Source organism: Moschus berezovskii, chromosome 16, assembly GCF_049115385.1.
Source record: "Moschus berezovskii isolate FMDL1 chromosome 16, NW_MosBer_1.0, whole genome shotgun sequence".
NCBI lineage: Eukaryota > Metazoa > Chordata > Mammalia > Artiodactyla > Moschidae > Moschus > Moschus berezovskii.
The window spans coordinates 81,847,680-81,989,850 of NC_142475.1; the positions used below are offsets into that span (position 1 = coordinate 81,847,680).

Here is a 142,171-nt window from a genome sequence, read left to right on the forward strand (position 1 = left end):
AGGCCAAGGTCACAGAGACCAAGCACTGGGGCTAAGCTGGGACCCCGCCCCCCTGAGGAGCCCCACTCCTGCGTGTCGCCCTCACCGAGCTCAGAAGAGCTGACCAGGAAGAGAGAGTGGCATAAGCCAGCCTGGCTTTGAAGTCCTTGTCTGCTCCTTCGCTGTGTGACACAGGGAAGGCCGCACGACCTCTCTGATCCTGGCCTGCCCAGCGGCAGTGGGATCATGGTTCCACTAGACTGCTGGGTGTGAGGGTCATCAGAGGGGACCCAGCTAACCCCCAGCAAGTCCCTGGAACATGCAGCCCTCTGACGTGGAATCTCCCAGGTCCCTGGGGTCCGGGTGTGAGTCCAGGGGTGGAAATGGTGCTGGGCGAACAGCCGGTGCCCCAGCCACCCAGTCTGAAAGAAGTCCTTCCAGGCTCATAAATCTGCCCCATTCCCCTCAAGCTGACACCCAGCCCAGCCGCCTGCATGATCCAATATATTTCATTTACAAGCTGGTCTATTACCCGATTCACAACCGATCTGTCACCCTGAGGGATCAATGCGTTCACGGGGCGCCACATACATAACACCTGCTGTGTAATTGAATCCAGGCTCCCTGGCATCTCACTGCACTGTGCGCTCCCCTCAGGAGCCATTGCCACCCCCACCCCCAGCCTGGGGTGGAAGCACAGAGAAGGGGCCTCCCGGCCCCAGCTCACGGGAATGAAGTGTGATCTTAGGAGGCCTTCCATGGTCCTAAGTGAGCTGGGTCACTCCCATCCCTGGGGGTCCTTCCTTGCATTCTCTTTTGATCCCCACTGAGCAGGCCTCTGGGCCCCCTCTGCCAGTCTCCCAGGCCTGGGGTCTCATACCTACTCCCGTGACAGGCACTCACTCTCTGGCCCAGGGCCACATTCATCAAGTACATTCCTCAATGCTCCAATGTCAGCTGCTCAACACTTTTAGAGAAAGGTATTATCTTCCCATTTTATAGAGAAGGATGCTAAGGTTGAGAATGACTTTCCCAGGCTGGCATGTGAGAGCTGGATCTGAGCCTGTGCCAGGACCCCCGGCCGGGCCCTGACCACCTGCACTGAGATGACACTGACCCTCCTCCCCACGGGGTTAGCAGGCTGAGGGCCGAGCGAGCGTGGGCCCCCAGAGAAGTGAGACTGAGCTTTTCACAGGGCTTTGTGTGCGATGGGTGCGCCATCTCCCTCAGGGCGGCCTGTCTGGGGAGAGGGACCCCGGTGACTTGGCACGGGCCTGCCCCACACCCAGCTGTGGCCCTGCCGCGCTGGCCCACATGTCCAGCTGATTTCCTAGCCCAGGGGCTCCGCCACCCGACTGGTGGCAGCCCCAGTGAGGCCCGTGGCGGCAGGCTGCGCACCCTCCCCACCCGACCTTCCTGGAAGCTTGTGCAGCCGACCTCCCAGGGCCGAGCTCAGAGCGGCTCGCTCCTTCCCACCTGCTTCCTCGCTTCTCTGTTACTGATTCTCCTTTTCACAGACGTGGCTCCCTGATGGAAATGGCGTCCCACCTTCTGCAAGGATTCACATATCCCCAGAAGGGCAGGAAGTCCCCATCGTGTGAGAATTTCTCTGCAGGGGCAGTGCCGAATGGGGCTGTCGGGCTGGGTTTCCACGGGGACCTGATCTACAGGCACCTCCATTCCCAGGGCGGCCAAACAAACGGGCTCAAGGCACGGGGAGCCGTCCATCTCCCCAGCGCCAGGATGGCAGGGGTGGAGGGCGCACTGGGGCTGGGGGCTGGGGCTGGGCCCCCAGCCTTACCTCCGTGTCTGTCACAGGCAGGGGACTAGGCCCCGCTGCACAAGCAGGTGAGGGTCAGACAGCATCTGTCACCCGTGAAAGCCACGCAGCCGTCCCTCATCCACACCGCACATCACAGGTAAGAGACAGGCCTGGACAAGGAGGGAACTAAGTGCTCTGGGCTCCAGTCCGGCAGGCTGGGCCTGAGCTGGGACGCCCCCACGTCAGGCTCTGAGGACGGACACACACACACGCACACACACAGGCACACACAGCCACGTGCACACAGGGACACACCCAGAGGGTGCTGGCATGTTCAAGGGCATGGCCATGGGGTCATGGAGCTTCCCAGGTGGCTCAGTGGTAAAGACCCCACTGCCAACGCAGGTTCGATCCCTGGGTCCGGAAGATCCCTGGAGAAGAAAATGGCAATCCCCTCCAGTACTCTTGCCTGGAGAAGCCCATGGACAGAGGAGCCTGGCGGGCTACAGTCCATAGGGTCACAAAGAGTCAGACACGACTGTGTGACTAAGCATGGGGTGACGGCCTCTCAGGCACTGCTGGCCTCACCAGCAGGTCACCACCTGGCTGCCTGGGCACGTGGGAAGCTCCCTGCAGCGAGGGCAGGGTGCAGGTGTTCAGGCTCAGTCAACACACACAGGGTGTGTGAGGGGCTCTGGGAAGCCTCCCCCTGCCCCAGCAGCCCACCTGGCAGGTCCCAGGGAAGGCAGATGCAGGCGTCCCCAGGCAGGCAGTGGCCCAGTGGGAGAAGATCCAACCCCTGCTCCAGCGCTGCCCGGGGCTGGGGGGGCACTGGACAAGTTTACAGCCCACGTGGTCCCTCTGAGCTTTGAGGTCCCTCCTGGCAAGCAGGGCGGTTTGCCCACCTGCACCCCGAGCTGGCCCCAGGACAGGCCCCAGAGTGGATGGTCCCCCTGGAGCCCGTGACTGTGCATCAGGACTAGAAAGGAGGAGGCCGGGGACCGTGGGGGTGGAGAGGTGGGGAGAGAGGGCGCCTCTCACAGGTGGGGAAACTGAGCCCCAGAGGGGAACGGAGGTTTGTTCAGGAGCACCCAGCAGGAGCAAGGCCCTCGGAGATGGAGGGAAGGGGCGGGAGCGCCTTCCAGCTCCCAGGTGCCTCATCCTGAGCTCCCATCCTGGTGATGATGGGAGACGCCTTTTGATGGACGTTCCAGGCCCAGCCTGGGAGGTCTGAAAGGGACACAGGGCCGCGGGGCCAGAGCCCTGGGGGCCGGCAGCGCCCAGCACGGCCTGTGCCCGGAGCTGTCCATTATCCTTCCGCAGCTAAGGAGGAGGATCCCGAGGACAATTAGTCTCAGAATTACTGGCGGAGGAGAACGTTAAGAGGAAAATAAATTAAAAAGAAATCCATTCGAGCTCTAATTGTAATACAGTGTATCATAGTCAATTGAATCGCAAATACAAGCTAGTCCCTTGTCAATTGATTTCAGCAAGTAAACAATTTGGGTGTTTAAATTGGAAATTCACCGCGAAGGGAGTGGGATTTGGTTCAAGGAGAACTAAAACTTCAGCTCAAAGTTGGCTCTGGGTCTCCAGCACTGGTTGGCCTGGCGACTCTGCACTGGAGGGAGGGGACACGTTCCTGCCCTGCCTGCTGCTTGGGGGTTACCTCCTCGGGACGCCGTCCTAGCCCCCAACCAGAGCGCATGGCCACCTGCTCTGGGCCACCTTTGTTCCTAGGTACTTCCGCCTCTGCCCATGCTTCCCGCAGCAAGCTGGGGCTTCTCTGTCACATGGATGAATCCCCCTCCACACTAGGGGCTTCCAATGGGCAGGGGTCCTGGTTTACTTCCTCAGCCAAGCCCAGGTGAGAGGGCAGTGCTTGGACCATGCAGCTGTTGAGAGAATAAGTGGGTGAGTAATGGCTGAGGGGATGGATGGGTGGAAGAATGGATGGACAGATGGACAGGCAGGTAGATGGGTGAATGGATGGATAGGTGGATAGGTAGGTAGATGGATGGCTGGATGGATGGATGGGTAGATGGGTAGATGGATAGGTAGGTGGATGGATGGATGGGTGGATGGATAGGTGGATGGGTGGGTGGATGGATGGATAGCTGGATGGATGGGTGGGTGGGTGGGTGGAGGCAGAGTAGCTAGAGAGATGCGTGAACAGCTTAGCAAGACTGTTGGATGTTTCTGAGCTAATCAAGACAAGTGGCCACTTCGTTGAGAAGTGCCTTTCTTACTCTAGAGCCTTGCTTACTTCCAACCAAGAAACCATTTTCAGAGCAGAGCAATGCCTGTTGCCTAGAGGATTTACTGGTCTCCCAGTCACCCTGAAGCAGCTGGCCTTGAACACAATGAACAACCTCTGGACGACCCCTCCAGGAACAGTGCCTACGAGGAGGGGTGCAGCCCTGCAGAGCGGGGCATCTGCGGGAGCCTGTGAGGCCACGCCTCTCCAAGTTACCTCCCCCGCGGGGTCATACCATGTCCACCCCAGGGTCTGCCTGAGCTGGCACCAAGGAGGACTGTTCCCCTGGCGGTCTCAGCACTGGCTCTGCGTCAGTGAGGCTGACACGGCCACCTGTCCAGGGCCACTGAGTCAACAGGCTGAGGGGACATGGGAGCCGTGGCCAAGGGCGAGAGAGCTGAGGGTGGGGGCAGGGCGGAGCGGACGGAGCCCAGAGAGGCCCCGGAGCAGCGTGTGTTCCCATGGCGTCCACGGCAGCAGGCCCTCCTCGCTCTGACCAAGAGTGAAGTCACGGCACAGCGAGCAAAGATGGACGTGAAGGGGGCGGGGGCAGGCTGTACTTGCCAGAGACAGCCACGTTGCCACTCTTCCCAAGACGTGACGTCTCCCTCCCTCCCCATGAACCTGGGCGGGCTCAGCCTTGCTCACTGCAGTCCCAGCGATGCTGTGTGACTTCAGAGATAAGGTCTCAGACTAGGATGCCGTTTCTGCCAGGCTCTCCCTCTGGGGCTGCTCCCTGGGACCAGCGGCCAGCCACGCGGAAGCCCGGGCCACAGGGAACGGCCACATGCTGGCGTCAGGCCGGCAACCCCAGCTCGGACCCCAGTCAACAGCCGGCATTGACCGGTAGGCCTGTGGCTGAGCAAACCTGTGGGTGATTCCAAACCAGGACCGGAGACGAGCTGTCCCTGCAGGGCCCCGGCCTAACCGAGGGTCAGTGGCATTGTCAGGGGCTGTTTTGTTCCACGGTCATGGCAACTACTACGGACGCTTGCTGAGTCTCCCCACTCTGCTGTCTCTTTCATGAGTTCCCTCCCTGTGTTCCACTCCCCCCACCCCATCCCCGTATCGCTCAGGATGACTTAGAGGAGGCTGTGCTTCTTACTGAGTCTGTAAGCCGCAGGACGTGGCGATGGCTTCACGACAGCGCTAGAAAACCTCTGAGAGCAACAGTGGTGGACAGCCCCTCAGGGACAGGAAGGCTCTCTGTCTTCTGCTTTGCTGGAGTCTGCCTGAGTTGTGTCCTGTGAAGCGGAGGAGTTGCTGAGATGGCACGTGGTTGACAGTGTACACCCAGAGTGGAAGGGCTCCTTGGACGTGGCCCCCACCCAAGGCTGGTTCAGCCGGGGGCTCTTGCAGGTTTGCGGTTCAGGGTCCAAGGGACCCTGAAGTGCCGGGTCCGGATCCTGGACAGGGGGTCCCCACAGCAGGGTCCTCTCGGGCTTCTGCAGCAAGTAGAGAATAGGCAGGGCATGGCCAGCACAGGGTGGAGCCTGAGCCCCAGCCTTATGCAGGCCTGGCTCCCGTCACCCTCCCGCTGGAGGCTCTAACAGTCCCATTCTACAGACGGGAAACCGAGGCTCAGGGGAGGGAGCCATGAGTGCCCCTGGGATGTGACCGACGTTGAACAAACACCTCTCTTCCACCAACTCGGTGCTAAAGCCAGGTTCTTCCCAGCACTCACACGCTCCCCAAGAGGAAAGTTCAATGCAGCCAGCCTTTGGCCTCGCATGACTTGCGTCTGGCCTGGAGATATGGAGACTGGTTCCAAGTCTGGCTCTGCTGCCACGTGCTGTGGCACTTCAGGGAGCCTGGTCTCTCTCTGGGCCTTCCCAGGAGAGGAAGGGACAGAGTGGGGGTGCTCCCCCATCCAGCCGGCTCCGGGAGGGCACAGTGGGTACCGCCGGTCAGAGTGGCCCCAGCCCATTCTGTGCGGGCACCAGCTGGGCCCCCACTGGCCGGCCGCTCACTGTCTGCACCCACATGGCTGGCCTGGCTCTCGGCCTCCCTGCCGCTCCAGACAGCAGGAGCCCAAGGTCACCCTGACGTGTCACTCTCCAGCAGGGAGGCTCGGAGTCTGGCCAGGTGGTGGCCGCTGCCACCGCCAGTCCTGCCCCGGGCGCCCTCCTCCTGGCCCCGCGCTGCCCTTGGCCTGTCCACGCCAATGCCTCACCCCAGAACACCTGCTCCCCCAGGGTCAGCGAGCAGTGCCAGCGGGGTAGCAGGGGGTGCTGGGGTCCCGACAGCCCCTCCCGCACCCCCCCACCCTCCAGACTCTCCAAGGTCAGGCGGCCGAGAGCGAGCAGAGGCAGAGCTTGTGCAGGCAAGCTGGGGTCCCCCCTGCTCAGGCGGCCAGGCGGGGCGTGGGGGGACTGGCCAGCCGTCTCCTGCCCCTCCGCCCCCACGCTCAGACACGCCCCTCCCTGGGCTGCCCCGCCCCGAGCGCGTCCCCTCTGCCGCCCACTGACCTGCCCAGCAGAGCTGGGCTGTGCACTCACACGTGCCGCCCTCCTGGCGCCTGAAGGCCCGAGGCCTCGCACCTGTGGCCAGAGGTGTAAAATCCAATTTGCGGCCAACACCTCCTCCAGACACCCTGGGCCCGAGCAGCCAGCGGCCCCGCGGCTGCAAAGCTGAGGACGCGGCTGCCACCCAACCCGGGGTCTGCCCACCACCCTGCTCCCCAAGCCTGTCTTGCCACTGTGCCCACACCGCCACGAGGTCCTGTTTCCCAGGCCCTGGGGAAGAAAGTGTTGAGAAACACAGAGCTTCACAGGATCGTTCAACCTGAAGCTGTCTCTGGGGCAAAGCAGCCAGGGTCCAGAATGCTTCAGACCCTTTGCAACGGAAGATGGACTGCGGGGGTGGGGATAGGGGGTTGGAAAACGAGGGGCCGCTGAGCAGGAAGCAGCCTCCTGCATACCCTTCTGGAATTCTGAGGCCATGGACTCTGCCTGTCCTGGGGGCCTGGCATATGCAGCCCCCAGCCCACAAGGTCCTGAGCTCAATGGGGGCCTGAGAAGGGCAATGCTGAGTCCTGCAGTGAGAGACCGGGGTCTGCCTGCATCCCCTCCCCATGGCGGGCGGGGCCGTCTCCCACCCTCTCCTACCCACAGAGGCCAGGCACTCCCAGTGGCCTCTCTGGCTCTAGCCCCTCCTGTGTAGGAATGCCTCCCCCACGCCTCACTCCTGCAGAAGAGGGGGACCCACGGGCAGCCTGGGCTGGGCTCTTCCCACCCGGGTCTGCCTTCCCCATGCCCAGCCCCTGGCCAGGTGCCCGGAGGCAGAGAAGCTGTGACATCACTTCGGGAACTGGAGGGGCCATTGGGCTGCTTGGGGGAACAGGGTGGGGGGCTGCCCGCTAGTCCTCGGGGAGGATGGGGTGGCCACAGCCGGACTGGGCTCCCACGGGCGGTGGAGGCCCTCTACCATCTTGCATTTCCTGCCCACGCGGCCACCTCACCCAGGCACTCACACACTCATACACCCCCGCCACCCCTCCCACCCAGCGTAGCCCAGGCTCCACCTCTGGGGTCCCAGAGCCGGAAGCTGCTTCCCGCTGATGGATGACAGATGGGGACCCGTGGCCCTGTAGCTGGCTATGATGGCAGTTTATTGGGCGGCTCAGCCAGGGGACGGCAGAGAGGCAGGGGGTTGGCACGCGGCAGGCAGGTGCGAAGCTCTGTGGGTCCATGCAGGCCAGGCGACAGCATCAGCCTGCAACACAAGAGGCTCCATCAGCTCCTGGCGAGAAAGCCCGGCTCAGGTGCGGCAAGAGAAGGCGGGGAGGAGGCCTGGGAGCCAGTAGTGGGCGAGGGGTCCTGCCAGCTCCCAGGCCCAGGTCTCCCCAACACGCCAGCCTCCTGGGGGAGCCTAGGGCCTTCCCTTGGGCAGGGCTGTTGGAGCTGGGGTCCCTGTCCCTGTGCCCCTGAGGCAGGAGGCTGGGCAGTGAGTCACAAGTTGGCAAGGAGGGTGGGCCCTGACGACCAGCCTCCATTTCACAGGTGAGAAGGCAGAGGTCCCGGGAGGGGACCCGCCATGGCCGCGGTGCCGGCATGGACCCCCCCAGCCCAGATCAGGCTTCCATCCACAGACCTCACTGCCCTCCCTCCACCACTGTCCAGCCTGTCCTCACCCGCGAGTCTGGCCTGCCTGCCCTGCTCTCTCCTGCCTCCACAGCCACATGCCTGGAGCTGTCCTCGGTGCCTCCTGGCCCCCAGCCTCTCCCTTCCCGGGGCATCACAGCCAGCCGGCCCCTGCGGCCCCGAGGACCCCGCTGACCGCCCCTCCCCCACCTCTCCTGCAGCACCGTCCTCCTCAGAACCACAGGGGCTGCGGCCACACGCATCTGCACAGGCTGGGGGCCCCCGTACCACCCTGGGGCCACAAGCCAGCAGGTGAAGGGCCTCTTAAGGAGGCCCCAGAGCGCACTGTTGAAAATCACAGCCCGCCAGGGAGGGCGCTGGCCAGGCCCCTGCAGAGGCCCTGAGGAACGGGACGCCCCCTGCCCGGGCACCCCTTGCACATGGAGGTCTCCAGGCACGTGCCACTTCCCTCGCCTCCCCACAGCCCCTCTGCCCCAGCCAGGGCCCAGCAGCAAACCTGAGGACCATAAGGAGAACCACCGCTGGTCTGTGCTTCCCTCCCTGCTGGGCAGGCTTGCCCGCCCTTCTCCCAGAGGGTATGCTGAGTGCCAGGAAGGGGAGGGCAGGGAGGGGAGCAGCAGTCACTCCCCAATGCCCCCCCAGAGCCAGGCCCAAAGGGTGACCAACATTGGCGCCCTTCAGAGCTATACCTGTCTCAGCGCCCCCCCACAGAGAGCCCCTGGCACCTGCGTGCCTCCTCTGCGGCCTCACCCGCCTTCCTGTCCCCGTACCCCACCCCCGCTCCTGTCACCTCCTCCCCAGGGCGCCTCCCAGGAGGCCCTCTCAATGCTGGCTTCATGGGAGACCCCATCCCGAGAGCCGGCTGCAGGCCAGGGCCTCTAAGCTCCATCTCCTGGTTGGTAAAACGGGGCGACAGTCAGCTGGCACCCCCAAGCTGGCTTACCCCTTCCTGGAAGCCTGGGCACAGGCTCTGGCTGGCAGGATGGTGAAGAATCAGCAGCCCTCCGCCGATCCCCACCCCCGGGCCTATGCAGACCCCACCCAGCCCTCTGCAGGTGCGTCTCCACTTGCATGAATGGACTCAAGTGGGGGCCCGCACCCAGCACATAGCCCTCACCCCAAGCGCCCTGCCTGCCGCCCCGTGCTCTGCAGGCGGAGCCTCAGCCACACGGCTCTGACACAAGGCTGCAGAGGAGACCTTTGGATCTGAACAGATGAGACGCTGACGGGATCTGGAAGGGGCTGGGGGCGGGATGAGCCCCTGGCACTGGGATCTCCACCGGGCTGGGGGTCCGCGGGGCCTCCAGGGAGGGCACCCACAGGTCCACAGTGCGGAGACTGGCTCTCAGGGTGCTGGGGATGGAGGGGGCCGTCTTTCCGGGCTTCGCACAACCCACAGCCCTGCCCTGCACCCTCTTCCTGCCCCGGCCGACCTCCTCAGTTCCTGTCTCCTCGGAGTGGTGTCACCGCGGGGGCCATGAGGGCTTCACACACCCCCACCCCATCAAGACAGTGCCCGGTTCCAAACACCCCTGGGGTCTCAGACACCCTGGGCTGATTTAGACTCATAACCTGCACTGACCAACTTCCCCACTTCACCATCAACTTCACGCAGCAGACACACTGTGCCTGCCCCGTGCTTTCTCATCTCTTAAAAGCAGGGTCAGGGCCGGGTCTACAGCCAGGATCAGGTTCAGAGTCAGGTCCATCACATGACCAGAATGGGACCAGGGTCACGGCTCAGAGTGGGACCAAGGTCAGGGCTCAGAGTGTGACCAGTGTCAGGGCTCAGAGTGTGAGCAGGGTCAGGGTTTAGAGTGTCACCAGTGTTAGGAGTCAGAGTGTGAGCAGGGTCAGGGCTCAGTGCGGGACCAGGGTCAGGGCTCAGAGTGTGGCCTGGGTCAGGACTCAGAGTGTGACCAGGGTCAGGACTCAGGGTGTGACCAGGGTCAGGGCTCAGGGTGTGACCAGGGTCAGGGCTTAGAATGTGACCAGGGTCAGGGCTCAGGGTATGACCAGGGGCGGGAGTCAGTGTGTGACCAGGGGCAGGGCTCAGGGTATGACCAGGGGCAGGGCTCAGGGTGTGACCAGGGGCAGGGCTCAGGGTGTGACCAGGGGTAGGGCTCAGAGTGTGACCAGGGTCAGGGCTCAGGGTGTGACCAGGGTCAGGACTCAGGGTGTGACCAGGGTCAGGACTCAGGGTGTGACCAGGGGTAGGGCTCAGGGTGTGACCAGGGTCAGGGCTTAGAATGTGACCAAGGTCAGGGCTCAGGGTATGACCAGGGTCAGGGGTCAGTGTGTGACCAGGGGCAGGGCTCCGGGTGTGACCAGGGGCAGGGCTCCGGGTGTGACCAGGGTCAGGGCTCAGAGTGGGACCAGGGGCAGGACTCAGAGCATGAGTAAGCTGCCCGAGGGTCTGTCTGGAGCACCGTCCTTTGACTGCCTGGAGCTCAGATCACCTCTGAGCTCCCAGGGCTTGGGGTGATGGCGAGAGGCCTTCTCGAGGTGCAGGCACCACAGAGGCTGGCCTTGGCTCCCAGCCCTCAGGTCACTGTCAACGTCCCTCAGATGAGTCATTTCTCATCCACTCACCACTCTGCCAGTGGTGTGCCCACCCCCTTGGTGACAGGCAACTTCAGCTGCCATGGGGACCCAGGCCCAGACCCCTGGGCATCCTCCTCCACTGCTGGGCCTGATGCCAGTCTCGTGTGCCCGCTGGCCGACTGATAGGCCCCGGGACTGGCACACTGACCATCGCCCCCTGGATTGAGGCTGCATGTGGGTTAGCCCTGCCCTGGGAGGCAGAGTTCAGGGGCTGAGCAGGAGAGCACCCAGCAGAGATAGTCTGCTGGTCCTCCCTGGTGACACTTTCTGAATAGCTTATTAGAAATTAATATTTAATTATCTTCTGTGGATTTAGCTTAATTATTCAATTTATTATTGCAATTACTGAGAAGTACCCAGAAGCAAAACTGCTTGCTTTGAGCAGGGAAACAGTCGGGGGGCGGGGTAGGGCGTCCTTGCAAAGCGCAGCTGACCCTCAGAATGCTTATTTCGTAGAAGTTGGCCCAGGGGCTCCCCCTGGCCCCTGAAGTCCTCGTTCTGCAACGAAGCCCTCTCTGCTCTGTCAGGCCTGGCAGCTCCCTTCCACGTGCCTGCTCTGCAAGTGGGGCCTGGAGCCCTACTCTCAGGGGGTCTCCGAGGGCAGGACCCCACCAGCCGCCTCCTGCGTGGCTCTGGAGAAGCAAGGGGAGGAAAGAGGCCAGGCCCTCACCCACCCCGCTGGACTGATTGACAGTGAGAGTGCAGCCCCGTGTCGGGGTGGTGACTGTTCCCCCTCACGGGTCTGACACCAAAGCTGCATGCAGCTGGGGACCTGCCCCCGGCCCCAGGTGGAGACGGCGGGTGGGATCCAAACCCAGGGCCATGCCACCACACGGACGCCCTCTCGCCCGACCCTTGGCCTCCTGCCGCCCGGTGAGTGGGATCATGACAGTGGACACAGGACTGGATGGCCCAGTGGCCTGACCCCGAGGTCAAGGTGGGCATGGGGGATAGGGGTGGCACCGGGCTTCGCCTTCCCCCTGCTCAGAGGGGCCCCAGCTGGCATCATCAGGTACCCCCGCTCCCGTCCTGATGTCGCTGAGAGCCCAGGGCTCTGGCACAGCCTGGGATTCTGTGTGTCCAGTGATCACTCCAGGGACAGTGTGACCCTGGACAGGTGCGGCCCCAGAGCCAGGAATCACAGAACCAAATCTGAGGCCAATGCCAGCTGGGGGAGGGAAGGGGTACAGTGAGGGCGGGGGCTGCCCCAGGTACATGGAGGGCCACGGCCACCTCTCCAGGAGCTGGGCACACAGACCTCAAGCGCCCCTGCACCCCCATGATGGGAACAAAGGCCTGGAGCTTGGGTCTGAACGAGGTTCCCAGCCTGGGTTACAGGAGTCATTGGGGAACCCGAACTCCTGCTTCTTGGTCAGACAGTTTGGCGGCCAGCTCGCAGGAGAGGAAGCCTGCTCGTCCCCATGGCTCCAGCTGCAGGGCCCAGGCTGGGACTCGAATGGCTCCAGGCCATTCCACCTCGCCCCCGCCCAGCAGCTGGTGAACGCCACACAGTCCATCAGCCCCTCCTGTCTTCTCACTTCTGTGCGGCCACCGGCACTGTGGTGCTTTTGTTCTTTTCCACCTTTGTCCTGGTGGAGGGCATTCCCACTGGCAGGCTGGGCCAGGCCCTCCTCAGGTGGCCATCTGTCCAGCCTGGGGGTGCCAAGGGGTGGGGCCATCACATGCAACGGGAAGGGGGCCTACTGGAAGCAAACATTGCTCCTGACAAGCGGCCCCAGGAAGCCTGGGGGCCTCCTGAGTGCGGCCTGGCCTGGCTTTTGCTACCGTGCTCCACCCACAGTGACCCCAGGCCTTCCTGTCCCTGCTCTCAGCCCCCAGTGCTCACCTCCTTGTTTGATGGAGAAGCCCATACCGATCTCTCAAGAACCACTTCCTCCAGGAAGCCCTCCCTGCAGAGCTGAGCCCCTTCCGGCTTCCACTATGCTCCTGACAGGTCAGCGCCTCAGGGGCCTGCCTCTTCCCTGGCTGTGCGCTGCTGGGGCAGTGCTGGGTCTGCTTCCCACCGGGAGGGGCGGGGATGTTCACTGAATCCGACGGAGGCATCGCCGACCTCTGGGCTGCTCGGACTTGTGCCCATGCGTCCTGCCTGAGGTGACTGGGAGGATAAGGCCCAGCCCTGCAGGCTGGAGGGCCACGCAGGAACATCAGAGAGAAAGGCCCACTGAGTCCCATCTCCACGAACGAGAGCAGGCTCGTGACAACAGCATCACCATTGTGACAGTGACGGCGTGGTGAGGAAACAGCCTGTCACGGAGGGCGGGACTCCTCTGGGCCGGACACCCGGCGGCCTTCACCGCTGGTGCCCACGGTCACTGCAGAGGCAGCATGGACGCCCCTTCGTAGATCGGGGCCATGATGGGGGCCACAGCCCCTCCCCCTCCTCCCGCTGCCCCCAGCCTCGCCCAGGGGTCTCTGCCCATCTGCCTGCTGACCGGGGGCTCCGGGAGGCGGGCCCTGGGACCCTGGGGGAGATTTTCATGCATAAACACCCAGGGAGCCACGTGACCTTCAGGGAGCCCTCCCAGCGCCCCTGGCAGGCACACTTACCGGCTGAGGCAGGGCGGGCAGGGCTGCCCAGTGTCACCAGACTGCAGGTGACCAGGCCACCAGGCCTTTCACAGGCTCAGCCTGGAGAGGTCATCTGAGCCACCTTCATGAGCACGCCCTGAGGACGGCACCACGGACCACCCAGGCCGCGTGGACGACCCGCAGACCTCAGGGTTGCTCAGACCCGAGCTGGAGCCTGGCCCCACCTTCCTGCTCTGTGATCCTGGACAGCCACTTGGCCTTCTGGGCAGCATTTTCCTGGCACTCAAACCCAGAAGGCTCGCCCCTGTGTGCTGACCCCTTCCAGCTAAGTCCCTTGGCCTCTCCATGTGTCAGTTTTCTCATCTGAAAAATGGGGACACACCAGCGCCTCCTTCATGGGGCTGTGGTGAGGAGTAAGTGAGGTTCTCCCATGCAAAGCTCCTGTTGATGGAGCACAGGCACCTCCTGCCCACCCGGACGCCACGCTCCGTCCACCACCACAGCCTCTGGGGAGGGGAAGCGGGCAGCTCAAGGGGGATCTGTCCCTCCCTCCTGACCTCACTCATGTGCATACACCTGCATACACACATGTGCACACACAGATATACACATGTTTGCACACAGACACATATGCACAAACAGAGATGCACACGCACACACAAGAAACACATGCACACACAGACACACATGCACACACAGATACACTTGCACACAGAGACACACATGCACACACAGAGACGCACATGCACACACAGAGACACACATGCACACAGAGAGACACACATGCACACACAGAGACGCACATGCACACAGACACATGCACACAGAGAGACACACATGCACAGAGACATACATGTACACACAGAGACACATGCACACAGAGAGACACACATGTACATACAGAGACACATGCACACACATGCAGACACACATGCATGCACATACACAGATACACATGTGTACACAGAGACATGCATGCACACAGAGATACAGACACACATGTACACAGAGACAAACATGCACACACAGACAAACATGCACAGAGACACACATGCACGCACCCACACATGTACACAGACACACATGCACATAGACATGCACACACATGTACACAGACACACATGCACACAGAGACACGTGCACACATGCACACATGTACACAGACACACATGCACACAAAGACACATGCACAAATGCACGTATGTACACACACATGCACACGCAGAGACACATGCACACGTGCGTATGTACACAGAAACACAGAGAGACACATGCACACGTGCACGCATGTACACAGACACACATGTACACACAGAGACGCACATGCGCACACACAGACACACAGGCAGACACACATGCAGATGCACACAGAAACACACACAACACTCATGCAGACACAAGCGCGCATGCACACACAGCTGCAGGTGCACACGCGCACAGAGGAGCCTGGAGATGAAGACCCTACCACTCACTTCCCAAATGGAAATCAATGGCTTCGAGGTCGATATTTCACAGCTTTCAGAAAACATTAAAAACATGATTTGCTATGAGCCTCCGTTGAGCCCCTTAAATTTTTGTGCTCGTGAAAAATGCTTCATGGAATGTTGCCCAGTTACTGGAATTTCCCATTTGCTGAGGCCCAGGCTTGTGACCCCAGTGGGAGCAGGCGAGGACAAGCCCCTGCTTGCCCTGAGCCCCCATGCCCTCCTCCAGCAGCTCCCCCATCCTGCACCAGGCCTTGGGACCCAGAGAGCCCACACCCAACAGGGACACACAGACAGGTCCATAGCGAACACAGTTAAACGTGAAAAGGGATCCTGAGGGTGCAGGCGCTGAAGTTGTGGGTGCCCAGGAGAAGAGAGGTTTGCGGAAGCCCCCCAGATCCAAGGACTCAACTCCTTCTACCGGTTTCACTAGTTCCTTCCCCTTAAGAGGCACGAGACCTGGGCAATCCTGCTGCCAGACAGTTGTGCTGGGCACTGGGAAACCAGTCCCCCTGCAGCCTGACACCCTGCCCCGCATCCCGAGAAATCACAGGGGTACATGCCCGGGCCCTGGGCCCTGCTGGGGACCCAGAGTCACCATAGCTTCCTCTGCCCAGCTTCCGGGATCGCGTCCCTGAAAACCAAGGTTACCCCAAACCTTCATCTCTCAGATCTGCTCAAAGCAACTGGGCCTGGAGGTACTTCTGGAAACAGCACTTTCCAGAAAGGCAAGGGGGTTGGATATGAGATGAGGAGCTGGGGCCAGGAGCTGGGCTTGACCAGGACAGGCACCCTTGCTTCTGCTCTTGTGTCATCCGAGGTTCCTACCAGAGCTAAGGAGGCCCGACCCAGAGCACAGACTTGGTCCACATCCTGGTCACACTCTGAGCCCTGACCCCGGTCACACTCTGAGCCCTGACCCCGGTCACACTCTGAGACCTGGCCCCAGTCACACCCTGAGCCCTGACCCCAGTCACACCCTGAGCACTGACCCCGGTCACACTCTGAGCCCTGACCCAGGTCACACTCTGAGCCCTGACCCTGGTCACACTCTGAGACCTGAGCCTGATCCCACTCTGAGCCCTGACCCTGGTCACACTCTGAGCCTTGACCCTGGTCCTGGACAAGCCCTCATGCTTCTGTAAATTGAGTGCAGGGGCTCACAGGTGAGCGAGCCTGGCTGAGCTAGGTAGGGGGTCCTTCCACTTTGGAGAGCTCCAGGTCCTGACCTGCCCCACCCACACACCCCCAAGTCCCAGCCCCTGTAAGGACCAGGCGGAGATGGGCCTGTAAACCTCGGCAGCTGGGAAGAACTGAGCTCCGGGAGTCGGCAGGGGTCCTTGGGGGGTGGCCTGGACAGTGGAGGCAGGGGTGATGTAGGGCCACACCCCCTCCTTGGGAGGCCCCTGGAGGGCAGGGCTTCGCCCAACACACAAACACAGAAATGGGCACGTGAGGCTGCGGGTGTCAGGGAGCCCCTCCTTCAAGGCCTGTTTTTTCTGCAGAAGTAATAACCCCCTGCATTTGAATAGAGCCTTTTCCTCCCTCAAAGCACTGCTTATATTTAGCCATTATTTGCCTTTGTCCTCAGAGCAACTCAGCAGCAAGAGAGAGGCAGACGGCAGCCCCACGGCTCTGCAGAAGCCGAGCCCAGAGCAGGTGGACCTCCAGGTCCCGGGTCCCTGCCGCCTGGCCTGCAGGTCACAGAGGACGCCTGAGAGCAGCGGGCTGGGGTCTATCCTGGCTTGGTGATGCGCCAGAGATGAGGTGTCCCTACAGGGATGGGCTCAGGGCTCCCCTGGTCCCATGGTGCCCAGGGACACCCACACCCCCAGACCCCCGCCCAGGTGGCTTGGAGCCTGACTCCCAGGTTGTCCTACCAGAGTCTGAGCTGCCCCAGCCCCAGGCCCTCCCCACTGTTCATCTGTGAGCTGCTAGGAGCTGGAGACCCCTCCTGCCCCCTGAGCCCACGGGCCACTAAGGGGCTACTGGCCAGCCGTGTGGCCTGGGTCTCAGCCTTGCCTTCCGTCTTCCCAGGGGATGGGCACGGCTGTGGTCAGGCCGCTCCAGCCAGGGAGCTCACTGGAGGTGGATCAGCTATTCCCATGGGGTCTGTGCGCCTGGCCCGAGGACGCATCCTTGGGTTCCCTCTCACAGTGGACCACGTTCAGGGTGCAGCGTTGCCTGGCCCTGGGGCAGGGTCACAGCTGGGTGTGCAGGGGAGGGTGGGGTGGGAGGGGAAGTGGGAGGGCTGGGCAGCCCTCAGAGCAAAGGAGGGTGGTAGAGAAACCCAAAGGAGTGGAGAAGCGGCTGGAGGGAGGCCCCTCCCCGCTGGTCCCTCAGCACTGGGTACTATCCCCACCCAGGGCCCAGGAGTGTGGGAGGCCCTGTCATCATGGCCCATCACCTTCAGTGATGGAGCCCAGGTTGGGACATGGTAGTGCCCTGCGTACGACCGTGGGCCTCAGTCTCCCCTGCTGGATGACCGTCCCACCATTGTGAACAGAATGACCCAAGTAGCAGGCATGTCGCCCCCAAGGGTGACACCCAGAGCTCTATCTATGCCCTGGGCTGCCGTCACAGATGACCACAGATGGGGTGGGGTGGTCTCCCAGCTCTGGAGGCCAGGACCCAAAATCAAGGGCCAGCAGGGCCTTAGGCCCTCCGAAGCTGCCTGACTCTGCTCACCACTGTCCCAGGGGACTAGTCAGTCATGACCTTCTGGAAGTCAGTGCTTACACAGGGGTCTTCAGGAGAGCCTGCCCTGGGCTGTGAGCTCCAGGCACATGGGCTCCCCTTGGCCTTGTTCACCACTGGTCAGCAGGGCCCAGCCATGGCTGACACATTGGAGGATGAATGGATGGATAAGTGGACAGGTGGGTGGATCAGGGGTGGGGAGCTGAGTGGACCGGTGAGTGGTGGGCGGTGGGTGGATAGATGAATGGATGGGGATGGGTAAAAGGAGATCAGATGGGTGGTGTTGGGGCAGGGATGGCACCTACCCGGGGCAGCATCACTTTTGGACAGAGGTGGCGATGATGAGGACGATGACCAGCAAGACGGTGACGCCAGCCGCCAGGAGGAAGCACTTGACCTTGCGTCTCCAGAGCTGGACAGAGAGACAGAGGCTGCTGTCATGTGTTGGGTGCCTGGCCTCCCATCCTAGGGGACACTGGGCCTGTGACTGTAGGGGGCTGGGCCCACCCGAGGCCAAGGCCCACACAGACCTTGTCCCTTGCAGGGGGCTCTGCCCTCAGATGGCACATATTCATCCAAGAACTGCTCTGGGCTGGCCCTGGTCCCAGGCCCACAGGAAAGGAGGCAGGAGAGCCAGTGAGATGCCTGCAGCTCCAGAGGCAGCCAGGCCTACGAGTGGCTCCTGGTTTGCCCTCCTCCTTAGCCACATCCCTTCCTGGGACCTTGGATTCTTCTGGAAGTATAAGATGATGCCATGGACTCCAGGAGACACTTGGAAGACTTAATTAGATGATGCAGGGAAAGTACACCCCATGGAGTCTGACAAATGCCAGCCATGAAGTCCTCCCTAGACACTTTTCTTATTCCTGTATGTTGTTGTGGTCACTATAAATTTACAACTTGCAGGCCCACCATCAAAGGCCTCAGGGTGGGAAGACACACAGATCGGTGCCGGAGAACTTATCAGGGAGGGTTCTAACTCTCCAGGTCCTGAGTGCAGGGGTATGACTCCCCAGGCACGCCAGCCAGTTGGAGGTAAGGGACCAAGGTGGAACCTGGGCAAAGCGAGAGCTTAGAATAGCCTGGGTGGTCACCAAGCAGTTCAAGAGGGTTAGTGACAAGGCCTCTAACTTCACAAGAGTTAGTGACTTAGGAAGTAACTAGGAGGATGGGGAGGAGAAGGAAGACCGATCCCTGGAAGGACAAAGGCCTCAAGCAGAAGGGGAATCTGAGAGGATGTGGGCAAGACCAGGAGGGGAAACCTCAGAACCTGGCTGTGACGGGATACTCAAGAGAAGGGAAAGAGGTCAAGGATGCATCCCCCGACAGCTCACCTGAGTCATCAAGCGGATGCTGGGGCTGGCCCTGCATTCATCCAGTCATTACTGCGCTCCTTCCACTCTTCCATCCATCACTCATCCATTCGTTCCACTGACCCACCTGCCTGCCAGTCCACACACCCATCCCTTCAGCTGCTCATCCACTCATCCATCCCCGCACGCATCCACCCCTCCAGTAACGTGATCACACACACGCACACCCAACAATCCATCCACCTTTCTGCCCTTCCACTCTCTTAAGGTGGCTCTGGTCTCTAAAGTGGACGTTACAGTGGAGCATTGCCTCAGCCATGGGGAAGGGAAGAGCCTGGCAGGGACAGGGTAGGCGGGGCCCCGGGGTAGGCGGGACTGAACGCTGGCTCAGGGCGGTGTCTCAGGTCTGCTGGGTGACAGACGGATGGCCAACCCCCATCTTCACTGCCTCAGTGTTACTCCAGCGTGAAGACCCCTATCATCAGAACAGCCCTGCCCCCCAGGCCTGCGGATAAGTACTGTCACGCCATGTCCTGGGCCAGGCCTCAGCTCAGAGGGGTTAAGTGGCCTGCCCCGGACTCAAGATGGTGTGGTGCTTATCTGAGGTTCAGGCCTCTCTGCCCTGCTCCCAGCTTTCATAAGTCACACTGCTGCCCTGGCATGCCAGCTGTGTGTGGGGCGGGGGGGCAGAGTGACTCAGACACAGCCTTCAGGGAGCCCACAGATGGGGGTGGAGGAGGTTAGAAACCCACAGCCCTCCTGGCAGGGAGGGCTCCGAGGGAAAGGGTCTCCAAGCCAGGGCCCCTGCAGGACCCTGGACAGCGCCCATTGTCTGTGTGCAGCAGGACAGCCCCCCTTTTGAAGCCTTGTGAGTGCCCAGCGTCCCCCTCAGGCTGCCTGGACTCAGCCCCTCCCCGACACTGACCAGCGGGTCCTGTCAACGCATCTGCAGACAGACAGCCACCAGCTCACGAGCTGCAGTCAGGATTCCAACCCGGCGCCCATGGCAGGCCTGCATGTATGCTCCACCCCCGCTCCACAGAAGGGCCGACGGGCCCTGTGAGCTCTCAGCGCCTCTCTCATACCCGGGCCCCCACACGAGCACCGATGGGGACCGTCTGCAGGAATCTGGACGCCCGTGAGAAACAGCTGCCGGGGTCGGGCAGGGTTGGCTTCCACGACCTGTGTGGCTGGGACACACTGCCCGCCTCCCAGGCTCCAGGCAGTCACAGCAGGCCGCTGTCCCAGCTCTCCCATCCATGTGACCCAGGCACAGCCCAGCTGGGACCAGCCTGGCCTCATGCTTGCCACCGGCATGAGGAGTGTCTGTGCCTGGCCCAGCCTGGATCAGCCTTCCCGGGACCCTCAGGCTGACCTCAAGCTGGACAGCAGCTTAGCGCCTGTGTGGGAACGATCTATGCCAGGCCCGTGCCTCCCTGGTCTCCCTTTGTCCACCCTCCACACCTCACCGCCAGGTTGAACAGAGCAGGGCAAGGGAGGCAGTGGAGCTGGGAGCCACAACAGCAGCCCAGGGACCTGGCTAGAGGGAGAGTGGCCCCAAGAGCAGCAGGACAGGTCACCGGGGCGGGGAACAGGGGTGGCAGACAGCATTCCCAGGCCCTGCCAGCCCTGCCAGCCTCCACCAGGCCCGCCCCTTCTTGTTCTTCCTCTCCCGGCAGTGAACACGCTGGGCCTCTCCTCCGACTTCAAGGGGAAGAGGTAGGTGGGCGATGACAGGTGGGCCGGGGGCCGCCAGATGCTCAGGTAAGGAGAGATGGAGGAGCAGAGGCAGGCTTTGATGAAATGCTCTGCAGTCCCGGCCCCTGGAGCCTCTCCCATGGCACAAGGCAGAACCCCGCCACCCCCCAGCCTCTGCTCAGCCCCAGGTACCTGCACCCTTGTCCGCAGGGATGAAGGCAGCTTCCGTGGGGCTGGGCTGGGCCAGGGACAGAGGCCACACTGGGCTCCCCCAAGAGCAGCCGGTGAGATGAGAGCCCCTCCCAGAGCTCCAGGGAGCAGGTAGCCGCCCTGGACCACCTCGACTGATAGGCTGACCTTTCCGGCTCCCAAAAGAAGTGTCCTGACCGCATCCATGACCTTCCAGTAAAGCGTGGAGATGTCCTTAAGGAGGCATGATGAGATTTCCTGTTAACACCACTGCGTCTGACAAGGGAGACGGGCCTGGAAGGGCCCCTCGAGGTGCTAAGAACTGGTGCACCTTCACTGCATGGAACTAGAGCCATTTTTAAAGACAGGAGGAGCCCAGGGACCCAGGCAGAGGCTGTGGGAAAGATAATAGGGGCCTAGGACCCCCGAGCCCCTACTCTCCAAGCTGGGGGTGGCACCCTCATCCACACAAAGCTCTCATGACCCCACACTGCAGGCACCGCCCTGGCCCCCTGCTGCGGGGATGCCAGGACACAGACCTGGGAGGCCCAGGGTTACAGGCTGAGCTGAGTTCCCGAGAGAGACGCTGAATCTTACCCAGGACCTCAGAGTGGGGCCTGAACAGGAGACGGGCTTTCATGGAGGCCACTGGATTAGAGCAGGGTCATCCAACCAGCTCCACAGGGAGAAGGCCGTGTGAATACGCAGACGGCCATCTGCAGCCCAAGAGGGAGGGCTGGAGCAGAGTCCCCCTCCGGCAGCAGAAGCAGCCGGCCATGCCGACATCCTGATCTTGCACTTCCGGTCTCCGGAGTCTCGAGACTGTAAATGTCCACTGTTTCCACCGCCCATCTGTAGGGTCAGTTATGGCAGCCTGCACTGACCACAGGCCAGGCCCTGACCCAGCTCCTCCACCGACCCTGGGGAGCAGCTGCACCCCAAGTACCAGAGGCCTTCAGACAAAGAGCTCGTGGGTCCAGCAGCATCTTGGGCCTCATCCAGGCCCACCTTGGGCACCCCACAAGAGCACCTCCACCCTGCTCACCGATTCCCTTGCCGCCCTGGGCACCCTAGGGCCCTGTTCCTGCCCCACCAGGAGCCGGGCCCAGGACGTGGGGGTCAGAGGCCATCACGTCCTACAGAGAAGGGGGTGGCCTCAACAAGGATGCGCGGAGGGCTACAGACACCTCCGGAGGTGGAGAGCTCTGCACTGGGCACGTCCAGGCAGCCAGGACCAGAGGTCACCATCTGCAGCAAGGGTGGTGGGCTGCCCGGAGCCCCCGTCCTTTGTCTGGGGCCTGTTCCCATGACGCAGTTGCGAGGCCCCTGGAGAACAGGCTCCACACAGAGGCTCCCAAGACAAAGCAGCCCCTTCCTGGTGGCCACTGCCTCAGTCCCCTCGGAGAGGTGCTGGGTCCTACAAGCTGACAACGACCCTCAGGACAGCCCTGCAAGGGGGCCAAGCACACCCATTTCAGAGGTGCAAACACTGAGGCTTGGGAAGTGCAGCTCGCCCACGTCCTTCAGTAGTGGTTGGGGACAGAGCTGCCCATGGACCACAGGAGGGAAGAAGCAGGAGAGCATGCTATGGGGACAGGACATGTGAGGTTGGTAGGGGGACCCCTGCCCTGCCTCCCTGCCCAGGAGGGGTCTCCCGCCGGCCCCTGCCTGGCTCCCCACACCCCAGGTGCCCCGGCTGTCAGCGTCAGCTGATTAATCACTCTTAAACGGCAGCCCCACGCTGAAGGAGTCTGATGGGGGCTGGCAGCGGGGAGCCAATTAACCTGAATTACGCTCTTGATTGGGGTCCAATTAGTGTTGGCCGCGTGGGGTCAGAAGCAGTCCTGGTGCAGTAATTGTTGAATTAGTTCCCTGGCTGGGGAGGGCTCCACCTCCCCGCTCCGGCCCGGGACACCGGCTGGCTTCCCGAGGCTTCAGTGAGGCTGTGGCTTCCTCCCCGCACCCCGCCCTGGCCTGGCCTGGCCCGGCCCACCACCCCCCCCGCCTCCCCGTGGGAGGGGGTGGCCACAGGACGGTCTGGGAAAGGGGCTTGCTGAGACAACCCCCCTCCACAAGGCCTTCCTATGCATCCCTCCCTCGGCAGCAGTTCACTCAGAGAACAAGGCAACTCTCTGTTTAAAACCCACCTCCAGCATCACCACCTCCAGGATGCCCGCCTAGGTGCTCCCTGGCTGCACCAGGAGCTGTCTCTGGGGTCCCCGGCCCTCTGCTCAAATCTTGCCTCCTTCCGGCTACAGCTGTTAAAGGTGACCACGACCCTAGGATGGTTGCTGCCCCAAGGTTGGCAGAACTCAGCGGAAGCAGGATGAGCAAGAGGAACAGACCAGTCACCCCAGCCTCAGGCTCCAGGGACAGGCTCTGCTGACACACCCTCAGGCCACCACAGGCTCATGTCCACGGTGAGGGAAAGTGGACACTGGTCGGTCGGTCCAGTGGGCTCACAGAGCTGCTGCCCTCTGCCTGCCCCGAGTGTGCAGTTCAGGAAAGACAGCGAGGGTGAGGCGGCCCGGCCTGAGCAGGGCAAGGGGAGGACCCCAGGGGCTGTGGAGGGGTGTGGCCCTGGACAAGCAGGGCCCCCGAGGAGGGGAGGGCACTGACTTGGAGCCCCGAGGCCTCCAGGCCCCTCCCCACCCACAGGGATCAGGCTGCTGTCTAGAGGAATCCTCTGAGTGCCTGGGTCTGGGGCTCCAGGCCCGGTGAAGGGCGCAGCAGCGGACGATCAGAGCAGGGCTCAGGGTGGAGCCCCAGCTGTCCAGGGAGGCCGCGACCCCTGTAAAGCTCACAGCGGCTCACACCTCTCGAAGCCCCTTCTAGCCAGCATATGTGTGCCTCTTCTGGACCAGCAGGGCTCGTTTCTCTGTCCCCTCAGCCCCCAGTTCAAGGGCAGCCCGTGTCCCAGATGTCCCAGGCCAGCAGGGCCCACGCCCAGTAGGCGCTCACTGAAGCCAGAGCCACTTCCAGGTCCCATGTGTGCTGAGGCCGCAGCCTGGCCCTCTGGGTCCTTCTGGGCTCACCGTCCCCTGGTGAGTGGGGCAGAAGGGCTTGGGACCCTGGACTCCCCTGTCTGCAGCAGCCGGGGCTCTGCGGGGGGGGGGGGGGGCGGTGGGGGGGAGCAGGGAGGGGCAGGTGAGGAGGGGCCAGGGCATTTGGGCATCAGATGCCGGTTCGGGACTCAGTGGGACCAACAGGCACTCTGCCCCCACCCCCGACACTGCCTGCAGGGAATGTGGGGGCTGTCCTCGAGGCCCCGGGGAGCACGAAGCCCAGAGAAGGGTGATGGCACACGAGCGAGGAGAACGGTGAAAGCTGAGTTACCGACCTTAAACAAACGGTGGCCCCATAATCTCTGTGTCCTCGGTCCCCAGCCCTCGCCCCCCACCCCTCCCGTCTGACCCACGCCCCGAGTCCCCTCCTCAGAAGCCATCAGGCTCCCACTCTCTTCCTCAGAAGCCGCTTCTCATGCAAATGTATTCAAAATACATGACATTTCAGAAACATCTATTTGTATATATTTAGACTCCATTTCAAAAGAATTATTCAAAATCGGAGCCATTTGGATGGATGGGTGTGGAACGAATTGTTTCTTAAGTGTGAGCATCAAAAACACCGTGTTTTCTAAGTGGATTACAGATGCTGTAATTATTGAAACATTCGGCTGGGGGGAAATTTCAGAACTGTGACTTTTGACTCGGGGACTCTGTGTCTCAGCACAGGGGCTCAGGGGCACCGGTCCTGAGGACCAAACCCGAGGTCAGCTGAGAGCTCCCAGCTCGTCTGCTGCTCTGGCAGAGGCTGAGTCCCCACACCAGGCAAGGTCCTGCATAGGACATGGGCCTGTCCACTAGGGCCTGAACTGTCCGCGTACACCCTCCAGCTGACTCACGTCCTGACCTGAAGGCTGGGTCCAGTACCTCCGGGAATGGAGCCTCATGCCATGCCTGCGAACCCCACCCCCATCAGAACTGGTGAGCTGGGCTCCCTCCCCAAGCAGCACCCAGGAAGCAGTCACTGAGCTCCATCCAAGGGGGGCTAGTCTCCCAGGAACTCTCTCCTTCAGAGAGCGACCCCGTAGAACTGGGCAGGAGAATCAAGTAAGCAGGGCTGAGACGTCCAGCACCTGCAGGGAGGGAGGCTAGACTCCACTGACACGGTTACGAACGATGCAGAAGGGCTGTGGCAGCGGGCAAGTAGAATTCAACGCTCTCTGGATGAGAAACCCCCAACTCCAACTCAGCCAAGCCACGGACTCGGCATCAAACAGCATCAAACAAGGCAGGAGCAGGGTCAAGAAACAAATTAGACAACCAAAGACTGTAAAAACCAAGGGCAATGCACGGGTACACGTCTGAAGATGAAGGACACGGTCATTAAGAGGCAACCAGGGACTGTAAAGAAGGAACAGAAGATCTGGAAAAGAAATGAACTTCTAGAAAGAAACACAGTTTTTGAAGTGAAAGTCTTAGCTGACAAGTTCAGCAGAAGACATGACCCAGCCTAAACCAGAGAGACACATCTGAGTGAACCAGCCATCATCCCAGAAGGCAAGCGGACTGGAAAGCAGGAAGGAGATAGTCCAAGCTACAGAGATGGCAGGAGGCCTCTAACACAGGCCCTACTGACGACAGGCCTGCGGAGAGCAAGGGGACAGGCCCACGTAAGCGGTGACGGCTGCGCTTTTCCAGGACAGGTCCACACAGGCGTCCACTGACCCAACAGCCATAAAGCAGAAGGGAAAAAATCCATATCTGGACGCACCTTGGGCAAATCATAGAACTCTAAATACAAAGACAAGCTCTTCAACTGGCCGGGGGGCGGGGTGGGGAAAACAGATCCCAAAAAGAAGAAGAAGAAGGCAGGAGGGCAGTCAGGAAACTCCTTGGTAGCTGAATGGAGCTGGCCGGCACTGGAGGGGACTCCTGACAGAGCAACGCCCCGTGTGACAGACGCGGGCAGCGGCAATAAAGACAAACAGAAGCTGTCCACGTGGAACCTCCCCGGTGGTCCAGGGGTTAAGACTGCGCTTCCAGTGCAGGGGACACCGCTTCGATCGCTGGTCTGGGAACTAAGATCCCGTATGCCTTGTGGCTAAAAAAAAAGAAACTGTCTACATGACCACCAAGACTGATCCTAAAAACTGACTTCAGGAAGGAGAAAGAGCCCAGAAGATCTGCGATAAAAAGAACCACTGGTGCCCAAGCACATGACACAATAGATCCTCATTCACACCAGCTGCAAAAATCACAGCATCCCACCGGGGAGTCTGTAAAAAAAAGAACCGAGGATGTCGGGGGTCCAAGGCAGGGGCCTGAGCTCACACATCCAGAGGCTCTGTGTGTCCATCAGGAAGGGACAGCAGTCATGTCTGCCTTTAGACTTTGCAGCCAGATCTCAAAGGAAACAAATGAAAGATGGAAATAAACTTCAAGAAAAAAGGAACTAATTTCTAAACACTCCATGGATTAAAGAGATGCGACTAAACCCAACAGACGAAACTGGGTTAGAATCCTGGATGTTGAGAACATTATTGGAATCATCGCTGACACCTGAATGGAGTCAATGATTCGAGAGTAACATCTGATGAGTGTTGATTTACTGGTTAGATGGCTATGCAGAAGCACGTCCTGGCCTTCAACAATTCCATGTTGAGGTATTCTGGAGCAACATTGTGGCTGTAAGTGATTCTCAGGACAAAGAAGTGCCAAAGATGGGGGAGCATGGCTTAAAGATATGCAGGAACTCAGTCCTGGCTCTGCGACTTTCATATAAATTTGAAATCTTTATCAAAATAAAAAGTTAACAACTTAGAACTAAAAAAGCAGTTTTCAGAAATAAAGATAAGTGGAAATCAAAAAGTAAGATGAGAGGAACGAGAGCTAATATATCAGCCGTGGCTGAAGCTCAGTCAGGACAAGAGCTAGCCTGTCACTATGGATTTTCAAATCCAGCTCAATGTAATTTACGAGCGACATATCAAAAGAATAAAAGAATAGGAAAATATATTGTGAGAGCATTAATCAAAAGAAAGCAGAAACAGACCCACTGAGAGCAGACAAAATGGGTTTTAAGATAAAAGGCATCATGTGGGATAGAAAAGGTCACTTCGTAACGCTGAGTTTCGATTTACCAAGATAATACACCCACCCTAAACTCATATGCAACCAGAAAAAAAGAGCCATAGCATATAGAAAGCAAATATTTATAGAGCTGCAGGGAGAAACTTCCAAATCTAGCAACGTGGTAGAAGATTTCAACAGATTTCTCTCAATTTATGGCGTCAGGCAGACCACAAAAGGGAAAGATACAGGATACCGGGATCACCTAGCTTGGCTCACTGGACACCAATGGGCCTCTCCGTGTCTGTGTATTGAAAGAACGCACACTCTTCTCTCATACACATGGGGTATCTGCAGAACTGGAAAGCTCTAAGCCATAAAGCAAGTCTTAACAAATTTCACATAAAAGAAATCCTCTAAACAAAATGCAGTTATCAGAAGATAACAGAAAAGAGCAAATTTAAAATCCCCGTGCACTTAGAAATCCTACCACCCATTTCCAAATAACTCATGGGCCAGAGAAAACAGTCACAATAGATAAACTATTTTAAACTGAACGTTGGTGATGGACAGGGAGGCCTGGCGTGCTATGATTCATGGAGTCGCAAAGAGTCGGACACGACTGAGCAACTGAACTGAATGAACAGTGGACATACGATATCTCACTACGTGGAGCCACAGTAAACATGGCCCTTTCGGGGGGTTTGCAGACTCAAAACGCTGATGCCAGAAGACAAGAGAAGGGCTGCAACTGCATGGGCTAAGCACCAGGCTGCAGACCCTAGAAGGAAGAACAGCCACAACGCAGAGGAAGGGAAAACCAGGAGATGAAACGGCACAAGACAGAACAGCACCAAAGGTGCTAATTAAAAGGACTAGCATCCGCAAAGAGCTATCAGGGCAAAAAGGAGCTGGACTGGTAAGGTAGGAATGAGGGAGGTACAGATCGCAGATGGACTGGACACTGTGCAGTAATTAACAAGGTTGTTAGCACCGGGATCTCCACGCCAAAAAATCGAGACAAGTGGATAGACTCTTAAAACAGGTGGCTTACCAAAGGAGTCGAGAATAAGAAAGAACCTGAATGATCTGTGAGCACTCCAAGAACTCAAAGAACAGAGGAAACAGCGAGGACACACCCCTAAACTTCATATGAAGCAGACACAAGCGTGCCATTAAAAGCGACAGATCATAGAGAAGCGACGATCCTGAACAGCGCAGCAGCGAGAGTGACCCACACCATCATCACTTGCTGTCATTACCGACTCTGGAGAGAACGCAAGAAGAGCGGCACGCGCCAAGTTAACGAATTAAAAGAAAAACAACCATCTTAACAGATAAACATATACACGATGTAATTGGACACCCAGCCCATACGTTTTCTAAAAAAGCTCTTGTCGAGCCCTTAGCAAATATCCTTCATCTGACAAAGAGTACAATAAATCTAAAATTAACATTCTTCACAGGCTAAGGTTGGAAGCATTCCTTTTTAAAATTAGGAACCAAACAAGGAAGCCCATTTTCCCTCCTTCTAAGTCAGGACTCACCAGGGCTCCCTGCCTACACAGCGATCAGGAAAGAGAAATTAAAAGGCATAAGTATCAGGATGGAAGAAATAAAGCTGTTATTATCGATAATAACAGGATTATCTTCAAAGGAAACCTAACAGAATCCTTAGGCAAAGTATGAGAAATAATTACACATTAACATCTGGCTGAACATACACTCAATTCACAAAAATCACACACATTTCTATAAACCAGCAACATGCTGGTACATGTACCATTTATAGAAGCAAACAAACAAACATGTTTAGGTCTATACCTTTTAAAAGATATGATATATATATATATATATATATGGAGACAGTCATTGTTTAAATGTATTTTAAAACACTTTAAAAGACATAAATAGATACACTGTGGGCTTCCCTGGTGGCTCAGAGGTTAAAGCATCTGCCTGCAATGTGGGAGACCTGGGTTCAATCCTTGGGTCGGGAAGATCCCCCAGAGAAGGAAATGGCAACCCACTCCAGTATTCCTGCATGGAGAATGCCATGGACGGAGGAGTCTGGTGGGCTACAGTCCACGGGGTAGCAAAGAGTTGGACACGACTGAGCAACTTCACCTTTTTTAGATACACTGTATTCACAGATAGGAAGTCCCCATACCATGAGGACATCAGTTCTTAACAACTAGAGCCACAGATGCAATGCAATTCCAATAAAAATTGCTGACTTGGTTGTTTATGGAAACTGTCGAGGAGATTCCAAAACATACACAGGAGTGCAAAGGGCCAGGAAGACAAAGGACAGTGCTAGAAATAAGGGTGGGGCCACCTGCCAGAGAGTGTCGCTCAGCACAAAAGCGGAGGTATGGGCACAGGGAGGCCGTGATGCGGGAAGAGGATTTGGCAGGACCAGAAGGGACCACGCAGAGCCTGCGCGGGACTGCGAGCAGGGCAGAGACACGAGGAGGGTGAAGACGCAGTGAAGGCAACTGAACCCCGGAGCTGGAACAAAGGAGGCAGTTGGAGGTCTGCAGAATAAAACAAAGGAGAACACCTCCCGGATGCCAGCTGTGGGGGACCCAGGAGTGGGCACGGACCCCCGGAGTCCTCAAGAGACTCCACGAGGCGGGGAAAGTGGTGATGCTGGCAGCGGGACCAGGCGCACAGAGCAGTGTCGTCCAGGTTAGAACACGCACACGTGTGTGTGCACTCCGCAAATCACCAAGGAGCAAAAACAAACACTCCAAGTTGCTAAATGGGCAAAAGGCACGAACAGACTTTTCACAGCAAAGGAAACACAAATATAAACATACAAAAATTCCAACTGCGTTAGTAATCAAGAAAATGCAAATGAGGACCACAATTACACACTATCTCACTCCCACCAGACTGGCCGAGATTAGAGAAGCTGACGATATCCAACACTGCGGGCACAGCCCACGCGTCGCTGGGGGAGTGCGGTGGTCAACACCCATCTGGTCAAGTTGAGCCATCCACGTGCCTGTGACCCAGTGGCCCTGCTCCTCTGCCATGACCCAGAAAAAGCCTTCCCCACCAAGTGCACACTTGAGGGGAACACCTTTCTGTCCCAAGGAGAGTGGACATGCGAACTGTGATGACACTCTCACTGTGTCATGTGGGACCCGCGAGATGTGTGGACCGGAGCCATGCACAAGCACACGGCGGGTCCTGGAAATGGGGCTGGATCAAAAAGGCCGCCAGTCTTGGGGAGGGAAGGAAGAGTCGGGCTTGATTTTTATGGAGATAAAAAGCAAGCACAACTGAACGATCAACACCGAGCAGGTCGGGGGCAGTGGGTGAGCTGGGGAGAGCCCGGGCCACCTCCTGGGCACAGGGGCCATCCCAGGGGCCTGCTGAGGGGGCTGGTGGAAACCCACTGCATCGTCACACTTTATGTCATTAAGTATGTGAAGTGTGCAACATTGTGTAAGTATCAAACACTGTATTAGAAAAAGGCCGTAATGGCGACAGCATGGGGACTGGAGAGGGCTTTGCAGCCGGGTAGCTGCAGCCATCACAGCACTCAGGCCCTGCCCCAGAGGGGCTGAGACCTGTCAGGGCCAGGGGAGGGCTTTGGGGGGCGAAGATATAGGGATGCAGGAGGGCTGGATGCTCCCAGGCAGAGAAGTACAAGGAGGGCCTGGGGGAGGCCCCCTGGATGTGCCCCAAATCCCGGTGACCAGGGGCCCAGACCAGGCAAGATCCTCCCTCGGGGGTGGACCCAGCCGCCAGGGAGAGCAAGTCCAGGGGTGAGAAGGGAGTGGGTCCAGGGGTGAGGAGGGAGAGCAGGTCCAGGGGTGAGGAGGGAGAGCAGGTCCAGGGGTGAGGAGGGAGAGCAGGTCCAGGGGTGAGGAGGGAGAGCAGTTCCAGGGGGTGAGAAGGGAGCCTGGGTCCAGGGGGTGAGGAGGGAGAGCAGTTCCACGGGGTGAGAAGGGAGCACAGGTCCAAGGTGTGAGAAGGGAGCAGGTACAGGGGTGAGGAGGGAGAGCAGGTCCAGGGGTGAGGAAGGAGAAGGTTGAAATGGGGAGGGGGGAGTCACTGAGGTTAGTGTGTGTGTGCGCGTGTGTGTGCGTGTGTGTGTGTGTGTGTGGTGACGAGTCCCCAAGTCCAGGGAATGGAGGAGCAGGGTGGTTAGTCCCCAGACCCCCAGGGAGAGAAGGCCTGGCCCGAGGCCACAAGAGGAGGGGACGATGGAATTTGGGGTGGAGGTGGCTTGCTGGGGGTAGGGGTACAATTCTGAGCAGGGGGAGGTTTGGACCATCATTCAAAAACACACAGCCCTTCTCTTGGGCCCTTCCCTCCCTCCCTGAAGGACTACCCACTGCAGCCCCGCCAGCCCCGCTCTGGCCTGTGAAGGGCCCAGTGGGTGCAGCATGGCAAAGTGTCACTTGCTGCTCCCTAGCAAAGACCCTCAAAGCTTCTGTTCAAGTCTTCCACTGCTCTCATCTGCCGTGAGCCTGGCAAGGGGAGGCCGCCCACCGGTCTGGGTTCCAGAGTCAAACACAGGAGCAAAGGCACTTCCATCCGGCTATGGGTTTGCAACACAAGCGAGAACCAAACCCAGCCTTGGCTTCATTTGTTACTGCAGCCGAACAGCCTGCGCTGACTGACACAGGGAGGAGCGGGAGGAGCCCTGTTTAACAGAGGGACTGGAGATCCTGCCGCCAGCCAGCCATGTGACCCTCGGCGGCCCTTGAGGCCTCTCCAGCCTCTCACCCCCTTCTCCGAAGTGGCCAGCACAGCCCAGCTGGTGCTGCGGCTGGCGGCTTGGTGAGGAGTGTGAGCTGGTCTGTAACTCGGGCAGGCCCTGAGTTGACCAACCCCACTCAGAACCCTCAGGCTCGCAGCCACATACTCCTCTCCGGTTTTCACATCTATTCTCCTGCCAGAGGTGACGGCGTTCTGAAAGAAGATGCAAACCCGGGGAACAGGAGAGCTCTGCACAGCTGACACCGCGCCAGAGCGAGGCTCCCTCCCCAGGGCAGGAGCAAGCTGAAATCCTCCAGGTGCCGATGCTTCTGGTGTGGGGGCACCAAGCTAGACCCCAGACCCCTTTTCCGGCAGACGGCAGTGCAGGCTGGACCAGCGGGAAGGGAAGCAGCCGTCAACGCCGTTGGCCGCCCGCGTGGCAGAAGCCTCGCTCGCAGTGACAGCATCGGGACGGCTTAACAATCCAGGATCAGAGCCGTCCCCTCGCTTCGGTTTCCTCTTCCGAGCCTTTTTGTCAACCCTGTTGACAGCATCACTAATGAGCTGTCATCAGATGTTCCTGAAGCCGTGGTGAAGAACCGATGGGGTGGGGAGGGAAGTGGGGAACACGGAGTGTGTGTGCCCAGGACCTCCCTGATGTGTGAGGCTGGGTGGGCCACTGGCGCTGGTGGTGCAGGCAGGGGTTAGCTTAACCGCCACCCCTGCCTCTTCGATGTGCACAAAGCTCCGACCCTGGGGCTTCAGGGGGGCACACCAGGGAAACAGGTAGAGCCTCTTAAGGGGAGGGACAGTGCTTAGTGATCGTCCTTTCCCTCCCAGGGCCTCGCAGACTGACGAATGTAAGACACTGCCCCCTGGCCTGGGGTCTGAGCCCGTAGAGGAGGACAGTCCTAAAGGACGACCCGGCGTCCGGCCGCCCTGCCTCTGTCCACGGTGCTGATGCCCTCGCCTGACACACTCTCGCTGCGGCTCATTCACAGGCTGGGGACGCCAAGACCCAGGAACACACAGAGGCCAAGGGATGGGGTCAGACCATCAGACTTATCATCCACCCTCACCTCAGTCAGACCCCTGTTCTGCAGATTCTGACCCAGACCTCCAGGACTCATCTGACAGTGCCCACTTGGGGCTTCTCGGGGCTCATGGTACCCACCAGCTGGGGCTGAGAAGGAGAAGCCAACCCCCCAAAAGCCACAGTCCGGAAGGAGAGCTGGGCCTCACTGTTTGGGAAGTACAGGAGGCTGAGGGCAGAGCGTGGGGACCGTGGGTCCTGCTCACATCCCTCCCCGCCCCATGCGTCCGGGACATCTGGCCAGCAGCTTCTGCCAATCAGGACACCTGCCCACCCCGGGCGGACTGCCTGGCGCCCCTGCCCACTGAAAGCATTGGTTAGGCCGAAGCACTCCAGCCCTGGAGACAGACAGGCCCGTGATTCGCCGGAGAGACCGTGTCCTCATTCCCGGCAGCCGCGCTCCACGCCCGTCCTTCCATCTGCAGAGCACGCGCTCAGAGGGAGAGCTTGTTTGATGTCTGGGCGGTTTGTTTGGTTTAATTTTGTTGTTCCCCATCTCTGCTGTCAAGAGGTAAACAGACATGCTGCTTGTCTTCCAAGGAGGGCCGGATTAATAATGCATTGGCAGCAGGTGGAGGAGCACGGCCAGGACGCAGGCACCAGGGTTTCCATCCAGGCTGAGCCCGCGACGGTCTGTGTGACCCAGGCCAAGGCTCTGAGCCTCTCTGGGCTTCTTCTCTCCTCGCGGATAGTCTGAGGCTGGGGTCCTGCCCTCCGCCTCCACGATGGTGCTGGCGGAGACAGTGCTCACTGCAAGAAGGCCTGCCTGTGCTGGCTTCCCAGTGAGCGTTACTGGCAGTTTTCCTGGGCAAGGGGATACTTCCAGACAAGGAGAATGGCTCAGAGATCGTACGAGGCCTCATCAAAGTCACACAGCAAGTAACTAACACAGCCAGAACTCAAGTTGGGTCAGTTCTAAGCTCCATTCCTCCCCTGGGAGGAGCTGGTCAGGACCAGACAGCCCTGCAGGCTCCCCTGTCACTTACTGTGGTCACTGCCGCCATCACACCCACATCAGGCCCAGGGCTGGCCTCAGCTTCGCATCCCCATTCAGGGATCTTCCTTGCACTGGGTGCCCCCAACCATTCCCCACACCCCGGCCATCTCTTCTGTACAGTGGGCATGTTGCCTCCTGCCTGCCCCGCAGAGGGCAGACGTGAGGATCGGCTGAGGAGGAGGGGATGCACAGAGCTGGGACACAAGCTCCCTCCACCATGCCCTGTGCCTCCCGCCTTGGAGGATGGCGTCTGAGCCCTCACACAGATGAGGAGCCCAGTCCAGTCCCTCCCAGGGCAGGTGGCATTTGGGGGAGACTGGACGGGCAGGTGATGCTGACTCGGAAAGGACAGACTCCGTGGCAGGACGGGCTTCAGAGGTGGATGACAGGGTGCCCGCCTGGCCGCTGCCGGCTGTGACTTCACACGTGTGATGTTGCAGTAACGGCAGCAGGGACACGACCTACAGGGCCGGGGACAAGCCAGGGATGAGGCAGGTAGGAAGTCTGAGGTCACCCCACCATGGTTGCCCACCGACCCCTCATCCCCGTGGCCCCCAGACCCCTTCAGACCTGAGGCCAGCCTGGGAAAGGGCTGCAGTAAGAGCTGAGCCTGTTCCAGGGATAGCAATCAATTCCACGCAGAGAGTCCCGGCTTCTCACTGCAGAGGCTACAGTTCTGCCTCCCTCTCCCCTTCTTTCCCAGCAGAAAGCACAGGAGAGCTGAGGGCCGGTCCCGTGGGCCTGGTAGCACTGAGGTTTTCAATGAAACAATCTATATCTGCTTGCAGAAGGCAGGGTCCAGCCAGCTGGATTCCTCTAGGATCCAAGCCTTGGGGCTGTGGCCGGCCTCCAGGCAGCCTGTGTGTTCTGAGGCCTGGCTTGGAGGCCTCCCCATCGCCCCAGCCTTGCCCCTCTCTCCACTGAGGAGCTGCTCCCCCAAGCCAAGCCCACCACCCTCTCCGGACCACCTCCAGCAGCTCAAGGTGATGGACGGGACAATTATTCCCCGGGCTGCCAGAGCACTCTGAAGCCATGTCTGTGCATGGTGGGTGGGATGGGGGCTGCCACCCCGGACCCTTGCACCCCGTCTCTCTGTGGCCATTTCCCCCAGTTCCTCCCACTGCCAGGTCCTTCCAGCACGACACTCGCCTGGTTCAGTCAGAAATCCTGAGATGTGCAGGTAAGCCCAGACATCAGAGACCTGGATTCAAACTCTGACCCCGCCCTGTCGCCAGCTGCATGATTTGGGGCAAGTGCTGGCTTTTCCTGAGTTTCAGCCCCACATCCACAAAGTGGGCAACAGTGGCTATTTGTCATGAGAGCAGGACAGGGACCGGCCACGCTCTAGGGCTCCGCATGCTGTAGCTCCACCCCTGACCACCCTCACTGCGCGGTGGGGAGCACAGCAGCTCCTCCGGCAGGTCCAGGACACTCACGCTGCACTTGACCTGTGCTGTCGGCCAGGAGGGTAGAGACGCACACGTGCCTGCCCGGGGAGCTGGGGGCCGCCATCTGCACCGAGCGCAGGGTGTGTCCTGTGGGGCCGGCAGGGGAGAGGGCCAGGAGCACGTGCCGTCCTCCCTGTGCTTCCACCCCCCCCCAACCTGCACCACCCTCCTGGCACTGCAGGGACTCTGGAAAGGAAGGTCCACAGGCCAATGTCACAGCCTCCCTAAGTCAGGCACGCCGGCAGCCCCAAAGGGCAAGGCGACAGTGGAGGCATTGTGGAGAGCAGAGCTCTTAGGGACAGAGGCCTCCGGGGGTTGGAGGGTAAGGACACAAGTTAGGATGTCAGCCCCACCTTGGGGAGGCCTCCGCAAACGATCCAAGCATCTCACAGACAGAGATCACTTTCTTCTCCCTTCTCCCAGGGTTGGTCCCAGACCTGTTGTGGAGGACTTGCTCTTATCCCCAAATCGCCATCACAGCCTGATCCCCACCTCTGTCATCACCATTGCCACCACCGTCATCACCATCATCACCACCACCACCATCAGAACGCGTCACTGTGTTCAGTGCTCCCCAGGCAACCAGCATTACCAGTTTGTGTTTCACAGCAAAGAAAAACAAAGAGCAGAGAGAGTCAGCGATGTGCTCAGAGTCATATACGGGTGGTCACCGAAGCGCGGGGACTAGAGCCCAGTCTGTTGGACTCCAAGGGCCGTCCTCACATGTTACAGAAGCAGCAGGGTCCCTACTCGGCTGGCTTCTGAAGAAGGGGGTTCTTGCTATGGATGCAGACAGGATGCTGGGCTGATCTGGTTCTCCAGACCCCCGTTTTCCCGTGCCTCTCCCGGGTACTGGAAGGGAGGCAGGGTCATTTGCATTCAATTTGCATACAGCTGCTGAAAATGAGCCCAAATTCCCTACCACTTCAAAACTGCATTGTTTCTGCCTTGAAAGGGACCTTCCCACGCACACAGCCATCCCCGTCACCCCGCCGAGGGGCGGTGTCCCCTTGTCACCTCTCTGAAGGAGTCAATTCCCCACTCCCAGCCCAGCTCCCACCCGGGGGTGACCGCAGCCTGAGCCTCCTTCCTCTCCAGGGGTCAGGGGTCCCCACAGCCCTCCCCACGGCAGAGCGGCCAGGCGCAGGGGCAAGGGCAGGGAGGTCCTGCAGGGGAGACGCTGGGGCCACTGGCATGAGCCCGAGTCCTCTGTGAGCCTGGCACCCTGGACAGCCAGCCGGTCAGTCCGCACTGGGACAGGGCCAACGCCAGGCACTGCCTCCGGGAGCCTCCCGCCTCCCCCAGACCAGAGTCTTTCTGCAGGACCCCTGGCCCCCCACCTGCCCACCCTGCTCTCGGATGCTCAGCCTGGGACTGTCAGCCCAGGAGGAAGCTCTGTTAGGAGGGCCGCCTGGAGGCTGGGGGCCGGGGGCGCTGTGGACAGGGCCTGGGCTCTCCACAGACCCACCTTGGAGAGGGGTCTGTCTGACCAGAGGCCGGGAACTGTGAGGGACAGGCCGGCGCCCCGCCTCCTCCCGGGGCAGGATGGGCAGCGCAGAGGCTGGAGGCCTGGCCCCGGGTGTGCAGCCCCTCCTCTGCCCCGAGTCCAGCTCTCTCTTCTGCCTCCTGCAGATCAGCTGCCTCCTGGAGAAGCCCTTCTGCACACCTGGCACCCCATCCAGGAAGTGGACCACACCCATCTCCAGGCTCCCAACCCTGCCCACGAGGCAAGCAAGGCGCACACACCTCTGCACACCAGTGCACAGGCACATCAACACACACTGAACACATGTAAACTTCCTGCGCAGCACAACACGCCTGAACACACGCACACAATGGGCACCCACCGAGGGCCTGCGCGCCCCGGGCCCCTCCCGGGCTGTGAGCACTGCTGGCTGTGTGTCTCAGAGTCCCGGATGAGCCTTCACCGTCTGGCCTCATGGGGTTCATCTGAGCAGAGGGTGAGACTCTTCTCATCTTGGGGGTTCAAAGGTACTCCTCAGGGTTGGAGGGAAGCAGGGGGCAGGCACTTCTACCTTAAGACAGTCCCACCACCCCTCAGGGGCTTCCCAGGTGGCTCAGTGTTAAAGAATCCACCTGCCAATGCAGGAGACAAAAGAGATGCGGGCTCAAACCCTGCATCAGGAAGATCCCCTGGAGAAGGAAATGGCAACCCGCTCCAGGATTCTTGCCTGGAGAAGCCCATGGACAGAGGAGCCTGATGGGCTACAGTCCATGGGGTTGCAAAGAGTCAGACATGACTGAGCGAGGGAGCACGCACACACTGCCCTGAGACACTTCCTTCCCCCTTGGGAGGCCATGGGGATTTATCCTCCATCCAGGTCTGGCCCACGGGGCTGGCATTTCAGTCATCTCTGTAGCACTTCCTCTCCGGCCTCAAGGACATCCCTGACCCTGGTCTACAAATCGGGGGCGTGCGCCAGGCTGGCCGCCAGCACCCGGCTGAACTCCCATACTCACAGGGAGCTCTACTCGTGAGGTTAGTGCAGCAGGAAGAACTCGGCAGGGGGCCCTAAATCAGGGCTGAGCCCACTCCCAAGGGCGGGCCCCCCTCCCCTGAGCAGACTTCTTCCAGGGTCAAGAAAGGGTGACGGGGCCTCGCTCACGGCTGCAGCCGCCCACCGTGGGCCCCAGGACATGAGCCGCTCCCTGACTGTGGGCTCAAGGTGCCCCCCACCCAGGTCTGGTCCCCACGCCTGCCCGAGAACTGCAGGGGGCGTTCGGTGGGGACAGGGACAGCCCACAGAGTCACACTGAAGCTAGGCCACCAGCTTGAACGCAGACCTACCCAAACTGAAGCTGCTCCGAGTTGCCAAGGACATGGGGGCATGTGGGGCAGAGTGGGGTGCAGGGCTCCCCAGTTTCTCTGTGCTATGCCTGTGACCTCTGCCCATCCACCCAGGCGCAGCGAACCCAGTAATGAGCAGAATGATTTCAATGTTTGCCTGGGGTTCTGTTTCTGCTGGCAATCACTTCAAGGGGGACTGGAGGAGCAAACAGAGCAGGGTGGGAAAGGGCCCCGCCCGAGGCCCGAGTGAGGATCACCCTCCCGGCCCCACCTCGCCCCGTAGCCCCGCCAGCTGTCCCTCCCTGCGCCTGACAACCAATTCACATTGACATTTCTCAGCAGATGGCAGGGAGAATCTATAACAATGCAATCACGAGAATGAGATTCTCTGGTGTTCTCAGTACCCAGGAGCTCAGGCTTTGGCAAATCCAATCGCTGCTTATTTACCCAGCTTGCTCCAAATTAAAAGGCAGCCTCCCCTCCCCCCAGGGTGGGCTCCCAGCCCATCCAGGGCAGCAGGGCCCACACCCACTGCCCAGGCGAGGCCTCGTGGCTCTCAGGTCACGACATCCTGTCACTGGGGACAGGACAGAGGACTCCTGCCGGGGAGTCCCTCCTCATCCTCCCTGGAGGCACTGGGCCTGGGCCAGGCTGCCTGGAGGGCCCTTCGCGAGCCCTGCGCTTTGCTGGACTTGGATGAATTCAGGTGCCCTCGCTCCTCAGGCCTGCACCGGACACCGGGCCTGGCCCACTGGAGACCTTCCTTCTTCCTGCATCTCTAATCTTCCCTGATCAGAACTGCGCCGTTTTGCCTCCTGGTGCCTCTGATGCCCCAGCCATGTCCACACCTGGGCAGTCAAGAGGTGCAGGAGCCAACGCGGTGTGTGCTGACCAAGCACAGGCTCGTGCTGAGCGCTGTCCTGGGGGCCGGGGGCCCCCGGAGCCCAGCCTCGTGTCTGTTCTTTCAATGCCCGACCAACCTTACTAGTGGTTTGCCTATTTTCATGGTCTTTTCAAAGAGCCAGCTCTTGTTATTTTCATTCAGGTGCTCTGTGGTGTCCGACTCTGTGACCCCATGGGCTGCAGCTTGCCAGGCTTCCCTGTCCCTCCCTGTCTCCAGGAGCTTGCTCATATGCATGCCCATTCAGTTGGGGATGCCATCCAACCATCTCATCCTCTGTCGCCCCCTTCTCCTCTTGCTCTCAATTTTTCCCAGCATCAGGGTCTTTTCCAGTGAGTCAGCTTTTCGCATCAAGTGGCCAAAGTATTGGAGCGTCAGTAATAAATTCTGCTTTGTCTCTATAATCTTCTAATTTCTCAGGGTTTATTCTGTAGTCATTTTACTCTTATTTAATGTCTTTTTAATATCTTAATTCATTAATTTCCAGCCTTTCTCTTTTTGTTGTATAAGCATTTAAGGCTATTAATTTCCTTTGAAGTACCCCAGATTTTGATATGCAGTATTTTCATTATTATTCAATTATGTCTTTTTACATATCCATTAATGATTTATTCTTCTTCGACCTCCCAATTATTTAGAACTGTTTAAAATATTTCCCAACATACAAGGAAATTTTTCTTTTTATTTTGTGCTGATGCTATCTAATGAGAGGATTTTCCTAACTGCATTTTTTAATAATTGCAGTGTTTCACCCATTCACTGATTCTCTGAAGTCTGCTGACACTTGGTCTTCGACCTAAGTCATGACAAAACCCAGGCGTCTGGGGGAAGACTGGGTGTGGTCTGCTGAGTGTTGTTTGCGGGCCTGGTGAGCCAGCTGCCAGTTATCACTGAAGCCGCCCGTCTTCACTAAATCCCCGTCTCCATGCCCGCGCTGACACCTTCCTCTCAGGACGGATTCCCTCTGCCGGCAGGCAGTTCCGGCTTTACCCATCTATTTGGAGCTCATTTTAAGTGTACAGAGATGAAGGATTTTTCATCCTCCTGCAGAGCTGAACCGGCCACACTATCCTCTTTAATATATTGATATTTACTCATATGAGTGATATTGATAGCAGTTATATTTGTCTTCATGTAAACTCTTGTCCGAAGCTGGGCTAGCCGCTCATGCTCTTCCCAGCTCTGACCGCCATGCCTTTCTTACACTTTCTCACCGTCCTGTCCTTACGTTTTACTGGATTAGTTGTAAATGGCAAAGAGAGATGTTTTTCCCTACAACCTGTTGATTCTCGACATTTAATGGGCTCTTTTAATCCACCCCACGTTAATCTGTTTACTGGACACGATACCAAGGGTTTGCCGCGGGCTTTCTATTTATCCTATTGTCTTCTTCTATATTATTCTAATTTCTCTTTTCCCCCTTTTTTATTCAGTAAATGAGTTTTGTCTGCTTAGTTGCATTCTTATTCCTTTTTTCCTATCTATTTTCTTTGGTGAAGGATCTGCTCAAATCTTTTGCCCAAATTTTCTAATTCAAGTGTTTGTTTTCTTGTTGCTAGAGTTAGAGAGCTCTTAATATATTCAGGACACAAGTCCTATGTCAGATATGTGATATACAAACATTTTCTCCCAGTAAGTAGCTTGCCTTTTTAGCCTATTAACAGGGTCATTTGCAGAGTTTAAGTTTTTAACTTCAGTGAAGGAATCCTTGAGTTTTTAACCACGTATAGCTACTAACAGATACCAAAATTAATAATGTAATCACTTTACAAACAATACACTATCATTGTCCCATTGCTGTTCTGTCTTTTCTAAACACTGACTCATGCAAATTAGACATTACAGTCAAAGATCACTGCTTAATATGAAACGGTTTCATTATCTGAGTCCTTTATTGACCAGCTTACTGGCTCATTGCCCATGTCAGACCTTCCTCCTGGGACCATCCTTAAGTCCACCCTTCAGAGGCTCTTCCTGTCAAAGTCTCTCGGCAACAAACCCTCAAGCTTTCAGTCCTCTTCGTCCTGAGAGATGGCTTTGCCCGGGGGTCTGAATCCAGGTGACAGCCCCTCTCTGGGTCTGGTCTCCCCACAGCCTCCACTGCTGAGCCTGTGACTGAGCTGGAAGGGTGAGGGCTGTCACTCTGTCCCCCTTCCTGAGCCAGCCTCCCACCACGTGGAGCTACCCGGTGTTGTGCATGCCCCCCTGCAGGATGGCGGGTCAGGGGGCCATGCACCTTTCCTCCTTCGAGTTTCTTCTCCTGGGACCCTGCCCAGACCCAGGCTGGATTTCTGGTCCTCTGCACCCTTTCATCTCTCTGTCACCCTTCCCACTTTCTGAGGTCCCCTATCGTGTTGCTATTTCTCCAACCAAGCCTCACACATCATCTGTGACCAAGGATGCCGCCAGGCTCCCCGCCAGGTTCTTTGTTCTTAAAAGTTGTCACTGGCCCTTTCCAGACACGCTGGGTCACTTCTGATCATGTTACTACTACTCACCTTTGTGACTTCACCTCATTTTAAAAATATTGCTTAGAAACTATCTTACGTTAGGTATCTGCTTGATTCCTCGGGGGTGTGCACGGGCCAGTTTGCAGCTGCCTGCCGAATCAAATAACACAGACTCGGCAGCTCTAACAAAAATGCAACCCCCACCCACCCCTGTCCTAGAGGCAGGTCGGAGACGAGGGTGGGCAGACCTCTCCCCCAGCGTGTGGCTGGCTGCCTCACCGGGCCCTCACGCAGCCATCCCCCAACGCGTCTCTGTCCTCAATTCTTCATGCTGAGACAGAAGTCGCCCCAGGGATCCCACTTCACCTCGATCCCCTCTAAAAGCCTCAAATTCCAATACAGTCACCTGCTCAGGTCCCGTGGTGCAGACCTCCGCACCTGAACTCTGCACCTGGCGGGCCTGAACCTGTTATTCTGCGATGCTGGCCCTCCTACCCCCTGCAGACTACATGACTGCTGCCCATGGGCTCACATGACGCTTCTTCCTCTCTCTGAGGGCCCCCCAAAGGCCTGCGGGTACTTCCCTCAGAGAGACCCATCTGCCGGGACCCCGGATCTCAGGGCCGGCCTCTGAGCTGCCTCCGGCTGTGCTGGGGTGACTGGGGAGGTGAGGGGGTCGCAGGGAGGGGACAAACCTGGCTATTTCGCTTCTCCCTGCAAACCAGCAAAGCCTTTACAAAAACAGCTTTTTCCACGTTAATCTTGTTTCCCACGTGAGCTCCTAGTAAAAGTAAAGTCTCTCAGTCGTGTCCGACTCTTTGTGACCCCATGGACTATAGCCTACCAGTCTCCTCCGTCCATGGGATTTTCCAAGCTAGAGTACTGGAGTGGGTTGCCATTTCCTTCTCCAGGGGATCTTCCCGACCCAGGGATTGAACCCAGGTCTCCTGCATTGCTGGCAGACTCTTTACAGTCTGAACCACCCCTAACCTGCAGTTTATCCACCAAGAGAAGACCTGAGATACACCCCTTTGCAGGGCAGCAGGAAAGGCCACCACAGAGAACACCTGGTGACGTCTGACTACAGGGACGAGGAGGTTGCAAGGATGCTGGCCACACTAGAGAGGGCTGGAAGGGCCACTAAGCAACTCAAGCGCTTTTGTGGACAAGAGTTACTGACTCGCCGCTGGCTCCACGGGGAACAGTGAAACCAGGAAACATCCTTCCCTCTGTGTAGGTCCCACTCTGCGCTCAGCTCCTTCCAAGCCGGGCTCCGGCATGCTGTCCAGTTCCTGCCAGGACCTCAGCTTCCTACTTCTGGAAAAGGCTGTTATCACAAGTCCAGAGAAGGAGGCAAAGGGGAAGCCAGAGGGGAGCCCGGCCTCAGGGCCACAAGGGCCCTGACCACCACCAGAGGTGCGTGGCTGGCCGTGAGCCTGCCTCCTGGGGCTGCCCCAAGGGGAGATCACAAGTCCAGGGAGGGCTGAGGGCTGCCTGCGGGCGAGCACAGGGGACAGACCACCACCAGGACAGACCAGTTCCATCTCATTTTCTGTCAGCGTCATCCTCATCACTGTCTCCGCTTTTGTTTTTTTTAATATTGTTATTTTATATTTATATAAGAAAAATATTTTTTCCAAAAAGAGTCAGTAGGTATAAAATGGCATCCCACCCCGTCCAGTACCAAGGAACATTTCTGCACACATGTACTTCACATCATAGACATAAACAATCACCGCAGACCCTCAGGGGTGGGTCCCTTAGGACAAAACCAAGCAGACGCGGGGGCCCAGCCCCCACCCCAGTCTGTACACCTGCAGAGCAGCAGGGCTTCCAGGAGTCACTCCGGGGCACACGCTGGGTGTCTTCTGGGTGCCCGGCCAAGGCACACTCCCAGGGTCACTGTGCCGGGCGGTGGTCCAGGGGTGCTATGCCCGCGCGCACATGCCGGATGGGAGGGCAGGGGCTCTGCCGTCCCCCGCGTCGTCCCTGAGCAGACCTCGCTCTGGCGCTCCCTGGGGTCACTGGGCCCACAGGCGACGGCAGGATGGAAGAGGCATGCTGGCGATGTCCCATGTCCTCTCCAGCTCCATCGAGGGCCCGTGGGGCTCGGACTCTAGGTCTCCTCCTCCACCTTTAGGATCATCCCTGAGAAGGCCTCCGGGCCAGTGCGGCTGCCTTGGGAGGCTCCGGCAGGCCTGCAGATGGTCCCGACCCCCGGGGAGCCGCCGGGGCTGGCGGGCGAGGCGCCCCAGGCCGGGAGGGCCTCCACCAGCCTCCCCAGGGTCTGGGTGAGCGCCTCAACACCGTCGGCCAGCCGCTGGCTCTGCTCAGTCAGCCGCTCCAGCAGCAGGTTCTGCTGGGCCATCAGCGTGCTCTGCTGCTGGGACCAGGTGCTGAGCAGGGCACCCTGCCTTCGCTGCACATCCAGCAGCCACCGCTCCAGCTCCGAGGCCTCGGCCCCCGCGGCCATCCCGGAGGGCTGGGATCCTGCCGAGGCGGGCGGCAAGGGGTGGGGTGGCCCAGGGAGTGTGGCCGCCGGGGGTGCTGAGCCCGGGGAGGCAGGTGGGGAGGGGGAGGAGGCGGCCACGGGGAAGGCTCCTCGGGGGTCCAGGGGGTCGGCTTCGGGCGGGCTTGGCCCATCCAGCGTCCGCAGAGGGAGCCACAGGCAGCCGGGGGCCTCATCGTCCTTGTCGGCTAGCAGGGGGAGACAGGAAACATGAGCCTTCTCTAGCCGGGACCCGGACAGTTCCGGGAGGGCCCTCAGGACACACAGCGATCTAGGCCTCTCTCGGGGTCCCTCCATGGTGGGCAGCAGCGCCCTCACAGGACGCTGAGACCCAAGAGGGCGAAGGACGTCCTCTAGGGATGCTGAGGTAAAACTCCAACCTGGCGGCTCCAAGGCCAAGGTGCCACTGCCAGGCTGCCATCTGTCTGCTCACCCAAGCTGGCCGTCATCTACCCACTATCCTGTCTGTCCGTCTACCTACGCGCATCCACCCACACATCCATCCCTTCATCTGTCTGCCATCCGTTTGCTGGTCGAGCATCCACCTGTCCCTCCATCAGCCCATCTCCTTCCTTCTGTCCACCCATACATCCGTGTGCATCTTCCCGTCCATCCACTGTTCATCTCTCAGCCATCCATCCATACACCAGAACACGCACCCACCATCATGCACCCACGTCTCTGTCTGTCCATCCACGCACTCGTGTTGATGCCCTTCCAAGTGTTCAGTCATACATCCATCTACCCAACCCTCCATGCATCTGTCTGTCCAGCCAGCCAGCCACCAAGTGGATGTCCAGGAAGATAAGCGGAGTGGATATAAAAGCAGCACTTCACCAGAAAAGCTGAAACCTGGAATCCTACACACTGGGCTCCAAAACCAGCTCCACCTCTTGGGAGCCATGACTGTGGGAAGCCCTTCTCTCCTCTGGGTCTCAAAGCCCTGTCTGCACGTGGAAGGCCAGAGGCCATGATGCCTGTCCTGCCGACACTTTCCAGCACTCTGCGGGCAGTGGGCGGGAGCCGGAGTACTTCCTGCGTGGTGGCCAATGTGGGCTGCACCTCCTGGGCGGAGCCCCCCTCACCTCACCTATGGGGCAGGGTCCTACCTTGGGAGTGCAGCGTCACCCCAGAGCACCGGGCCCACGCGCCCCCTGGCAACGGGCAGGCCAGGTTCTGAGCCTGCTGTGCACTGAACACGGGTGGCCGCCCCACCGCCGCCTCCTCGTCCTCCTCCTCCTTCCGTGGTCCAGGCTCGTGCTGATCCTTCTGACCCGGTGGCCCCTGGGGGCACGAGGGGGAGCCGCCCTGCCGGCTTGTTGCTTCTCTCCTGAGTTGAGGCTTCGGGAGTGAGGCCCTCGGCGGGCAACGTCCAGCTCCAAGTTCCCACGGCAGAGGCCGGGCCAGGCTTCCTACGAGCCTGCCATGCTTGTCAGTTTCGGCGGTGCCTGCTCTCTGGGAGCCCGGGAGGGGCCGGGCCTGGGGAGCCCACCATGCTTGTCAATTTCGGCGGTGCCTGCTCTCTGGGAGGTGGGCTGGGTGGGCAGAGGGCCCCGAGCCGCCACCAGACGCCACAGCCCTGCCCTGCCCCACCCTGCAGACGCGGGCCACCCCCGGCAGCCGCACCAGCTGTCACACATACCCTACCCTCGCCTTGACCCTGGCCCTGACCCTTGCCCTGACCGAGGAGTCAGGGGGCCCCCAACGCAAAAAAGGAGCAGCAGCAGTGAGCCCAGCGGGCGCCCCCACGACGTGCCCTCGCGGAGTCCAGTGGCCTCCAGGCTCCCCACAGGGAGAGGCCTGGGGAGAGAGGCTCTGCTGGGAGCGGCTGCTCTTCCCTGTGGCTGGCCCCGCCCTGCGCCCCTCCTCCCCGAGGGCAACCTGAGTCCCTCTCCCAGCACAGTGCCAACGTCGCAAAGCCCCGGGGGCGCACGGGCAGTGTCCACCACCTCTCTGGCCCCTCCCTGCCCCCAGTGGCACGGCCCACACAGCATCCACGCCCTGGCCGCGGCACCCTGAGCCCGCCTGGGCAGGCCCTTCCTCGGTCTCTGCCCCTGCTCCTGCTCAGCACGCCCCAGGAAGCCCTCCCTGCCTCAGCAGGCCCAGGGCCCCATGTCACTGGACTGCACCGTCCACCCACCCCACCCGTAGGAAATGAGCTCTGGGGGACACAGGCTCTGGAGGCTGTCTCTGAGTGAGAGTCTGGCACAGAGCAGGGGACCTAGGGTACGGGCAACAGGCAGAGGATGGCTGCGGCGCCCACTTCCTGCTAGACCCAGGCCTGGCCAGGGGCTCACGTCACGACTGTGTCCCCAGAGCTGCCTGATGCCCTGCCTCAAGCAAACGAGGGTCAGATATTGGTCCTCACTGCCCCAGAGACAGCCAACACATCCCAAATGGCGAGGCCCCGCCAACTCCAGCCCCGCACCTGGCCCGCGCCTGCCCAGCAGGGTGCACTCTCCACGGCCCCGCCCCACCCTCCAGGACAGCCGAAGTTACAGGGCCTCCTGTTGGTGCAGCCGGGTACCGCCCACTGGGTGCCACAGCCCCACCGGCACACGCGGCAGCGAGACCCACCCAGGGAGCCACTCGCCCCTCACCCCTGCCCTCTTGCTCGCTGAGCCGTGGGCAGAGGCCCAGGACACAGCCTCAGTGAGGGTGCAGACCAGGGCAGGCAAGACTGACCGCCCTGCGCACATGGCCCGCACCTCCACCTCTCCCCTCCCCAACAGCAGCCAGCCTGGGCGCAGAGAAGACCCTGCGGGCCTGCCCCTCCAGCGCGGGCAGGGGCGGAGGGCTGTGCCCTCACACTGACTTACTTGGTGCCGGCTGGCTCCAGCGAGGAGCTCACTGGCCGCCTCTGTGTGCGAGGACGCAGCCTCAAGGCCGGCTTCAATACTATCTGCAAATCAAGACAACACAAGCAATTACGAGAGGAGACCCTGCGGTCACCTGGGGTGGGGGCTGGGGGAGGCACAAACAGGGAGTGTGGCCTCCAGAGGTCAGAGGCTGCGGGGATGGGCACCACTCACCCGCGCAGCATGGGCCCTGGCCCGCCTGAGTGTCAGGACAGAGCCTGGCACTGTCTGTCCTCAGGGCCTGGCAGCCCCTCAGAACGGGTGAGTCCAGCCCGGGAACAGCTCTGCACACAGAGAGCCGCTGTGAAGATGGCCATCGGGGTCTGGGAACACCACTGCCCCCCAGAACATCAGCACGTGCCAGCCGCCAGTGTCCCCGCACCAAGCAGCTGGTTCTGATGACCATGCAGCTCCAAACGGGAACCGGGAGCTTCAGGCAGGGGCCTGCTGGGTGTGTCGGCAGAGCCCCCAAGACGTCACCCCAGCAGCACAGCTGAGCCGCCCTAGGACACCAGAAGACACCCCTCCGTGGCACCAGGAGTAAAAAGGCGGTATCAGATAAAACACCCGTGAGTGCATCCTACCCTATGATGACGCGCAGCCAGGCTGGCAGGCACAGGGCAGGGGCAAGTCAGGACCAGGGCCCTCGACCCAGCAGGAACAGGGCTGGAACCCCCGGGAACACCAGGGCAATTCTCTGTGCTGTTTCCTCTCCCCCCCGAGAAGGACTCGGTGCTGCCCAGACAAGCGGGCAGTGACCACAGCTGTGGACACAGCCCTCGGCAGACACCAGCTGGTGCTCCGTGGGCTGACCTGCCAGACACAAGCACACATCAAGCCAACTCTTAGGAAGAGAGGACGAGCCTCTGAATTCACGCATTTTGGTGAAAACTCAGAGGTAGAAATGGCTACATGCACACATCTCCCCTGATGCTGGGAAAGATCGAAGGTGGGAGAAGAGGAAGACAGAGGATGAGATGGTGGGATGACATCACCGACTCGATGGACATGAGTTTGAATAAACTCCGGGAGTTGGTGATGGAGAGGGAGGCATGGCGTGTTGCAGTCCGTGGGGTCACAAAGAGTTTGACACGACTAAGCAACTGAACAAAAGTGAACACATCTCCCTTGACACACCCAAGGCCTGAGGTAGAGACGGCGCCCATAAACGCAGGTGCAGCCTGGACACTAAGGGACCGGTCAGCAGCTGGTTGCCCTGATGGGTGAGAGCCTGAGGGTCACGGGGGACGGGATGCCAGCCCATCAGGGCGGGTGGGGCGTCCAGGCTGAGCTGGGCCTCATGGTGGAACTTGCAGAACCAAGCGTCACGCACTGGAACCACCAGCATGAACATAGCCAGAGCTCCTGCCCCGCTCCCAGGCAGGGCCTGGCAGGACGGGTCTGAGCACCCGGGACCCCCCCGCCAGCTCCCCTGGGCCTCAGAGTGCGCCCGCCTGCAGCACCCCGAAGCCAGGGCTGGCTCTGCCAGCAGAATAGGCAGCCTTCCCACAACAGGCAGGCCCTGCCCCGTCGTCCAGGCTTGCGACAGTCCAGCCCAGGGCATGGCCGTGTCCTGGGTCCATGTGCACCTCTGACCTGCCCCCGCCTGTTCGGTGCAGACCCCCCAGAAAGGCCTGCTGGGGCGTCGATGGCCCCTGCTGTCCCTGCAGGCCCTCCTGCCATCCACTCGGCAGCCCTCAGGACGTAGTTGGTCCTGCTTCCAGCTTCTCCCCTAAAGTCCTTCCAGCAGCTCCCCAGGAAGGGGGAGGTGAGGGTCCGCGGGGCCCGGCTTCGAGCTGTGGGTGGAGCCGATGCTACTGTGGGAAGGGCGCTGTGGCGGGCTTGCAGAGGTGTCTTGAGAGGAGGAGGACAAGGAGCAGGAGGAGGAGGAGCTGGAGGCGGTGGCCAAGACCCAGCCGGGCAGCCGTCTTCCTCGGCAGGCTCAGGAGTGGCCACAGAAGCGACCGGCAGTGGGCCTGGGGCTCTGGGGTCAGCGTGCCCTGGGAGGCTGAGGGCCCCTGACACTGCCTGGCCTGGCCTGCAGCTGAGTGATGCGGGCGAGGGGCGCCCCTCCCTGGCCTGGAGCCTCGGCCTCCCCATCTGGACGCAGAGCGGGCCTTGCTGGAGGTTCTGGGCGGGCTGTGGGGGGCCACTTACTTGACAGGGGCTCGGCGGCACGGCCCTTTCCGGGGGTGCCCGGGGCCGCGAAGGTCTCGGCCACCATGCGCTCGACGGGTGTGAGGACGGCAGGGGCGTGGGGGTGCTCGGCCAGCTTCCTGCGCACCACCCCACGCAGGTCCCGCCACTTGTGCTTGACGTCGCCCAGGTCCCGGCGGCAGTAGCCCAGCGCGTTCACCGCCTGCAGGATCTTGCTCCACACCCGGTGTTTGCGGGCGGGTGGGCCCCGCAGCGCCCCGAACAGCAGCGGGTAGTGGCGCGTCACCCTCTGCACCAGCACCTCCGTCTCCTGGGGGCTGAAGTTGGGCTTCCGCGTCTTGGTGCGTGAGTGGGGGCCCCGCCCAGGCAGCAGGGCCGCCACGGCCGGCTTGGGGCTGGAACTGCGCCCGCATGAGGCCTTGCTGCTGCTGGACCCTGGAAAGGCACCGGAGGCTGAGGGCAGCGGGCTGGCCCCACCACCCCTGTGGGGGGACGTGGGCCTCACCCGACATCCGCCGTCCCAGGGACACCCACACTGGCACACAGCGGGGTCCCAGGCCGTGGCTACTCTGGGCACTGGGGCCCACCCCTCCAGCAGGCACAGCACTGGAGGTCAGTCCTCCCCGGCCCCCCGCCCAGCACAGAGCCGCTCCTCATCAGCCCATCACTGGGATCAAATGACCATCTGGTGACCATCCGGGAAACACCTGGGTGTCCATCTGGAGCGTACAAAGCATTCTGCACACCCACCCTGAGACAGTCACACACAAAGGCAATCGAGCAGGTGGAGACAGGGAAGGTCCCAGGAGAGGTGCCGTGAGACGAGACAGGTGATGCCCAGAGCTGCCCAGAGCAGGAGCGCAGGTCCTGTGGGCACCCAGGCTTGCGGACCAGTGAGGGGCTGGCAGGCAGCATGGCCCAAACCCCTCATTTGCTCTGCTCCTGGGGGTGCAGCACACTCCTGGGGGAGGGGAGCCGGGCTGCTTCTTGGGGAACTGGACACTCCTGGGCGTCAGCACTGCCCTGGCCTCCAGGCCCCACTGAGGCGACGACTCAGCCCAGGAACAGGCTGGAGAGGGGTGTGGGGAGGCCTGGGTCCCAGCCGCAAGCTGCCTGTTAACCAAGTGTCTCTGGGCACTGGGAGCCGCCTCGCTCCTGAGGGCTGTGGGCTCTGGCCCAGCACCGCCCCTAGCACCTGGGCACGGGGGGAGGAGCAGGAAAGCCTTGTAGCCACACGAGCTGGACAGTCGGGCTGGTGGGGTGGGAGCCCTCGCGTGGAGGGAACGGGGGAACGGGGCCACCGCAGGGGCAGGACAGCTCTCCCCGCGCGGCCTGTCCCCATCGCACACACTCCTGGGAGGAAGGCGCAGGGATGAGGGGCAGGCAGCCCGGACGCTCCCACGAGCATGAGGAGGGGCCCGCCCTTCAGGGGGCATCCCTAGGCTGGCCTTCCTGAGGGGCTGGGCCAACCCGAGGGGGAGGGCACAGAGGTCAGCCGGCAGAGGCTCGGACCACCAGAACCTGCCCAGGCCCCACTGTCTGCCAGGCAGCCCCGCCACACCATGCCCACCCCTTCTGGGGCAGCTGCTGGAAGGACTCAGGTCGAAGCCAGACACAGGGCCCCCGAGGACAGCTGGGGGAGGGCGCGGCAGGTGGCTTGGCGGATGCTGTGGGTACCCACCGATAGCCTCTCCTTGCTCTGAAACCATGGAGGCCAAGTCCTTGATGATCTGGTTCACATCTAACAGGTCGCTCTGTGGAAAAAAGAGAACAGGCGTTAGGTCCCTGGGGCCACAGGTCAGAGGTCAAGGTCACAGCCCTCAGCAGTGCTCACAGCCAAGAACCAAAAATGAGCCCAGGGTCACCCCTCAACTCAGAGACACTGCTGGGATCTGAAACACTGTCCCCCAACCCGAAGGTCAAAGCCCACGCTGAGCATCCCGGAGCCGTGAACTCCCTTGCTGGGTGCAGAGGACGTGGCGCTGGCCCCTGGAAGGTTGCAGTCTGCTGCAGGATGGCGTCCCCAACACTGACCCGCAGGCCTGACCAGAGGAGAGAAGAGGGCATCCAGAGTAGAGGCCCCTTGGTCCTGTGCACACCTCACCTCGTCCCCTCCTGCGGCCCCGACTGACGGGTCAACCTGCCCCTCTCTGTGCACCTGGCACCCAGCACGGCCAGCACACGTGGGTGGTGGGTGGTGGATGGATGGATGGTGGACGGTGGGCAGATGGACAGTGGGTGGTGGACGGATGGATGGTGGATGGACAGATGGATGCACGGAATGCATAGTGGATGGATGGATGGTGGATGGAAGCTAAACAGATGGATAGATGACTGGATGGACAGAAGAACAGTGGATGGTGGATAGGTGGGTGATAGGTGGTGGCTGGATGGAAGCCCCACTGCTGTCTGAAGACTGAGTAACTTCTTGAAGCTAGTGAGTGGGGTAAGAAGCAGAACTTGGACCCGGAGACTCTGGGGTACGTCCCACCCCGCTCGTCATGCTCGCCACTGGCATTGTCCCTGCCACCAGCCTCTATCTTAACTCCACTCACCCAACAAAGTAGAAGCGCTGTTGATGAAGGATGTGGGCATGCCACTCACAGAGCACACGCCTGGGGCTGTGCAGGGTGCACTGAGGTCACTGGGGTTCAGGAAGGGCCTCCCAGAAAGGGGGAGGGCGGGGACTGGCACCAACGCCTGCTGATTTGAGCCCCTTCCCTGCAGGAGATGGCTCCTCCACTGGCCAGCCAGGTGACCCTGGGCAAAGCCGCTCACCTAGGAGTCGAGTTCCCACACCTACCACCCAGCAAATCCAAGCCTCCTCCCTTGGTGCCGGGCACATGGCCAGGGCAGAGCCAGGAGGGGAGGCCCCTCCACATCTCTGAGATGTGGGTGCCAAGTCCCTGCCCCCCGTCCACCACCCTGCAGCCCATCAGGACCCTGGATTCATTTCCACCAGGGTCATTTCACCCCACTGCTAAATATCGCAGGAAGATTCATTTTCTTTTTAGGAGTGTTCTGGGAAATGAAGCAATTAGCATGATCTTAAACCGACAAGTACTATCAATCGCAATTCAATTACTGGGCTTACACACAGCAAAGGCGGCGGCTCTGCGGGAACCAGGCACACGGCTGGGAAGGTGGTGATGAGTGCGGGGCCTCGGGTGGCCTGTGACCTGGACCCACTTCTGGGATCTGCATCCCCACGGCCCTCCCTGGACGAGGTTGCTAGTGGGAAGGCCAAAGGTCCAGACCCCGAGGTCACCTGTGACGGCCACAGCCTCAGCCAGACCTCAGGGAGATAAGCCCACCTCCCTACTCTTCCAGGTCCCCACCCCAAGGCCGACAGACGGCCAGCCTCAACCTCAGCCACTGAGCCCGCACCATGGGCAGAAATCTGGGGGTCCCGAGTCTTGGACTCAGGGGCTCCAAGGGGCCTTTTAGGGTACTCAGTCTCCCCATGCTGCATGAGGTCACTGCCAGGCAGGCAGGGAAGCCGGCACCAGAGACTAAGGGGCTCTCCTGGGACATTCCCGCTTGCTGGGAGCGGGGCAGCCCCGGCAGTCCGGACCCCTGATCAGCACCAGGGACGGCGGGCTCGCTCCCGGGAGGCCTTGTGCCCCAGCAGCTGGTGAGCTCAACACGCGTGCGGTAGACCCCTTCCCTCAGGCACAGAGACAGAGTCTCAGTGGAGAAGAGGGCAGGAGGGGTGGCTGAGCAGGAGCCTTGAGCCCAGGGCCTCCAGGGGCCCAGGACCGCAGGCTGCCTGCCCGGGGTGGGGGTTGGGGGGCAGAGGCCGGAGTTGTGGCACATCACCATGGCCTGGCCCCGACAGGGACACAAGGCTACTGGGGCGGGTGTTCCTTGTCCGAGCAGCACTGACCCCAAGAACCTGGGACCGCCTAGGTGGGACTGCGGGTCCCCAGTCCAGCTCCCTTCGGGGCTTCAGTAAAGGCCTCCCATTTCGGGAGATGCAGTGGCCAAGGCTAATCTCTAACTGCTGCAAACACACGGGGGCCGCCCCCTCCAGGGTCGCTCCCACACCACATTTCTGTAGAAAGCAGCCTCCCGCCCTCCACACCTGCCACGCCTGGCGGCGCGTGCACAGGATCGGTCTGGAGCCAGGTGGCCACTGCCAGGGTGCCGGCTGATCCTGGCTAGCCCGGCAGAGCAGCACTGACCTGGCCCGCCGGTGTGAGCCGATGCCCCCAGCGCCCCAGATGCACAGAGCAGCAGCACCAGGGGGGCCTCGTGTGGGTGACCCCCTCCCCGGACTGCGTGCCAAGGGCACCGCATCCTATCTCCAGAAGGTCGTCGTCAGAGACCGCCACCAGGGAGGTCTCCGTTCACCAGCCTCTTGGATGTGGACGTGTCCTTTGACACTGGCACCATTCTTGGTTCCCAACTCCCCTCTTTGGAGTAGGAAATAGCAACCCACTCCAGTATTCTTGCGTGGAGAATCCCATGGACAGAGGAGCCTGGCAGGCTATAGTTCATGGGATCACAGGAGTTGGACATGACTTAGCGCTATCTTTTTCTTTTCTTTCCCTCTTTTGAAGATGCCCGAGACTCCGACGCTGACTCGTGCCCACCTTTCAGCTGACACTGAGGAGCACGGCAGCCCCATGTCCCCGGCAGACCACCCTGGGGCACCGTTTCGCCCTCAGGCCCATGACCCTCTGAGTCGTCCAGGGATGAACTAACCACCCGCTGGAACAGACGCTCAGGCTGGGACCCTGGCCCCCGCTCTGTGCTCCCGGGAACCACCTACAACAGAGATCCCTTCCCCACTCGACTCCGCCCCCGACTCCCCCGGCCAACGGGGGCCCATCCCTAACGCCCGCTCTGTGCCTTCCCATGATGAGCCGAACCGCTGGCCGGCCCCCCGACCCATCAGGACAGGAGGCGTGCTGGCTCCTCTCCCAACCCGGGCCGCCAGGATACACCCCAGGCCAGAGCCCTTCTAGCTCCGCTTCCTTGCCCCCCGCCCCTGCAAAAGAGAGCAGGAGTCCCAGTGCTCTGGGGTTCACACATCTGTCATGGTGTTCTCCTGGCTCAAGAGCCCCCCAACCACCGGAATTATCCTTTTGAATAAAGAACAACTCCAGCCCTTGCTCGAGAAGTAAGGAAGCCACCTTGGAGGGAATAAGGGGAGTGGGGTGCCCCAGCCCTGGGTTGTAGCCCATCTCTGCCAGCCTGGCGGCTGAGGGAGCAAGGGTGGACTCAGGGTACACCACCTCAGCAGCAGGCTGATTCGCGGGCACACCTGAGGCCTGACTCCTGGCTGTGAGCCGCTGTGAGGGGTCAGCAGGGGGCACCCTCCAGGCAGAGCAGGCCAGACTGTGGGGAGAGGGTATCAGGTGACTCTGGGGTCAGACCCCTCCGGTACCCCCAGGCAGCAGCCTCCTAGGTGATCTCAGAGATGACCAGGCTGGTTCCAGGGCGCTGCGCAGGGATGGGAGTTCAGGGTCTTAGCTCCCCAGCAGATCAGCCTGTGGGCACACAGCCCCCACCCTCCAGGAGTTCTGGGGCAGGGAGTCCCACCGCGATGGCCCAAGAGTAGAGAGCCAGTATCGGAGATCCAGAGGCCATGGTCCCACCCCAGCCCGGGGCCCTCTGCCCATGGAGGCTCCCCCTCCAGACCACTCCCAGAGCCTGGGGCACGCTTGTCGGGAGAGCTGACGGTGGGCACGCGGAAGAGCGGCCGCACACTGAGCAGCAGCGTCTGGACGCAGGCCACCAACCAGGACGGACGGGCACTGTGCTGGGCACCCGAGCAGGCTCGGCTCCCAACGGAGGGTGCCAAGGGCAAAGTGGGACATGTCAGAGCCCACACCCCCCAGGAGCCAAGCAGAAGGGCCACGGGGGGCCATGCCGGGAGCCCAGAAGCCCCCAGAGCCGCCAGGATGGAGCCCCTGGGGGCAGCCCCAGGTGTGGCACACGAGGGCGTCAGGGACCAGGAGCTGTGTGCCCAGGCGTGGGCACCGGGGAGCGGGAGAGACGAAAAAAACACCTTAACTTAGTAAATGTTTAAATCATGCAATTATTATCCTGATTGCTTCTAAAACTAGAACTCATTAAAAGCCCTCACGGAATCCTCCCTCTTCTCTTACTGGCACAGAGGAATGCCAGCCGCGCACAGTACACAATAAGACCTCGGCGCGTGTCTGCGTGTGTGTGTGTGTTCCCTCCACTTTCAACCACGAAAGGAAAGAAAATACCGCTGCATTTTTCTCTACCACACAATCTCTCCTCATAATTAGGATCTTGGCAACCATCCACCTACAGAGACGACTGTTCCAGCTAATGGAACAGCCAAATTTTGTTTATTGATTGATTCCCATATTTATAGCTAGATACTGGCCAGATCAACCTCCCCCGGGCTTCAGCTTTACCACGCCAGCGACCGGGAGAGCAGCCAGGCCCCTCCTCACCCCAGCCTCCTCCCTCGGACTGCCAGGTAGCCATGGCAACAGAGCAGCTGGTGTGCGCTGCACACCTGTGTCAAGTGACACAGCAGCCCAGGAGCGGGCGGGAGCACCGGCCTCACAGGGGAGCTAAGGTGCGACAGGCTGGGCAGGGCAGGCCATGGGCAGACCATACTGGGAGACCACAGACGACTCTGGTCCACCCCAGGTGCCAGACCAGTGCCTTGGCAAGTCCGCTACATGCTGGCAGTGGCTGGGGGCACACGCCCATCTCATTCAACCTTCTCCTACCCCTGGGGAGACCCGGCCCTGCCCTGTCCTCCAGAGAGCAAGAACCCCCCTCGACCAGAACTGACTAACCACGTGGGAGGCAGAGCTCCTGGGCTCTGGGCTCCGCACAGGCAGCCTCGGGGCCCTGCCGCACCCTCTGTTGGGAAAAGACAGCAGAGCACTGCCGTCAGGACGGCCCCGCTCTCGAGTCAGGCGCTGGCCACAGTCCTGGCTCTGCCTCACACAGGCCACTGAGCCCAGCCAAGCGACACACCTGCTCCCAGCCTCCACCTCAGCTTTGGCAAATGTGGAGCACAGGGTGCTTGCGCTCCCAGGCTTCTGTGTGGGCTGTAGATGCACACACATACAGGCAGCAGAGCCCTCTTATTAAAACACAAATCTTCTGTGGAGTCCCAACACGCAAAACTTCTCATCCATTCAGCTGCCATCCACCCATGCTCGTCCACCCACCCACCCCTCCCCCATCCTCTCCCGCTATCCATCTAACCCCCATCCATCCATCCTCAACCATCCATCCACACCCCCACCATCCATCCATCCACACCCCCACTATCCATCCATCCCCAACCATCCATCCACACACCCACCATCCATACCCCCATCCATCCATCCCCAACCATCCATCCACACCCCCACCATCCATCCATCAACACCCCCATCCATCCATACCCCCATCCATCCACCCCCCATCCATCCACCCACCCCTCCCCCATCCTCTCCCGCTATCCATCTAACCCCCATCCATCCATCCCCAACCATCCATCCACACCCCCACCATCCATCCATCCACACCCCATCCATCCACACCCCCACCATCCATCCACACCCCCATCCATCCATCCATCCACACCCCCACCATCCATCTATCCACACCCCCATCCATCCATACCCCCATCCATCCATCCATCCACACCCCCATCCATCCATACCCCCATCCATCCACCCCCCATCCATCCACACCCCCACCATCCATCCATCTACACCCCCACCATCCATCCATCCACACCCCTACCATCCATCCATCCACACCCCCATCCATCCATCCATCCACACCCCCACCATCCATCCATCCACACCTCATCCATCCACACCCCCACCATCCATCCATCCACACCCCCACCATCCATCCATCCACACCCCCACCATCCATCCATCCACACCCCCACCATCCATCCATCCCCCATCCATCCACACCCCCACCATCCATCCATCTACACTTCATCCATCCACACCCCCACCATCCATCCACCCCCATCCATTCATCCATCCACACTCCCACCATCCATCCATCCCCCATCCATCCACACCCCCACCATCCATCCACCCCCATCCATCCATCCACCCCCCATCCATCCACACCTCATCCATCCACACCCCCACCATCCATCCATCCACCCCTCATCCATCCATCCACCCCCCCATCCATCCACACCCCCACCATCCATCCATCCATCCATCCACACCCCCATCCATCCACACCTCATCCATCCATCCACCCCCATCCATCCATCCATCCACCCCCCATCCATCCACACTCCCACCATCCATCCATCCACCCCCATCCATCCATCCATCCACCCCCCCATCCATCCACACTCCCACCATCCATCCATCCACCCCCATCCATCCATCCATCCACCCCCCATCCATCCACACTCCCACCATCCATCCATCCACCCCCATCCATCCATCCATCCACCCCCCATCCATCCATCTCTCCCTCCCCAGCCCCTCAATCTGTCTGCCCCAGAGAAAGGCACCGAGTGCCCAGTCAGTGCCAGGCATCCTGCAGGTGCAGAAGCACAGCCAGACTAAGACAGACAACACCTCTGCCTCCACTGGGCTTACAATCTCCTGCAGGAAAAGGAACAGTAATAAAATAATTAATTAAACAGCATGCTAGACAATGCATGGAAATGAAACCTTAGATGCGGAACATCTGAGCCAAAACCTGAAAATAAAAGGGAACGAGTTGCTGAAGTGTCAGCAGGGTCCAGGCTCAGGGCAGGGGAGGAGGGACACACCAGCCAGGTCCTGGCCCAGTGACCTCGGCCCCACTGAGGGGGGCGGACAAGGGAGCCCACTTAGGGGGCAGCGAGGAGCCCAGGTCTGCGAGGCGGGGCCACACCACCCCAGGGCTGGAGAGGGCTGCCCCCCAGAGGACACAGGAGGACGTGCCCAAGAGCCAGCAGGAGGGCAGCAGGAGCACAGGCTGTGGGGGGCGGCCTTGCAGGGACGGAGCAGGGGTCACCCATTAGCATCTGGCCAACAGCAAGTGTGCCAAAGGCCCACGAAGCAGGCCAGCCGCCGCGGTGGGGACATTGGGCAAGCCGCTGGCCAGAGACGTCCTTGCCCCCAGGAGAAGGGCATCCTGGAGGCCCTGACCCCGCCCTCTGGGAGGGTGGTCTCCCGGGAAAGGGGACTGGCAGGCACACCCCTGCCCCTCGGGAGCAGCCCACCCTGTCTCCCAGCCCCCAGCTCGGCCTGAGCTGCAGGGGTCGCCACAGTAGACCGGGGATGCCCCACTTTGTCTGCCAAGAACCCCCAGCTAGTGACCTGAGTGTCCCCCAGCGGCACCTATACCCTGACCCTCAGAGCCCTGGGAGTTTTGGGGTCCAAGTGCTGACCCACCTGGGACCAGCGTCAGGGAGGGGCTCTCGGGTGGGAGGCCAGAGACAAGCTGAATCAGGGCGGGGAGGAGCCTCAGAGGCACCCCAGAGGGCACTGTGAGCGCCCTCCTGTCAGAGCGACCCACCCGCAGGCCTGGCTCCTGCAGGCTCCGAGCTCCCCACGGCCTGGCACAGGAGCCCAGGGTGGGGTTGGAAGGTCTGCGGGGCAAGAAGGGAGAGGGCAGCGGGGGCATCTCATCCGCCCATAGACGGAGAGCCCCCAGGGGACCTCAGAGGACACTTGGTGCTGCCAGGGGACGGGGTGCCCCAGGAGGTTGGGTGGAGGTCCTCAAGTCGCCCACCCCCCCCCCCCAATAGCAAGACACCCTCGTCTGAAACCTAACTGGGCAGGTCCAGGGGCTGCTGAGCCAGGCAAGGGCCCAGAATCAACAGAGGCCCCGGCAACCCTCAGCCTCCTGCCCACTCACCACCTGATTCCTGGCCGGCAAGCCCAGGTGCCCTGACCCATCCATTTCACAGAAGCAATGACCGAGGCAAGCAGAAAGCCCCAGGTCACAAGATTTGGACCTAAAGTCAGGACATGGCAGCCAAAGCCTCATCTTGTCCAGAGAGTAACCTTGGGGGGAGGGGCAGGGCGCGGACCCATCAGTCCGCCCCCATCAGCATCAGGCTGTTCCCGGCCTGGCATCCACCATGAAAACACCCATCACAGGCCAGGAGGCAGAAAAGAGAGGAGCGACGCGAGACAACCAGCCTCTGGCTGCGACTGTGATCCCACTTTTCGGGCCTCGTTTCCCCATCTGTCCACACCCCCACCGCCCAGCCACAGGCAGGTCCCCGAGGGCAGCCCAGGGCCTCAAAGGGGCTCCGGGACCACAGGTCTCCCTCTATCTGGTGACACTGTGCGTGCATAAACCACGCACGTCCAACGCCCCCAGGAACGCGGTGGCAGAGTAGGGGTGCGGTAAGCAGTTTCCACACGGAAATAGACTGCAGCGGCCAGGGAGAGAAATGCCCCATGTGTCATCCCGAGGCTGCTCCCACAGCCCCTCCCCGCTCACAGCAGCCCGGCCCTGCAGACCTGGACGGACAACCCCTGAGAAGCCTGGGCAGTGGGGCTCAGGCGCCCCTGGAGGCGCCAGGGGCCGCCATCCACTCCGGGACAGGCTTCTGTTGCCACAAGCAGGCGGCGGGCTGCCTAGTCTCCTCCCAGACCCGCATGCTGGTGTCAGGACAGCTGCAAACCTGGGGGAGGGCTGTGTGATGGCAAATGACAATCTGTTTTTCCCACTTCCAAAGAAGACCGGGGCAGGGGGGAGGAGGGAGGGGAGGGGAGGAGGGGAGAGAGGGGAGGAAGGAGGGGAGAGAGGGGAGGAAGGAGGGATGGGGAAGGAAGGAGGGCCGAGGGACAGAGGGAGGGGACCAGGCATGCTGACCCCGACCCCAGGCCATCACCCTGCAGCCAATGCCTGCTGCGCACCGTGTCACCCACACACAGGTGAGGACACAGCAGAACGGGGAGGCTGGTCTCAGGTCCTGTCCACGGCCCCGTGAACCCACCGTACTCACCGCTCAGAAGAGGACAGGCTGGCTGTGCCTGGGCCTCCCTATCCCCACCCCGGGGTCCCCACCTGCAGCGTGTCAGCCGTGAGAAGCCGTCAAGGCACAGGCAACCCCCTGAGCAAACCAACCCCACGACCTGCTGGGCCTTGGATCTGAGTGGAGCCCGCCTCTGCTCAGGAGCTCCCTGCATTTCCAGGGGGTCACCCCACCCCACCCTATATCCAAGCTGGGCCCTGCAGTGGAGCCTGCACCTCTGCGCCCTGCACACCAGGCCAAAGCCACGTCAACCCGGGGTCCCTTGTCCCACCAAGGTGACCCGACCCCGGTGCGCCCAAGGGTCCTCCTAAGAGGGTTTCAGTGCTCGAGCTGAAGCAGCAGCGCGTCCCTCTCACCACAGGCCTGCTAGCCCCCCAAACTGTGGGGCAGGGGCCCCTGACTGTTCTGAGCTCTCGGGAAAAGCAGTTATCGTGTGCCAACAGCAGGGGAAGACATCCGTGTATCCGGTCCATCCTGGAACAGCTCGGCAAAGAGAGGCCTGCCTTCCAAGATGGCCCATGCGTCGCCTTCCTCTCTAGCAGAGGAGTGTGGTCGGTGGGGGGCTCTGCCAGGCAGAGTGGGGCAGGGGACAGCAGTAAGGGGGGGCGTCCACCGCCCTCAGGAGTGCAGACCTGCCCGCTGCAGACATGGAGACGGGTCCTCAGCCAGTGACTCAGTTTTTCAGCCCAAGTTCCCGTTTTTCTAAAAGAAGCTACTTCAGGGAAACTTTGTTTCAGAAATGCAGCTCCTGGGGGCTGGGGGGCAGGCAGGCCCCCAGCACCTACTCCTGCAGGTAAAACCGAGGCCCAGAGGGAGGAGAGAACACACACTCAAGGGCTCGGGGCCACCACCAAGAGAACCAAGCATCCCGAGAGCCACGTTCTAATAAACGCACTTCCCACAACAGGATACAGGCCCGGCGCACACTCACTCACTGGCTTGCACACTCACCTGCACACCTGCTCCTGCACGGCCACTCACACCCTCGCACACCCACTCAGGGGCCTGCACACCTCTGGCAGCTGTCAGAGACCATACCTGGCTAGGGAAATGTCTGGCAGCATGCATTACACGCTTACAAGCTAGGGAAAGAAACCAGCGGCCCCGCCCCTGCCCCAAGGTCAGACCCCCAACACCACCGCCACCTGCTCACAGCCCCACCAAATTGTCAGTTCAGTTCTGGCAGTTCACTCAACCACTCAAACACTATCCTCGGGGAACTGTTCTGGGCATTGAAAGGCCTCATCAGAGCAGAACACCCTCTGGAAACCTCCGTGTGCAGTGACGGAGGCAGCCCTGGGGACTAGCTGTGCCTCCCGGGCACAGGCGCCGGGCTCCAGGTCAGACGGCCAACCCCACTGGTAAACGCAGGCAGGCAGGGACAAGACACAGGCTCCCCAGACTCTGTGCCCTCCAAGGGCGGCCCAGGTGGCCAAGCTCGGGCGAGGCCCAGTGAGCCAAGGTCCTGCGCCCTGGACTCAGACGGGAGCAGGCCCCGGTGTGCCGGGCACAGGCCAGCCTAGCCCTCACTGGTGGCACACTGAGAGCAGCCACGGCCAGGACTCAGGGGGACCCTGTGTGCACGCACACGCACATGCTCAACCGTGCATGCAGCCGCACCTCAATCTGCAGGATGGCCTCCTCGCGCAGCCGGATGGCCTCCAGGTCCTCCTCAGTGATCTCAGGAAGCAGCGACTGCTCGTGGCCCGGCCACACACCATCGCCCCCGTTGAAGATCTTCTCGTCGTCAGCCAGCTCAGCAAAGGCGGCCTGGGGGCTCTGCCGAGACACAGACCACCATTACCGCACAGCCTACTGCCGCCGGGCCAGGCCCACACCAGGCACCAGGAGCCCCCAGTCTGGCTCTGCGGGGGCCGGGCCCCAGCCTGTCAGTCGGGGCTGCCCCACAGGGCCGCGGGTGCTGGGACCGCCGTGATGGGGGGCAGACACCGGGCCCCTGCCCGCGGCCTGAGCGCCTAGCTCGGGCCGTCCCAGGCCTGGCTGCAGCAGGCCCCAGCAGGGTGGGCACGTGCCCCACAGTCACAGGGGGCGCACCCACATGCAGTCATCCTCCTCCCAGAGCCAGCGCGCTCCCTCCAGACCACGTGTTCACCTCATCCCCAGAGCCAGGGAGGCCTTTACATAAACACGTGGATGGAGAAATATAAAATAAAAGATCTAAATACTGTTGACAAGCGCTCCTCATCCAAGGTGGCAATTATCACCTCCCTTCCCGCTGTGGGCAGAGGAAGCGAGGTATGCCAGGCGGGCAGCAGCCGGCAGGGGCTGGCCGGGGCCAGGCCGCATGCCCACACCACCTCCTCTCTGCGACTCCAGCCCCGCCTGGGCTGTGGGGTGCATCAGGTCAAGCCCAGGCCCGTCACACGCACTCAGCCTTGGCCTTCTCCACCAGACGGGAACAGCAGCCCACACCCACGGTCCGCAGCCTGTGTCCACCACGGGGCTGTGCTCTCTGCCCACCCCACCCCTGCCGGGCACACCCGCACTCCCAGCAGGAGGAACAGCACCTGGGGCCCCTCACATACGGCATGCCCCAGGCCCCCGAGGTGAGGGGACTGGGAGAGCTCAGCTCTGCTGATGAGCTGTGACCTTGCTCGTTCTTCTCCCACCTCAGCCTCCACACCCATGTGATGGGGTGGTATCCAGAGCCTTGGACAAGGCGGACGGGGATGAAGGCGAGGCCTCAGCCAGCAAGCATGTGTGAAAGCCAGGGGCGCCAGAAGCCCCCATGCGAGTTAGTCACAGGGCACAGGGCCTGTGCCTGCAGGGGACCCCAATGGCACACCGCTCCCTGCAGCAGAGGCTGCTCCGGAACAGGGCACCTGGCCCTGAGCTCCACTGACTCCACTGGCCTGGGGCACCTCCCGTGGGAAGAGCCCAGGCTGCGTACCCAGGGACTGAGGCGTGGATGCACCCTCCGCAGCCCTGCCGTGAGCACAACCTGGCGAGCGTGGGTGGGCCAGCGACAGTGACTCAGACACACGACCTGAGCAAGTGCACAGGGGGCCACGTTTGGCCGCCTGGAGTCTGGTTCCATGGAAGCCCCCGGGAAGCGCAAGGAAAGGGGGCCAGCCTCCCTGCAGGCGTGGGTGCGCACCCTGGCCCCCACAGGTATGGCCCGCCCTCCCCGAGGGGCTCAGGACAAGGGACCAGGGAAGGAGAGGCAGCTGGCCCCGCCCAGCCCCCTCTGAATGATCAGAAAGCACCTTGTCTTCTCACAAAGCCTCGGTCTGGGTCCTGAGCTCTGAAGCCGGGATTAGGGTTTGCTGGCAGGGCGCTGGGGCCACAGCGCAGGATGCAGCCGGGGAATGGTTTTCCAGCTTGCTGGGCAGCCAACAAAGGCAGCTTTCTCTTCGCTCCAAGGCCAAGGGCTTGGGTCCTGCTCTGACATGTCCATTTCACGCCCACAATCCAACTATCCAATGTGACTGCTGGGTGGGAGGGGGGCCAAGCAGTTTCCCGTGAGAAGAGATGGAGCCCAATGAGCGGCCAGGCAGGACCCAGGGCTCTCAGGGGCTCTGGGAAACGGGCCACTGTCTTGCAAACTCTGACCCAGGGCTCCGCGTGGGAGTATCTGTGACCCGGGCGGGAGGGCAAGGGTCAGGACGAGAGCTGGTCTCGCTCTTGGGAAACACAGCTTCTGTGCAGCAGCCCCAAGGCTGGTCGTCCATTCCTCCAAACAGCAAAGGCTGTGGTCAGCTGACGGACATCTCTGGGAGCTCCGCAAAGCCCGGAACAAAGGACTGGCAAGACACTCAATCCTCCCTGGCCCCGTGTTAAGTAATGGAGCTGCCGCCGGGGTGTGGCTCTGAGGGGGACACATGACGAAATAGCCCCCCGCAGATGTGCAGGTGAGGTGGTCTCTGCTGCTGCAGCCCGGGGACACGGGGCTCCAGGGACCACACGCCGCTCTGGTGCTGGCAATGCACACTGGAGAGCATTCCTGGCGCAGGATGGGCTCTGCCCTGCCTGAGGACAGCGGCCAGCCCAGGAGCCCCAGGGGCTGCCCACCAGCTGGGCCTGACATGGGTTGGAGACCAGAGCCAGGACCAGTTGAGGCAGCGGTCAACACAGCCAAGGAAGTCAACCTGCTCCCAGCCACGCCAGTGCTTGGCTTGGAGGAGAAGAGGCGGGCACCCCTGCTTCTGCCAGGACCACCAGCCCGTAGATGGCAGCCCCAAACTTTGGAGCATCAACGCAGCAGCATCCCCAGGCTGAATCTGCAGTGTCAGCTTACCCACTACAGCTTGCGAAATGTCTGCAAATCACTTTTCATAACTTCTCAGAAGCACTGTTAGCCATTCTCTTCCCCTTTAGTAAACATTCTACTGAAATAGGGCATGAGCAGTTGAATGCACAAATCACACGTGGACAGATCTGTGCACTTTAACCAAGGAAAGACTTCCGAGTCAAGATATAGACATTCCAGGCCCCTACTCATGACGCTGCCCCCAAGCAAGGGCTGCCTGGCTTCGGACTCTGCCTGTTGCTCCGGCCCAGTTTGGACCTCTGTCCTCTTTGCACTCAGCGTGTGTCTGAGATGTCACCAGGCCTTGCTGGCCACAGACGATCCCTTCTGCTGCCAGTCTTCCATGCACGGACTCAGCACAAATGCTCTAGGCTGGCTCTCCCCCAGGTCTCAGCTACTGCATGCTGTGCTGTGTTCAGCGTTCTTTGACGTGACTTGCCGCTGGGTACGCACCTGGGAGGAGCGGCAAGGCCAAGGCAGGAGGACCTTTCGCTCCACAGACGTGTTCAGCGGCCAGAGGAAGGCACCACGCACACTCCCGTCCAGTGCGTGAGCTCTCCCGCTGCCCCACAGCTTCCCTGGCCCGAGTTTTCACCTGTTCCTTTTAGTTGTGTTGGTGGTGTGCAGAGATGGAACAGCGTGGATTCACTGCATGCTTCCCACAACACACGCTGAGCACATCCATGTGCTCACCAGCCATGCCAGGGTGCCCTTTCCAGGCTGCCCACCCAAGGCGTTTGCCCCTTTACGTTAGACATGCAACCCTCTGTACTTCTGATTTGTAAGAGATCTTCACAGATTGTGGACCTAAGTCCTTTTCAGATATGCGTTGTGCAAATGCCTTTGCTCGTTCTGTGGGTCACCTCTTCCCTCTCGGGGTGTACAGACTTTAACAAAGTCAAGTTTATCACCTTTTCTTTACAGTAAGCGCATTTTCATCTGTGCGGGAGGACGACAGCCTCCAAGGGCAGCTTCCAGACACTTCACTGCCTCACTGTTCGTATCCAGATCTGTGATCCCGGAAAGCGTTCTGAGCTGGGCAAGCTGAGGGGAAGGATCTGCTGGGGGTGGCAGCCTGGTGCCCACGGTCCTCCAGCCCCTCTCCAGCCACAGAGCAACGGCCCTGGTCTGGAAGGTCCTCACGGCCTGAGCCGGCTGCCGCCTGTGTGCCTGTCTTGTCCCGCACGCTGCTCCCCACCAGCTCAGACACGGAGACCAGAGGGCGGCATGTCTGGACCTGAACTTGCCATGTGCCCAGCAGGACCCTTCCCAGCTCAGCCATCAGCCAATCAGCACCAAGTCCTGGGCAGACCCTGCGTTTCCCACTGTGTGGCAGCACACCTCGTACCACCCAGGCAACCATGCATGCATGGGTCTGTCGACATGCAACTCCGCTCCCACCGGTCTGTCAGCTCAGCTGTCAGCAAACACCACACTGTTTCAAGATCTACAGCTCTATGCTGTGTTCTGATACCTGGGAGTGTAGTCCCCCAGTTCTGTTCTTCAAAACTGTCTTCATTATTTGGGGCCCTTTATATTTCCATATACATTTTGTCATCAGCTTGACAATTCACACATTCAAAACCTGCTAGGATTTTTATCTGGATTGTACTGAACGTAGAGAACCATTCAGTGAGAACTGACTTCTTTGTATATCAAATTTTCCAAACGACAAATACAGCGTGTCCCTCCATTATTTACTCTTCTGTAAATCCTGGGTGTTCATTGGAAGGACTGATGCTGAAGCTGAAACTACAATACTTTGGCCACCTCATGCGACGAGTTGACTCACTGGAAAAGACTCTGATGCTGGGAAAGGTTGGGGGCGGGAGGAGAAGGGGATGACAGAGAATGAGATGGCTGGATGGCATCACCGACTCTGTGGACATGAGTTTGAGTGAACTCCGGGAGTTGGTGATGGACAGGGAGGCCTGGCGTGCTGTGATTCATGGGGTCGCAGAGAGTCGGACACGACTGAGCGACTGAACTGAACTGAACTGAATCTCTTTTCAGTAATGTTTTGTAGTTTTCTATATAAAGGCTTAAACAACTGGTCATACATTTCTTCCTAGTTTTGATGCTGTGGTAAGTGCTATCTCTTTTTAACATCATTTCCAAATTGTCTTTTGCTGGCACCCACAATGTTTTCTTGCACATTAACATGGTAACAGACATCCTGTTACGTTCCCTTATTAATTCTAAGTTTTGCCAGATTCATTCAGATTTTCTAGTTACACAAACATGTTGTCTGTGAGGGGATTCTTCCTTCCTGGTTTCTGCCCTTTTTATTTCTTTCTCCTGTCTTATTGCAGTGGATATTCCCTGCAGCGCAGTGAAGAACAGCAGCGACAGTACCGGACACCACGTCTCACCTGCACTCTCAGGAGCAAAGATTTCAATGTCTCCCCAGTAAGTGCCCTGCTGACTGCTGGGCTTTTGAAGATACCCTTCATCAGATTAAAGGCATTCCTATCTAGTCCTCGTTTGTGGAAAATTTTACCTCTCCCTAAGTGGATGTTGAATTTTACCAAATGCTCTTCCATGTCTATTGAGATGATCAAGTAGATATTCTTACTTAGTGTATTGACATGATAAATTATTCTGATTATTTCTGAATGTGAACCAATCTTGCACTCCTAGAATAAATCCCATTTTAGAATGGTGTATTATCTTTCTATACATTGCTGCTGCTGCTGCTGCTGCTAAGTCACTTCAGTCGTGTCCGACTCTGTGTGACCCCAGAGACGGAAGCCCACCAGGCTCCCCCTTCCCTGGGATTCTCCAGGCAAGAACACTGGAGTGGGTTGCCATTTCCTTCTCCACTATACATTGCTAGACTTAGTTTATTAATACTTTGGTTAGGGGACTTCCCTGGTAATCCAGTGGCTAAGACTCCACGCTGCCAATGCAGTGGGCCTGGGATCAATCTCTGGTCAAGGAACTAGATCCCACATGCCATAGCTAAGACCAGTACAGCCAAATAAAGAATTTTTTTTTTTAATATTTTGGTTAGGAGTCTTTGCTTCTAGGCTGATAAAACATCTTGTTGTTTTCTTTCTTGCAAAGTCCTCATAAGAATTTGAAATTAAAATTTACTAGCCTCATAAAGCAAGGTGAGAGATATTCTCTTTTTATATTCTATGTAAGTGTTTGTGTAAACTGGTATTATTTATTTCTCAAATATTTGAGAGAATTCATCACTAAAGCCATCTGGTCTGAAGCTTCATTGCTAGGATGTTTTTAAATTATGGATTCCATTTCTTTAATAAATACTGCATTTTCCAGATTTTTTACACATCTTGGTAAGTTACATTTTTCTTTAAAAATTTGTATTTCATTAAGTTGTTAAATTGATAGTCATAAAGTTGCTCATATTATCTCATTACTTTTTTCATTTTTAGAAGCTTTAATAATATATGTATTTTCATTCTTGACACTAGTAATTTCTCTGTATTTTGATTAATCTTGTAGGACTTAATTTTATTACTCATTGTAAAGAACTGACCTTTGGCTTTGCTGAATTTGTCTATTGTGAATCTATTTTATATTTCATTGGTTTCTGCTTTTTCCTACGTATTTTCTTTGGATTTAATTTTTTGTTGTTATTCTAGCTACTTGAGATTGAGAATTGGATCACTGATTTTCATACTTCCTTTCTCATATATATATTTAAATCTATGAACAGAAAATAGCTCTCTGTGCTATACAGTAAGACCTTGGTCCTCCCTTGCCCTTCCCTGGAGTCCCAAAGGCATGGATTCTATGCTGTCCCCTAATGCCCACTGACCACAGTAAATGCTCAGCACCCACCTGCTGCGTGCTGCCCCTCTGTGCTGTGGGAAGCAGTGCTCTGGACTTCTCTGCAATTTTCTGTTGGATAAAGTACAAGAGGGGGAGGTGGGGAGAACAGAAAAGGTAGGGAAGAGAGAAGGTCAGATAAACACAAAGTACTGGACAAGGACCAACAGCGAAGCACACCTTCAGCTCCGAGAGAACGGAGCTGCCCGAGGACTCTGGAAACCCGGAGCCTGGCTGGGTGTCCCCAGGGGGACAATCTGCTGGACGGCCTCTTCCCACACACTTGGGCGGGGGCGGAGAGACAGAGACACCTGTCCTCTCACCTCCAAGGGGCTCTTGCGAGGACCCTCTGGGGCAGCACTCCAGAGGAAAACATCCCTCACTGCACACATGCTGAGGTCACACCAGCCGGGTCCTAGCGACCGTCAAAGGTCTGCAAGGCGGACCCCTGTGCTTTGGGGGATGGGACTGTCCCAGGCTGGCCCAGGGCAGATGCTCAGGGCACCTGCGTGGGGCCTCACCTTTTGCACCACTCCATAGCGTTGGACGGCGTCTGACAGCTGAGTTTTCAGGCGGTCTAGCTGAAGATGCTCCTGCTGCAAAGAGACAATGGCGCTTCAACAGTCGGCTGAGGCTGCGTCCCGTCCCTGCTGCGCCTCCATCCCTGGGCATGCTCCCGGACCCCTCCCAGCCCGCCTGGCACCTGCACCACATCCGCCCCCAGCCTCACAGGCATCTCCACTCCCTCCGTCATTAGAGCTGGGCTCACCCTGCCTACATTACCACTACCTCCATGCCCTCGAAGGCCAGAAAAGGCTCCGGGGGCACAGCCAGCATCACCACAGACACCATCTCCACCCAATCCACACACACACACACCGTCTGCACTGACCACGAGGCCTGCTGGTCTCACATGTAATGCCTGTCCAGTCCCCAGAACAAACGACTCCGGGGAGAGGTGTTACAATCCCCACCTGACAGCTCAGGAGGTCTCAGGCCTGAGCTGAAGGTCACGTGGTGGGTGGAGCCAAGCTCTGAAGCACCTTAACCGCAGGTGAGGCTGTGTCTCATGCCCACATCAGAACTGCAGGCAGTAAACTGGCCATCTGCCCCCCTGCACCTCAGCACTCACACACGGCCTCTGCCCTCCCGATGGAATGAGACCTCATCTCCTTCTCACCTCTGCACTCCAGTTTCAGAATGATGCCTGGCACAGAGCCAGCACTCAGGACATACAGACAAATGAGGGAACAGGCAGGCAGGCCCTAGATCCTGGCACCGCCAGGCTACCAGGAGACCCCACCCTCCTCTCAGCCGGCAGCGTCGGCACCACCGGAGCCATGTCAGTCCCAGGCCCTGGGACCAGGACTCAGACACAGAATCCTGGGCCCTTCCTGCCCCAGCGCCTCCCATCAGCTCCTGGGAAGGCCGCGACACTCCCCAGGCCCTGCATCTCCAGTCCCAAACCCAGCCTTCACTGCCACCATGCACCCATGCAAGCCCAGAGGCAGGAAGGAGCTGCAGCGGCAGCAGCAGGCCGGCCACAGTCGGGGAGACCAGCTCTGCAAGGCCTGCCCTCTGAGGGTGCATGGCCTGGGGCCACTGGGCACCCACACCGCTGTCCAGTCTGCACTGGTGCCCAGAGAATGGTAGAACCCGCGCTCTCTGCCTGAACGGCCATGTGTTCGGCATCTATCACCCCACCCTGTGCCCAGGCCCCCGCCACCCTCTGGTCCCCGGGAACGTACCCGGGGGCAGCCCCGCAGGAGCTCGGCCATCTGCTTCAGGGAGCCGGTGCTGACCGCGATCGTGCGGTTGGTCTCCTGCTGCACTGTGTGCCTGTGGGGGCGGGCACAGGGCGGGGGGTGGGTGCAGGGGGAGAAGACGGAGAAGGGGCAGCAGGAAAGGGGGATGACACAGCAGGCAGCAGGGTGGGCAGGGGCTCGTGGTGGTAAGGGACCGCACATAGGACGGGGAAGCCAGGCAGAGGAAACAGAGCAGACGAGAAGAAGGACGCACGGACAGGAGGAAGGACGCATGGACAGGCCCAGGGAGGGGTGGACGAGAGGGAGCAACCAGAGGGGGCAGGTGAGGCATGGAAGACATGATGCCATAGCTCAGGCCAGCGTCCCCATGCCCCGAGGGTCTCTGCACACAAGCCGCGGCACCCGCACCCCCAGGGCCCAGGCGTGAGCCCTCCTTACAGAGGGACCCCTGGGGTCAGCACTGGTTGGGGCCAGGAAGCAGGGTGGCTGCAGAGGTGGTCCCTCTGGGGCCACAGTGAGAGGCCCAGCCCTAGACCCAGGAACACGGGAACCCGGGTCCAGGGTCTCTGCCAGACCCTCGGTTTATGATTCTGAGTGTGACCTCAGAGGTCTGAAAAGGCCAGTCCCTCGCCACTCAGGGCTGACCTCGGGCCCTGGGGACAGAGTGACTCCAGGCAGACCCTGTCCGCAGGCGTCCTGCAAGCTCACAGGCCCAAGCAAGGGCAGAGCCCTGGCCTGGCCCCTGAGGGGCAGACACCAGAGAACCTGCCAATCGGAAGTATCCCAAGCAACTCCAGGAAAGATGGGCAGTGCTGGAGGACGCACACACTGGTGTCAGACTGCCCGTGAGCTTCAGTGACTGAGGCAACACAGCACTGTCTCAGAGCAGTGACGAGTGAGACGGAACCCCCAAACGCACCCGCGTTGAGGGCGTGAGTAAGTACTGAAAAAGCCCCAAGGCACTCAAAGGACGGTCCTTCAAGAAGCGGCATAGTCGTATTTAAGCAGTATCAGCTGGACTCCCACCTCACACCCTCTGTGTCCAGGGAGGGGCTCTGAGGCTGGACACACAGGCAGCCCAGGGCCCAGCGGCCCAGCCGGCACGTCTGCGGGAGGAGGGGCAGGCTGGCTACAGGTGGAGCTGAGGCGGGGTAGGCAGGCCGTGCCAGGGGCAGCACTGCACACAAAGAGGGTGATGAGCAGCGGCGGCGTGGAGGGAGGGCTGGAGGCTCAGGGGCAGGAGCTGACCCTGTCCAGGAAGGGGCCCAGCCAGGACGCACTGAGGAGCAGAAGGCAGGAATTCGGCATGTGGCTGGACATGGTCCAACAGAGAGCTGAGGCCACGGGGCAGACCTCCTGCCCGGGGCTCCTAGAAGGACCGCCCACTCAGCGGCCCTTCCCAAGGGGCCCAGCAGTGCCCTGGACTGACGCCGACAAGCCCCACCATCACTGGCCGGGCCACCTCGGCCAGTCTGGGAGCCCATGCTGGGGGCGGCACAGGGCCACTCATGGTGGGCAACAGGAATGACCGAGCCCACCCCATCTCATGTAAGATGAGGAAAACAGGTTCAACCCTGTAAGCCTCTTGTGAAACTACCTACACTTACTCAATCTGAAAGACTGTCTTTTCCCCTATGATCAGATCCCACCTACTGAAACGCCTTTTTTTTAATGTGATGGCACAATGGATGATAGTGTACTTTTTTTTTTTAATGTCCTTTCTTGGCCAAATAAAAGAGCTGGCAACTGTCAATGTGGAGCAAATACAGATTTGAAAACCCTGCACTGGTCTCAAGTCATCTGAAAATGCTAATGGTCCAGGAGATACACAGGTTGCCCCCAGGGCAGGGGTCATGGAAGGCTCAGGAAGGCCAGGACCAGCAGGGTAGGCAGTCTGGTCAGGGGCCACCCCGCAGAGAGAAAGAATAAGAGGGCTGGGAGTCCTGGGGGCGCAGAGGGGCAGGAAGGCACAAAGCAGGTTGGGGACCTGGAAGCTGAGGCTGTGGAGGAGCAGGGGGTGCACAGGGAAGGGCCCGTGCGCCTCTCCAGACCACTGGTGACGACACCCTCCAGCCACTGGGCTAGGGTGGGGAAAAGCACCCGCCTGAGCCCAGGGACACCACCCCAGGGGCCCGACCCAGAAGCAGGCGGCAGCACAGGCAGCCCACACGTTCCCGCGGCAGTTCCTGACAGAGAAGCCCGAGCGCCTCAGCTCAGCGCCATGTACGCCGGACGGTGAGTGTGCGCCACCGAGGGGCGTGGTCCCGGTGTGCAATGGGGGCACGCGCATCCCCAATCCCCAGCGTCTAAAGTGGGATCCAGAACACTATCCACTTAAATGCAATTCTACAAAACGCCTATGGACTTGAGAGGCTGGCAGGAATCACCAAAACACTCTCACAGCACTTCCTCCAATGTCCTGGGCGTCCAAGTTCCCACAGGGAGCATATGCTACTTCCACAATCGGAAAACAATGCGGGCTACTTCAAAAAAGAAATTCAGAAAGTATTTTCAACAGAATTGCGCACAAAATCTGCCAAGGGCCCTCGGGCGCCTCGCTCTGGACTCTGAGCCTGCGTGGGGTGGTCCTGGTCTGCGTGCATGGACGGACAGAAGGACGGACGGGTGGGCGGGCGGACAGACGCATGTGTGGACGGACAGAAGGAAGGACAGACGAGGGGTGGGTTCTGGTCTGACTGCCCACCGGAGGCGTGGCCAGGCCCTGTGTCCAGTCTCAACCTCAGAGAGTCCCTCTATAAGATGGCAGTAACACTACCTGCCCTCCTCCTCCCCAGGAGGCTGGCAGGATGCAAGGAACCGAGGGCAGGGCTGAGTCCTTCCCCAAGGAACTCCCGTTCTGCTGCCATAACCGCTAACTCCGGAGCATCAGGGATCACCAGGGCAGAAAACGCTGAGCCCACAGGTGACCAGCCCAGACCTCGGAGTGCAGCCAGGCACCCGTCTGGGGTCCCCCAACGGTAAGACCCCCTGCGAGGGGCCCAGCCAGGGGTCTCAGGGCCCCTGAGACCAGAGCAGGTCGGGCTGGCTGCTGAAGGCGGGCACTTGCTGAGACCCGAGAAGGGGCATCTACAGACACTAGTCCCTGGGGTTCCTGCTCCCCGGGACCAGCCGTCAAACTCGCTACCACAGCACGGGTTCTCCTCCGGGGGCCCCTGACTGCTCGGCTGGCCCAGAGCAACAGTCGGGGTGTTGGGGAGGGCCCACACGGCCCACAGACTACAGGGCAGCCTCCATCCCAGGAGCCCCACAAAGCAGGGGACGGCAGGGGAATGGCAAAGCTGGAAGGCCATGGAACAGGACCAGGAAGGTCCTTGGGTCCAGGCACAGTGCTCGGGGGATAGATGCTTGCATTCCTCCACTGGGGCACCGGGCTCAGTTCTGCCCAAGCACCTGGCCTCCCCAGGACCTAGAGGTCCCAGAGCCTCCCCTGGGCTGGACAGGTTTAGGATAGAGGCTGCCCGGGAGAGAGGCCCTGGCCTGTCCCATGGACACCGATGCCAGAAAGAGGCACGCGGTCTCAGCAGCAGCCTGTGCCCCTCCCGGCTCTTGTGGTCCACCACCCACAGAGCCCCTTCCCACGTAGGATGACTCGGGCAAAGGGGACAAGGGCTCAGACACAGGCCTCCTCCTTAGGGGGCCCCCACACCAAGCCACGCTGGGATCACAGCCTGCAGGGCTCCAGGGTGGCCCCCAGGGTGCCCTGAGAAGGGCCTGGCAGCCTTGGCCATGCTGGCCAGGCTGGACCCCTGCAGAGACTTGCTTTCTCTTTCAGGGCCCCAACCCTGAGGGAGCAAAACCTCACCCCAGAGCAGCCCAACCCAACCCGACCCAGCCTGAGAGAAGAGCCAGGGGCCCCCAGAGGCCACCCCAAGCACACACCCTCTCCTGTCCAGCCTGCGTGCCCAATACCAGCACACTGGCCATGCCGATGGCAGCCTGTGTCATGTAGTGTCCCCATGGGAGTGTTCACAAGTGTGCAGCCCTCGGTGTGCTCTGGTGTGCTGTATGCAAGTGTGGGGACAGTCAGTGAGGCAAAAGGTGAGCGAGGGATGCACCCGCCACCTGAAAGTACCCCTGTGCACAAGCGTCTCTCCGTGGGTGTCACAGGACATCACTGAGCCCCTGCTGGAGTGACACTGTGAGAGCCCACCTGGCTATGGGGCTGGTATGCGGAGAGGGTGGTGTGCTAGTGGGTGCAGGGCACACCCGTGCACACGTACGAGCACTACACACACTCACAGGCTGTCCCGCAGCTCCTGTGTGTCCCCCGGCGTCCCCAGTGACCGGAGGCTCTGCTCCAAGGAGGCCACTGCAGGAGAAGGGGCCGGGGTCAGGGGCATCCGGGGCTCCACCAGGTGGTCCCCACTCAGGTGCGCCACCCACCCTGCCTCTGCCCGGGGATGTGGGTGCCGAGGCTGAGGAGTGACCCTGAACCTGCTGGAGCCAGGATGCCAAGGTCTCAAGCCCGCCAACCCCACAGCATCAGTCACACTCCAGCAGGGCCCAGGCCAGGCTTCTCCCCACATAGTCTGGGACCAGGGCCCAGGTCCGCGTGGGGCTCAGGGGCTCTGCGGAGCTGCCTCCAGGAGGCCTCCCTGGGTCTGGGGAGGGGCTGCCGTCCTCCCAGGGTCAGCACTCTCTGACCTGGTAGAGCTCAGGGCTCGGGGCAAACACCAACCCCTGCCACAAGGGCATGGGGAGCCCCACCTGCCTCGCGTCCACATCCCTGGGTCCCTCGGGGGTTGAGGACAAGCCCAGGCCTCGTGGGGTGTGGCTCTCACCCCCAACCCCCAGCCCCGGTGACCTGTGAGTGGGCCCTGCTGGTCTGAGGGAGGCTCCGACATGCTGACCCCAGGGGTCGGGCAGGTCCCAGGTGTGTGATGCGGGAGGGAAGCTGGGGGCTAAGAGGGCGCCTGCCAAGATCACAGCCCGGCCTGAGACCACAGCACTGGGCTCACACTGCACCCCGCCTGCGGCTCTGAGTCACCCGGGCTGGGAGAGGGCACCCTAACAGGCTTTCCCACCACCCCACGTCACCCTGACCCCCTGCAATACATGTGGCAGCCCGGGCGAGGGCAGGGCAAGGCCCAGGCACAGACTCACCGTTGGAGTTGATCCGGAAGACGTTGGCCGACGTTTCTTCAAACAGCTCCTGGAGGTCACTTGGGTCCATCTGGGTTGCTGCAAGGAGACAGGGGAGGGGGGTCACACATTCACTGTGCAGCCTGCAGGAGCGCAGGGCCACCGTGCTCAGACAGAGTCGCCCCCTCCCAGCTCTGCCCCCCAGGGTTCTGGCAGAGCCTCAGAGATGGAACAGGGGCTGTGATGCTCAGCAGCAGATGAAGGGAAAGACAAAGAGGCCAAGCCCGGCCCCCAGAAAAAGAGCAGCCTCAGAAACCATGGAAGCCAAAGGACCATGGAATGACACCTCTAAGTGCTGAAAGAAAGGAAAAAAAATCAGCCAACCAGAATTCTATACCCAGTGGAGATACATTTCAAAAACAGAGGCAAAATAAAATTGATTGTCCAGCAGAAAATGCTGAGAGAAGCTCGTCCTGCTGAAAAGAGATACAGGACAGGAAATGTTAAAGGGAGTTTGTCAGGTCAAAGGGGCTCTGGATCTGCGGGAGGAGCTGAAGGGTGCGGCGGGTAAGCGCAAGGCAGGCAGAGACATTCTGTCTCGTTCCTGGTGCAGTCAGGAGGCAGGGCCGCCAGGAACTCCGTGTCAGCCAGCCTGTGTGCAGGGGACGCAGACGGGAGCCCTGGAAGGCGCTCACACACCCGGCAGAGGCAAGGCTGCCCCGTGAGGGGACACGAAAAACACTGTCACGCACTCCAAGCCACTGCCATCAGAGACACCCGTGAGCCACAGGGGAGGCCACACACAACACTATACTCGGTCACCAAAGAGAGGACGGAGAAGAGAGAAAAGAAACAAGAACGCAGGGAGACAAAGCCACCATCAGAGTGGCAGATTCACCCCCAAAACACACGGGTTCTCACACGAGAGATAAGCCGTCTACAGCCGCCGTGCACCACGGCCCCGCGTGGCCTGCGGGAACCACACTGGCGCTCGGGTTCAGAGCCGCTCCACCGTCCCCTGAAGGTCAGGGACAGCTCTGCTGCTGCCACCACTCAGTCCACAGCAGACGTCAGACAGGACAGAAGCAAACTTGACAGCGCACCGGACACAACAGGCCCAGTTCAGTTCAGTGCAGTCGCTCAGTCGTGTCCAACTCTTTGCGACCCCATGCACCTCAGCACCCCAGGCCTCCCTGTCCATCGACAACTCCCAGAGTTCACTCAAACTCATGTCCATTGAGTCAGTGATGCCATCCAGCCATCTCATCCTCTGTCGTCCCCTTCTCCTCCCGCCCCCAATCCCTCCCAGCATCAGGGTCTTTTCCAAGGAGTCAGTTCTTCTCAACAGGTGACCAAACTACTAGAGTTTCAGCTTCAGCATCAGTCCTTCCAATGAATATTCAGGACTGATTTCCTTTAGGATGCACTGGGTTGAATCTCCTTGCAATCCAAGGGATCCTTAAGAATCTTCTCCAACCACAGTTCAAAAGCATCAATTCTTTGGCGCTCAGCTTTCTTTACAGTCCAACTCTCACATCCATACATGACTACTGGAAAAACCACAGCTTTTAACTAGACGGACCTTTGTTGGCAAAGTAATGTCTCTGCTTTTTAATATGCTGTCTAGGTTGGTTGTAACTTTTCTTTCAAGGAGCAAGCATCTTTTAATTTCATGGCTGCAGTCACAATCCGCAGTGATTTTGGAGCCCAGAAAAATAAAGTCTGACACTGTTTCCATTGTTTTCCCATCTATTTGCCATGAAGTGATGGAAACAGATGCCATGATCTTTGTTTTCTGAATGCTGAGCCTCAAGCCAACTTTTTCACTCTCCTCTTTCACTTTCATCAAAAGGCTCTTTAGTTCTTCTTTGCTTTCTGCCATAAGGATGGTGTCATCTGCATATCTGAGCTTACTGATATTTCTCCCAGCAATCTTGATTCCAGCTTGTGCTTCATCCAGCCCAGCATTTCTCATGATGTACTCTGCATGGAAGTTAAATAAGCAGGGTGACAATATACAGCCTTGACGTACTCCTTTTTCTATTTGGAACCAGTCTGTTGTTCCATGTCCAGTTCTAACTGTTGCTTCCTGACCTGCATACAGCTTTCTCAAGAGGCAGGTCAGGTGGTCTGGTATTCCCACCTCTTTCAGAATTTTCCACAGTTTGTTGTGATCCACACAGTCAAAGGCTTTGCCATAGTCAATAAAACAGAAATAGATGTTTTTCTGGAACTCTCTTGCTATTTTTGATGATCCAGCAGATGTTGGCAATTTAATCTCTGGTTCCTTTGCCTTTTCTAAATCCAGCTTGAACATCTGAAAGTTCACAGTTCACATATTACTGAAGCCTGGCTTGGAGAATTTTGAGCATTACTTTGCTAACATGTGAGGTGAGTGCAATTGTGCAGTAGTTTGAGCATTCTTGGGCATTGCTTTTCTTTGGGATTGGAAGGAAAACTGACCTTTTCCAGTTCTGTGGCCACTGCTGAGTATTCCAAATTTGCTAGCATATTGAATACAGCACTTTTACAGCATCATCTTTTAGGATTTGAAATAGCTCAGCTGGAATTCCATCATCTGTACTAGCTTTGCTCGTAGAGATGCTTCCTAAGGCCCACTTGACTTCACGTTCCAGGAAGTTACGGCTTATATGTTAGATACAGGAAGATACCGCTTACACATCAGAGGAGTGGACAATGTGTCACATGACAGTCATGGGCCGGCTGGAGCAGCCACGCTGACCTCAGACAGAGGAGGCCTCAGGACAAGAGGTCCAACCAGGGACCAGGTGGACGCTGTCACAACAACACCAGGGGCAGCCGATGAAGAAGACAGCAGACCCTCAGGGTGCACCTCACGTCACAGCCTGAAAACACACAGAGCGGAGGCCGGGCGTTCCCCGGGAGCAGGACGAGCAGACGGGTCAGCTGTCCGTCAGCGCTCTCAGGAAACACGACCGAGTGATGTTTCAGGACGCTCCCCTACAGCTGAGCTCACATTCCCATCAGAAGCCCAAGGAGCCCACAGAGGCTGCGATACCTCGGTCTACAAAGTGAGTCTCGATAAGCTGAAAACAGCTGGAATCACGCACCACCTATTCTCTGACCGCAACAAAACTAGAAATCAATAATAGAGACCTGGAAACAGACAATTATTTGAAAAGCAACACACTTCCAAATAACCATTAGTGAAAGAAGAAAACTCACCAAGGATATCAGAAAATACTGTAAACTGAATGGAAAGATAATATACACAGATGCATGCAAATAAAGTAACGCGGCAAGCACAATTTATAGCAATAAATACTTACACTGGGAAAGAAGTCCCCAGTCAATGATTCGACAGAAACAGATTAACCCCGACGTAGGAAGGAAACATTAAAGGTCAGCAGGAATCAATTAAATTGGCATGGATAAGGAGAGAAAACTGATGATGTCAAAACCTGGCTCTTTGCAGCAATCAATAAAACTAATAGACTTGCAACCATATTAGTTGAGAACAAACAGAAAAGACACAAATTAGCAACAGGAAGGAAAAAGGAGCTCTCACTACAGGTCCTACAGACGACAGGCCCTTCAGGATCAAGTCGAGCCAGCACCTCTGTCAACTCAGATCAACGGGCAAGCCCCCGCAAAGATGCCCAACAACGAAGCTCACCGCAGCAGAGCAGGCGGCACAGGCTGTTAAAGGGACCATCTCTACAGAAACCCTTTCAGAAAGCTGAAGGAGGAAATGATTACCCACTCACTTCAAGACTGACTTACAGTTTCCGTAATCAGACAGCGAAGGCTGAAAAAGCAGTGACACGGATCGAGAGAAACACGAGAACAGGGTTGCCAGGTCATTCCGGGTTCCTCCAACAGTGCCAAACCGAATACCTACAAAACCTCAACCTCAAACCCACCAGGCTCAAGCATTAACTCAGCGAGGACCACAATACAGGGGTCTGGTGGATTCCTTGCCTCCAGAATCAAGACTGAGCGGCTGCACACGACAGGCCAGGAGAGGGACGCAGGGGTCAGCAGACACTGCCGGGAAGAAGGATGGACAGACAGCGCAGGATGAGCCCCTGCCTGGAGCAGACTGACACTGCAGTAAGGGCCCTCCCCCGTCAGCCCAGGGAGGCAGGAATCAGGGTGACCACCAGCAAGGATGCAGGAGCCTAAGCTCGTACAACTGCTGTGGACGACGGGGCAGCAGCTTCTGACAGCTGAACTCACTCTCACGTGGGACCAGCAATCCAACTTGGGAATTTATCCAAACCCCCAAGAAAGCAAGGCTGCATGTCCATACACAGACATTCCCACCCTCTTCCTCAGCCAGTGAGGAGCCCGCCCCCAACACGTACAGGGCACGGACTGCCCAGTACGCCCTCCTGAGCACGGAAGGGACGCGCTGCTGATGCCCACACTTCCGCTCAGTCCAAGAGCACAGCAGCACGGGGAGCGAGCTGGCGCTGAAGGACAGCAGTCTACAGACCCCACACGGGCTGGGGGCAAGAGTGGGCTGGCTGGTCTGGAGGGGGCCCCACCCACCACCGCCCCCGCTCCAGCCAGCGCAGCCCCAGGGCAGCAGGAGATGTGACCACAGTGGGACCAGCGCGGGGACCGAGCGCCCTGTACCTCCTGGCCCCACAGCTGCAGCCCCAATGGCCTCACACGGCCGTCCCACGGGGACCGCAGGCAATCGGGACAGTGCCCATCCATACGCAGCGCAGGCCCAGCGCTCTCCGGGCTCCAGGCCTGACCCCTTCCACCGCCCCCGAGCGCTGGGCCCAACAAGAGCAATGCTCCCCCGGACAGGCCAGGGTGGGCTCCTTCCAGGAGGATGGAGGTAACCAGGGCCTCAGGTCCCCACCTGCCCACCTCGATGCCTCGGGGCCAGTCCAGGCAAGACAAGGCCTCTTCTAGATGCCAAACCAGCAAGAGGGAGAGAACTGGGGAGGAACCGGGGTCAGCGCTGCAGGGACGCTGCCCAGAGGACACGTCTTTCTTGCTCTGGGTCATGACCTGAAGGTGGGAACTCGGTGCCCTGCAGAGAGAGCTGCGTCCTGCCTGCACCCAGCTCCCCTCTGCAACCCTGAGGGAGGGACGAGCCCCTGGGTGCCTGGGGCTTAGACAGGGCCCGTCGGGCAGTGGGAGTGAAGGAGCCGAGGATGAAGTACAGAAGCATCCAGAGATCACGGGGAGAGTCGGGGGGGGTGGCGGCCATCGGTGGCCACGAGCTTCCTGCCGGCTGAGCTGGGCGAGGAACTCACCTCCGCATGGCTCGGGACCGAGGCCCTCAGAGGCCGGGGCCTGGCAGGAGAAGGTCTTGGCCACGGCCTGCTCCAGGGGCGTGAGGGCCAGGGCCTGAGGCATGGCGGCGCGGGAGCTGGGGGCTGCGCCCGGCAGCTCGCCCAGCTTGCGCCGCACCATGGCCCGCAGGTCCCGCCACTTGTGCTTAAGGTCCACAAGGTCGCGGCGGCAGTAGCCCAGCGCGTTCACCGCCTGCAGGATTCGGCTCCACACGCGGTACCTGCGGGCGGGCCCGGCACGCGGCAGCCCGGGGCCGAACAGCAGCTGGTGGTGCTGGCTGACCGTGGCCACCAGCACCTCCGTCTCCTGCGGGCGGAAGTTGGGCTTCCTCTTCTTGGCCCGGGCGCTGCTGGCCACGCGGCCAAGGGCCCTTGCAGCCGGCTCCTTCCGCGGGCCAGCGGGCAGCGAGGGGGGCTCTGGCGTCCCACAGCCGTCGGGCGAGACCCCTGGCCCTGGAAAGGCACCAAAAGGCGGGTGTTTAAGGCCCCAGCCAGGGCGGTGGCGGCTCCCGGGGAGCCTCCTCTTTGGCTTCCAGTTCAGAACAGTACTTGCTTCTGCCCACGGCCCCTTCCCTACTTCGTGTCCAGAGGCGTGGGTCTGAGTCCTGGCCCTGCCACTGCCTGGTTGGGTGCGGAGCTGCGAGGGACCTCGCTTCTGGGCCATGGTGCCCATCTGTCTCCAGAAAGGCCCACCCAGGCCCTATTGCCTCCAGCAGCCGATGTCAGGAACAAGGGGTGAGAAGGCAGGCGGCCGTCCCATCACAAGGAGCAGGCCCTCTGGGGCCAGGACCAGGGCTTGCCCAGGGACAGCAATAACCGCTGACATCCAGACATCCTAACCAAGAAGACGACTTTGGGTGCCACTGACCTCTGCCTTCCTGCCCAGTTGGCTGAGTCCTGGCCGTGGCTGCCCCTCTCACACAAGGTCCCCCTGAAGGGCACACCGAGGCCCCTACACTCTCCTGCCAGCCCCCCAGCTGCCCCCGCAAGGCAGGTGCAGGCTCCGGGCCCAGGGGCCACAGGAGTCGGGCCAGCCCTTGCCTCTCCGTCCTGCAGCGCTGGCCTCCTCCCTGGAGCCCGCAGGGCCCTGACGGCCTGGCAACATTCCTGGTCCAGCCCCGCCACACCATCAGCTGTCCTCGGGGAAGGAAAGAGCTAGTGTGGGTGAAGGTGGAGACGGGCCAGGACCCCTGCTCCAGCTCCCCAGCTTCCCCGGCCGAAGCCCCTGGGTGTCCATTCCCCACCCACTGACCCTCCCACCTTAGAGCTCGGCATTTCTGTGTGGCCTTCCCTGAGACCCCCAAGACCCAACATCCCAGCAGAAGTACCTCGCTTCCTGGCCCTTGGGCCTCTGGGGGTGCCAGCTGGCCCCAGGTCACCGTCCCCATCCTCACCCACACAGGGGTCCTGCAGGCTGCTCTCTGGCGATGGGCAGGGGAAATGGCGGATTCCGTACTCGGTCCAACACTTTGCGCACTCTACAGACAGCAAGGGACAGTCTCAGTTAAGCCCCCCTACCCGGCTTGGGGCACCTCTGGTGGAGCAAGGTTCTCACGCAGGACAGCAGGTACGCCGAGCCCTCCAAGCATCCACGCCAAGAGCTCCACTCGCTCAGACCCAGGAAGCCCTCCCTGACTGCCACACCCCCCAAACACCTGCTTTGGCTGAAAGCCAGCAACATGTCCAGAACTTCAGATATTCTGACTTTTTCTCTGCACCCAGGTTCTTCTGAAAGGTGATTCCAAGCCAGTATGAAACTCCTTACAGCAGAGCCTCAGGTGTGGCCCCAACCAGCGCACAGCAGCACGCAGAAATGGTGAGTAAGGCCTTTGGGCACGCTCAGGGCAACTTGACATCTGCGCACCGCCAGCACGGGGCCATGCCACTGTGTTTTATAAAACCATCGTTCAGTGTATCGGAAGTGAAAATGAAAACAAAATCAGTTCCCTTGATACTCGCTGCCAAGCCGAAGAGCGATGATGGGCCCCCAGGGAGGACGCAGTTTGCTCTCTAATAATTTTCATTTATTCAGAAACACTTCCTGGACAGGTTTGACAGAATTCCTGAGCCCGAAGACATGTGTTGTTAAGACAGACGGACACGTCTGGAACCAAGCTGCTTCCTGTGCACAGTTCTTCGGGATCAAAAGAGGCAGTGGTGCCAGGCCGAGACCACACACCACAGCCCGGCACTCAGGTGGGGCACTGTCCAGAAGCCTGCCATGGAGGAGACGTCTGACCATGTCGAGGGGCAAGAGAGGTCCAGAGCTTCAGCACTGAGCTCCTGCAGCGGCAGCCTCTTTGCAGAAAAGGCCTCCGCGTGGAGCATGTCTGCAGGTCCAGGACAGCCCAGCTCTTGAGAGGGCAGGGCCTGACACGTCCCTCTTCCCCAGGGTTTCTGGGAGAGCCTGCGGGCAGGTCCTCCTCCCCAGGTGCCTGCCCAGGCTCCCCTGCAGGCAGACAGCCTGGCCCCGGGGACTGCTGCATGGAGAGCACTATGTAAGGAGGCGGCACAGCGGCCCAGGCCCCGCCACGGGGTCACCACCGGCTTCGTGGGGAGCAGGGGGCTAGAGGCGCTCAATGCCCTCGCCACACTGGCGTCCAGTCAGCGCAAGTCCAGGCCCGGCCCACCTCCCCTCGATGCCCCGCAAGGTTCCCAGACACCCGTGGAGGAGCCAGTCTGGTCTGCTCTCCAGAATCATATGAACTCTGAACAATATAAATGTAAATGCAGGCAATTATTACAGAAAACAGTAAAGATCATCTACCAGCACACATCACAAGGGAAACTCTGTCAACACTCAGGGGTGAGGTCTCAGGCAACGAGAAGCCCAGACGGGGGGTCGCCTGACTCAATTGCCATGTCCACCCATCATCCCACTGGGACGAGGGCGGGCACCCGGCACTCTCCAAGGATCCGCAGGACAGCCTCACGCCCCGTCCCAGACCAGGGTCCATCACACCATCTCCCTGAGCTGGGGAGCAACAGCATTTCAGCCTCACATCCCCTGCAGCAAACATCTCTGCCAGTATCCCTTGATGGTTCCCTAATAAAGAGGCGTGGCTGGGCCGAGACAGAGGGAAGGAGGGGGTCCGGAGAAGGCAGGGAGCAGTATGCCCTCCCCTGCAAGTGAGCCCACCCCCCACCTCCTGCCGCCGAGCCACAGAAGGGCCAAGTTCACATCCATCTCTCCAGGTAACTTCTCACGGGCTGTGAACCACCCCTCTCTCTTCATAGACTTGTCCCATCTGTATACAGCTCTGGGGGCTTTCCTTCCATTTATGTGAGTTCTTTACGTGATAGTAACTTCCCACTTGGCTTTTTGCTGCATTTGTGATGGGACTTTACGGCAAGAGCCCACCCTAATCTCTGCATAATAACTTTATGGTCCCCGAATAACCCATAACACGCAGGGCTTGGCACACAGCAGGCAGTGACGATCACAGCTGCTCCCACACCTGGGGTCTCAGCGGGGCCCCTCCATCCTGGCCTGGAGCCCCAGCCCGTCTCCCTGGCAGCCCTGCTGGTCACCCCCAAAATCACACCCAGCACCCCAGAAGCAGCCTCAGTCTCAACAGCTGTCAGCAAATGCAGATGCTTTTCTGACAGAAATGCAATTAATATAGAAATCAGTTTCAAAAGAGAACTAGGAAGAAATACACATGTTCAGAAATGAACTACAATTCTAAATAAATCCTGGGTTAAAGAAGAATTCACAAGGGAAATTAAATATTTACAACGAAACATTAATTTTAAAATACTATATATTTTTGAATTGTGAGATTCAACTAAAACCATGATTATTTAGACATTTATAATGGTAATGCTTTTATCAGAAATGAATAAAAACTGGATATGAATGATCTTAGGAGTTAGGAAAATGAAACAGCATCAACTCAAAGAAAGAAAAGGGAAAACAGTAAAAATGTGGGCAGAAAGAAATCCATCAGATTTTAAAACTAGCTTTTAATAGAGATTCAGAAAATCAAGTCAGCCCTTTGGAGGGGTTTATAAAGCTGCCACGAGTCTGTCGATGTTGATGACAAAACAGGACAACTAGGAGCAACAATTAAACAACATCAGGAATAAAAGAGGTGCGAGCTGGGCGCCGAGGACGCTACTGAAAGGACAGAGCAGAGCTCAGTCTGTTAATTCGCTTAATTCGCTCCGTCTCCCCCACGCCAGAGGGAGGCCTAACCCTGTCCATTTCCCAGTGGTCAGGGCCCAGCCGGATCGCGGCAGAGCAGGCAGTCGGAACCAGGGCTGCTGCCCTCGTGGCCATGCCCCTGACCACAAAGTGACGCTGCCCGGGTCCCACCGGACAACAGGCAACTGCGCACCGTGCTGCTTCAACCAGCGTGAACATTCAGAAAAGCAGACACGCATCCACAGAAATACAGCAAGCTGACCCAAGAAGCAGCAGAGAGCCTGGACAGCTACCACAGACGGCATGAGCAACGGGCAGTCCACAGAGGAGCTCCAGGCCCTCCCGGGGGAGGGGGTTTCACAGAGAAATCCCAGACACCAGACAGGAGCAATCCTGTTCTTCCAAAAACTTACAAAGAACACAATAACCGGGACTAAGATCCCACCTGCCACACAACACAGCCTAAAAAATACGATAATAGAAAAGGGAGCACAATCACCGGGGCTTCCCTGGCAGGCCAGTGGCTGGGACTCCGTGCCCCCAGTGCAGGCAGCATGGGCTCTATCTCTGCTCAGGGGACTAGGATCCCACAAGCCGCACAGCGCAGCCTGGAAAAAAGAATAGAAAATAAAACAACAATGATAATAACAGAAAATAAAGTAACAATAATAGAAGAGAGGCCACAATCGCCATTTCTACTCAGAGTTGAACTGGAGCTTCCGGTGGGCTCAGGACAGAAGAAAAAACACATAAAAGCATTGAAACGAAGAGGTAAATACTGTCATTATTCATAAACAACACTGTCGATACAGAAAACTCGAGACTCAACAAATTATTACAATTAATAGAAAGACCTCAGCAGCACGGCAGGGCCTTTCGTCAGCGGCTCAGTCAGCGGACAGAGCTCAACTGCGTCCCACAGGGAAAAGCTGGATTCTCAGGGAATCAAACCCAGGGACAAAAAAGAAAAGAGCAAAACTAAAAGGGGAGCACCCAGAGGCCTGGAAAGACTGAAAAGGCACCATCAACTGCGACACGCCACGGCTCTGCGGGGCTCCCGGAACTCGCGGGTGGGAGGAGGCCCCAGCTGCATCTGGATGCCGTCTGGGCAGGGAAAGGAGACCCGCCCTGAGACGGCCTCACAGGGGACGCACTGACGTCAGGGGAGGGGGTCACAGGTGCGCGGCGACGCTGGACCAGCCCTGGGCACGACCCCCAGCCCCACGCCCAGCGGGCCAGCGCTGGGTTCACAACGCCACTGTGTCTACTTTTCTGTTTGGAATTTCCCACGTTCAGAAAGTTAAAGAATAAGATTAAATGTTACAGAGAACCTGCACTTTCCTTCCCAGAACAACCAGCTGTGCGTGCGTGCGCACCAGCAACAAAGACTTGGGGCGGGTGCTGCGCTCCACTGGCGCGTGCACGCTAAGTCGCTTCGGTCGTGTCCGGCCTTGTGAGCCTGTGGACAGGCTCCTCTGTCCATGGGGATTTTCCTGGAGAGGGCTGCCGTCCCCTTTTCTAGTGGCTCTTCCCACCCGAGGACGGACCCGTGTCTCTGATGTCTCCTGTACTGGCAGGCAACTTCTTTTAGCACCAGCACCACCTGGGGAGCACCTGTCCCATGAATAATGGTACTGTTTACAAGAGCAGCAAAAAAAAAAAAGTTTTCATTTTTGTTAAAAGCAACTTAACGAAAGATATGTAAAATATTTATGGAGAAAGTTACAAACTTTGTTGAAAGACGTCAAAGACCCCATCAACAGAGAGACCTACAGTCTCGTGAGCAGAAGACTGGTGAGGACAGCACGGCTGAGCTTCACACACTAACACAGGCTGGGGACCAATCTCAGACCGAGTGACAGACGGGGGGCCCTGAAATCCATTCAGCAACAAAGCCAGAGTACCCAGGACGCATCTAAGGAAAAGCAATGAAGCAACCTGCCCTGAACAGGATCAACAGTCAGAATAACTGTGAAAATCAGGGTGCGACTTCGCACAGAAATAGAAAAACTGACCTAGAGAATCTGCATAGATACCGCGTTTATCACAGAGCTGGCACCGCAGGTCTGTAGAGAGGGAATTTTCAGTCAAGGGCCCGGGGACAATTTGTTATATCAACAGAGAAAAGCAGTGTATTACACTCCACCCTCCCCATACACAAAAATCAATTGCAGGTGATTGCAAGACTTAAATATGAAAAACAAATTGCATAAGCTTCGGAGGAAGTAAAGGCAAAGCATTATCCTTGTGCTGCTGCTGCTGCTGCTGCGTCACTTCAGTAGTGTCCGACTCTGTGTGACCCCATAGACGGCAGCCCACTGCTCCCCCGTCCCTGGGATTCTCCAGGCAAGAACACTGGAGTGGGTTGTCATTTCCTTCTCCAATGTGTGAAAGTGAAAGTGAAGTCGCTCAGTCATGTCCGACCCTTAGCAACCCCACAGACTGCAGCCTACCAGGCTCCTCCATCCATGGGATTTTCTAGGCAAGGGTACTGCAGTGGCTTGCCATTGCCTTCTCCGATCCTTGTGCTAGAATTTATTAAACAGAAAAAAGCACATTTTGACAAGAAAGACTGATAAATACAGAGGTGCTGTAGTTAAAAACTGGCTTTCATCAGTAGGCACCACAAGGAAAAGCCAGCCCGGTGGACACGGTACATCCAAGACACATGGAAACCTTGCCCATTGACAAGAACAAGACAAACTGGAGGAAAAAGCACACAGAGTTAACCTGAGACCTAAATGCCCAATGCCCACGGGAAAAACTGACCCCACTAGATAGCAGAGAAACGTGAGTTAAAACCAGAAGACGCCATTCCAGGCTCGCGGGCGGGCAGACAGTCAAGGCCACTGCCCTTCGGTGCCCACCAGGGAGCGCCAGGTCAGCATGACCACCCGGAAGTGAGCTGCCCACACCACCGCCACCCCCTCGTGGGGGCCGTCCCAACAGCGCCAGCATCCAAGCTCCTCAGCACCAAACACAGGACCCAAAACAGGTGCTCCGACGGCCCTTCCCCGGTGGAGCCTGCCACGGCCTCGCACGTGACTGAGAGCCCAGAGCAGGGAGAGGGAAGGGCTGCCAGGCGGACGGCCGTGACTCGGGGGCAAAACCTGCAAGTCGCAGGCTGATTCAACCGTGCAAAGTCAAGAGAGACACACACACAGGCTCACAGGGTCTGCTCAAGGACCTGACATGGAAGTAAAACCTCGAGGCCCTGGGAGCCTGCCTCCCATTTCACGTCTGTGAGCACACGCTCACAGACTCACACTCGCCCAGCGTCAGGTCTGCCCGGATCCCTAAGGACCTGAAGTCAGTTTCCCAGACACAGGTCTGGCAGAAAACCCCTCTGCAGGGGGATGGGAGCTGGGGGGCGAGCAGACCGCAGAGCCAGCCCACGGGAACAGGCCCAGCACCCAGAAACCAGAAGCAGACCCCCCCTGTGGAGCCCAGGACACCGCCCATCACCCACAGGCCTCCGTTCCCCGGCTGTGCCCCACACGCGGCACCTGGTCACATGGGCACCCACGAGGTCGTCCGCCAAGTACCCCAGCGCCTGCAGACTCCGCGGGACACCGTGGACACCTGGACCTGCCCCCAGGCAGGGCGGTGTCTCCCACTTCTGCTCTCCCTGGGTGCTGACCCAACGCCAACAACCCCGGCCCATCCGGGGCCAGGGTCACCCCCCATCCGGGGTCACAGGCAGGGCCAGTCAGAAGGACAGAATCCAGCTATGGTTACCATGGTCACCAAGGTAACACAGTGGAGACAAGCCCCCTGTCACCCCCGGCTGCCCCCCACACGCCCACACTGCCCTTACCTAGGGGCTGATAGCCTTGTCGGGAGGGCCCCCCGAAAGGGCCACGGCTCCCCAGGCCGCCGCCGCCCGCGATGGCTCCATAAGACATCTTCTCACAGGATGCAGGGCCGCACCCTCCTGCAGAAGAAACGAAACACGGGGTTGGGGGAGAAGGAGCGGGTCAGAGCTGGAACTCAGGTTTCACTCCGCTCCGCCCACCCTGCCCAGGAGCTTGACCTCTGCGACCTCACCTTGCAAGTCAACAACTAGTGTCTAAACGCTGAAACCAGATGGAGCGGTAAAGAGCGACACGAGTGTGTTACTCAGAGCGCCACCACCTCCAAGAAGCACCCAGAGCAGCCAGGGGATGGGAGAAAGGCGACTGGCGGGGCTGCGGGGACTTCTCCCTGAATAAACCACGCAGCGCTCCTTCTCTCTCCAAACTTCACTCATGGACACTTTCAAAACATTAAAGCTTACTTTGCAAAATCCCAGTGAAATCCTCCAGGAGGCTTGGCCTGGCAACAGCCGCACAGGTGTCTGCCTTGAGCTGACAAGACCCAGGGCCCCAGCACTGTCCTGCACAGCCAAGAGACTCAGGGCAGGCGGGGACCAGGAGGACAGCCGTGTACCTGCCATGCACCAGGCGCGCGTCCAGCGTGGGCAGGAGAGGGGGCCCCGGGGACCTGGCCATGTGGGTGGCAAGGGCTCCCGCAGGAGCTCTCAGAGACCCTGGGGGTCCGCAGAGCCCCGGGGGTCATGGCTCAAGCAGGAGCAGGGAGCAGGGACCAAGCCTTCAAGGCATGGCTTGGAGGAAGTGACAGGGCAGCCCTGGGAAGACAGGAGGGGCACCCTGCGTGAGGCAGTCCCTCAGCCACGGGCGGAGGCTGCGGGCGTCACTAGGGACCCGCCAGGCCGAGGGTGCACTGGGCCTGGTCGCACATGGGCAGCTGGACCCGACTGTGGCGAGCAGCCAACAGCACAGGTTGCCTAAGGGGCAGAAACAGGCTGAGTGGCTGCCACCGACGTCCAGGCAGCTGAGGGGTCGTGGGCAGTCCTGGTCTGAGATGGAGGAAAGATCCCCCAGCCCACCACTCATCTAGCCTGCAGTCTCCCCCGGCCTGTGCTTTTGCTCAGAGACTGGGTGAAGGAGGCCACCCACCGCAGGGACCACAGAGCCAGCCCGGCCAGAGAACGACCAGAACGTGTCCTCCGCCTGCTGCCCAGGCCCTCCGGCAGGGCTCTGGGCTTCAAGGGCCTGGGCACACGGACCCCCCAGGGCCCGTCCCCCAGGGCTCCCCCCATGCCCACCACCTGCCCTGCACCAGACTGCGCCCTCGGCTCCCATCCACTGTTCCCACCCACCCTGCACAACCAGCTCATGGCCGACTTCTCCACCAGGGTGTCCGCACCGCGAGGGCGGGCAGCAGGCAGCCACTGCGGGAGGAGGAGAGCTGCTGGCAGCCCAGTGGGCAGGCGGAAGCTGCAGCAGGGCCAGGCTGGAGGGCCGGCAGACACTGCTGGGATGGGGCACCCAGGAGGAGCCCCGGGCTGCCTCAAAACTGCTGGCCAGACTCCAGGGAGCGATGCCCACTCCCCAAGAGGCCTCCTCCGGAGCAGCTTCCGTGACCGCCCACCCGGGCGGCGGGCCTCCTCCACCTCAAGCCCCCGGCTCATGGTGGCGCCGGGCTGTACCCTGGACATCAGCCCCCCGCAACAGCCTGAAGGGAGCTGTCTGTCCCTGGACTGCCCAGATCCTGCCCCCTGGGCACCAGGGGAAGTGGGGGTGCCAGGGAACGCCCCAGCAATGCAGTCCTGCCTGCAGGACAAAGTCTCCAGGCCGCGGAGGAGGGAGCGGCTGGCCAGCAGGACACCACAGGATGCCAGGCTGGAAGGGGCGCCCGGACCCCGCGCAGGCTGGGGGCCAACAACTCGGCTCCAAGGCCAGTGCCGAGGCCGCAGTAAGGCGGGCCCTGCCCGTGACCTCTGCCTGCAGCTCTCTCCTGCTGGCCTGGGGCTCACAGAGGCCAGGGGCCCCCCAAGACCAGGGCTAACCCTCCCAACAGCAGACAAGGAGTGGCACTGTCTACACGGGGGTGTCCCAGCATGGGCCCTGCCCACGCACTACGCTGGAGGGACCCCAAGGATGGAGAGTGGGTCCCAGCGGGGCCCAGAACGAGCCACTCTCTTGTCTCTGGCCCCGCTTTCTCCTCTGTGACCAGGGCAGCACGCCTGCCCTTGGTGGGGCAGGGCGCCGTGTCAGAGACCTTCAGGAGCTCGTCTGTGAGCCGGGGCCCCGCGGCGACACTGGACAGCAGCAGCCCTGAGGGAGGCCGAGGCCTGGAGGCCAGAGGGGGCGCCCCAGGGGTGGAGAGGGAGGGAAGGATGGGCTCTCCTCCTGCCCTCAGCCTCCCAGAGGCCAGAGTTGACCCAGAGCAGGAGAAGGGCACTGGGACCCCGCCACCCCTCTGCAGGGGAGAGCTGACCTCCCCACAGGGCTGCACCATGCCCAGCGTCTCGCTCCTGCTGCAGCCTCGGTGAGGTCCTTCCAGCGTGGTGATAGACCTGACCACAGCAGGCGAGCCCCCCATCCCGGACGCCTCCAGCCTTGGCAAAGCACACAGTCGCATCCCCGGCCTGCCCCAGCTGGCCAGGTGCCCCCGTCCTGAGCCGGGACCCAGTATCCCCCATAGGAGGCATCAGGAAGGGAGCCCCAGGGAGGGTGGCAAGTCAAAGAAGAGGAGGCGTGTGGAGGAGGCCACCCTCAAGGCACGTGTCCTCACACTTGAGGGCCCCTTGCACGCCTGCTCCCACCCAAACACTCACAAGCCCCAGAGGGCCGACAGTGAGGTCTCCCAGCCTTCCTCAGGCCTTGTCCGCCCCCACGTCAGCAGTGTCAGCCGTGTCAGGGCCAGTGGCCCCAGACACATGGAAGGGAGGCCCAAGACCACCCAGTCCAGATAAACCCCATGGGCCGGGTAAGGAGCGGGGCCCCCGGGTCAGCAGAGGGAGGTGCATCCAGCCTTCCTCCCGCCTCCCAGTCTGCACCCCCAGGAAGGCCCTCGGCACCAGGCCAGGGGCGGGGGCCTGACGCACCCACTTGGGGAGTCCCCTCCTCCAGTATCTCGGCTCCCACCCAACCCCAGCCGTGTCCCTGCTGACAGCCCTTGGGACCTCACCCTCATGGCCAAGCTCGCCCACAGCCCCCGATCCCCACCCCAGCACCTCGGGGTCACCCCCCTCCCTCCTCTGTGTCTCCCCTCCCCGCCCAGCCCTGAGCAACCACAGGGCTCGGTCCTGCCCCTCACCTTCCTCCCCTCCCTGGCACGCCAGGGCTTGGCATGGGCTGCAGCCCGCTCGCCGTCACGGCCCAGCTCCCCTCCCCCCCAACACGGCCACCCTTCCTCCGGCCACACGCCAGGCCTGGAAACACAGACACAGGGCCAGGCTGAGGGGCTGAAATGGCAGGTCCATCAGCCCGAATCCAAGGGATGCGACTCTCCTGTGCGGTGAAGTCTCTGCAATTCACTGAACCAACACAGGCAGAGGCAGTCGGGACAACAGGAATTGAAGAAGGAATTCATAGGGCCTGGACTCCCATCTTAGGCCTGTTCATGCTGATCATGCTCAGCCACCTCTCCAATAGACTCTGAACTCTGTGTTTAGTGCCTATGGAAACTACAGTGGAAGGATAAGACCCCCTCTGGACAGGGGAATCTTGAAGATCACATCCAGGTAACTCATCGCCTAAGAGAAAACATACTCTAATCACCCCTGCCTCCGGACGGGTCATAAACTCTTTATCTATCGGAATGTAACCACAGGCTTATTATTAACTGTTTGAACACCTAACTCATGAATAATGGGATTATTGTGATTGTATTTACCCTTCCTTTGATTTACGTTAGTCTCAAGGAAATTGGGGTGGTGGGTTCAGACACGTCCACATGGGGTATAAAAGATTTTCACAAATGCTTGGGGTCCTTGGCTAAGAGGAGTCTCTGCCTTGGGCCCGCCGGTGTAATAAACTGCACTCCACTATCTGCATTGTCCTTTTGAGTGAGTTTGTTTCCCGGAACGCGTGGCTACGACAGAATAAATGTCTGACCTGGGCCAAGAGCGGCCACAGGCCTCGCGGGGCCCGCTCCGTGTGAGGCATGTGGGAAGGCTCCCTGGAGGAGGCAGGCCTGGGGAGGAAGAGGCTCTGTGGGTTGGGCCGGTCAGAGGGAGAACCGGCCACAGCCTGCCCCCTACCCAGATGCCCTCCACTCACCCGATCCCACGCCAGCTGGCGGGGAGGCTGCTGGGGAGCCCTGCCCTGCTTGCACTCTGTGCTCTGCTCCACCCAGGCCGGCGGCACAGCTCCAGGGAGGCAGGAGGCCCCAGGCTGCGTTGCTTAGAGACCAAAGAGCGGCCCTCAGGAAGGACGAAGCAGGAGCAACACCGATGCCCAGTCCCGCCCACACCTCTCCAGGGCAGGCCCAGCAGCCCCGGCTGCTGCCCACTAAGGGCCCGGAGGACACCATGAACCATGCCACAGCAGAGCCCTCCCTGGCCAGACCCATGCCTCCCTCCACTGACTGCTACCCACGGGATGGGCCCACCTCCCTCCACTGACCGCTACCCATGGGCCCATCTCCCTCCACTGACCGCTACCTATGGGATGGGCCCGCCTCCCTCCACTGACCGCTACCCATGGGCCCACCAGAGTGGCTTCAGATGGGAGCATTCTGGAGCCAAAGCAGCTGGGAGACCCTAGGATGAAGAGCAGGACGTCGCTGGAGACCAGGCTGCCCAGCACACCAGGACCCATGCCTGCCACGTCCTGGGGAGCAGACGTCGGGGCCGTGGGGCCTCAGCTGCAGCACGTGGGATCCTCACCCGTCACTGGGACATGCAGGATCTAGTTCCCTGGTCAGGGATTGAACCCAGGCCCCCTACACTGGGAGCACAGAGCCTTAGCCACTGGACTACCAGGGAAGTCCCTGAGACCCTAATTATTTTTGTTTTTTTTTTTTTGAGACCCTAATTTTTAAATGAGAAAACTGAACTCAGGGAGGGGAAGCGACTCACCCGCGGTCTCACAGAAAGACGGGTTGAGGTCAAGGCGCTCCCTCCATGGCTCCAGTGCTCCCCATGCCTGCCCCAGCGCTCTCTGCCAGTCCTCCCACAGCCAACGGCCACACGTCCCGCACCACCAGGCCCCCCGCAAGCACCTGCCCGCCCACTGGAGCTGGCAGGCTGCGTGCGACCACAGTCAGCACCGCGCACAGACATGTGTGGGCCACTCGCTCACGCAGCTGTGAGCATGAGGATCACCCTCCCGGCCTCGTCCCCTAAGACGGTGTGATGCTCCAGAGCAACAGGAGCACACATTTGTCACTTACAAAACACCATTCTTCACAGACAGGAATTAAGACTACTTGGAGAAATGGCTGATCCCAGGACTGGGGCAGAGAGAGTAAAAGATAAACGTAGATCATTCTGTTACATGAAAGAGCAAGGAAGTGATCAAAGCAAGGCAGGGCCATCACCAAAGGGCACAGAGGCCAGCCCGAAAGGCTTCCTTCCGCGGGCCAACTCTGCAACAATTTGAGCATGAAAAAAGACATGCTGGAGAAGACTCTTGAGAGTCCCTTATACTGCAAGGAGATCCAACCAGTCCATTCTAGAGGAGATCGATCCTGGATGTTCATTGGAGGGACTGATGCTAAAGCTGAAACTGCAATACTTTGGCCACCTCATGCGACGAGTTGACTCACTGGAAAAGACTCTGATGCTGGGAAAGGTTGGGGGCGGGAGGAGAAGGGGACGACAGAGAATGAGATGGCTGGATGGCATCACCGACTCTGTGGACATGAGTTTGAGTGTACTCCGGGAGATGGTGATGGATAGGGAGGCCTGGCGTGCTGTGATTCATGGGGTCGCGGAGAGTCAGACACGACTGAGCGACTGAACTGAACTGAACTGAACTGAATAAAAGATTATAACTTTTATTTATTATAGCCTCTAAAATACATCTATTGTTTACTGATTTATCTGGCTGTGCCAGGTCTTGGTGGCGGCAGAGGGGATCTTCCATCTTTGCTGTGGTAGTTTCCTGACGGGGGTGGAACCCAGGCCACTGCACTGGGAGCTCAGTCTTAGCCACTGGGCCCCCAGGCAAGTCCCTATTATAGCCTTGTAATAAAGAAGTAAAGTGACAGTCCATGAGTCCACACGGTTGTAAACACACACAAGGAAACAGGAAACAGCTCTTCGTCAGAGCAGACGCTGACAACCGGGAAAGGAAGGATGGAATCAGCAACATCCTTCCGAGGACGGACTCGTACAGAAAAGCCCGGCCACCAGAGCAGCACAGGAGAGGACAGGCCAGGAATGACAGCAACTCAGGCAAGAATGCCCAGCGGGGCTGAGAACTGGCGGCTGTGAGCCCCATAAATGGCAGGATATCCACAGTCTCAAAGAACCTTCCCCAAGACACTAATTAAAAGTGGAGGAAGAAGAACACTCCAGAGGAGAAACTTCACGGATGTAGGATTAACCCCAGGACCTGGGTCACACAGTGGAGGACAGATCAGATGTCATGTGCCCTGCCTCCAGACACCGCGGAGGAGACGGCAGCCTCTCCAGGTCCCCCTGCCAAAAACGAAGGGCCACGGGGACAGGAGACACGCCCGGCTGAGTGACAGCCTGCAGAAGAGCTGACCTGCAGCCTTCTCCTATGTCAGCACTGCAGACAAAGAGAGATGGAGGACCTGAGCGTCCAGGTTCAAGGAGGCCAAGGAGACGGCACCCCCAAAACCAAACAGGATTCTGGACTTCATTCAGCGGAGAAACATGTCACTGGGCTCACTCACAGGGTCTCTCCCGGGAACACCAGTAAGACCCTCAGGCCAGAGTACTGGCCGGTGTTAATGCTGCCACTGACACCAGCCCTGGGGTTGCATGAGAGAGCCTGCATTTGGGGGTCAAGGAGCATCGTGTCTGCAGCTCGCTGAGCGGTCCAGAGGAACACGAAGAGGGGGGGCGGAAGCGAGCACGGGGCGGCCACACGTGCGGAGTCCGGTGGAGCAGGCTTCCTGCTAACATGGTGACTGTTTCCAAAACTAGAATCACTACGTCCAGGAGCTTTCAGTTCAAAACAAACTAGTGACTTTGCTAGAGTATTTTTAATCCTAGGAATACATTCAAGAAAGGTGCAAGATCTGTATACTGAAAACTAAAAACGAACATTACGAAAAGGAAGTAAAGAAATCGTAAATGCATGAGGAGCCACAGCAAGCTCGCGGAGGGGGCACCGGGACCCCCCCGGCACTGGCACTGAAATAACACACGCACTGAACAACACACACAAATGCTTAAATATTTTCGGAAACTAAGAAGTTCCTCCCATCTCAAAAACAATCTATTAGACAACTCTTGGAGAAAGAAAAAAAATTAAACTGAAAAAATTCTTTTAAAAAATAGTGAAAATATCACCTGTGAAAATCAACAGAGCATGTTTAAACCAGTTACCAGACAAAAAGTCAAAATGCTCAATATTTCATGCATTAACAAAAAAAAAAGGAATCAAATTGACTTCATTCTTAACTCAAAAGGTTGGAAAAGAGCAAAAAAGTCAAAAGTAACCACAAGGAAAGAATATAAACAAAAGTTAATAATATTAATGAGGCGGGAAACAGAAAAACAATAGAACTAATTTACAAATTAAAATCCCGTTTTCCATAAAGTACTAAGAAAAGAGACGACCAAGAGCTAACTTAATCAAGAAAAGAGGGAAGAAGCCACAAATACATGGTATCAGAGATGAAAAGGGAGGCGGGTCACTGAAACAAGAGCATTAGGAGCTCATTAAGGCCCTGCTTTCAAACATAAACGGTAAGACATGGATGGGGTGGATAATATCTGAGAAAAACGAAGTTCACCAGAGGTGACCCCCTGGAGACAGAAAGCTTCAAGAGACAAATCTGGATAAAAGAAATAGAAAGTTTTCATAAAAGCCACCCCACAAAACGACAGGACCAGATGGTTTTGCAGGGGGATTCTGCCCCATTTCCAAAGTCGAGTATTCCCAGAGCTCCGAAGATTATCCCAGGGAGCTGAGGAGCAGGGTAGCCTCGGCCCCTTGCAGGAGGCACGCGGGATGGCACTGAGACAGACGCCTGATGAGCACAGCGCAAAGCACAGGCAATCACACAGGGGCACTGCCACGCACAGCCACCAGACACCAAACACCACACTGAGACACATAGCTCATCTTCCTAGGGGCGTGGCGCACATTCAGCCTGACACCACATCCACCCAGGGGAAAAGCTGCAAGTTTCCCCACGGACACTAAAAGCAGCGTCAACAGAATTCCTGATGAAGACAATCAAAAACATTTCTTAAAACGGCAAACACCCGCCAATCCTCAAACGAGCATTTGCTCTGTGGGAAACGGAAGTGGGGACTAACGCTCGCTACCGACGGCGCGACAGTGATGGAAATGCTGACATAAGTTAAAGCTCCCAGAAGTAACGAGCTGGGCAAAGCAGCAGCATGTAAACTCCCCGGTGGGAAGCCGCAGACACCCGGCTGGAGGAGAACCCCAGTCACCAGAGCAACCCGAGCGAGGAAGGCCCAGGAATGAAGGCCACAGGAGACGGCGGTCTCTCCGATGACCAAGGCAGAGCGGAGCGCGTGGACAGTACCCCCGTCCTCGGACGGGACGGCACTGCTCACAAAGACGTCGTTCTCCCCTCCCAGTAAACACCAGCCAGCCAAGAGCGTCCACACAGGAAGACATCAAGCAAACAGGCAGATAAGAAGCACTGCATCCTCCAGACTTAAAAACCCAGAGAAGGAAGGGCTGACACTGCTACGACACGGTGAATCTGGAAACATCACGCTGACTGAGGGGAGCCGGGCACAGAAGCCACACGCCAACAACCCCATTTCTGAGAGACGCCCACGACAGGCGGGTCTGCAGAAACGGGATGCAGACAGGAGACTGCTCGTGGGTGTGGGGCTTGGTCCAGCATGACCAGAGGTCTGGGCTTTGCTGGCGGTGACGGACAGTCGCCCTGTGAGGACTCTGAAAACCACTGGGGCGCACGCATTGGGGTGTGATCCATAGGGTACGCGAGCTCTATGTCGACGTGATCGTAACACACGCCAGAAAATCTCTATGATTAAAACCGAGCAGGAAAACACAGAACAACAGCATAAAAAAGTAAGTCTAAAATGAGACCCACGTACGTATGGACACTTAGGGTAGAATTTTTAATAAACGGTGCTGGGCCTCTGGTTAGCCCCGTGGGAAAAAAGTGGTTCAAGCCTAACATAATGAGAGCCTGCCCCAAACCAGAACAGTCATCCCAGTGAGACAGAAGACAGTCTGAGGAAAGACACGCTCCCTTGAACCTGCGTGCAGGGATGGTTTCCTGGGGAGGACCCAGAGTCAAACGCTGTAAAACGAGAGACGCACACATGCCCGCTGCCCCGCCCAAGCCCCCTCACCTGGTCTCCTCCTCCAGGAACTAGGCCCCCGTGGCACTGGCCCCCATGGGTGTGGGTGGTGGAGGGTGGGGGAGTGCTCCTGCCTTTCCCAGGTCAAAGGAGCACACTGGCACCAAGGCCACTTGCAGTCTGGGCCTTTCCCCTGCGCCTCCAGGCAGCTCTCCCACCACCACATCCCGACCCCAGCATTTCCTCCCTCACCAGTCTACTAAGGCCTCTCCTTCTCTGGAACGCAGAGAAAAGGCCGGCAGGCCCCCAGGACTGGGCAGGAGCACGCAGACCAGGCTGGGGACCAAGCAGGACGCCCTGGGGAAGGAAACCCTCTGGTCTTTGAAGGAGCCGCAGGGCGCAGACCCAAGGCCCTGGGAGCTGGCTCAGGCCAGGCACAGGCACCTTCAAAGGACAGCTGGGCAGTCTCAAAGGCCTGTGAGCACAGGGCCGGGCCCAGCCAAGCTCACACCAACGGGAGAGCGGACACACACCCCACCCACCAGGGAGGCAACCTGACTCCGCCCCAATACCTCACCCCCGGCTTGCCCGAGAAACCAGGATACAGCCCAAAGACAATTCAGCACTGCATCCCCCAGGGCAGCCTCGGGGCTCCGCCTGCACTGGCCCTTGGCCACCCCCCCAGGACCTGCCCCAGGCCACTGCAGGAGCCTGGGCAGGTGACAGCTGTGGAACCCTGAGGGTGGGGACCCCAAGACCACCAGGCAGCAGAGGGGCACTGACCCGGCTCGGAGGAGATGCCCTCCCACCACCACACAGGGAGGGGCCCCAGGCCTGCACTCCAACCACAGGCTGGGCAAGGGGAAGCTGGGTGGAGCCCAGGACGGGCAGGGAGAGGACAGCCCCGGGGCCCGCCAGGCTGCAGAGTCCGAGAACCTGGGCTGAGCCCAGAGCTGTCTGTCGGAGCCCGGCAGGGACCACGACCCTCCCAGATGGAGATGAGGGAGGCTGGAGACAGAAGGGAGAGGAGGGAGGAACATGACCCCACAGGACAGAAAAGCAGCCGGGACACGCCGCCCAGCCACCCCTGCTCCTGTGAAAGCGCGGCCTGCACAAGACTCTCAGCACAGACTCCAGGGACCCCAAACGCTGGAGCTCAGTCACTGGGGACGGCTCCGAGCACTTCACTTAGGAGTGGGAAATCCATGGATTACAGGCCGCTGGAGGGTTCTCGCAGATGAAAACGCCTGAGATGGAGGTGGATGGCGGGGCAGGGAGGGGCCTGGTAGCAGGGGGAGGCTGTGCCCAGGAGGGGTGCGAGGGTCCCTGAGGCTCGCCACCCCCCAACAGACTGCTCAGCGAGACAGACCCAAGCAAGACAGAAGCTTCAGGCGCCCAAACACCCAGAGCTCCCGGTCCCCAGCCCCCAGGGACGTGACAGGCTGAGTGGGAAGACGCCGCCCAAAGTCACAGCACGGGGACTTCCCTGATGGTCCGGACGTTAAGACTCGGGGCTTCCGCTGCAGGAGGCGCGGGTTCCATCCCTGGTGAGGAAATCCGCACGTGGGTGGTACAGCCAAAAAAAAAAAAAAATCACAGCACAGTCGGAGTGCCTCCCGCCACCCTGAGAGAAGGCCCTGTGCCCCCAGGGTCCCCTGGCACCCCGGGAGAGCAGAGAGGTAGGGCCGCAGCAGCCCCAGCAAACCACGCCCTGCACCCACCCAAGAGTTCTGCACTGAGGAGTCATACAGGAAGCACTCGGAAAGCCAGAAACACTACAAAATAAAAAACACAAAGCCAGAAACAACCAAAATAGCCAGCAATAAAGAATTAAATACATCGCGTTAGGTATCTAGAGTATGACGCAGAGAATTTAAATAGTGTTAGAAGTATATATTCAGTTGTGGGGGACATGCTTACACACGACACTAAGGTGAAAAATAACGCTAGAAAAACACAGGACACACAGTTCCCCTGAGCAGTACGTGTCCTGGCCGCGGGGAAAGAGGAAACGCCACTAGGTTTCTTGTAAGGACAGTCTACCCCAGCCCGGGTCACCCCACTCCTGGGCCACCGTCACCCATTCCTGAAGGCAGCCCAGACACACACCAAGACGGCAGGGGACACCCTGCAGTCCTCGTCTGCTCGGGCTGCTCACGGGAGTGGCACACCACACATGCAGGACCCACACACGGAACACGAGAAGGAGCACAGAGCCTGGCAAGCAACAGCATTTATGCAACAGCAGAGGGACACGAGGCGCCTCGGGGGTCACATCCAACCCACCTGCACACACACATGGCCTAGAGATGACGGAAACGCACAACAGGGCCTCAAAACACCACGGCGTGGGGGGGCAGGGGAAGCTGCCGTGGAGGAGCACACGGTCAGATCCCCTCCATGGAAGACAAACCTAGTCATCGGATAAGGCCCGGCCACAGGAGATCAGAGGTGGGAATGGCAAGTGGTGGCCGAGGTACAGGGTTTCTGTGCCGGTGTGAAAACATTCGGGAATCAGGCGGTGATGGCCGCAAACCACCAAGAACAGACATCAGTGACGCGCACTCTGTTAACGTGTAAGACGGCACGGGACTCCATCGCAGAGCTGCCCAGAAAGGGTGTTGGGTCACAGGAGGCTGCGGGCGGACCAGCTGCCTTGGTGCGGGCCAGGGCCTCCCAAGCTCTCTGCCAGGCCCACATGTCACCTTCATGATCAGGAGAAGGAAAGATAAATGTGGTCCTTGAGCCCAGCAAACACACACGCTAGCACTGCTGGTCCGGACGCGTGAGACAGCAGGTGGCACTCCACCAGGCTGGGGCGCCATGCGGCTGTGGTCACCACTGTGCCCAGGCTGGACAAGTGCACAGCAGATCCTCAGGCAGTTTGCCAGCATATGGACCCATGGCATGCCAATGCCATGTCCAGCCACCTGGGGCCATGGGAGTTGCCCAGTGACACCCATGCCTGCAGAGCACACAGCCAGGAGCCTGCCCGGGAAGCCTCAGCAAACGGGCACAGCCACTTGCTTTCAGGTCACTTTGTTAATTTCTGCAGCCTGGTAGAGACTGAAGGCCCAGCTGTCCACAGATGGGTCTTCATCCCCAGCCAACCCCAGCCTGGCCCGGGAGGAACCCAGGCTGACCCTGAACCCGGCCGCAGCTGGATCAGGCCAGGGCACCCAGTGGCCCCTGACCCTGGCCACGGACCAGCCTGCACCCCAGGAGTCCCCAGCTTATCACCTCCTAGCTAAGAGAACTTGCACCTCCTGGCACCTGTGACAAGGAGACAAGGCCACAGACCCACTTCTCCATGTGGCTGAGTTAACTCCTGGAAGCGCATCAGCTGCACAGCCATGCTCACTGCTCCGTCCATGTCCCAGGCCTGCAGTACCCACCGCTGATGGGAGACCCTGAGACACAGAGCCGGCCGGGCCACCTCTCCCCACGCGCGTACACCTGGGCCAGACCCCGAGGGCCCCACGCACGTGTGCCTGTGTGCGCAGAGGCAGAGGAGGGGCCGGGGGTTGCACTCACACGAAGTGGAGTGTTGCTATAGCAACTTGGATTCCATGTCAAACAGCACCAGCCAGGCGCCCCAGGCACCCCAAGAACGGTGCCCAGAACAGCCACGGAGAAGCAGGGACTGCTGACAGCACCAAAGGGTGGCTGGGGCGCTGGGCACACAAGCCGTTCCCCCACCCCACCTGCCATTCCACCCCCACCCCAGCCCCTCCTCCCGCCCTCCCCCGGAAAGGCCACAGGAGGCCTGGCTTCAGGGCCTGGCTCTGCCCACCGCCCTGCTGCCTGCCCGTCAGCTGAGCCCTCACCCAGGATGGCAGCGGGCATGGAGCACGGAGACCGGGCCTGAGTCACGAGGGCGGGGGCGGCGGCCCACGGCACAGCTGCAGCGGCAGGAGTCACGCCCCCCACAGACCCCAGCCTTCCAGGGGGAGGCGTGGGGGTGGAGGAGGGTCATGGAGGAAGCGGGAGCTGGGGTCCCATTCTCTCTCGGGCACGGCCCGCTCAGGAGGGGAGCCAGCCTGCTTTCTGCCCAGCATGCCCAGACTTGTAGCCCGCAGTCACCACGTCATTTAACCTTGGAGAAGGAGCCTTTGCTGTTACACATCACAGAGGCTCAGGCAGGTTAGGAACCTGTCCAGGAAGGAACCTGCCCAGGAAGCCCAGATAACCTAAGACAAGGTGGGATCCAGACCCAGGTCTGTCTCCAGACAAAGTCTGTGCTGCACCGCCCCCCTACTTGGCCACGGCAATGGACACACCAGACCAGTTCAGGACATGCCTGGGTGTCTCAGTCCAGCTCCCCCAGCAGAGGCCAGCAACACAGGACAGCCAAGGTCATCCGACGAGACAGCCAAAGCCCCGGGACTCTCCCCAGCCATTCGTGGGGAGCCACAGGGTGGAGGGGCCACTGACCCTGGCGGCGTCCTGAGGACAGGCCTGCTGAGGACATCGCCAGCTACAGGGAAACGGGGCAGGCACATGCCTGCAATCTCGATCCCAATGGCAGAGGCGTTATGCTCCTTCTCCCTGTGGGGAGGAGACCCTCACTGTCTTGGGCAAAGACAGGCACACACTTGCTCAGTTCACGGAAGGCCCCCAGTGTGGGAAGGCTGGGGCCCCATGGGGAAGCCCCCACCACACAGAGGAAGTGGGGAGGCATGGGCTCAGTGTGCTGGGATCTGGGCGTGCTTCCGGAAGCACCATCACCACCATCACTGCCTAAGTGTCCCAGGGAGTTGCTCCCTCCCAGCCTCACCCACCCACCCATGGACACATCACCCACCCTCAGGAGCAGCACCAACAGCAGCATGATTGGGCAGTGTCACCCCCTACCCTGACCACCAGGAAACTCCCGCCCTCCCCCACCCCTCAGCCCCCATTCATGGAAGCAGGGTGTCCTCCATGAGCCGCCAGCCCCACGGCGACCCCCAGGTCACAGTCACCCCCTCCTCACAGACAACAGGACGAAGCCATGCCGAGGAGACAGAGGCTGGAGACAGCTAGAGGTCTGTCTGCTGCTTTCACAGGAGGAATTTCAGCAACTTAACTGGCTGAGGAGGACAAGACCCCTCCCACAGGAGGGGTGGGTGGCAACAGAAGATGGGGGTCCCCCTTTTGGCAGATGGCAAAGGTAAATCACAAGTGTCACTGATCAGAGTGACAGGCAGGAGGTGTGGGCTGGACCCCCAAACCCACGCTCTGTGCCCAGGAGCTGAAAGTGCAGACCCACCTGGAGGAGACCCTGGGGAAAGGAGAGCTTGCCCTCAACCCCTAACCCACAGCAACTCCCTGCAACCCCTCCCCTGACTGCCCACCCACTGACGCAGGGCAGGCCGGTGGCTCCCACCCTGCCCCAAGGCCTTCAGGGAGGAGGCGTCCACGGGCTGGATGGGCCAGCAGGACAGAGGTGCCCATGGAGCTGTCCATGGTGCTGAGCACAACAGGCCCAGAGACAGTCCAGCTGGCCCTCAACTAATGTTAGCTAAAGCCAATTAATGTCAATGATAATGTCAAATAATAGAAGGGGAAAGACAAGAGATCTCTTCAACAAAATTGGAGCTATCAAGGGAATATTTCATGCAAGGATGGGCACGATAAATGACAGAAACAGTAAAGACCTAACAGAAGAGGAGATTAAGAAGAGGTGGCAAGAATACACAGAAGAACTATACAAAAAAAAAGTCTTAACGACCAGGATAACCATGATGGTGAGGTCACTAACCTAGAGCCAGATATCCTGAAGTGTGAAGTCAAGTGAGCCTTAGGAAGCATTACTGCGAACAAAGCTAATGGAGGTGATGGAATTCCAACTGAGCTCTTTAAAATCCTAAAATATTATGCTATTAAAGTGCTGCACTCAATATGTCAGCAAATTTGGAAGACTCTGCAGTGGCCACAAGACTAGAAAAGGTCAGTTTTCATTCCAATCCCAAAGAACAGCAATGCCAAAGAGTGTTCAAACTATAGCACAATTGTGCTCATTTTGCATGCTAGTAGGTTATGCTCAAAATCCTTCAAGCTAGGCTTCAGCAGTATGGTAGTGAATGAAGAACTTTCAGATATACAAGCTAGGTTTAGGAAAGGCACAGGAACCAGAGATCAAATTGCCAACATTCGCTGGATCACAGCAAAAGCAAGGGAATTCCAAAAAATTGCTTCTGCTTCATTGACTACGTAAAAGCATTTGATTGTCTGTATCACAACAAACTGGAAATTCTTAAAGAGACCGGAATACCAAACCACCTTACCTGTCCCCTGAAAAATCTGAATGCAAGAGAAGCAACTGTTAAAACCTTACATGGAACAACTGACTGGTTTAAAATTGGGAAAGGAGTACATCAAGGCTGTGTATTGTCATCCTGCTTATTTAACTTCTATACAGAGTACATTATGCAAAATGCCAGGCTAGATTAATCACAAGCTGGAATCAAGATTGCCAGGAGAAATATCAACAACCTCAGATATGCAGATATGACACCACCCTTATGGGAGAAAGCAAAGAAGAACTAAAGAGCCTTTTGATGAGGGTGAAAGAGGAGAGTGAAATAACTGGCTTAAAACTCAACATTCAAAAAACTAATAAGGTCACGGCATCCAGTCCCATCACTTCACGGCAAATATAAAAAGTAGAACCAGTGGCAGGTTTTATTTTCTTGGGCTCCAAAATCAATGCAGTCGGTGACGCAGCCACAAAATTAAAAGACACTTGCTCCTTGGAAGGAAAGTTATGACAAACCTAGACAGCATATTAAAAAGCGGAGATATCACTTTGCCAACAAAGGTCCGTATAGTCAAAGCTGTGGTTTTTCCAGTAGTCACATAGGGATGTGGGAGTTGGACCAGAAAGAAGACTGAGTGCCGAGGAATTGATGCTTTTGAACTGTGGTGCTGAAGAAGACTCTTGAGAGTCCCTTGGACTGCAAGGAGATAAAATCAGTCAATGTTACAGTAAATCAACCCTGAATATTCATTGGAAGGACTGATGCTGAAGCTGAAGCTCCAATACTTTGGCCATCTGATGCGAATAGCCAGCTCATTGGAAAAGGCCCTGATGCTGGGAAAGAATGAAGGCAAAAGGAGAAGAGGTAGACAGACAATGAGATGGTCTGACAGCATCACTGACTCAATGGACATGAATTCGAGCAAACTCCGGGAGATAGTGAAAGACAGGGAAGCCTGACATGCTGCAGTCCATGGGGTGGCTAAGAGTCAGACACTACTTAACAACTGAACAACAACGTGAATCAGTTTAACTTCTCCAGTCAAAGAAAAAATGACTCTCAGGTTAGATGGTAAAGCAAACCCAACCTCACATGTATGTGAGAAACAGCCATGAGGGAAGCAGGCGGCGACAGACAGAAGGACAGTGGAGGCACACTAGGCAAACAGGGCGGGGGGGCAGCATGGCGACGAGACAAAGGGTGGGACTCAGGACAAAACTGACATCTGTCCACGGCCGGCAGCAGTCACAGGGGACACAGGGGAAGGGGCAGAAACAGACTCGTGCAGGAATGCAATTCACTTCTCTGCCAACAACAGAGCAGATGGACAAAAAGTAAGCATACGTGACCCACCACACAGTCAGGTGGTGACGCTGACCAGTACACACGTCGGCCACTGACACCCAGAAGACAGAGCAGATCCCCTGTCCAAACTGTAGAAAACTGAAAACTGACTCCATGTTAGAAACACAAGAAGAACCTCATGAAACCCAAAAAGTTCAAAAGAGAACAACTTAAATTCTCTGATCAAAATGCAATTAAAACTAGAGCAACAACAAAACCAAGAAATCAAAAGATGCTTTTAAGACTTACTCCTCAACAACTCTTGGACCAGAAAAGAGACTGCACACCAAAATGACAGCACTTCCAGACAGCACTGATAAGGAAAACACACTATCAGAACTTAAAGAAGAGTCTTTAAATATTAAACACTTTTTTGAAAAGAACAGAAACAAACTAATCAATCATCTAAACACCTAGAGAAAAGAACGAAAGATAAACTGGGAAAGAGCAAAAGAAATTAACTATAAGCAAAAAGTGATGCATTAAGAAGCAGAAAACAAGCACAATTAATTTAATAAAAATATCCAAAAGGTGAATCTTTGAAGAAGAAAAATCCCCACAGTGCAAATAGCCAATCCAACCAAGAAAAAAAAGAGAGAGTAAATACAAGGGAAATAATCACAGGAACGAAGGGAATTAAGAGAATAGTAAGCAATAACTGCACTCAAGTCTACATGAATAAATCCAAGAAACTGGATGAAACTGATAATTTTCTAGGAAAACAAAATATCTATAGCTGACCCCAAAAAAAGAAAGAAAAACATTAAAGGATTTTCTTCCTCCAAACAGAAACAAAACAGAAGAGCACCAGGTCCCAAAAGTTTCACAAACTCTCCCAACACCGTACAGACCAAACGGGCATGAGCCTGTGTACTCAGGCAGTCAGCTGTGTTCGACTCTTTGCAACCCCATATAGTTCAATACTATTCAGCAACTCTACAAACACATCAGAAAGAAAACATCAAAATGATGTCTATGAAGCAGGTGTAACTCTGATGCCAAAACCAAAAAGAAGGTACACACCAAAAAGAAAAATGGCAGACCCGGCTTACTCAGGAAAAGCAAAACAGATGCTAAATTAGCCAGCAGAAAGCACCCAGCAGAGCCACCGAGTAATTCCACGTCAGACCCAGGGAAGGGCATTCCAGGAGCTCAAGAAAGTCTCAGCGCTAGCAGCTCCCGTGAGCACAGTTCATCACATGACTATGTCTAAGGAGAGAAGCCACATGATCATCCCATAGGTGATTTAAAAAAAAAAACCTAACAATTCAACAATAATTCTTCATTTTTATTACAAATAAGATGCTCAATAAAATGGGCAGCACAGGCTCTTCCCTGACACATGGAAGGCATGTGTCTCATTCCAAACCCATGTCTGCCCCACGGGGAAACCCCAAGGGTGCCTGGCAAGAGATGCCCAACACCAGCATGACCACTCCCCAGAATGCTAGAGGATCTGTTCACACAAGCAGGGAACAGAAGGAGCCCAGAATACAAAAACTGGAAGGGAAGTTTAAATATCACTATTTGCAGCTGCTAATAGATACCTGGATACCTGGAAAACCCAAGAAATTAACTAAAATACAGCAGAATTCAGCAAAGTAGCAGGGGACAAAATAACACGAAGAAATCAAGAGTAGCCGTATGTGTGTACATAAACAGAGAACATGCAGAAGAGACTGCTAACCACACATTCAGAAAGACACGGGGCTCGCCTGGCAGTCTGGCGATGAAGACTCCCTCCACGTGTCCACTCCAGCGGACATGAGTTTAACCCCTGGTCAGGGAACTAGAATCCTTCAAGCAATGTGGTACAGCAAAAAACAGTAACAGTAATAATAAAGGAAATGTGAGAGCGTTACAGAAGAGGAGACCTAAAAAGCAACTGACAAAATACAATACCTTAAGAAGCGAGACTCCATGTCACAAAGACGTCTCTGTCCCTAATTTGTACATTTAACACAATCCAATCCAAAGCCAATCAAGTTTTAGGGATGCAAATATACGTATGTGTCTGGTGAAGGGACTGGGTAAAGAACAGGCAGGCTAATTCAAAGTTCATATGTAAAGATAACCTAGAATAGACAAAAAAAAATTATGACAAAAAAGCAATGAGTTCTCTGAGACACTGAAACACAGCATTCAGTTCAGTTCAGTTCAGTCGCTCAGTCGTGTCCAACTCTTTGCGACCCCACAAATCACAGCACGCCAGGCCTCCCTGTCCATCACCAACTCCCGGAGTTCACTCAAACTCATGTCCACAGAATCGGTGACGCCATCCAGCCATCTCATTCTCCGTCGTCCCCTTCTCCTCCTGCCCCCAATCCTTCCCAGCATCAGAGTCTTTTCCAGTGAGTCAACTCGTCACATGAGGTGGCCAAAGTATTGGAGTTTCAGCTTTAGCATCAGTCCTTCCAATGAACACCCAGGATTGATCTCCTTTGGAATGGACTGGCTGGATCTCCTTGCAGTCCAAGGGACTCTCAAGAGTCTTCTCCAGCACCACAGTTCAAAAGCATCAATTCTTCGGCGCTCAGCTTTCTTCACATTCCAACTCTCACATCCATACATGACCACGGGAAAAACCATTGCCTTGACTAGACGGACCTTGGTTGGCAAAGTAATGTCTCTGCTTTTTGTCACCCTGCTTATTTAACTTATATGCTGAGTACATCATGAGGAACACTGGGCTGGAAGAAGCACAAGCTGGAATCAAGATTGCTGGGAGAAATATCAATAACCTCAGATATGCAGATGACACCACCTTTATGGCAGAAAGTGAAGAGGAACTAAAAAGCCTCTTGATGAAAGTGAAAGAGGAGAGTGAAAAGGTTGGCTTGAAGCTCAACATTCAGAAAACAAAGATCATGGCATCTGGTCCCAACACTTCATGGGAAATAGATGGGAAACAGTGGAAACAGTGTCAGACTTTATTTTTGGGGCTCCAAACTCACTGTGGATGGTGATTGCAGCCATGAAATTAAAAGAAGCTTACTCCTTGGAAGGAAAGTTATAACCAACCTAGATAGTATATTAAAAAAAGCAGAAACACAGCATAAGGCCTTAATAATTAAGACAGAGACAACAACTGCACACAGGGACAACGCAACAGCTCATAAGCAAACGTCATCAGTCCTGAGAGGGCAGTGGCGGTGGACGCGTCACACATCCTGGCTTCAGCACACAGTGCAGAGCAACAGCCACTGAGACAGCGCACCGCCGGCAGCAGACAAACACGCAGACCAGCGGGACAGAACGGAGAGCCCAGAAATACACTCACACACAGACAGCAGGCGGATCTGCCAAGGGTGCCCGGAACACACACGGGGAAAGGACAGTCTCCACAACAAACGACGCCAGGAAACTAAGCTGAACCTGGAAGACAACGAACTTGGATCCTATCGTACACCACAAGTGCATGACAACTCAAAGTCAATTAAAGACTTAAACGGAAGACCCCAACCTGTAAAACTCCAAGGAGAAAGCAGAACGTTGGTTTTGACTTTCATGGGTATGACACCAAAAGCTCCAAATAACAGAAACAAACAAACAAAAAACAGCTGAGTGGGACTACAACAATTAAAAAAGCTGCTGCAAAGCAAAGGAAGTAACTATTGGCGTGAAAAGGCTTCCACAGAACTGGAGATGTTTACAGGAAGATCTTCCTTGACGCACAGTGGGGTTACATCCTGATAAACTCATTGTAAACTGAAGATGAACTGAAAATGCATCTAATACATCAAACTCAGCAAAGGTCACAGCTTAGCTTGGCCTTCCTGAAATGTGCTCAGAACAATCACATTAGCCTACAAGTGGGCAAAACATCTAGCACAAAGCCTATTTTACACTAAAGTATGGACTGTCTCTTCCTGATGGCTCAGTTGGTAAAGACTGCCTGCAACGCAGAAGACGTCGATTCAATCCCTGGGTCGGGAAGATCCCCTGGAGGAGGGCGTGGAAACCCACTCCAGTATTCTTGCCTGGAGAATCCCATGGACAAAGGAACCTGGCGGGCAACAGTCCATGGGGTTACAAAGAGTCAGACAGGACTGAGCAATAAGCACAGACACAGCACAGATGGACTATCTCATGTAACAGACTGAACACTGTATTGAAAATGAATACAGAACACTGTCAGGGCAGCAGCTGTGCACTCCTGTGATCTCAGGGCTGACGGGGTGCTGCCCGCTGCCCAGCATCATGAGACAGCATCATCCACCCCGCATTATTGGTCCAGGAAAAGATCAAATTCAGAACTGGAAACGTGAATGCGTATCACCTTCACATCATGAAAAGTCAAAAACTGTAAAGTTGTTAGACCATCCACCATAAGTAAAGCATGATGTGTCTCTAACACGGGGTTAACCTCCAAAACATGTAAGGAACTCCTACAATTCAACAGCTCAAAAAAAAGAAAACTAATAAACCACCCTATTATAAAACGGGAGGAGGACTTGAACAGACATTTTTCTAAAGAAGACATACAAGCAGCCAAGAGGAGCATGAAAAGATGCTCAGTGTCACTAATCATCAGGGAAATGCGGATCAAAACCACAGGGAGATGTCACCTCACCCCTGGCAGAACAGCCTATGATCAAAAACAAGAGAGTGAAAGTCAGCGCTGGCGAGGACACAGAGAACCCGGAACCCGGGACACTGACAGCAGAGATGCAGTATGGCACAGCCGATACGGAAAACAGCGTGAAGCTGCCTCAAAAATTAAAAACAGAACTACCATGCGATCCAGCAATCCCACTTCTGAGCACTCGGAGAAGAAAATGGCAACTCATTCCAGTATCCTTGCCTGGGAAATCCCATGGACAGAGGAGAGCATGGTGGGCTACCCATGCTCCACAGGGTCACAGCGAGTCAGACACAACTTGGAAACCAAACCAAAGGGCTTCCCTGGTGACTCAGCTGGTGGGGAATCTGCCTGCAGTGCAGGAGCCCCAGGTTCATACCCTGGGCCAGGAGGATCCCCTGGAGAAGGGAATGGCAACCCACTCCAGTATCCGTGCCTGGAGAATTCCACGGACAGAGGAGCCTGGCGGGCTACGGTCCACAGGGTCACAAAGAGTCGGACATGACTGAGCGACTACCACCACACATACAATTCAGTGACTCCATTTCTCAGCATTTATTTGAAAGAATTAAAATCAGGATCTCGGACAGATGCCCGCCATGGTCACAGCAGCCCAGACATGGAGACAACCTCAGTCCCATATGCAGATGAAGGAGATGAGGTATATATGGTGGACATTTCAGACTTTAAAAAGAACCGAATTCTGCCATGTGTGACGACACGTATGGACCTTGAGGACATTATGCGAAGTGAAATAAGCCAGTCACAGAAAGACAAACACTGCGTGACTCCACCTGTATAAAGCATCTAAAACAGTCCAGGGACTTGCCTGGTGGTCCAGTGGTTAAGAATCTGCCCTGTAACACAGGAGACCCAAGTTCAAACCCTGGTCAGGGAACTAAGATCCACATGCCACTGGGCAACAAAGCCCGCAAGCCACACAGAAAAGATCCATAATGATCCAAGGAAGATCCCCGGTGCCACAACTAAGGCCCAACACAGCCAAAGAAAATAAATGAATAAATTTTTAAAAAATAAATAAATAGTCTCGTTCAGAGAGTAGAACAGTGGTTGCGAGGGGCTGGGGCCGGGGAGGACGGGAGCCGCTAATCACCAGGAAGAAAGCTGCAGGGAAGCAAGACGACGCAGTTCCAGAGCACGGCTGGCAACGCTGCACCCGGACGACAGGATGTGGCACTCACACCGTGCGTGCAGTACTGCACTGTGTATGTAGTAGTGCACTGTGCACGCCAACCTGTGAAGAGGGTTCAGTTCAGTTCAGTTCAGTCGCTCAGTCGTATCTGACTCTTTGCGACCCCATGAACTGCGGCACGCCAGGCCTCCCTGTCCATTACCAACTCCTGGAGTTTACCCAAACTAATCTCCATTCAGTCGGTGATGACATCCAGCCATCTCATTCTCTGTCATCACCTTCTCCTCCTGCCCCCAATCTCTCCCAGCATCAGAGTCTTTTCCAATAAGCCAACTCTTCGCATGAGATGGCCAAAGTATTGGAGTTTCAGCTTCAGCATCAGTCCTTCCAATGAACACCCAGGACTGATCTCCTTCAGAATGGACTGGTTGGGTCTCCTTGCAGTCCAAGGGACTCTCAAGAGTCTTCTCCAACACCACAGCTCAAAAGCATCAATTCTTTGGTGCTCAGCTTTCTTTATAGTCCAACTCTCACATCCATACATGACCACTGGAAAAAACATAGCCTTGACTAGACGGACCTTTGTTGGCAAAGTAATGTCTCCTCTTTTTAATATGCTATCTAGGTTGGTCATAACTTTCCTTCCAAGGAGTAAGCGTCTTTTAATTTCATGGCTGCAATCACCATCTGCAGTGATTTTGGAGCCCCCCAAAATAAAGTCAGCCACTGTTTCCACTGTTTCCCCATCTATTTGCCATGAAGTAATGGGATCAGATGCCATGATCTTAGTTTTCTGAACGCTGAGCTTTAAGCCAACTTTTTCACTCTCCTCTTTCACTTTCATCCAGAGGCTCTTTAGTTCTTCTTCACTTTCTGCCATAAGGGTGGTGTCATCTGCATATCTGAGCTTATTGATATTTCTCCCAGCAATCTTGATTCCAGCTTGTGCTTCATCCAGCCCAGCATTTCTCATGATGTACTCTGCATAGAAGTTAAATAAGCAGGGTGACAATATACAGCCTTGACATACTCCTTTTCCTATTTGGAACCAGTCTGTTGTTCCATGTCCAATTCTCACTGTTGCTTCCTGACCTGCATACAGGTTTCTCAAGAGGCAAGTCAGGTGGCCTGGTATTTCCACCTCTTTCAGAATTTTCCACAGTTTATTGTGATCCACACAGTCAAAGGCTTTGCCACAGTCAATAAAGTAGAAATAAATGTTTTTCTGGAACTCTCTTGCTTTTTCAATGATCCAGTGGATATGTCAGCAATTTGATCTCTGGTTCCTCTGCCTTTTCTAAAACCAGCTTGAACATCTGGAAGTTCATGGTTCACGTATTGCTGAAGCCTGGCTCGGAGAATTTTGAGCATGACTTTACTAGCGTGTGAGATGAGTGCAATTGTGCGGTAGTTTGAGCATTCTTTGGCATTGCCTTTTTTTGGGACTGGAATGAAAACTGACTTTTCCAGTCCTGTGGCCACTGCTGAGTATTCCAAATTTGTTGGCATATTGAGTGCAGCACTTTCACAGCATCATCTTTTAGGCTCTGAAATAGCTCAACTGGAATTCCATCACCTTCACTAGCTTTGTTAGTAGTGATGCTTCTAAGGCCCATTTGACTTCACATTCCAGGATGTCTGGCTCTAAGTAAGTGATCACACCATCGTGATTATCTGGGTCATGAAGATCTTTTTTGTACAGTTCTTCTGTGTATTCTTGCCACCTCTTCTTAATATCTTCTGCTTCTGTTAGATCCATACCATTTCTATCCTTTATGGAGCCCATCTTTGCATGAAATGTTCCCTTGGTTTCTCTAATTTTCTTGAAGAGATCTCTAATCTTTTCCATTCTATTGTTTTCCTCTATTTCTTTGCACTGATCACTGAGGAAGGCTTTCTTATCTCTCCTTGCTATTCTTTGGAACTCTATATTGAAATGAGTATATCTTTTCTTTCCTCCTTTGCTTTTCACTTCTCTTCTTTTCACAGCTATTCGTAAGGCCTCCTCAGACAACCATTTTGCTTTTTTGCATTTCTTTTTCTTGGGGATGGTCTTGATCCCTGTCTCCTGCACAATGTCACGAACCTCTATCCATAGCTTATCAGGCACTCTGTCTATCAGATCTAGTCCCTTAAATCTATCTCACTTCTACTGTATAATCATAAGGGATTTGATTTAGGTCATATCTGAATGGTCTAGTGGTTTTCCCCACTTTCTTCAATTTAAGTCTGAATTTGGCAATAAGGAGTTCATGATCTGAGCCACAGTCAGCTCCCAGTCATGTTTTTGCTGACTGTATAGAGCTTCATCTTTGGCTGCAAAGAATATAATCGATCTGATTTCAGTGTTGGCCATCTGGTGATGTACATGTGTAGAGTCCTCTCTTGTGTTGTTGGAAGAGGGTGTTCTCTTGGCAAAACTCTATTAGCCTTTGCCCTGCTTCATTCTTTACTCCAAGGCCAAATTTGCCTGTTACTCCAGGTGTTTCTTGAGTTCTTACTTTTGCATTCCAGTTCCCTATAATGAAAAGAACATCTTTTTTGGGTGTTAGTTCTAAAATGTCTTGAAAGTCTTCACAGAACTGTTCACCTTCCACTTCTTCAGCATTACTGGTCAGGCACAGACTTGGATTACCGTGATATTGAATTGCTTGCCTTGGAAACGAACAGAGATCATTCTGTCATTTTTGAGATTGCACCCAAGTACTGCATTTCAGACTCTTTTGTTGACTATGATGGCTACTCCATTTCTTCTAAAGGTTTCCTGCCCACAGTAGTAGATATGATGGTCATCTGAGTTAAATTCACCCATTCCAGTCCATTTTAGTTCGCTGATTCCTAGAACGTCGATATTCACTCTTGCCATCTCCTGTTTGATCACTGCCAATTTGCCTTGATTCATGGACCTAACATTCCAGGTTCCTATGCAATATTGCTCTTTACAGCATCGGACCTTGCTTTTATCACCGGTCACACCCACAGCTGGGTATTGTTTTTGCTTTGGCTCTGTCTCTTCATTCTTTCTGGAGTTATTTCTCCACTGATCTCCAGTAGCATACTGGGCACCTACGGACTGGGGAGTTCATCTTTCAGTGTCCTATCTTTTTGCCCTTTCATACTGTTCATGGGGTTCTCAAGGCAAGGATACTGAAGTGGTTTGCCATTCCCTTCTCCAGTGACGACATTCTGTCAGACCTCTCCACCATGACCCGTCCGTCTTGGGTAGCCCCACACGGCATGGCTTAGTTACACTGAGTTAGGTAAGGCTGTGGTCCATGTGATCAGATTGGCTAGTTGTCTGTGACTGTGGTTTCAGTCTGTCTGCCCTCTGATGCCCTCTCTCTGCCTACCATCTTACTTGGATTTCTCTTACCTTGGACGTGGGGTGCCTTCTCTCTGCCGCTCCCACGCCACGCAGCCATGCAGGTCTTAGGTAAAGTACTCTTATCCCAATAAATACATAATTTTAAACTCTAAACACAAATGGCAGTTTGGAGCATGGCTAAGCTAGCCCCTAAAACCAATAGGGGAAGAAATGGACTCTTTTAATAACCCAGACAGGACTATCAATAAATCATCTGGAAAAAATTAAGGTCAGATCCATACCTCACACCATATGCCCGAATAAAATACAAATGAATAAAAACTTTAAAAGCACATCAACGAGAATGAGAAGAAAACATAGGATTTCTTTTTAACCTTGAAGCAAAGAAGCCTTCATCAACTACAACTCAAAATCCAAGCGCCACACATGAAAGCTGACGGATCTGATGGCGTGAAAGTGGCAAAACAGTGAGGATGACAAAAGGTGGCAGCAGATGCCCTGAATCCAGCTGACACTCAGCGAGATCATCTCCATAATCAACAGGGAAAACAGGGTCAACAACGTGGCTTTCAGAACACGAACCAAGTCAAGGGAAAGGACGCTCTGAAGGAAAATACAAATGGCTCTTTGATACATAAAAAGATACCAAGTTCATTCATCACATAGGCGAGGCAGACTGTCCCCCTCTGAAGCCTGATCACACTCAGCGTGGGAGCGGCTCGGGGACAGGCACCCACAGCTCCCCGAGGGTGTGTGGATTGGGGCACCCCTCTGGTGGGGGGAGCTGGCAGTGTATCCTAACAAGCAAGGTCTGAGTCTTCCGATCCGGAGCATACAGCCTACATACACGCATCAGACGACATACGAACCAGTCATTCGTTCTGTCACACTCAAAGACTGGAAAAAAACCTAGGTTTCTATCAACAAAAGACTATGTTAAATTGATTCTGACATATTCATATTCAAACCATTCTGCAGTTGTCAACAAGGAAAAGAGAAGCTCTCTGTACTGACAGGGGAAGACCTCCAGGACTTTTTGGTTTGTGGCAGGGGGCGGGGGGGTGCGATAGATCTCTTATTCAGGTGATAAACATATTCTTATATATGTGGAAGGACAGGTAAGAGCCCAGCAACAGAGTCACATGTGGAGACAAGGACCTGGCCCGCTGGGATGGGGAGACCTTTACCTCTCTACTGCAAGCTTCCTTGTGTGTCTCTTTAATGTGTGTTTCTGGATTCATGCAGTTACTCACCTGGGGGCACCAGGTTTCAGCTGCAACTCTCGGGATCGTCCCTCTTCGCTGCATCATGCATGATCTTTCAGTTACTCTGCGCAACCCCGTGGACGGTAGCTCACCAGGCTCCTCTGTCCATGGGATTCTCCAGGCAAGAATACTGGATTGGGTTGCCATTTCCTCCTCCAGGGGATCTTCCAGACCCAAGGCTCAAACCCATGTCTCCTGCACCTCCTGCACTGACAGGTAAAATCTTTACCTCTGTGCCACCTGGGAAGCGCTAGTTGCAGCATGGGGGAATCTTTATTTGTGACATACAAACTCTTAGATGCAACATGTGGGATCAAGTTCCCTGACCCTGCATTGAGAGTCTGGAGTCTTAGCCACTGGACAACCAGAAAAGTCCCTTCCTTATACGTTTTTACTTTTGAATTACATAAACTTTTCAAAAAGCACAAGGCACTGGAACAGTTAGACTGTGGTCTGTTCACACCATAGAACGGCAGACCCAGTGACAAAAAGAAGCAACGTACAGATACATGTGACAAGCAAGAAGAACCTCCAGGGAATTACACCAAATGAAAAGAGCCAGTCCCCAAGGGCTACATACTGTCTGATTCTGTTTGTATAACACTCTTGAAATGACATTAGGAAAAAAGAGGACAGGTTGGGGCTTCCGAGGAATTCAGGAGGGCGTGGGTAGCAGGAGGCGGGCATGGTTACAAAGTGGCACCACGTGACAGAGACAGCCCATATCTCCACTGCATCCTCACTGGCGTCCTGGGTGTGACGCAGCTACAGCTTCCTGAGAGACTGGGTAAAGGCACACAGGAGGCTCGGAATCAGCTCCCACAATGTGAACACGTAACATGGCAATATACAAAGTTTAAGAATGAAAAAAGAAAAGACATCGGGCTGTTGGCATCCATGCCCGAGACCGCCAGGTGGACAGAACAGAGGATACATTCAGCCTGGCCTGGTTCCTGAGCGCCAGCCTCCTGGAACATGGGGACCATAGGAGGGGAGCCCCGCTCGGCTCACCCTTTCCTCTGGTCCCAGGGGGAAAGGGGAAGCAAGGAGAGGAAGGGTGCCCTTTCCAAAGCACAAGCTGCCTTGTGGTTTGACACTGCGGGCACCTGGGAGATGCTCATCACTGCAGCAAGACCTACCCGACACCGCTAGGGCTTCCGCTCATCCAATCCCACCCATGCCTGCCTGACTTCACTCTCGCCCAGATGGCCATCCTGGCTCTTAAGACAGAACCCTGCCCGCATGCTGCCTGTGGGGCCCTCCTCCACGGGCCTCCAAGCCTTCCCACAGATGGGCAGCAGCACACACTGCCAGAGAGGAGGCCGGACAAGGTTGCACCCCACAGCAGCAGGCAGCTCTGGCCTCGACCACCCCCTCCCCAGTGTAAAATGAGGGCAGAGCCAGCTTTAGAGCTTTCCAGCTGCAGGATCCTTTCTTCAAACACAATCATCCCCAGAGAGTTCACATAGAATGGAGGAGACCAGAGCTGCTCTGGGTGAAGGGAGAGGCAGCAGGCAGCTGGGGTGACTAGAACCCCCCAGTTCCGGGGCCCCTCCCACCACTGGTCTGGCAGCTCTCCACAACCCCACACTGATGACGCTGTGGATAAAGCCCAGGTTCTGGGGCTGGACTCATGGTCCTGCTCCCAGCCTGCCCTGCACTTTGCGGCCTCGGGAAAACAGACACCCCCTCTCCCCGCCTCCCTGCTCTGACCAGCAGCTCTAAGACCAGGTGGGGTTGGTGCCCGGCCATTCCAGCCATCAGGGCAGCAGAGCTGACCCCGGAGGACAGGTTTGGGCAGCCGAGAAGTCAGCCCAGCGGGTCGACCAGAGGCTGAAAAGACGTCCAGGTCACACTGCCAGAGCTGCAAAGGCCAAGTGCAGCAGGCAGACTGATGCTGCAAACTGGCCCCTGGGCAAGAAGAGCCAGGATGCTGAAAGGGGACTGGGGGGGTGCAGGGACCAGCTGGGACATAAGCCCTGCAAGTGAAGCCTTTCTGGACCCTGGTTCTGGAGCCCAGGCCCGTCTCCCACCCTCGCGAGCTCATTAGCACCCTGGCAGGAAGAGGGCAGGCCGGGGCAAGGATCCAGCTCCTCGTTAGCACAGCCACTGAGAGCTGGTGCTGAGGGCAGCCAGGCCCGGGCAGAGGCTGCTGGGCTACCGTGGGAGGGACTGATTCCGGGCTGCTGGTGTGAAATGAGTCCCTTTCCAAACACTTGGCAGGAATGGATTATGGATCCCAGTGGAGAGCAGCCAGAGGTGGCTGGGCGGGAGGTGGGGGGCTGCCCCCAGCTGGCGCTGACTCCTGAGCAGAGCTCCGACGCCCCCTCATCTCCTGAGGGGCCTGCCCTCCATCCTCCCCAGGCAGGATTCCACCCCTCATCGCCACCCCGTACCCTCAATATCCAGCTTCCAAGTCGGTGCACATGCAGTCTGCATCCCCCCACACAAGCCACATCCAGGGTCTGGCTTGGGCATCTGAGGACAGACACAGACAGACAAATGCCTGCGCATAGTGCCTGGTCCCGAAGCCCTATAAATGCTTGACTAAACAACTGGACACCTTTCCACAGGACCTGGAGAGCAGCCGCGGCCAACAGTGGGCTCACTCTAACCTCCTTTCATCCAGCTGCACTGGGAACCAGAACTCCAAGTTCCAGGCCAGTCTCCCCCCGACCCCAGGCAAAAACACACTTCCAGACCTGGACTCCCTAATGCCCCCGACCCTTGCCTGGCTCTGCTTGAGAACATCGGTTCAACACTAAGGGAAGTTCAGGATTAAGTCTTTACCAGGGTAACCACCACCATCACCACAGACATCCTCCAAGGGACAGGGTATCCTCCGGGGTGTAAGTACGCTCCCATCTGTCCTCCAGGACTCAGCAGAGCAGGAGTGCTGGGCGGGCAGGGCGGCAGAGTGGTGAGCAGGCTCGGGAGCCAGCGGGCTGGGTTCAAATCCCGGCCGCTCACTTATGGGCCTGTGACTCTGGATAAGTTACCCAGCCCTAGGAAGTGTCCTGATCTTAAGAATATAAGGAACCCAGCAGCTGCCTGGCAGACCCCAGGGGTCCATAAGCAGTGGTGACCATCACAGCTACGATACGAAGAAGGTGACAAAGGTTGGTTCTCCTGTGTTCCCACTAGTGTGCCTCACAAGCAGGCCGGAGCCAGCTCTCTGGAGCCAGAGAGTTGCTCAGAAGTGGGGCAGCCACACCAGCCTCCAGGGCACTCCCTGACTCCCACAGTCCCTCCCAGGGCCTTGAGCCCATTACTTCGACAACAGCACCTCCAACTCACCCTCTATCACTGGTGCTCCGTTCTCTATCACTCCACTCAACTTTCTTCATGACAATTATCACTATTTAAAATGGTGCTATTTATTACAGCAACAGGAACGTTACATGTCAGGTTCACTACTGTGTCTCCAAGATGATAGCGTGCGCTAATGTTTGTGGCATGAGTGACTGCCCTACACGGTGACTTTATCCACGCTTCTTCTCTGATTCTCACGTCTGGCTCCAAGAAAATCTGTGAGTGCTATCTGCCTCCTCCTCCCTAAGGCACACACGCAGGACAAGGACATTCAGAGCAGAGAGCAGGGATAAGTGCAAGGACCAGCATCAAACACCCCAGGGCAACAGTGCTGGAGGAGGCAGAACAGGCCCCTTCACTCTGACCTGTTCACTCTCCCTCCACTTTAGTCTTTCATCACCCACTCCTCCATTTACGGATCCAGTGAACACTTACGAGCCAGGCACTGCTGGGTGCTCTGCCAGAAAACAGCCAAACTCAGAGGCTGCTACCTTCACAGCCCAGCAAGTCCATCATTACTACTGATGTCACAAATCACAATTCAAACAACAGAAAGAATTACGGCTGGACTAAGCCACCCAGATTAAATTCCTCTTGTAGCAAATAACACAATCAAAACAAACCCAGCAACCACAGACATGCCTGTGCTTATTAAAAAAAAAAAAAAAAAACAGGTCTAACCAACAGTTCACTTCTCCCAAACACTAGCCAGAGAGCAAGAAAACTCTCAGTAACAAGCAGGGTGCTGTGTGCTGGAAGCCATGGGCACAGACATGGGTGAACCAACCCAGGGGAGGTAGGGGACAGTCGCAGTACAAGGCATCCTAAGAGGAAGACACAGACAGTCTCATACCAGTGAGAAAAGACATGGGATGTGCAGGAAGTAAGAGCTTGTGCCCTAGCAGGCCACACGAAGCAAGTGGTGGAAGATGTGGCTGGAGCAGAAGGCAAGAACCAGGTCCCGACCGAACATCACCTTACAGGAGGGGACTTAAGGACTGCCCACAAGACCCAAAACCCCCAGACAGCAGTGCCCGTGTCTAGACACCCACCTCAGGGCCTGCAGAGGAGCACCCAGGGAAAGCAGCGGGGATACAGTCAGGGCAAACAGGCCAACAGAGGAGGAGAGAAATGTGCAGGGGGCCAGGAAGCTACACCTTCTCCAGGAAGTCTTCCTGGACTGCCACTCCTGGGCAAGGATTTGCTGAACCAGGTTTCTACCGAGGACCTGCAGTGTATGAGGCTGAGCCACCAGGAAGTACCACTGTAACAGGCCAAAGCACTCCACTACTGACACGCTTGCCCTGGTTCTCACCCTGCCACTGTGTCCACACTGGGGCTATAGTGAGGAACAGTCGCAAACCCTGCCTCACCGGGACCCAGGATAAAGCAGAAAAGAAGCAAACAAGTGACAAACACAAAACATAAAGTGCTGGGAAGGAAAAGGGAAGGGACCTGAACCAGGGTAGCGATAGGAAAGGGTGGTCAGGAAAGTGGGCTGAGACCCACTGGAAGGACGGTGAGGTGCCATCCAGCCAGGAACCAAGACGTGAGCAGGAAGAGGGCAGGGGAGGAGAGAGCCAGGCGTAGCTGCCATGGCAGAGGCCCTCTAGTCCCGCTGCTCCACCCGCAGAACTTTCTGCCGTGACCGCAGTTTCCAGGCATGCGCCTTGCTAGCTAGTGGGCGCCACGCCGGACGGCGCGCGTGGAGCCCAGAGGGCATGAGTGAGACTTGAGTCTCCCGACAGGAGGCCCCCGAAAGGCGTCCACTGAGGCAGCACAGATCGGGGTAGGCAGAAAGTGGACAGGCGGGAGAGCCCTCATCCTCGGTACCCAGGAGGCACGTTTCAAGCCAAACGTGGAGGGAGGGCAGGAAGGCCCGGAGAGAAGGCACGCGGGGCCGGGCTCTCCCTCGACGGCTGCCTCCCACGCGCGGGCGAGGAGGACCATCCCGGTGCCCAGCAAGTGGGCACCGGGGCCCCTGGACAAGCGCCCCGCCCCCGAGGCCCGCCCCGCCCCCGGCCCGCCCCCTGCAGGCCTCAGCTCACGGCAGCCCCGCCCCTCCCGGAGGCCCGGCCCGCCCCGCGCGCGCCCCGCCCCCGGCCCCGCGGTCCCCGCGCGCCGCTTTCGGCGCCGCCTCCGCCTCGGGGAGCGCGGCCCCGGGCCGACCCAGCCTCGCCGCGGCGGTCCGTCGCCGCCGGCCCGGCTCCGCCGCGCGCAGCCGCCTCACCTGGACCTGGGTAGCTCGCGGGCGCGCTCCGTGCGCTCTAGGCGGACGGGGCGGGGCGGGGGGCGGAGCCAGGACCCAAACATCACGTGATGACCCTCCCGCGCGGCGAGGGCCGCGAGGCGCCCCCGCCCGTCGCGTCAGCCCCAACGCCTCGAGCCAGCCAATGGCCGCAGAGCCACGGACGCGCCGAGGGCGGTGTCCGACTCGGAACTACAAGTCCCAGAGGGCCCCGCGCGGGCGGCGGAAACGGCCTGGGACGGCGGCCGACTGGGCCAGAAAGCCTGCGCCCGGCGGGTGCGCTTGCGGTCGCCGGGATGTATGGTTGTCGAGAGCCACGAAGTACCGCACGTCAAGGACCGGCCTCGGGGCCGACTTACTCGCTTCTCCAAGGCTATGACTTCCCATCTGCGGAGCAGGGTCACTTAGACACGAAGTGGGAGGACTCGCTTCGGAGGCCCAACCAGATCTCAAGGGTCTGAAAGGCAGAGCCGCTGCAACGCAGTGGCTACGCAGGGCCGGGACTCGAGAGCCGAGGACAGAAGGGTCGGCGCCCAGGTTTAGGACGGCCCACGCGGACTGCCGAGAGGAGCCGCGCCCCTGGACGCCGCGCCTTGATCCGCACCCGCGGGGGCGCAGAACAAAGCCTTTCGCGGAGGGCCTTGTGGGGACGGGTGTCCAGAGCGCCCGGCTATGGAGCTGAGGGTGCGGGGCCACGCCCCGTGCTGGGGGTGGGGTGGAGGGAAGGAGGGGAAACGGGACCACACCTCCTCCAGGACGACCGCCTGCAGAGTGTGCTTCCTGCCGACCCAGCCCCCCATCCCCCAACGGGGTAGTCTAGCGGCATCCCAAGCTGTTTTGGCACCAGGGACCCGTGGAAGACAATTTTTGGGGAGAGAGGGAGATGGTTTGGGGCGTTGCATTTATTGTGCACTTTATTTCCATGGTTATTACATGAGCTCCACCTCACATCACCAGGCGTTAGATCCCAGAGTTTGGGGGACCCTGGTCTGGTGCCAGCAGGGCCAGCCCAGAGCCAGTGCTGAGTACCTGCTGCTTCCTCTTTATCTGGGGCAAGCCCTCTAGAGTCCCGCCCCACCCCCCAGAAGCAGTAGCGCGGGCCCCTCCATCAGGAACTCCCCCTGGGAGAACCAGGAGGAAGGTTGAGTAAAGGGGACGTCTAAGAGTCCCTGAGAGAAAGAGCGGAGGGAGGAAGCTGCTGCAGCCCCCACACGATATCTGTCTGTGCCCCGCTTCCGGAGGACCCTCTGTGCAGCGCCCACTAAAGCTGGCCTCAGACCCGCACAGGGGCGTCGTGTTCACGCCGTGTCCCCAGAGTCCAGTCTGTTCTATCACCACACCTACACCTGTGTCGCTGGGTGATGTTGAGCAGTGACACCTCTGGGCACATTTTCCAAAGCGTTGATGCGGGAGCCTCTGAGGCCGCAGAGTGCCAGACCGCAGGCGTTGGAAGGGCAGGGGGGGGGGGGAAGCGGGGTATGCTGCTTCCCCCGTCACCCGTGTTGGGGGCAGTGTCACAGGGGGATGTGTGCTGGGAAAGTTCTGGCATAGGCCCAGCACCCCGCAGTGGTCTGACCAAGAGAAGAATCTTGCCCCCAACCATTCAAGACCAGTCTCATTACAGCCCCAGGCTCTCAGAAAACTGACTGCAGCATGAAACTCGTAACAGCCTCCCAAGGTATTTATCACCAAGCAGGAGTGGCAAAAAAAAAAAAGTAAAAGAAAATCCCAACAGGAGCATTTGAGTGTCATCTTTGCTAATCACATCCTCTGTGAAGGAAGAGTTTGCCGCCCCTCCTAGGAAGTAGCAGAGCTTCTTCTCCATCCTTGTGGGAGGAGGCATCTCCACGCCCTAAGAAGCCATCTGTCTGTTCCACACCCACCACCCAGGCTTGCTACCTGGCAAAACGTCCACACTCCTCTTGCCAAATCTTAACCTGTTTGTCATCACTTATTCATTCAACAATCTTATTTCCAGTATCAGGCAACATACTAAGCCCTGGGGATGCCATACAATTAGATTTGGTTTCTAAAAGGAGTACGTCAAGGTTGTATATTATCACCCTGCTTATTTAACTTATATGCAGAGTACATCATGAGGAACTTTGGTCTGGAAGAAGCACAAGCTGGAATCAAGATTGCTGGGAGAAATATCAATAACCTCAGATATGCAGATGATACCACCCTTATGGCAGAAAGTGAAGAGGAACTAAAAAGCCTCTTGATGAAAGTGAAAGAGGACAGTGAAAAGGTTGGCCTGAAGCTCAACATTCAGAAAACAAAGATCATGGCATCTGGTCCGATCACTTCATGGAAAATAGATGGGGAAACAGTGGAAACAGTGTCAGACTTTATTTTGGGGGGCTCCAGATTCACTGCGGATGCTAATTGCAGCCATGAAATTAAAAGACGCTTACTCCTTGGAAGGAAAGTAATGACCAACCTAGATAGTATATTAAAAAGCAGAGACATTACTTTGCCAACAAAAGTCCGTCTAGTCAAGGCTATGGTTTTTCCCATGGTCATGTATGGATGTGAGAGTTGGACTGTGAAGAAAGCTGAGCGCCGAAGAATTGATGCTTTTGAACTGTGGTTTTGGAGAAGACTCTTGAGAGTCTTGGACTGCAAGGAGATCCAACCAGTTCATTCTAAAGGAGATCAATCCTGGGTGTTCATTGGAGGGACAGATGCTAAAGCTGAAACTCCAATACTTTGGCCACCTCATGGGAACAGTTGACTCACTGGAAAAGACTCTGATGCTGGGAAGGATTGGGGGCAGGAGGAGATGGTAACGACAGAGAATGAGATGGCTGGATGGCATCACCGACTCGATGGACATGAGTTTGAGTGAACTCCGGGAGTTGGTGATGGACAGGGAGGCCTGGCGTGCTGTGATTCATGGGGTCGCAAAGAATTGGACACGACTGAGCGACTGAACTGAACTGAACTGAACTGAATGACAGAAAATTCTGATAACAGTGACTTAAAATATTCCAGTAACAATGACTGAAATAAAAATCAGTGTGTACTTTCAGTATTACACATTCTAGCCCAAATAGGTTGTAAAGCTGGGAGGGCGCCCCTCACAATCATCAGTATCCCAGACTCGTTTAATCTTGTTACTTCTCTGATCTTCAAATAGGCCCTCTGCCTCATGGCACAAGGTGGCTGTGTGAGTGCCAGCCATTACATCTGCTTTCCAATAGCAAGAAGGAGAACTGGACAGTGGAAAGTCACTCATTCCCAATCCCATCCTTTTAAAGACACTTCCTAGATAATGTACACCTGCTTACACCATCACCCCCACTTGGGCAGAACTGGGTCCTTTGGTTACGTCTAGTTGCAAAGGAGGCTAGGAAATGTCTTCCTCCCAAGGACTATGTTCCCAGCAGCCATCTGGGCTCTTGCACCAAGTAAGACGGTGACGATGGGGCCCGCCTAGCAGTCTCTGTGAAGACACAGCCCTTGTCGCAGCGCTTGTGGTTTGTTTAGCAGGTGGGCTGCAAGTCACACAGGTGTGCATGGGAACATGGGTGGAGGCTGCACAGGAGCAGAATGGGGGTGTGGGGACCCAAAGGGGGCTGGGGGTCAGGAAGGCCCCCTCGACGAGGACGCCTAGCTTAGGGAAGTCTTGAGGGGTAGCCTGCCATCCTGGCCACACCAGCTGCTCTGACCATCTCTTCTCTCCTTCAGCCATGGGGGGCGGAGCAGGAGGTGCTGGCCCTAGTGGGGAGGGGCACCCACAGATCCCAAGGGGCCTCAGCGGCTCTGGGGGCCCAGGCCTGTCCCTGACACCCAGCCAGTGATCCACCTCTGCGTCACAACCTGGCGCCCCTTGGGGCTCTCAGCCTGTAGTGGCCATAAGATCACGGGCTGTGGGGTTGAAGAGCACCTCTTACCTTCCACTCTGCAACATGCAGTTCGGCCCGAGATTACGGTTCTCGGTGGACGTGCTGTTAGGTGGTACTTGGACCCAGGTGAAGCTGGGACCCCGTGAGGGCAGTGAACGTGCCAGCTGCGCTGGGCCGCCAGGCAGCCCACGGTGCTCCTGTGGGAGGTGAGAACAGGAGGAGTTGGAAGACAGGCACCGGAGGGGACACCTTGGGGACCAGCCAAGCCAGCCAGCACGCCCGGGTGCTTGCTTCTCTGTCTTGGACACAGCCACGTTCCGTGGCCTCCCGGGCAGTTTGGTGGCCCCATGGCTGGCCCCGGACACAGGACCGGGAGCAGCAGTGAAGGATGTCCCTTTCCAGCTGCCATAAGCAGACTCCACTGTCCTGCATACATCACCAGACAAGCCCCAAGAGGGAATGGGCCCAGGAGAGGGGCCGTCTCATCTGCAGGTGACCGAGTGTGAGAGGAGAGGGCAAGGTCAGGAGAGGGCAAGGTCAGGAAATGGACAGAGGAGACGGTACCACCTTTGCAGGACTCTGAGGCCCAGCGCCGTCTCCCAGGAACCCAGGGAGTTGGGGTGAGGAGTTGGCAAATCTGTGAGGAAGACGAGTCAACAGCAAGGGGCAGGGAGAGGCCGGGGTTATCCCGGCCCCCAGCGAGGGTCTGGCTCACCCCCAGGCAGGGCGCCGGGAGCTGGGCCCTTGGTTTGAGTTCCTCTGAGGGTAGCACAGTAAGTTCTCTCTGCCAAGGAGCCCCCACACCAGGACCAGCGTAGCTCCTGCCTGCAAGCCCCTTGATTTCCTCAGAGGTGCTCTGTGCACACAGCACCTTGTTCTTTGATATCGGGTCTCTTTTTAGGGACAAACACGTTCTTTCTTCCCTCCCTCTTCCTCTTCTCTCTCCAGTTGGGCCACCAGACTGGTGGCCACGGCCGCCGACTGCCCAGCCTCCCACCAACCCTGCAGCACGTCCTCCCAGATCTACCACAAGCCAGCAGGGTGGCAGTGACTCCGAGCCTTGGCTTCCTCAGGCCTGCGACACAGACCACAGTGTGCCTGCTCTGTGGGCTGAGGAGAGGCTTGTGTGGGTCAGCACCTGCAAAGCCTTTCCAGCCCTTAACCCAGGCCTGGCCCACTGGAGCCCCAGGGCATGTGTGAGCATGTGGCCTGTCTGATTTATCATTGAGTCTTGGGTGGTGTCAAGCACTAGTGCCAGGCACCATGTGGGTGCTGCCCTCGGGGTCTCTCAGAGGAGCAGAAGGAGACAGACAGGCCCAAAGAATCACCTACTGGGCGCTAAGGCTGTTGATGTTTATTGTCGTTAGTCTTTCAGTCGTGTCCAGCTCTTGGCAATCCCACGGATGGTAGCTTGCCAAGCTCCTCTGTCTCTGGGATCCTCCAGGCAAGAACACTGGAGCAGGTAGCCATTCCCTTCTCCAGAGGGTCTTCCCAACCCAGTGATCAAACCTGGGTTTCCTGCATTGCAGGCAGATTCTTTACCTTCTGAGTTAGAAGGTCACATTCAGAAACAGTACATTTTTCCCAGGGTGTTGGAAAGATTTCCCAGAGAAGGAGCATTTGGACTGGGTGCTGAAGGATGAGTAGGAGTTTGCCAGGCAGGACTGGTTTGACTCTACCGTGGCTGCTGAAGAGGGTTACCTTGTCCACCTCCTGGGTGGAACTCTGTCCAAGCTCCTCTAACCCGTGGGAATTTGCCTGGGCTCCGCCATCTGCCCTCCTCTCCTCCCTGCACACACTGGCACAAACACAGTCATCACACACTCACATACACTCACACACACTCACACACACTCACATACACTCACACACACTCTCACACTCAGAGTCAATAACTGGTTTCAATGCAGTATCCCCCACCCCCACCAGCGCATGCAGGGAACCTCGGCAACAAGATGCTAAGGAGCAAAGGTAAACCTCAGAGAACATTTTACAAAATCACAACTGTGTGCTTGCAGGGCTCCCTCCCTGCAACTCAGAGAGCTGCTGAACCTCACGACAGTGCTGTGTGTGGGCGGAAAGCCCGCCAGCCCCACCTTCCGGGATGATGTGGGGGGGTCTGTGAGGGTGCTGAGTGGGAGCACCCTCCCCAGGACCAGCTCCACAGTGCCCCTGTTCTGCCAGCTCACGCACCTGGTCTGATTTGGGGGTGTGAACCCTCCATTCAAGGCCCTTCCTCGGCCACCATCGCCCAACATCATATCCAAGTGCCTCCAGGACGCCAACCCAAGCCCACGGCACCAACTCTTCAGGTGTGCCCTCTCACCCGTGCCCGGTCGGTCCCCACCCTTCAAGGCTGGCCCTGCCACGGAGTTGCCCCTCCAAGCTGCCCGACCCAGGGCTTGCTCTTTCACAGCACGGGAGCCTGAGCTCCTGGCTACTGATCCAGTGCTCGTCTCTCTCTCTCAGCTGACTGCCCAGGTCCCCAGGGCTGGGAGCTCTGCTGTCTGTCCCTTTCCCTGGGGTCCCCACGACTCCTCAAGCTCTAAAAGTCTCTCTCTCAGCCCAGATCCCTTACTGTCCCTTCTCCCTCTCAGATACCTGCCCCCTGGCCGAGCCGAGGGCTCTGAAGACAGGTGGACAAGGGGCTTGAAGGGTATGGCTGGGGACTTCTCCCTGCAGCCAGCAGACCCTAAGCGCCTTTACCCTTGGGAGTGTCTGGCATGAGAACAGATAGCATCTCTGGCCCCTCAGAGGTGAAGGAGGCCGAGAGACTGGGAATCCAGGCTGGGCCACAGTGGGCTGCTTCCTCAGCCTGACTGCTGGGCTCACCCAGGACTACTAGGCGGTGGGATAAGGGTCTTGGAACCCCGCAGGCAGTACAGGGTTACTGGGTGGCATCACCCTGGTGTTGACAGTGGAGCAGACCACCCAGGCGTCTCCCTCGTTTCCATCACGGTGGGTGGTTAGCAAGGCAGGCTTGCCAGCTGAGTGAGGGTCCAACATGGGGACACACGCCCAGGCCTCTGCAGGGCTGGCCGGGCTCAGGAATGGTGGTCCCTGCGGTGAGATCAGGGGGGGCCAAGGCCCAGCCCGACCGTGACCCCGGTGTCCCTGCGTCCTAAGCCACGTCGGCATTTCCACACACTCTCACTTGGGGGCTCCACCACCTCAGGGGGCAGAGCAGAGTCTCCCGGCTCTCGGCTCTCTCAGTGTGGGAGCACACCCACACTGGCTTTATGGCTTCGTGAGCCCCGCTCCCCCTGCCCCCACCTGGGACTCCCCCACCAGTCCTGCAGGTGAGTTCCTAAGCCACTCCTCCCTCCACGTCTTGACAGATCCAGGGAGGACTTGCCATCTGAGAGCAGTGGCTGCCTGGAGGTGAGGGGGCGTGCCCTGATAAAGCACCATGGTGGGGCTCGCGCACTGCACGAGCCCCTCATGTTCAGCATGTTCCGGCCATTAGTTCCTCTCATTCATCCATCCACCCTCTCAACTTTCTGTCCATCTGCCCACCCACCAGCCCATCTAATCCTTCCACCCATCATCCATCCACCCATCCACTCACCAAACAAATATTCACGAAGGGTTCTGACCCAAGCACAGGGGCAGCAGAGACTGAAGCCAGAGAAGCCCCCGTCCCCTCCAGGAGCGGGCATCGGGAGAGGGGAGACGACCACATACAACCTGCACCCGGGTTGTCACCCGTATTTCTCTGATGGGAAAACTGAGACCCAGAGACTCCAGAGAAAGAAAACATCCTGTTTGCTTGGCACCATGACCAGGAAGCAGGAGGGGTGGTGCCAACATGCCCCAGAGGAGGGGAGCTAGGGTCCGTCCCAGGCCTGCCCACCTCCCCAGAGCCTCGGCTCTCTGCCCCTCAACCCTGGGTGCCCGCCGAGGGGGTGGGCAGCACTGGCGGCAGGAGGCCTTGGGCACGTTGACTGTACTTGGTGATCACTGCAGTATTTATAGGGCTCGACGGGGATGAAAATAAAGTGAGGGGGTGCCGCAGGAGTCACCACGGCACTGTGGGCTCTGCCTCTCCCGCCAGGAGTCCAGTCAGGCTGGGCCCAGATGGGCGGGGCAGCAGCGTGTGGGCCCCAGACGGAGCGCAGACTTGCTGGCGGACGGCGTGCAGCCGGCGCCCAGCTCAGGGCTGGATCCCCACAGCTGCCGCCCCCCTGCTTCTCCTACCCAGGCCTCCCCGTAGCCAAGGACGGGATCCCTGGAGTGTCCAGCCAGGCAGGGCTCAGACCAGGCTCAGGGCTACACCTGCGCCTGAGGCTGGGTCTCCACCTGGCCCAGAGGCGGGAGGTCCCCCCGGGACTGGAGCCCTGCGAGGAAGCAGTGCTCAGGTCCCGCCTGGGAACTTGGGTGCCTGGGAACGTGTCCTCGTCTGGCATCCGGGTCTGGACACCATCTGAGTCACTCCCCCGTGAGTCCCCCACAGGCAGCAGGGCGGTTCTGTGTGGAGGAGGCACCTGCGGTCCCACCCCGTCTAAGGCCCCCACCCCGGCCCCCAGCCATGAAGCTTCCCCTCCAGCTCCATCCCACCATCTATTGTTTTTAATTAATGTATTTATTTTCATTGGAAGCTAATGACTTTACAATATTGTGGTGGTTTTTACCATATATTGACGTGAATCAGCCATGGGTGCACGTGTGCCCCCATCCTGAACCCCCTCCCACCTCCCTCCCCATCATCTACTTTTGCTTCGAGCTCTGCTGCTGAAATCCAGCTCCACGAAGTCACCGCGTTGGGAGCAGCCGGGGTGGAGCAGGGTCAGCGGTGAGCAAGCCTGGCCCCTCCCCCAGGTCCTGGGGCTCGCCGTGGCTTTGGGGGGCCGGGGGTGGGCACCCCTTTCTCCTTCAGGCCAGGCACAAGCTCCCCAGCACTGCTGCCAGCCACCACCAGCTCGCTCTGTGCCACCAGCCTGGCTGGAAGGAACCTCCTCACGTCCACTGAAGAGCAGCCCACAGCCCAGGCCTGGTGGGTGGACGCTGCAGGGGCCGAGCCCTCACCCCAGGCTGTGGCAGCTCTGCAGGGCTGTCCGCACTCCTGCGGGGCCGGCGGGCATCCCCGGGATGAAGGCACCCAGTCCAGCCTCTCCCCATCCACCCAGGAGCTGCTCCGGTCCACTCTCCACAGTGAACTGCCAGCAGGCCAGTCTCTCAGGACCCAGGGACAGGACCCTGGCTGTGGGCCGCCACCTCCCTGCCCCCCACCCCAGACTGAGTCAGGGTCTCACTGGTGACAGCTCACCCCACTCCTGAGTTGCACAGGGGTGGGGGCAGCCGAGGAGGGAGGCCCCAGGCAGAAGACTGTATCTTCAGCTAACAGCCTGGTGGCTTCAGCCAAACTCCTGTCCAGACCCCACAGGCCAGACATGGCCAGCGTCCAGCCCCCACCGGCTGAGGTAAAGTTGGGCTCACACACCCGGAGGCGGCGGAGGTGACAGTGACAGAGGGGATCCCCGCGGCTGGGCCAGGCCCCAATATCCACACCGCTGTCAGCAGCGGCCATGGCATGCGCTCCACCACCACTCCATCTTGCTGTCACCGTGGGAACACAGACACCTCCCGTCCCCGCTGTCACTGCTGTGCATGGTGGCCATGTCCCCTCCGCAGGGCAGGCGTCAACACTCAGCCCTATGGTGGCCCCATCCGCCCTCACCGCTCCCCCACCCTGAGGAGGCCCACCAGCTCTCAGTTCTGAGAATGCTGTTTGCCTAATGGAGGCTGGTTCTTCCATCCGTTTAGTGACAGAAGAGCATGAGAACTTTGGAACAAATGTCTCCAGGCAGTTTTCCTGGTGGTCCAGTGGTTAAGGATCTGCCTGTCAATGCAGGGGACACAGGTTCGATCCCTGGTCCGGGAAGATTCCACGGGCCATAGGGCGACGAAGCCGACGTACCACAGCTGCTGAGCCCATGCTCTAGAGCCTGAGAGCTGCAACTACAGAGCATGCAAGCCGAGAGCCCGTGCCCCACAGCAAGAGAAACCACTGCTGTGAGAAGCCTGTGAACTTCAGTGAGAAGCATATACCCTGCTTGCTGCAGCTAGAGAAAGCCCACGTGCAGCAACAAATATCAACACAGCCAAAAATAAATAAGCCTCTAAAAAGCAGTCTAAAGGCTCAGAGGGCCAGCATCTCATAGGAAGATAAAGGCTTTTCTCGAGGGTCAAAGAGGGAAGGTTACTGCTAAGCAGTGTGGGGAGGGTCCACACATCTTCAGAAGGTCCGAGGACGACGTTCCTGCCCACCCGCCCTTCCTGAATCCTGGGTGACTCGAGAGCTTGGGAGCCGTGCTCGGCCGAGTGGTCAGTGATGGCTTTGGATCTTGCCTGCCCCATCATGTGGCCCAATTAGCTTCACCCTGGCCTTCTGCACATGGGGTGATGCTTGGCTTGGCAGGTCAGGCCTAGACCCTCCCTCGTGTCCCAGATGGAGGGTCTGGGACTGCCCCATGTTGGAAACACAGATAATTAAAGGGGGGACCCATCCCCTCTTACCTTCTCCCATTTGAAGATAGGTGGGCGCCCCAGTGGGCTTCCCAGGTGGTGCTGGTGGTAAAGAACCCAACTGCCAGTGAAAGGGACATAAGAGATGTGGGTTCGACCCCTCAGGAAGACCCCCTGGAGAAGGACCTGACAACTGACTCCCGTGTACTTGCCTGGAGAATCCCATGAACAGAGGAGCGGGCGGGCGACAGGCCACAGGATCACAAGGAGCCAGACACGCTGAGCGCACGTGCACAGACACCCGGCTGGTGGAGGCTGTCGGGAGGGGAGACTGGCGTCAACGTCTCCGGGGTTCGGCTCCAGGTAGAACGGTGCAGGCACACACACCCCCTCACTGAACGTGGCTCTGAAACCTGGACAGATCTCACAGTGCGGCTGTGTGAGGACTCTGGCAAGTGAAGGCATGCAGGTGCCTGGGAAGGAAACTGGACTTTGAAGCACCCTCAACTCACTGGCAACTTCCCCGCTTTGTCCCTCGTGTCCTGCAGCTTAGACTTAAGGCAGGCTGAAGTCTGGAAGAGGCATCAGAGCCACCAGAAGACTTCAGAGAAAATCCCTCCAGTTACGGCTCAAGGGAGAGGGTGGAGAGGTGCCCAGCTTATTTTTCTTCTCTCTGTCATCCAACACCCAGCCCCCAGACAGTCCTCATAGTGCCAGCTTGGCTTCAGCTGGCGACAGCAGTGGGCCCGCGGGCGTTCAGCGTACCAATGGAGGGGAGATGCCCTCTCCAACAAGAAGTTGTGCGCTCAAGAATGCCAGTTCTTTCTCACATTTTTTTCCGTCACCCCCTCCTCACTCTACTTGGTCCTGGGTATGGACACAGCCCTAGGAAGTACACAGCAGAGCATTCTAATGAAAACCCCTCCCTTTGGCCAAAGACCAAAAGGAAGGCATCCCGGGAAATGAAGGCTCAGAGAACACAGAGAAGGGGCGTGGGAAAGTGACCCTGACTTGTGTATGATTGCCAAGGGTCAAGCCAAGTGGGGGTGGACGACAAACGGTGCGCCAAAAATCTGAGAAACGAGCTACAGGGTAGACACTGCCCAAGCCCAGAACGACCGCCAGATGCTCACACAGGATGGATCTGAAGAGCAACAAAAGGCTCTAAACTCAGACCTGACGCAGGAATCCCAGCCCCTGAAGACTGGTCAGAGCCTGCAGCCTGAATGCGACTGGTTAGATTATCTGCTCCAACCTAAGCATCTCCATCTCCATGGGACTCAGACAACATCCAGAGCCTATAAAGTAGGATTCAAGATTTCTAGGATGCAATCCAAAACAATTTGGCATACAAAAGAACAGGAAAATCACAACTTGTGTTTTGCATGGAACAAAACAATAAACAGGAGCCAACTTGAGATAACACAGATGTTAGGATTATCAAACAAAAATTTAAAAGCAGCCATTATAAAAATGTTCCAATAAGTATGGGCAAACACTCTTGAAATAAAAAATATAGAAACCTCATAAAATAAAGACATGCAGGAGAAACAAATGGAAACGTGACAACTGAAAAATACGTAAACAAGGTAAAAAATACCCAAGGGTGGAGTTCCATAGAAGAATGGCGAGAACAGAAGAAATTACTAGTGAACATAGACACAGGTCAATTGAAAGTCTCTGCTACGAGCAGGAGGAGAGCTGAGATTAAGAGAAGAAAAACACGGCCTCTGGGACCAGAGGGATACTATCAGAAGGCCTAATATTCACAGACTCGGGATCTCAGAGGGAGACAAGAAAGTGTGATGCAGAAAAAATATTTGAAGAAAAAAATGGCTGACGATTAGTTAAAGTACATAATCCTACAGGTTCAAGACCAGTGAGCCAAAGAAATTCATTGTCAGATACGTCAAGATCAAGCTGCTAAAAACTAAAGACAAAGAATTAACTCATGAAAGCAGAAAGAAAAATAACGAATTATTTGTAAGGGGAAAATTATCCAGATGACTTTGACTGTCTCATCAGCAGCCATGGAGGCAGACAGAAGGAGCACACTTGTCTTCCAAGTGCGGTTCAGACTTCTGTGTCCAGAAAAATACCTTTCAGGAATGAAGGTGAAGTGATGACATTCCCAGATGAAGGACCTCCTCTCTGTGCCAATTTTGCAATTTACTGTGAGTCTATCGGGCTTCCCTGGTGGATCAGTAGTTAAAAACCCGCCTGCAATGTAGGGGATGTGGGTTTGATCCCTGTGTTAGGAAGATTCCCTGGGGGAGGGCTTGGCAACCCACTCCAGTATTCTTGACTGGAGAATCCCAAGGATAGAGGAGCCTGGCGGGCTACAGTCCATGGGGTCGCAGAGAGCCAGACACAACCAACAGTAACAGATGCCTGGCGCGAGAGCCTCAGAGCTGGGGCGGCCGGGCCTCAGGGGCACTCTGGGTGGGGCAGCAGCTCGCGGGCCGGCCCCGCCGTGCTGCTGAGACAGACAGCCCCGGCCAGCGCGGCCCGCCCTCCACACTCATCTGTGGCCCCTGGCTCCCCCTCTGCCCCCTCCGTGTCCCGTCTTCCCCACCTCAGCACTCTGAGTGCAGTGGCGCCCCGCCCCATTACAGTGGGAATAAGAGATGGAGAATGGCACGTATTGGGCAACTACTGTGTGCGGGTCCCTGCTGGGCACTGACACGCCACACCCGCAAGGGGGACAGCTTCGCCCCACTTCACAGATGAGGCATCTGAGGCCCAGTTAGAGGCGGCAGTGGGCACAGGAAGGGCTGGGATTTGAACCCAGGGCTGCCTGAAGCCAAGGGCCCCACTCCCAACACACAGCTGGTCTTGCCCCTGCTTCTGCTTTGCCCTCTGGTCACTCTGCACCAACTGTCCCCCACCAAAGGGGAGAGTCAAGGGGCAGCAGCGATGCTGGGCGGGCCTGGAAACCACGCAGGGACTCCTGCGGGCTCAGGGTGACTGGGGCTGGGGCACCCACAGACCTGTGAGTGGGAGCCTGGCCCGGGCACCTGGCTGCCAACAACTCTACTCACAGCCGTCAAATTGGGTTGTGTTGAAAACTGCCTCCTGCTGCAGGAGAGGACTTGTTAATTAATTAAATGACACTTCGGCTCCCTGCATGGCCAGTGAGTGAGAACGGCCCCCATGGTTCGAGGATCTGGGACGAGGCAGGAGGGCAGGAGGCGGGCGGCTCGGGTGGCGGGTCAGGCCGCTGGGGGCTCGCTGGGCAGAGGCCAGGCCCTTCTGCAGGCCTTGTGGCCACACGCAGTCCTCGGACACCAGGTGGGCACAGGCACAGACACAGGGGGGCAGCACCATCCTGCACACTATGCCCACGCCCTCCTCCAAGGCAGGCCAGCCCGTCTCCTCATCTGGATGGTCCACCTCTGAGTGGCTGTTCCCGGTGGCTGGTCTGCCCCATGTCCGGCCATGGGGTCTTCCCCGTCTTGGCCCATGCTGCCTCCTCCCTGCCCAGAGTGGGCATATGTCTGACCATCTCTAGAGTCCCCTGTCACCCCTGACCTGGATCTGAGGCTTATGCCCCCAATGATCTGTGGATGACCAAGGGAGGTCACTCCTGGGCCACGGATCCCAGGGCAGGTACAGCTCTGCTTGCCGATGGAAACTCTGGCTGAGGGCTCAGCCCAGGCAAGAGGGCAGACCCTGTGCTGGGATCCCCTCAGCACTCCTGTAGCCTCTGGGCCCAGGCCCTCATCACCCATTGCCCCTCCTTCCTCGGAACAGAGCCCTGGGTCTGCAGCAGGGTGAGCAGCTGCCAGAATAAAGACTTCACTGTGGGGCAACCCGAGTCTACTTTCTGACCAACTGGAGTTATAGAAAGTGATGTGAGCAGCTTCTGGGAAGCACCTATAAAGAGCAGAGCAGACCTCTTTTCCCTGCTTTGCCTTCCTGCTAGCCAGAAGACAGATGCAACGGCTGGAGCTCAAGCAGTTACCTTGCACCATGAGGTACAAGATGTGTAATGAGGAAGACTGTGTGGGCTGCAGGTGAGGACATGGATGCTGATTCATCCTGCTCTGGGAAGAGGGCCATTATGAAGACAAAGTCAAGGCATGAGGACAAGGCAAAACAAGGAGAACTGCAGAGAAGCAGAGCCGGAACCTTGACCACAGTTTGCCTGAAACCTATATTGTCTCCATTTACAAGGGTCAATCCATTCCCTTTACGGTTTAAGCCAGCCGAGATGGATTTCTGTTACAGTCCACTGAAACCTTCCCCAAAGATACTGTGGGGGAGACAAGTGCTGTGAGAGAGACGTGCGGCTCAGTTGTCCTGCGTGGGCAGGGTCCTGAGGAGGGAAAAGAGCCTGGGGCACTCAGGGCAGGCTTCCTGGAGGAGGAGGAGCACTTCCAGGGAGAGGATAAGGGCACCACAGTGGGACGAGGGCATGGGGGGTGGGCAGCCCTTCAGACAGGGGTGGAACTGGTGTCTCCTGGTTGCCAAGCCCAGGACGCTGCCAGTCTCCATTCGGCCCAATTTAAATTTCGCAGATAGCAACTCACACCTTCCCTGGAGCTGTGAAAAGCACAGCGTGACCTTTGTACAATCCGAGCGGCTTTATTCCTCAGGCCCCCCAGATTCTCCAGGGAAGACAGGCTTGCCATCCCCCCCTCCTCCAGCCACACGCACGTGCCAAGCGGCACACACACACATGACAAGCCCACGTGCCTGTGCCCTCACACCCGTGAGGTCTGCACAGACGTCCTGTGCCTGCGTCCATGTTCACACACATGAGCGCCCTCATGCGTGACCTGTGTGTGCACACCGGTGTGCCACACCCACGGCCATGCCCCCGTGTGCACACTTGTGGGTAAACGCACTGACACAGGTGTGGTGCGTGTGTGCATGCACAGGCTCTGCGTGCACACACACACACACACACACGCACACACACACCAGCATACAGACACACACATGTATCTCAGCGCCTGCGGGGGTCCCAGGAGCTCAGCACCTCCACTCACTCTTGGCCAGGTGGGTTCAGGCCCCTCTGACTGTGCCAAGAGGCGGGGGTGCCACACTTTAGGGGGCCACAGGGGGTGAAGGTGAGAGAACCGTCCCCCACCCTCAGATCAGCTCTCGGTCTCCAAGGGCAGGGAGAAGTCCTAGGTCTTTTCTCCTTGTATTGGTTGGGAAATAGCCTTCCCCACCTTCTCAGGGCCTGGGGAGCTGATGATCTTCACGCATCTAAATCTGGGGCCGGCAGGTCGCGGGCGCCGTGGGCACAAAGGAGGTCAGCCCAGGAGGGACAAGCTCCACAGCCCTGGCCCCGTTTGTGACCCAAATCGCCTGCCAGGGCACTCGGGGTACCACCAGAGTGCATGCTGCAGTAATGTCCAAGGGGTGGGGTGGGTGGGGTGTGCTGAGACTGGACTCCCTACACACACACACACACGCACGCACTCACACACGCACGCACACACCCTGGCCCGCTGTCCTTGTAGACACCCCCGAGCAGGCCCCCCAGCCCCACGTCCTTCCCTCACCTCATCCGAGAAGCTGGGCTCCAGCCTGTCCTGGGCAGGAGCCAGACCCCGCAGCCCCTCATGCCAGGCCGCGGGTGACCCCAGCATGGAGCCTCCGATTCATCGCCCACACCGCCCTCTGACCACCAGGGGCAGCAGCGCCTTGCCCCGCCTGCCACGTTCCATCCCACGTCCAGCTTCGGGGAAGAATCTGACGGCAGAAATGGGAGGTCAAGGAACGTGGATGGCAGCAAAGTCAAGTGACTGGCCCCAGGCCTCGGGAGCTCAAGAGGTCGGAGCGGCCGGGGTTTGGGGCCGCCTGCCAGCAGACGTGCATGCAGGACTCCCATTCCAGGACACCGGTGTCCCTGGCCCCTGAGTCCACCGGTCCTCACCACCAGCCACCTTCCGTCTCCTTGGTGCCATGCCCTCCCCCTGGTAACCAGCGGCCCGCTCTGCCAGCCCAGCACCCAGCTGTCTGTGGGGCCACATGCCTCCCGGGACCGGAGCTCTCCCCCAGGATTCAGGTCCTCCAGCACACAGCCTCTGATCAAAGCTGCTGGGCCCTGCTCTGGCGGCAAGTGTGCCTTGCCAGGACCTCTGGGCTCCCGCACATCCTGCCTGGTGCCCAGCCTCATTCAGGCCCCGCTGACCCCCACCCAGGCCCGCTCAGCTGGCCGCCTGTCCCCTCTCCGGACGGAGCAGTACCCAACCCTCCTGGCTGGCTGGATTGGGTTTGGGCTGCCTGTTTGTTTATTTCTTCCCTCTTTGCGTCTCACTCCTTTTTCTCCCTCTGAATTGGCGCGGAGTGGGGAATTCACCCTCCCGGTTCCCAACCCGGCACACACGCCTCTCTGCGGCCTTAATTATCTAATTTGTAATATTTCATCTCCCCTCTCTTTCATCTCCCTCCGAACACCCCGACCGGTTAAAATAAATATGTATTTTTAATTCTGAGGCGCCTCATTTAATCTGGCAGGCAACGTTCCGCCACTCGCTGGTATGCATCTCCGGCTGAGTCACACTCCAGCCCACCAGGCACACCGGCCCCCTGCCTGCCCCGCCAGGGGGCTGTGTGGAGAGAGGGCTCGGGGCCATGTGCCCAGGAGGCAGGCCCGAGACAGGCCTGCCGTGTGCTGGCCCACGGGTGGCCCTTCCCGGGGAGGCCACAGGCCAGCACGAGGAGTCCCAAGGCGGCTCCTGGTCATGAGCACAGGCCCCGGAAAGCCAGTCTGGGGCGTCCAGAGTCACTCCCCTGCCTCCTCCTGGGGCCTGGCCAGGCACTCGGGGAGGGCCTGTCGACCAGTGGGGAGAGGAGCCCCGGCTGGAAGCGGCTGCCCCTTCCCTTCCGTGGGTGTCTCTGGCCACTCCTCCCTTTCACTGGGCTTGGTCAGCAGGTGGACCTCACCCGGGGTGGCTGCTCTCAGACCACGCGGGGGTCACTACCACCTGCCTCAAGACCCCCATCCCTGCCCCGGCCTTGTCTGCTGCTCTCCTCTCCCCACCCACCGAGCTCCACACGTCAAGTTGACAGGGGAGAGGTGGCACCTGGCCTGGCACCTGGCCTGCCTGCAGCAAGGGTGCCCGGGAGGACGGGAAGCCAGAGCCCCAGCCCTGCACCCACTGGCCAGCCCAGCTCTGACGGGGCTGGAGGGCTCGTCCAGGGGCATCCAGACCCCCACTCTCCCAAATGCCTGTTGGCACACGTTGCCTCTAAACTGTTGACTGACGGTAATTTAATGTCTTTAAGTCAGTGGGTGTCTTGGCTCCTAAGTGAAGTCTTCCTGGCTAGTTGGTTTGTTCGTTCACACACTCATTCACTGGATCATTCGTCCACAGAGCGTCTGGCTGGCAAGGAAGGAGGGCCGCAGGGATTCAGGAATGAACCGTGTTGGAAGAGTGGGTTCTGAACCAGGAAGGCTGGAAGCTCAAGGCTGAGGCAGTGGACGTGAGACAAGCCCCCGCCCCGGTCTCTCTCAGCCCTACAGCTGCCGCTCCCCCTGGTGCTTAGAGCAGGAGCCGAATCCAGGTTACACCCAGACCCGGGCCCGGCCCCCCACCTTCCGACCGACCCCCCCACCTTCCTACCACACCCAGGGGCCGGCGGGCAGCAGGTCTGTCTCTCTAGGTCTACTCCACTGACCTGCTCCAGCTGACCTTTTCCTTGTACCTTTCCGCTCAGCTTCCAAGGCCAACGGGGTCACCAGAAGGACAGGAAAGACGAATGTAAACCACAGGAGACGCCCATCTGTGCCCCTAGGCGGGACCTGCGCCAAGGACAGGAGAGGTGACAGCCAGCGCCCCTTGGGTGCTGGACAGGTCAAGCTTCATGTGCCCTTAAACCCAGACCTTGTCTTACTGGATACATGCCCTGGAGAAAGCCCACCCCATGACCCCCAGGGGTCACCACCAGGACAGGCCTCACAGCTTGATGCAGAGAAAGCGGCCAGGCATGCTGGAAGCCCATCCACACAGCCACATCTGGGCAAAGAGAAGCTCTGGGAATGCGGTCTGGACAGAGGACAGGTGAAAAGCCCAAGGCCTGGTTCAGGGTGGAGCACCTCACAGCCGGGAGGAAGGGGAACTGTCACGTGTGTTCACCCTGCAGAGTCGAGCTGATTGCTGAAAGGAGCTAGCTTGGGATACCGCCCATCCGTGTCACCACACACATGACAGGCATGGTTTGGATCAGTGCATGCGGCCTGGATACGTAAGGGAAGACGCAGAGCCAACATGGGCAGGAGAGGGGCCTGTGTGCTGGGAGAGCCACAGAGAACTCGCCCACGTTGGCGAGGCTTTCTCCCCCTAACGCCAGAAAGACCTCAGGAAAAACACTGAGCTCTGCTGAAGCTGGGTTCTGGGCCGGGGTCCCCCATCCATGTTGCCCCCATCCTTATCAGCATACTTACATACATTGCGTTAGATATATATGTTTTAAAAAAGAAACGGCATCCGTCGCCTCTGCAGCGTGAAGGTGTGCAATGCTGGCGGCTCAGCAGCCCTGGAGGCTCGGGTGGGCACAGTGTCCCCCGAGGGAGCAGGGGACCCTTGGGGCGCCTGGACCATCAAGGGTGGCCACCTTGGAGTGGGGCTCCTCCTGGACACCCTGCAAACGACTTGGATGGCTGGTTCCCAAGGCCGCCATTCTACATCTGAGCTCCCCTTTAGCGTTCAGGGAGCCCCCCCAACCAGCCAGGTCGCAGGGCCCCCTTTCTCTCTCCCTGAAGCACTGGTCCCACCAGCTCCCAGGGACACTCGAGTTGGTTGATTCTCAAAGGCTCCTTTGCAGCCCCAGCTCCCTCCCTGGGAAAGGATGAGCCCAGCTGGTGAAACCCGTCAGAAGGGGCAGTCCCCTGTGCGGGCCGGGGTGCATTGAAGACATCCACACCAGGCAGACCCAGTCGCTACACCATCAGAATCGCCCTGTCCTTACCGCACCACCACCACCACCATCGTCTCTATCATCACCACCAGCACCACCGTCTCTATCATCACCACCAGCACCACCGTCTCTATCATCACCACCAGCACCACCGTCTCTATCATCACCACCACCACCACCGTCTCTATCATCACCACCACCACCATCGTCTCTATCATCACCACCAGCAGCAGCAGCACCATCTCCCCCACCAGCACCACCACTCCCCTCTTTTATTAGGCTCTGGGTGGAGGACCGTGCCAGTCAGGACAGGGAGGTGCACAGCCAAGCCTGTTGAGCAGTCAGTTGGGAAGAGTGGGGAGGATGTGCTAGACTGAGATCCTTGCCGTGGTCCTCGCGTGCCATGTGACCTCGCCATCTCTGAGCCTCAGTTTCCCCACCTTTAAGAGTAGAATGATGCTCCCTAACCTGTCTGTTTTTCAGTGTTGTTTTGAGAGTGAGATACATTGAACTATCTGAAGGTGTTATGTAAATTTTAAAGTGCTGAGTAGCTGTTGCCCTTTCTTCTCAGCATGTAAAGTCCATCTCCCTCTCTCGGCCCCCCTCCCAGCAACCACATACTTGCCGGGTCTTGGGAGTGCTGCAGTTCCGGGAACCAACTCCAGGAGCTGGACGATGGATGCCACCTTTGACTGGAATGCAAACAACATGCAAGTGAGCGTGCAAATCCCCCGGGATCCTCTGGGAGAGCCCTGCCCAGCCCTGGTCTGGTTCAGGACAGGCAGGGGGACAGGGCTGCGGGGGTCCAGGGGGCACAGGGCTGTAGGGGTCCAGGCAGAAGGAGAGGCTTGGAAACCTCTGCCTGGGACAGAGAGCCCAGCAGGTCAGTGTGCTTGCCACATCTCTGCTCCACACGGTATCCACGTGTCTTCCGGAGGCGCCAGCCTCCCTCCGTCATCTCAGATGTGACATCCATCCATCCACCCTGACCCCCTTCTCGCTCTTCCCTCTGCCCTCCCAGCACTTTCCACAGGGGCCCTGGACTCTGTCTCCACCGCCAGCACCTGGGCTCTGAGAGAGACCAATAAGAACCCACACCCCCAGTCCCATCTCACAGTCCCAGGGAGTCACCCAATGGACCAGGGTCAGAGGCCACTCCCTGAGAGACCGTGGTGTGGAACTGTGCATCTGCCATCCTCCGCACGCCTGTCTGTCTGGCCATGTAGCACCCAGGCTGGAGTGTCCTGCGGTGCCCAGACCAGGCCTCCTGCCCAGTGGCAGCTGGAGCTCGTGAGGCCTCCTGGTGAAGCCACGGTGATGGGACTTCAGGGCCCCAGGGGGAGGACACATGTGGAGACCTAGGTGGCATCCAGGTTCTCTGTGGACACCAGGACCTCCTTGGCCCTCAGAGGTGGTGAGAGCTGGGGAGTGTGCCTATCTCGGGGACCTGGGCAGGGCGCTGGGTTGTGGGGGAGAACTCGGCCTGTGACCAGAGGGGCAAGGGGGCTGATTCATCACTCAGGCCACTAGAAGCCCACTGGGCACCATGTGCGGTGGGTGAGCGTGCAGAGCCGGCCCAGCCACCTCGAGACTTGGCTCCGTCAGCTCTGTGATCTCTACTATTGTCTGTATTGATTTTCACTGCACTGTTTATTCAACGCTTAATCTCCGTCCACTGAAAGCTCCCAGAGCAGCACTGTGTCCACCCTCCCAAGGGCTCGCTCAGCCCAGGGGAGGGCCTTATGGAAGCTGGGCGCTGCTGGCCGGCCTGCTCTGGGAGCCAGCACCACAGGGCTGGGGCGCACAGGTGCCAGCCCGTAAGAGGGGTCCAAGAAAACCCGTCAAGGGGCTGCAGTGGATGGTCATCCTCAGGGGTGACCAGGGAGGGTCAGGGCTCAGTCAGGATGGTGAGCACTGGAAATGGCGCTTTGGAAGTGTCCAGGGTTCGAGGCAGGAGCTATACATGAGGATCCCACCTTTCCTGTCTGCACTGTCAATTTGAAGACCCTCCCTCTCTTTGCAAAACAAATTCAGGACTCTAGGTCCCACCTGGTCAGAGGAAAGACTTTGGTGTCAATCCTGACTGTGTGAGCTCGGGCCAGTAAAACTGTCTCCGAGCCACGAGATTTCCCGCTTGAGACGCACCACGCCTTGTAGCCCCTGGAGGTTGCAGAAGGAGACAGAGCGTGGAGTGACCTTGGGAGCGTGGTTGCTGCGGACAGTGGGGAGCATGGCCACCGGCTGCCCACTTGCCGGGTCTCAGAGACCCTAAGGGCTC

At 57.9% G+C, this 142,171-nt stretch overlaps 1 protein-coding gene across 8 annotated transcripts; it reads right to left on the reverse strand.

The window, feature by feature from the left end:
• Positions 1 to 7,591: 7,591 nt before the first annotated feature.
• On the reverse strand, positions 7,592 to 121,370 carry TSNARE1 (t-SNARE domain containing 1). Of its 8 annotated transcripts, XR_016039283.1 has the most exons (16): positions 121,060 to 121,370; positions 87,801 to 87,917; positions 81,165 to 81,314; positions 79,798 to 80,289; positions 74,561 to 74,638; positions 73,697 to 73,766; positions 69,419 to 69,509; positions 68,192 to 68,266; positions 67,683 to 67,742; positions 61,223 to 61,381; positions 50,333 to 50,405; positions 48,652 to 49,086; positions 47,079 to 47,307; positions 46,669 to 46,778; positions 46,456 to 46,538; positions 43,773 to 43,824 (listed from the first exon to the last, which is right to left on the reverse strand). XR_016039283.1 is itself a non-coding variant. In XM_055432700.2 (15 exons), the coding sequence occupies exons 1-14, from the start codon at positions 121,085 to 121,087 to the stop codon at positions 17,753 to 17,755; spliced, it is 2,007 nt and encodes a 668-aa protein (XP_055288675.2). In that variant the 5' UTR covers positions 121,088 to 121,370; the 3' UTR covers positions 7,592 to 7,712; positions 17,742 to 17,752. The 8 variants fall into 8 exon arrangements, 6 of the variants coding, with proteins under 6 accessions (XP_055288675.2, XP_088700609.1, XP_055288671.2 ...); XM_055432700.2 differs by lacking the exons at positions 43,773 to 43,824; positions 46,669 to 46,778; positions 47,079 to 47,307 and adding exons at positions 7,592 to 7,712; positions 17,742 to 17,848; XR_016039282.1 differs by having other exon boundaries at positions 46,669 to 47,307.
• Positions 121,371 to 142,171: the final 20,801 nt, after the last annotated feature.

Coding starts and splice junctions, on each gene's coding strand:
- TSNARE1 (XM_055432695.2), bottom strand. CDS start 121,087: ATGGGAAGTCATAGCCTTGGAGAAGCGA. Junction 81,315..87,800: donor ACAAGGCTATCAGCCCCTAG/GTAAGGGCAGTG, acceptor TGCTGTCTGTAG/AGTGCGCAAAGTGTTGGACC. Junction 61,382..67,682: donor AGAGGGGCAGCACGCAGCAG/GTGGGTGCTGAG, acceptor GTGTCTCGGCAG/AGCCCCCAGGCCGCCTTTGC.